Below are 144,179 nucleotides of genomic sequence, written 5' to 3'. Positions count from 1 at the left end.
TTAAACCTTCATTTTCACTTTTGCTGGTTTCGGCCTGTAGTCCAAGTCGTATTGATCAGTCATGTTTGAGTGGGCTTTGGTTGCATGGAGGTGAACAATCCAAGTGTCAGTTTTTCCTGTACACACTAAAAGAATACAGTTTTAAAATGAATCTACTCCAGAGAACATTTGTGCAAAGCTCTGTAGGGTGAAAACAAATCAATCTTGCACTAGGTCAATCATTTTTTTTATATTGTCCATTAGGGCTAGTTGATAATTAGATTCCTGAATACAAATAATAAATCATTTTGGAGTTTTGCTCAAATGGAATAGATTAGATAGAATCTAATTTTGTTTGAAGATTTTAAAACACTATGCATGGAACAGTTTGAATGTTACTTGGAATTTTTTTTCTTAATAGTAGACAGTGTATGTAAATTGTGTGTGTTGCCATCCCTATCACCTTCATAAAGTCACTCATTAGGCCATCTTTGTTTGGACAAAGAAAACAAAAACGCATTAGCAAACAACTGGGATTAGGATTAATGTTTCTTGGCTCTGTCTTACTTTGCTATTGAAAAAAAACAACAACAGACAAATGTTGTTGCATGTCCAGATGTAATTTCGTGACGCATATAAACATGAGCTGTCAATGTCAATGTAAAATAATGGAAAAATCAGTGATGGTTTAGCCAAATCCCCATTACTCTGGCCCACAAGTCATTCTGTGTGTGTGTGTGTGTGTGTGTGTGTGTGTGTGTGTGTGTGTGTGTGTGTGTGTGTGTGTGTGTGTGCGCACTGCAGTCGCATTTATGTACACACCAAAACGAAGACTCACATTTGACCCTTTAATAAATGAGATTTAATGACTGTATTATTCTGTCCTTCTCATGATACTATTCATGTGTATCACCATGTGTTTTGTTAGTATCCAGCGTCCTCATTAATCATGAAGTGTTTCCATCCATCGGTTTGTTTGTAGGAGTGTGAGCCACTTGTACGAAAGGTACCTGGGTGCAAAACTCTCAGGAAAATTACAGTCTGAAGTCTGAATGGATTTTTTTTTCTGGCTTGTTTTTATCCAGGTTGCAGCTGGACATGAGACTGTAACGCAGGTGTTTTGTTTAGAAAATTGCCCTGTGAAGGACAAGAGGTCCAATTAGAGAGACAGCAGTTGTCTGACTGTCTCACAACAACAGTAGGTTTTTATGTGAGAATCCATGTGGTTATTCTCACACAGTATTTTTTTTAAACATTTTGATATTTTTCAAATAAAAGGTTTAGCTTTTTTTTTTTTCCAAGTCATGGTAATCAAACATATCTTAACTTCCATACACATTTACCAACAGCTACGAGCACTAGACCAGCAAGTTGCTTGACATGTTGAAAATGTAGAAAATAAGAAATAAGAAATAATAAATATGCAGGTAATCCAGTCAAGATTTAAAAGAAGAAACTGAATTGGAGAGCTTTGTACAAAAAGTACAATACGCCCATGATTAATTAGAAACTCTAAATGATGATAGTAGGGTGACAGATTGGGTAAAGAGTGGGTAAAGTTCGGAATCGGACAAGACGGGGGTGGGGGGGGGGGGTTGTGTGGTGTGTGTGGTGTGTGTGTGTGTGTGTGTGTGTGTGTGTGGTGTGTGTGTGTGTGTGTGTGTGTGTGGTGTGTGTGTGTGGTGTGTGTGTGTGTGTGTGTGTGTGAGAGAGAGAGAGAGAGAGAGAGCTTTAGGATTCTTTCACTTCCGATTGGTTTGACATCTGAAAGCATTTTCTTTGATCCTGGTGGCTCACCCCTACATCATGACAGGGGATGACACTGACAGGGAGAGCAGTGCGCTGGAGAATGACAGGGAAAGGAGGAAGAAACATAGGGATGTAAAGAGAGAAAGAGGGTAGGACAGATCATAGGGGTGAAAGAGAAAAATGAAGAAGAGAGGGAGTGGGGAGGGGGATTAAGGAAGTGAGGGGTTACTCCGAAGGACTTTGGTTACGCAGGTAGAGAATACAAAGTGTCAAGAAAAAAGAGGATGGATAGGTCATTCCATCCAAAGAGCTGTATTTCACTGTCACAGGGTGACAGGAGAGAGGGCTGGGAGTTACAAAGGGGTGTAACACAGATAAGGAATAACATGTCACTAAAGGGTTGTACTCTCAAAAAACAATGTAGGGTCAATACCTTGACTTAAAGAAGCCCTTCCTCAATAAAAAGATGTGACATTAACTCATGTGAAATTACTATGTTGATCTTGTTAGACTTAATATGCATCATTTACTAATATTTCCCAGGAAAGAAATAATTATAACTAGAACTGCAAGCAGTTATGATTGGGGTCCAAGCCTCATCGGATGAGCGGTTCATGAGATATAAACATTTTGTATTGGTAGCGCCCCCTAGTGGTCATTATGTGTATAAAAGAATTCAGAGCTTACGATGGTCATACCAAGGAATAATCTAAAGTTTGGCTTTGACAGCATTTATTTTGGCTGAGATACTGTATAGCAAAGTTGGTGTTTTCATAGTTAGCTACACAAATTTGTTTCTAGGTAATATGCACAATTTCTATTCTATAAATATTCTTTTAACAACTTTTGTCAGGTCGGTCTGGACCAAGTTTCATGCAGATCAATCGCATGGTCTACGAGGAGTTTGAAAAAGTTGCTTTTTGATAAATCGCAATTTTTCACGCATAAAAGTCTATGCAGAAATGGGCATGGCCTATATCCTGAGATCCAGTTGGATCCAGGGAACACGTGGATGTATGTTTTTTAAATGGCCGCTGCACGGTTTGGTAGTTATAGGGCCAAACGCAATTTTTCTGCTTTAGCGCCACCTAGTGGTGAAAATTGGTCAATTGTTGCGTCTGAGGTCCTTGCAGAGTTTTGGACCAGTCCATAAAATGGCACAGCACCACCATGTACGGTTCAGGCTGTAGCGTGAGTTTTACGCAGAGAAGAATAATGGAGGAGATGGAAAATCCTTAGAAAAACAATAGGAACTAAGTAGCTTTGCTACCGCGGTTCCCAGCCCCTTGGGCTTGGACCCAGCTTAGCATGTCGCTTAGTGAATTTAAAACTTACAATAATAACATTAACCCTTTGACTCCATTAAACTCAAATTGCATCAGAAGTAGTACACTTTTTCTTCTCAGAGGTATAACTGAGTCAACACAGAGACATTATTTTCTTCAATAAGTAATCCAGTTAATTGTCTGTACATCCATTGATTATGATAATCTGGATAATGACTAACATTCGCAACATACTATTATACTTATTTTATTTTATTTAGTATGCACAACATATGAAATAAAAGATAAAAGGAACAGGTGATATATGACACCTTAAAAAGAGATGAGGAGTGTAAAAGACACTGCTGGACTATATGAGGTGTCCGCTGACTAAATTGTTCTTGTCCTAGGGGCCCTCGAGGTGTCGAGAGGGCCATCTGTCAGGTTTGGGTGAAACTTGTTACACAGATACTGCTCCGGGATTCAGTGGTTACCCTGGTGAGCATGCTAGCACCCTGTATGCTCTAGGACAGTGGGCTTTGATACGGGGTCCGTGACCCCTAGAGGTTCCTCATATACTGCAGGGGGTCGCCAATTTATCTTTAAAAAACATTTTTTTGAAAGTTTATTTTCTCAAAAATGAAATATGTCTGAAAATATACATTGATATGAATCTAACATATTATGTAACAGCAAAGATAAATTGGCCTATTTGTGGGAAAAAAATGACATATTGGAGTTAATCTTACTATAGGTAAGGTAGCCACTATGGTAGCCATGCAGTTAGGCTCGAAGATTCACTCTGCCATCTACATGTATGTTTAACATTAAAACATGACGTTATCCATTTATTTTCATCCATTTGGCCCAGTTTAATATGCAACTCATTTGTTTCTCTTTGAGCTAAGGGGTCCCTGGCCTAAAAACATTTAAGACCCATGCTCTAGGACACTACGACAGAGTGCAGTACTGTACACCTCTTCTTATTGGAGATGCATTGCTAATACAGTTCATGTTGAAAACAAACTGCACAGCTATACTAAGTATCATTGAGACATCTCTCAGAAGCTTTGAGGTGATGACTCATTAAGGTGCACATTTGTGGCAGCGCATGTTAGGTAATTACAAAGGATCATCCATTCATTGCCAGATATTTATGAGCAAGAGATTCCTGATCTGGTTTCACTTTGATTGTACAACTGAGTGTCAAAATTCACATTGTAATTATGTATTTAAAATTTTTTTCAAAGCTAATCAGTGGCACTTAGTACAGGACATGAAAGAGGAAACTGGTGTACTGCAGAAAAGAGACAGTGAAGTATGAGCAGCCAGCAAACACGTGCCCACGTATGAAAACTGTTTTCCTAACAGTCCTGAAAAACAACCTTTCCTGCTTATCCAGTTTTAACACTTGGCCTGCAGTTACTGTATCTTTATTGCTTGCACACACACACACCATTTCCCTTGGAAACAATCCAAAATCAGCTCATCTCATTTTACGAGCAGAACTTACCAAACAACAGCAATGAAAGGTTATATGATTTTGTGTGTGTGTGTGTGTGTGTGTTTTGTGTTGTGCTGTGTGGTGTGTGTCTGTGTCTCATAGTCACAATTAAATACATGTGTACAGTATACATGTGAAAACCGCATCAATCTGGCTATTCCGCATAACAGTGTAAAGATTTGTTAAGAGTGGGATCATATTCTTTTAAAGATTTTTTTGGGGGGGATTTTCCCTTTATTATGAAGACAGAGAGTAGATTAACACGGAAAGGGGGATGACATGCAGCAAAGAGCCGCAGATTGGATTCGCACCCTGGCCGCTGCAGGACCCAGCCAACATGGGGCAAACACTCTTACTGGGTGAGCTAGAAGCCGCCCCAGAGTGGGATCATATTCTAAACAACCAATCATGACAGTTATAACAACATGAATAACAAACATATCAATTACTCATACCTATACTGTAAAGCCTATTCATCAGTTTCCTCTGCCTACAGGGAATGCTCCTTATAGACCCTTTCCCAGAATGCACTGAGTGGAAGGCAAGTAATAAATACGCTGGACACGTCTCCAGTCGCACCAACAAACACTGTCACACTCCCCCCACACCTACAGGCATTTTCAAGTCAAAATTTGGGCCAAACTGCATGATCTTTTCTCTTTGAGGCAACATTACTATCCAATGACTCATACTGCTGCTCCTACTGTAAAACACATTATATCTTAATTATCAAACTGTTCATATTTTCCAGCATACAGTACTTGGATTTACTTTCAAGATGAGGGGTTTATCTTTTAATTTCTTCTATAAAGATCTGAAACAGATACTTTTTTTCTCATCTTGGCCTTTACAGTACAAGTTCTGCTGTGTTTGTTATTTGGAGGTAATCTAAACCGGAGGCCATCTTGCAATGGGCTCACACCAGCCACAATGCCAAATCGGGCTAGGGGAATAGAGTGGGTGGGCCCAATGGCCTCCTCCCTCCTCCCTTCTTCCTACCCCCCTTACTTCCTATACCCTAGCTTGGACCTTTGCAGTAGTTCCCGTTACAGTAGGTGTCTTCAGGACCACATTTCTGCCATGATGACGCACACACAGAATCAGAAAGTGAAAACAATGCTAGCGAAAGCAAAAATAAAAACAAAAATTAAACTGGCACCTGAAACATTTAATGGTGATATCCACCGAATGAAGTATAAACTGAATCTTTTATACACACAAAATATGTAAATAAACTATGATACACTTCAAATCAGCCAATTTTAACTTCTTGAGGAGATTCTGAATGTTAAAAAAACCCGTGGAGATAAAAACTCCCCTACAGCCCCAGTATTAATAAAACCAACACTTCATCTCTTTATTTTAAATTGCATTTATGCCAAATCCATGGGGGAATAAATGAACATCCAACAAAAAAGCTTTGCATACAGAATGAGAAAAATAGTAATGAAACAAGAGTTCAAACTTAATGTCCTGTCAGTCGGTGTTTGTTCACTATCAGACTTTAACGAAACTAGCAGCTGTGAAGAACCGGAAAGCAAGGCCAGTGTAACTTCAGCAGTTTGTTGTTGCTGGAGGTCCAGCCTTGTTAGAATCTGATTGGAAATAGTTGAAAGAAACAGACAGAAGCTTTAGTCCTGACACAGGATGTGTTCATGCACAGTATTGAGTGTAGGTCCCCCATGTTTTTGGCAGTTTCTAAATGGTACTTTGGAAAAAAATCACATTTTGCAGGAGAAGTCATGTTCTACTCGATTTCTTTAAAAAAGAATATAATACATTTATATATAATTTTTATAAATATATTGACCTCCACTTTGGAGAATGACTCATCATAGGAGAGACAACATGCTGGAAATATACTGGAAACGGCTGTTGTTGTTTATATACTCTAAAGTATGTGTGTAATTTTCCTATTTTCACTCAGGTCTTTGGAAAAGGGTGTATGTTCAGCAGTGAATGTGACGGAAAGAGGGATGGGCACATCCAAAATAGTATTCTGTAAAACCGCTACCCTCAGAACACCAACGTGACTCACTTTTAATGGACCTTTTGTCTGTTGTACTTTCATCTGTGACACTTAGCATGCACCACCCAAGTGTCCTTGGTGCTGCTGTACATTCCGCACTGTGCTGTCTCATATCATTATTGACGACAGCAAATTATGTTTTAATGAATTTATCTGTTACACCTTATTTGCATAAAATTGGTACTGTCACAATATTTGATGTCCCCACTGGAAATGCAGATGAGGGTGTTCCTATGTGTGCCAGCCACTCTGTGTGTGTGTGTGTGTGTGTGTGTGTGTGTGTGTGTGTGTGTGTGTGTGTGTGTGTGTGTGTGTGTGTGTGTGTGTGGTGTGTGTGTGTGTGCGTGCGCTTGTGCGTGTGTGCTTGTGCGTGCGCTAATGGTGAAATTTGACTGTTGGTTTTTCTCTTCATGTGGTTGCAGCAAGCGATGCTATCAGCGAACCACAGGCGCCATTTCTGGACTCAACCAATAGAATGAAAGAAAACAAATAGAAGAAAAAAAAAACGACAACAACTGCCAATCTGCTTTCTGGCTGTGTGGTCTGTTAATTAAGGAACGGTAACATAGTGTACTGGACTCGGGATTGGTGGCTGCTGTGAGATACAGTACATTGCTTACTTTGGGCTGACAGTATTTCCAGTCATACTAGTATAGTACATTTATAAATGGCATTAACACGTACAGTTAGGACAATACCAGGAATCAGTTTTTTCACACAAATCTCCAAACATTCTTGTCTCTAGTTTCAGCTTCCTGGATTTTTTTTCTTGTTGAAGAAATTATCTTGTGTTCTGGGAAAGGTTTTTAATTTGTCGGTATTTTCTGACATTTACCGTTAATCAATTCATTTAGAAGATAATCAGCAAGTTAATTGGTAATTAAAATAATCATTTGTCCCAAGCCTACTTTTTGCAAAGAAAAAAGGTGCTTTGGTTCTTCCACTAGCATTTCCATCACAACCTACTGAGTGTCGAGTATTTAATTTATTTCCATGTCCAAGTTTTATAAATAATTGGCAGTAATACAACTGACTTAAATAGTAATAATGGAATTGATGGTTGGGATGTTTTTTTATGGACAACACAATATAGGTTATCCTTTTTATGAACCGACAGTGTAAACTTGGGATCTGATTAATTCATCTTTTAGCAGTGAATTGTTGCTAGGTTAACTGGGTAATTATGGTTGAGACAAAGTAACTTTCACAAACAAACACAAACAATTTTCAGAGGTAGTAAACTCTCATTGGTTATTTCAAACCTTAGTGGGTGGAGACTAATAATTGATTATTTGTCCAAAATCACTCCTAATTAGAGCAGTGTGCTCGGTTGCTATTGATTATTTTGGTGGCTTATTGTAGATGGAAGGCTCTGCTGTCTGTCCCTGTCTGTGGAAAAATGACATCATGGCACATAACCACGTGTGGACAATGGCAACAGAAAGCACTAGTTGTGAGAAAGCTCAAAACTATTTTCTGCTCCTGAGAAGAAGGCATTAGAACACAAGAATGATCAACTAAACAAAGTTAAAAGTGGGAGAGAACGAGCAAAAAGAAAGTGTACATACTTTATACTGTATGAAACTAAAACTTTGGTCACTAAATGGCCAAGTAGTAATTAGACTCCTCTTGACTAGCCAACTTGGCTAATCTGTGGTGGACAGACTGGACAGAAGAAAGGGCTAGGTGAGATAGCGCCTACTCTCCAACGGAAATGCAAGAGGCCTAGAGTCTGATAAGAGCTGTGAAGAACTGTTTAGCCCTCTGCTTGCACTACATGGTGATAACCCAGATCAGCAGGATTCTTAGAAAACATGACAGAGCGTTATGTGCCAACGTGCAAAAACCTGTCACCTATAGAAAGTATTGCGTGGAGAAGTAAGAGCTGTATTTTTCTACTGAATGAGATATTCTACTGATCCGATAAAGAGAGTTTAGTGGTGATCAGTGAAACAAAAACAGCAATTTGGCATGGAAATGGTGATCTCTGCTTAGAATAAATATACAACTACATTAAAAAAAAACTAAAAACAAGAAAAAGATTAAAGAAAGTAGCCTGGATCTGTGATATTAAGATATGATGGCTAAAGCTTGTCAGCCATTGTTGTCAGAAACAGAGAATTTTCCATCATATTTAATCAATCACTCAGCCCACCGGCCTCTTTCCGGACTTGTAAAGGAAAAAAATTATGCTGTCGGACTTTACACTGAATTACTCCTTCTATTCACTTAGAACTCTAGCCATAGATACACTATATTTTGAAACAACACACGAAGCAAGAAAACCAACCTTTTCACCTAAAAATTACTTCAACTAATTTGCAGCAACAAATTCATTTTAAAGGAGATCTAATGCCGGACCAGATGGCGTTTTCTATAACAATTTATGAAAATATTGTTAATTTACTTATCAAGTGCTTGGCAAGAACGTTGATACTGAAAGCCACTGACAACACATTTTATTTGTTTCGCCAAATGATGTGGGCCTGCTCAGAAAGTCAAGGATTGAACCACCAACCAAACAGTTTATGCAATGGACTCCACCACCTCAACTGCGGTCGAGAGCGTTTCCCAGTAATACACAATTAACTTGATGCTCTCTAAACATTTATTTTGGGGCTCACTATAACATGGTTCATTGGGAGAGGAATCGGTTAAGTATAATATATCAGAACTTAATTGGTTGACCTGACAAAATGTTTGTCATAGCTCATTTTGTATCAAAAGGCCTCAGACAGTCTGTAAGGTGAACAGTTTGCTATTTGCCAAAATATGAGATGGGAGGGGGGGGGGGGGGGGGGGGCTGACTGGGGGGGCTAACTGAAACCACAGAATGACCTAGAAACTGAAACCCCTTTGTCAGCATTTACATACATTATTCCTTTGACATGTTCAAATCTCCATTTGGAAAATGTGCCGGAAAACAGCAAGCCATGTAAGCACTGTTTCTGTGAGGATTGCTGAGTGTGTGCAGCCATGTTATAACATGGCCATGTTATAATGTGTACATAGTGCTGTACATACTACTTTTTGGTGAAGTTTGCTTTTGGTACTCTGCTTGTTGAAATAGACTATTAAAGGTTGGAGACAGACTTGGTCAAACAGCCGTTATCTGAAGTGGACCCCATTAGCCCTCTAAATGTGACAGGGGAGCGGGGGGGGGGGGGGGTGTAAAGTAAAGTCAGTGAGCACATATGATGACAAATTAGGGGTGAGAAAACTTGTCAACCGATTTGAAAAGCCAAAAGATGAATGAATGTCAGTTAAGCCCTGCGCAAAACATACAAAGACCACCTCAGGGAGGTTGACACAGCAGAGAGGAATTAACCTGTTGTTGTAAAACTCTGTGGGAAATCACTTCATTAAATACAAATAATGACAAATTAAGACTAAAATGCTGGATTTTTTCTGAGAAAGACAAACAGACTGATACATGGACTCAGATATCCAAGACGAGTCTACAAAGTAAATCTCCCTTTCATTGTCAGTGGAGCAGCTACATGGTTTTCTCTTGATGACAGTGCAGATAAAAGTCTTAGTTGTCTACTTCCTGAAGAAATAGCAGGGCATACCTAGACAGAAAATATGTCATGGTTTATAACCAAGCATCTTTTTTTTACTTTTTTTGATTTGTATTGTCTCCAAAAGCATCATTCTTATAAATATAATGTACATTTAAATTTCATCAATTGATTCAATTAGTGTGTAATTCTGTTGTGTTGGCCTCTTTAAAGGCATCACACAGCTTTGAATGAAGTTAGATGTTGGTATGATGGAAGGCTTTTATTTGCCCAATCTTGATCTATGGCCACTCGTAACAACTTTAAACGCTTTTGCCTTGAAAAGTGCAGTATTGAAGCAGTTTTTGAGGCTCATGTTGGCCTCAGGCATTTTACTTTTCTTTTTCTTTTCATGTGTCCCCCATTTACATCATACCTTTTATTTTATATTACAAAAACAAACTTCTTGTGACCACCATTCACCACAAAGAGACATTTATGATTAAAAATGAGATATTGTAGATTACAATACATAATACACACTCTTTACTTAAGATAATCCCTATCAACTTCTTCATTTTCCCTATGGATTTCTCACAGTTATATCACATTTAAAACCAAAGTAATGATCATTTTCAATGGTTTGGAATATGGTGTGTGTTAGTGCAAGAGTGTGTTTTGATAACATGTATGCACATTTAAACTTGTGTGTGTCCCTAAATGCATGTTTCAGCATTCACAGTATAATGTGCAGGTATCCTGTGTGTGTATGTGTGTGTGTGTGTGTGTGTGTGTGTGTGTGTGTGTGTGGTGTGTGTGTGTGTGTGTGTTGTGTGTGTGTGTGTGTGTGTGTGTGCGCGTTTGCAGGATTATGTGTGTCTAGCTGGATTGTTGCTTGGAAGAAGTTAACACTGGCTCTCACTCTCTTTGAAAGACGTTTGTTCAGGCCCTAAATCTTTATAATGGCTTCAATAACAGCCCCATATCTTTGTGCCAGCTTGTTCAAAGCCCTGGCAGGTTTAATGTACTGTAGGCCACAATTCACACTGACACACAACACAGACAATTGAAAAGGTAAGCCTAAGCAAAGAAAATGAAAATAAGCAGAATCGAAATGGGATTGTAAACTGATTGGCAGTTTGGCATGATGTGCCGTAAAAAGTGTTTTCATAAGGACCGGCTTTACAGAAAAGCTCAGTGCTTCTGTTAAAGGGGGACTCGCTTGTTAATAGTTTGTTTACAATACGATATGAAAGCCCAGTGAAGGGTTTGTAAGGGTCTGGATTTCACTAAATTATAACAGGAACAGGGTTAAACTATTCTACTAGTACTAGCTCTATCTGTACTAAGTTAGTGGTATACAGCTCCAAGGGGGAATGGGTTTCCACTTAAATGTGAATGTATTGGATTAACTTTAATGTGTGCAGAGTTGGTTACATGTCATATACCTGCATATATGATAATGCATCACTACACATCTGCTGCTCCATATACATGACAGACAATGTTTGCAAAACAATATTTCAATTAAATCCCTGTGTTAGTGAATAAATCAATGCCCCAAACCGCCAGTGCCTTGGTTTAGTAAGAGGTGTGTGTGTGTGTGTGTGTGTGTGTGTGTGTGTGTGGTGTGTGTGTGTGTGTGTGTGTGTGTGTGGTGTGTGTGTGTGTGTGTGTGTGTGTGTGTGTGTGTGTGTGTGTGTGTGTGTGTGTGTGTCATAATAGTGCTCATGTGAGATCAAATGAGGCAGACATAATCCGTTTCGATGTTAGTTGTCACGATATTCACACGCTTTCATTGCCATAACCACACACACACACACGCCATAGAGAAGGAATGTGGATTATCTGCCAGAATTTGTTATGAAATCACATAATGTGATCTGATGCTAGCTGACTCCTACGGCAATACCAAACCTGTGTACAAAGTGTTCCAGCGCATGTGCTTGTGGCCAAGTCTGAACCTGTATACACACCTGAGGGCATTTAGCCAAAACTAGCCTCTCTGGAGAACACTATGCAAATATGCTGGTGCTTCTGGGAATTTAATACACTTCTAATCAAAAACATTAACTGCAAAATCAAATCTTTATAGCACAAAATACTAGAATGTTGCTTTTGTTTCCAAAATCTGCTAACTTTAGAATTTCCCCCCTCTCTCCCAATATTCTCACCCACTCCTCACCCCTCCTCTAATGAAAATACTCCCAGCCTGGTCCCAGTCACTCATCCCGCTCTGCTCGTCTTTGTCTCTGGGGGGGGGCGGGGGTGTAATTGGCCGAGCTGCTCAGGTGAAAGCAGACCTCTTGTCTGGGGACACAAACCCGTCTCTCTTTGTGTGTCTGCAGCGCTGCAAGGTCAAAAGGACATGCCGTTTTCGGACACACACAGAGCCCTCTTCACTCATCTTCCAGCCCGCAACAATCACTGCAGCTACCTGGGAAAGGTAATTATTTGCTCTCCTGTCTGTCTTTTAGCTTCCAGGGCACTCAGCTGTCACGTCTGAGAAGAAACAAAGAAAGAAAAAAAAAGTTTTTAAACCTCACTCTCAATGCCAATATTGGATACATTTTTTAGTCTTTTCTGAAAGTGTTTTTATGAGTTTTAAATTTCTTTTCCAGGTCTTAAAAACCTTATATTCATAATAAAAGGTCTGTGTTCCAACTATGTCCTAGACAGTTTTTCATCCTGCAACCACACCACATGCTGTGCTCTGTACGCATGTTGTTCAGCAGGATGCACATGGTGACTTTCATGACATTCTTCACTGTCAAAGAGAACATGATGTAAAATGTACAAGGTGCAGTTTTGCCTGCACAAACATGCAGGAAAACGGCAGGCAGAGGCAAAAGAATGACATAGAAGAGACTTTGGCTAGCCTCCAACCAGCATGTTTTATTTTTATTGACTGATGACCCCATATCAGTTACAACTCACATTGAGAGCCATAGATAGGTCTCCAGGGATGGCTCCATTGATCGGTCCACCACTGTGATCCAGACGGAGATATCTCAACAAAAACTCTCATGGTCCCCAGAAAATAAAGCTTGTCGACTTTGGTGATCTTCTGATTTGACCAGGAGGCCAAACGTTTCACATATTTTGTGAAATTGATCGGACGAATTAGCAGATCATTTTGTACAGAAATTCATGTTTTCCAGAGGACTAAAGCCTACTCTGACTTTGGTGATCCCCTGAACAATCACGTAAGAAGACATATATGTTCAACAGCATATCACTTTTTTTCCTGCGAAACTGCAATGTAATCCGAAGCCTGACATCACGTTGTCCATCTGTTGTACTGTAATATTGCTATTGTCTTTATCAAGTGAAACTAAGTAAGGGACACACAATTACAAGTACTTAAAGTAACTTGATAGGAAGTTTACTATCAGCACTGGATTATCCAAATGATTAAGACCACTGCCCTGAAAATAAAGCTTAAATTGACCGCTCATGCAAAATGCAAATAAAGAGCAAATGAGTGACGTGGTGCTATACAAATGTTGCACAACTCCTACATACAGTATGATTAAAAACAAAAGGAAATCAGTTGTAGGCCACTGGCAACCAACAAAAGCCATTCTCATTGACAACATTTGTTGACTATTTATGTTCAGGCTCTTTGGTTTTAGTGAAATAGTTGCTGTAATTTAACTTTAGTTATCACAGTCATAGTCACAGTCCAGTTAAGGCGCCTGGAAAGATAAATATACAAGGCTTTTAACAAACAGTTCCAATGTGATAATGACATAATGATGTATGAAGTAATGTTTTAGACAATTTATGTACCTGTATATTTAAGACTGGTATATATATGTACAGTACATGTTTGACTATGGAATAATGTCAGCATTAAACTAGGGGTTTACCAGTCATATATTTCAATGAAAACCAAATGCAAACATACCATGCTGAAACTTACAAGACTAATGGCCAAAGGATGCTGCCAGAAGTCATGACCATTCAAGACAATGCCTGTTAGTCCACCAGCCATGACACATCGCAACCCAGAAGCGTGCAAGAAGCAGCTCTCCGCTAAAAGTATGCACCAGGTCTATTTACACAAGAGCGGTGGGGTGTTTAGCTGGCTGGGCAGAATGTTTTAGGACGCAAGTATCCAGTTAATTTACCAAAACAGTCATCAAGGTATTTAGGATGTATCCCCAGGGGACGTGATCCATCCAATGGCATTGAGATGTTTCAGTCTGGAGTCTGGACCAAGGTAATGGACCGACCAACTGACAGAGAGACTGAAAAGCACCATCTCTAGGCCTTACAAAAATAGGGCCAGAATTGTGTCTTATCTTAACAAAATTCTACAAGAGCGAGCAGCAACAACCCACTGAGTGCTGCATATTTCAATGGCAAAACTCTTCCCTCGTAGATTTATGGTCTGCATGGGTGGCCCCGATGGGAATTGAACTCCATAGCCTACCACAAGACACAGTATTGACAAAGAATACACAGTGTGTTAGACACAATACATCACCCCTTGGCCTCTCACTCACCCACGTTGTGCACCAGCTTTCTTTAGCCTTTTCATGGCCCGTGACAGAAGGCAAAGAAATGAGGTAATTCAGAGAGCACTACGTCATTTGACATCCCTTAAAGATATTTGAATTTCTTTTACAATGGTTACGACTTTCTTAAACTTGAACATGTTAGATCACTTTCATTTAAATCATTGGCCTAGCACTGAAATGGTTTGTAGATTTGGTTTCTGGTACATCATGTCCACACACAACAAGTACTGAGGTGGTCCTCAGAGGTCCGAGAGTGAAAGTGGTACACAAATGGTGCAACAGGCATGTGCGTATTGACATACACACACATGCATAAATGAACACGGTGTTAAATGATGACAGAAAAAATGTCAAGCATCAAATGTTTTCCTTTTGCCTCTTACAAAAGCTGAACAACGGGTATGATTTTGTCCCTTTGTTGTAAGTCTATCTAGAGTATCATGGCTGGTTAGAAACGTTACACAGCTCAGCCGCTGAAAGATGAGCTAAGTGAAGCATCCAAGATGGACGAAGAGCTATCATTTATTGCCCAAGAGCACAAGGATTGCTGCTAAACAGATCATATAGACACTATGCTGTAAAAGCAACACTATAGTGTATCATCTCGCTGTTTTACCACATAGTTTCTTTAAGGGCGCACCTATTGTCAGGCATTTTCTTTAAACAGCAACCCTCGTGTAATGACACAAGCAGGCTACTTTTGGCACAAAGTTGGAGGACTAACAGCAGTTTCAGGTGCTCTGATGGCACCTTGTACGGCAGCCTCGGCCACAGTGTGTGAATGGTGAATGCGTTTCTGTAGTATGTAAAAGCGCTTAGAGTAGTTGTTAAGACTAGAAAAGCGCTATATAAAATACAGCACATTTACAATAGAATAGACTGAAAGTTCATTCTTGACCTTAGTAATGGTTGACAGGGTAATCTCAACTCACATTAGTAAAATTAATTTTTAGCTTTGATTCTGCATGATTTTTTTCATATCACTCTTTTCAATCTATTTTAAAGGAGCAGTTCACCCAAATATTTACTTACAGACATATAATTGGTATTGATCTTCTCATCTAACTCTCTGGGAAAAAAGCACATTTTAAACAAACAGTATTTTTTCAGACATAATCCATAAGTCAATTTACAGGGACTGTTTCTTTGGTAAAAAGTACTTCCAATGAAAGCTGTTCATGCCAACCCTTTAAATATAAGGGAATTACAGAAAGCGTACATTTCCATATTCACTTTTAATGTCTGAGTTATACTGCCATGTCCTAAAGTCAGAACATGGCTAATTTTAAAGCAATGCAACATCTGAATGGTTCAAAGGAAAAGTGTATTACGGTTTTGGGAAAAGTCAGGTCAGATAGGAAGATAAATAAAAGGTTTCCCTGCCCTTTTTTGTACGGTCTGTAACCTCCTGATGTGTAAATTATTGTCATTTGTTAGCTGTATGTCAGAACTAACAAGCTTCTTGTATCAGTATGGCTGCCAAGTCAGAGTACATCTACATTAAGTCGGTTAAGTGTGTAAATTGTTTTCTCTCTGCTTCGGCCTTCCGACCAGGCTAAAACTGTATTTGTCTCCCCCCAAAAAGAAGCTATTACAAAACAATGGTGTAAGCCACCCCGGTTAGGGTCTGGGGCTGTTTGCCACATTGCCCATAAAGTCAATAAGACAACCTGTACCTCTAACTTTTTTTGTGACCGTTCACTTTAAATGCCAACATCCCACAGATGTTGGATGTCAATGCACTTTTTTTTGTTTGCTGAACCAACAAGAAGGTAAAGAAGAAGCAACTCTGAAGTGGTTTAATGCTCTTGGTCTTTGTCTTAAATGCTAACGCAGCTAGCTTTTATTTTTATGCTGCTTCTAAGTTAATGATTCCTGCTCATAAATATTTCACTTCCCTGAGAATCTTTCATAATAATTTGGTGCCAAATAATTGTGCTTTCACTTTTGTGCTTTCCCTTTTGTGACATAATGGTGACTGTCAGACTGTCTGCGCTTGCTGAAGGCTACTCCTGAGAAGATCTGAAACCACGACAGAAAGAAGTGAGAAGTGACCTCCAATGTGTTTTTTTATTATTATTATATATTTTTTAATTTTCAGACTAGGCACATTGCACAGTTCATTGCTGCCTCCAGCCAGCTAAAAACAACAATGCGTTTGGTCTTTGCAAACAGAAATGATGTACGTGTTTATTTGCATTTGGAGCGGGGAAGTGAGATCCAATCACAAGTGGTCACTCAAGATGCATGTTAATGTAAGGTGTGAACAGGGCCTTTTTGTCTCTCTTTACTCAGTGGCTCATCATTATCATCCCAGCTCCTAATTACATCTGATCCTGATCACACACACAAGATACATAAATCGGCCAACATGCTGCTAAGTATGTGGCATCCTGATCTCATTAGTCTAACAGCTAGCTGCTAATGGCTTTATTAGTGTTCAACGCTTCTAAACCATTTAGGCACCGTGAACTCCGACATACCTACTGGAAGAGGCTAAGCCATTTAGCACTATTGGTAGCTTAACATTTTGGCAGGGCAATAAGATTTTGTTTGATATACAAGTGAGTGTATTAGCACATGTGATCATGTTAAATTAGCCACATGATGTCAGTAGCATGTTTTGGAAATATTTGTCCCGATTTCTCAGATGTTGAACACAATGTAGGACTTTGCTTTGCAACCTAAAATATTATTTTTATGAAATTATTTTATTGTAGGTATGTGTCTGGAAGGATGTGCACTATGCTATTAGTCCTATGTTATTTCATGAAATAAATCAATAGGTTCACCATTTTATACACAGTATGTCTAATTTATAAATACATGGATGCAGTATCTGTCTAACCCAGTCCAGTCTTCCACCCTGCAGTCAGACTGTTTGGCCAAACAGGCGTCAGAGTCTGGCCTCAGGAAGAGCAGAGCCACTGATTACAGGGCCTCAGGCCGATGTTGTTGCTTTTCTTTTTTCCCATCGGTTCACGTTTGTTCTTATGTCCTTTCCTCCCCACCTCCGTTTGATATGTTTCTACAAACTAACTAGCCTGTCTCTGTGCTGTAGTTTTACTTTCTGTTTTTTCTCTTCAATCACTTTGTTGAATTTTCATGCTATGCAAGGCTGCATATTTATCCAAGATAACAGTTGGGTTTCCCCTCACTCTGCGCGTGATGGAGAATAATTGCTGTTGGTGTATGGGTTTGTCTGTCTCCCCATATTCTGCTAAGTTGATTGCTCCTGGCTGTTCTGAGTTCACAGCTACTGTTTATACAGTAACACAAAAACAATGTGTATGGACATGTCTGAATGAGAGGATGACAGTGATTGTACAGTAGGCCTACATGTGCGTGAGCATGCTGGCACACAGTTGCAAGAAACAAACTTAGTATACAATATGCTTGTACAGTAAGCTGATCCCTTTGAAAATCCTGCATCTATTCTGAGCATCAAAGCAAATATGATCTCAGTAAATCAGTGGTTTCCAACCGTTTAATGTACTCCCACAGGCCTGTCAGATGAACCTAAGTACCCCTTTATTAACAACAACTATCATGTTTCAAATACGTTAATTTGAATTATTAAACCAGATGTTATTTAACACTATTAATTCAACAATGCTAGTGTTTTCATACAGCTTGAACTAATGTTTGTGTTGCAGTTTGGTTCATTTTTGTGTGGCAGATGCTGGACATTTTTCCATCATTCCATTACCATTTCATTTCCATAACTCCATTACTTTTAGCTATCTATTTTAACTGTTTAATACTTTTAGCAAACTGTCTTACCTAAGATATGTTTACCAAACTATTTCAACTGTTTAGCTAACTATTTCAAACTATTACAACTGTTTAGCTAACTAATTCAATTGTTTAGCTAACTAACTCATCTGTTTAGCTACTCTTTCCAATGTGTAATACTTTAATACTAGCTAACTCTTTCAGCTGTTAAATACTTTTAGCAAACAATTTCAGCTTTTAAATATTTTTGGCTAACTATTTCAGCTGTTTACTACTTTTAGCTATTTCAACTGTTTAAAAGGTCTACTTTTAGCAAACTATTTCAGCTGCTTAATAGTTGTTTAGCTAGCTACTTTAACCGTTAACCTATTGAGTTTACCTATTTCACCATTTAGCCATTAGGCTACCTTTTGCTAACCGTTTTTACTGTTTATATATTTTTTAGCTTACTATTTTACCTGATACATCCAGTCCAGCCATGTATACTTTTAGCTAGCTGTTAGACTTCTGCTTGCTTGCTAACTACTTTTTCAGATACTCAATATTAACACAGTTGTTTGGGAGTTACAGCTGACTCTTCATGTGGATTTTTTTTTCTTCAATCCAATCTACTTCTATTTTTTTCTCTTTAAATTTGTTTTGATTGTCAATATTTCCTTGTACCGCCTGGTAACTGCTTAAGTAGCCTGCCCCTGGTTGGGAATCACAGCGGTAAGTTACCCATAAAAATTGGGTGCCTAATTGTGTCGTATCAAAGGGAGCAGAGGAAGAAAAAAAGATAGAGAGAATGGGCTGGAGTAGAACACAAATGCTACATGTATATGTGCTAATGCAAATCATCTCATCTTCCACATTGAAAAAGATGGTTTGGATTAAAAGCAATAAAACATTTGCTGAATGAAGCAGAAAACTGAATAAGAAATATTTGTTTTAAAGTGTTTTGAGTTAGCAGAGGCTTGAGTGAACAAATAATAGAACACCATTTGAGACTTTTCCACATACACAAACGATTGAACAAGATAAGCCACTCTTTTATCTTTACTTTGAAAACATTTCAGTGTACCCAGGATGAGATGCCTTGGCTCTCTCTGTCTGTCTGTTTAACTGTAATCTTAAGTAATTGTGTTTAGAAAACACTTGAGCTGAAAGACTTCCTCCCTTTCAGAAAGCAAGTCACAAAAGGAGATACCTGAGCCCAGGGCGATTCTTTATCTGGATCTCTCTCTATTCTTGGCTAGTTAGGTTTTTACATGACCTGGGTTTGATAATGCCTTTGATGGAACAAGATAGTTTTCTCTGCGGGAGAGATCACAGCCTTTATTCAGCAGGTTTTTTTATTTGGGATATTTCCTACATTACATTTCAATTGGCCTATGTGGATTTTTTCAAGAATACATAGATATGACATCTCTAACCGGCTAATTATTGCACAATAGAAGGTTCAGTAGAACAGCAAATTCCCAATAAACCACAAAGTATTTGCCTCAAAATAAAAGCAGTGTGGGCCAATCACAAAATGTCTTTAATTAATATTGTAGAAATGTGATAGTTTTCCTGCTCCATGTCTGTATCCTCAGCTCAGCATCTAAACGTGGCCGCAGAGTTCAAGAAGAGGAGTGTCTAGTTTTTCTTCAGGAAACAGTCCATTTCCACTTGGCTCATAGACAGAAACGGAATGTGTTTTGCGCAAGTCCAGCAGGTTAAAAATAACAGAGTATAAAGGGAGAGAGCTGCTGGACGCTGCCTTTCACCACACCTGCAGCCGCACAAAAGAATTATTTGCATTAGTCTGTTCGGCTTTGTTGTTGTTTTTTGGGGATTTAAAAATCAAACCAAAGTTGTCCAATCTAATATAATATACTGTAGGACAAGAGACAGTGACATTATATAACTTTTTTATTACATAATTTGTTATTAGAAAGCTTATCTTAACACCTGTATGAGGAAAGACCAAAAATATGTTTGTCTTTGTAAAGAAAATGCACCTAAAAAAGCTTGCCTTACCCTATTTGTTTTGTTGACATTCCTTCCTTAATTTTCTGTATGTAAAAACAAGAATGATAATCACTAAACAAACAAACTTTTTTTCTCTTCTTAAGAATTTATTAAACATTTGATAAAAGTGTCAAAATAGAGAATTGTCCACAATGCATTGTTAATACCAAACAAGGAAATATTTCATTTTACATGCTATATGGGTTATGCGTGAACAAATATATGTATTCCTTTTGTTTTCCAAAAAGTCATTGACAGAGAGAGATGTACAGTATGCAATCTTATGTAGAGAGAGAGGTCTGACTGCCGTTAGATATCTGATGTTTATGCTATCAAGTTGATAAAACGTGTCTATTTATGAACATTACATTTGCCTTTGTTTTTTAGTTGATTGCACTAAAAGACACTGGACCTATTCTAATGGTTATGGAGAGGATAGGAGATGGTTATGTTGTTTCTTGCATTTGTTTTCAATCAACTGATTCTGGTATGATATAAGCACTTTTAAGCCAACAAATGAATAAATAAAAATGACATTTCCCCCCTGACATGTAGGCCGGTTCATGTTAGTGAAATCCAAATATTAAGTGTTACACCTAAATGTTCAATGTTAAATCTAAACATTAAATCTAAATCTAAATGTTAAATTTAAATCTAAATCTAAATGTTAAAACTAAATGTTAAATCTACATGTTTAATCCAAATGTTTAATCTAAATCTAAATGTTAAATATAAATATAAATGTCAAATCCAAATCTAAATGTTTCGGGTGAAAATAAATATTTAACTAATATGCAAATTCACAATGCCGGTAACCGGAAGTGGCAAAATAAAAGCTTGAGGAGGTCAGTGTGTGTTTATACTGTCAAATAACGAATAAAAAACCATCTAATCCGGAGAACTGGACTCTTGGACATCGGTTATCGTGATAATATCTATCTAAAATAGTACTTTGAGTTTTTAGTGTCACTTTTATGAAGGGTGCGTGACTTGTGACCTGTACCTACGATAGCCAGCCACGGTGGGGTGGGGGGGCTCGCTATGACTCATCTGTTATATTCACTTGCAAATAAATGTAACTTTTAAAGCAAAACAAAACCAGTCCCCGCGTTGTTCTCTTTCCGTTCTCCACTATCGACACCCATCCACCTGCATTACCATAGCAATGACGGCAGGGGACTTAAAGGGCTGCTGGGGGAAGGTCATTAAGAAACGTGTAGTCCTTTGTTCACACCCAGATTAACAGGTTGTTTCGATGAGCCAGTCGCTTCACACGTTTGTGTTTGTGTTAAGCATGCTCAGGTAGGCTAACTCAGGACAAATTAATGATGTGTGTGTGCGTTGCGCGTATTTGAATAAGATGGGACGAAACTAATGGGGACATTTCAACTGCCAAATAAATGTATTGGAGATTCGTTCACTTTGTTAAATTGACTGGCAGCATAAAATGACAGATATGCCGGATTTTCCTCTTGTAGGTGTTAGTAGGCTATTTATATAAAAAAGAATCAAGTGGACGTAAGCAAAGCATACCAGGCAACTTTAATGATCTTTTACGCACTGGAATTTTGACTTCCCAGCACTCCCCAGAAGGGTCGGAGCTGTTAACCCCTAATGTTGGGGTTTAGTGTAGCGCCCTGTACCTGCCCCAAAGGGAATGTTTGGATTTTCACTTCACACACTTATTCACACAATTTTATGTCTTAATAAAAGGTGATTTTAGAGTGAAAAGAAATGTAGATTTAAAAAAAAAAAAAACTAACCCTTAAATCAATGTTCATATTCCATCATTTACTCATTCAGATGGAATTATGGATGATTGTTTTAGTCATAGCCTACTTTATGCGCTTAGGTATTTACCCACTCGACGCACATGAATGCTATTTATTTGTTTACACTACTGATTGCCCTGGGGGAGGGGTGTGTGTGTGTTGGGGGAGTCGAAGCCGCACCTCCCGGAAAGGAGCTTGTATAAGAGGCTCCGTCAGCTCGGTCGATGTTCGCATTCTGAACGCTCCTCATCTGTCAAAGTTCCCAAAAGGCGTTACATGGACGGAGAGCAAAGTCTCTGTTCGCGTTTACAGTTTTAAATTCTTGCCTTTTGTCATCTAACCGGTCAGCATGGCTATGGCTGAAGCGGTGATGCCTGCCTTGACATCGTTTCTGAATGGTCAAACTATGGAAGGAAAACAGTTCGACAATGTAAGTAGAGGATTTTTAGTTTTATTTATGTCTGTAGGATTGTATATTTGTTGATTGTTGGTTGGCTTGTTTTTTTTGTTCTTCTAATTTTCCCGTCTGCTCTCCTTACAGATGTGCAAGCTGGATCAATGTGCACGCAGCAGCGCAACAGGTGGCACAGACAACCCGCTCATCGAAGTGGAGTTTAGCATAGTGCAGTCTCCTGCTTTACTAGCCAAAGACGACGACGAGCTGGGGAGATTCGTGGACCTCGAGTTCATTTTGTCTAACACTATAGACTCCGATGTTGTAAGCAACAACGGGAACATTTCTCCGCAGCCGTGCTTGTACTCCCTGCCGGAGTCACCCGAGAGCTGCAGCGGTAGTTCTGTGCCAGACTGTAGTGACCGCCCTCCATCTCACCTGGCCGCGCAGAGCTACCACGGCACGGTAAGCTTCACGGGCTCGAGCCCAGTCCGCAGTCTCATGGAGGAGCTTCTCACGCCAGAGTTGAGTTACTCGGGGGAGAGTTCACCGGAGTGCGAAGGAAGGGCGAGATGCTTGCGGGAGTACACCGAACTGCGAGCGTTGAATCCGGTCCCGGTTTCATCTACTCCCACTCATCACCAAGTAGCCACGTCTTCTCCACCGCTTGGATACAAAATCAAAACCGAGTCCGTAGGCCAGTCTTGTATGATGGCTACTGGTGACTTTATGGGACAGATGTATGAGAATCACCAGATGCGCTCCGTGCACCCAGCAGCTTTTACGCACCACCAGGCTACAGTCCCAGGTGGGTTGCCGGGATTCGGTGCGCACCCCATGCAGCACCCTGCCCCTCAGGGACGCACAGACTGCCATTTGACACGCATTAACTCTCATCCTCAACACCCTAGTCAACAGCATCTCCAAAATCAGTACATGAACGCGCCCTACCACCCGCATTACACGCACCAGAGTTTGGCACAGTTTCAAGGACAGTACAGCATCCACAGAGAGCCAGTCCGCGTTCACCAGCAGCACCATCCGGCATCCATACAGGGGGTGATGCTCACTCCTCCTTCGTCGCCATCGTTGCTGGAGTTTTACGCTCAGGATGAGGCGGGGAGCATCAAACAGAAACGAGGCCGCAGATCGTGGGCCAGAAAACGTGCTGCGACGCACAGCTGCGATTTCCCCGGCTGTGGAAAAACCTACACCAAGAGCTCCCACCTCAAAGCCCACGTGAGAACACACACAGGTGAGAACATTTCTAAACCCACAATCTATTTTAATTGTCAGTTGTTCACCTATTTTGATTCCATACGTGTTCATGCACTGGAGAGGCTGCAATTTAAACAAATTCCTTCCTTGGTCATGTCTCTCAGGTGAAAAACCCTACCACTGTAACTGGGAAGGCTGCGGCTGGAAGTTTGCCAGGTCAGATGAGCTGACCCGTCACTTCAGAAAGCACACCGGACACCGACCTTTCCAGTGTCACCTGTGTGAGCGTGCGTTTTCCCGCTCAGATCACCTGGCTCTCCACATGAAGAGGCACATGTAGGCCAACTTATGGATACTTTTGTATCAAAATCCATCACGGGACCATACCTGGAGCATCCCAGAAGAAGCACGAGTTGTCCCCTCACTATTGGACAGTTTATGCATCTGGCCCTAACCAATGAAACAAAACGTTCCTGTTAGGGCTTTAGCATTTGAACAGTGCCTTTTGTAGAGAGTTTACAGCAACCTGATCATACCCCACATTTATTCATATGGGGACGTTTTATGTTTTTCAAAACAAGTGGCTCTCTATCAGAAAATAAGAATGAGTGCTGGTGTTTTTATTGTACATATCTGTGGATATATGAACTTTGGCTAAATTATAGTGGTTTCTATTTAAGACTTCCTCGTCCTGTCTCTGAAATAAGTTATTGATTGTTAGTGAGTGCCTTAACAAGAATGCATATTTGCTTCCCAAAAGGGAAAACTCACGGCGGGCAGGACCCAGAACTTTGTACATATTTGTAAATTGTATTTTTGAATGTTTACATGTAGGCTACTTATATCTTTAATACTACTCAAATCAGGTCAAGGGTTTATATTGACAATTGTTATTCTATTTTCTTAAGGTTGTTAGTCTACAAAATAGATGTTATAGATTTGCTGAGCTGTGTAGACCTATATTTCAAATATTTTTTTTGTTCTGCGAAGGTTTGCTTGACCTATGCTAACAAGTACAGGTACTAAAGTTTATTTTCAGCCTCTTTGATCCCAAACATAACCCTTACTTCACTCAATTTAAATGTTATTTTACAGCTCAATGTTTTCTGGGGGATACAAGTTTTTGTTACGGAAGATTTGTAAGAATGAAGAAATCCACTGCAACCAATGGTTGATCGGCTGTACTTGAAATAGAATTGACACTCGGATGTATACTTTTTTAACAATTTTTTAAAACAATTTTTATGTGTTCAGAAAATTAAAAGTACTTTTACAAATATGTCTGCCATTGCCTCTATTCCCACCCACACAATTCATTTATCCTTAGATCTGCTTTCAGTTTATGCAGGTCTGCTGGCGCTGATCATTTTTCGGTATTGTGATTGCATTTGTAGTACTGCGGGGCTAAAAGAAGAAAATTGAAAGAAATCCTTCTTCAGTTGAACAGAAAGGTTTACAGTTTGGCTTGGACACGTGTGTAACACAAAAGTAATGCTGACATCAGCGGTCAGTCATCCATCTAACAAAGTTTGTGTGTCCCCTTTGCAAATTGAGATCAAACATTTTCTCTAAGTCTCACAATTTCAGCATGTCATAGGGCATAATGATCTAGTCTAGGGAGAAGGGAAACTGAACATCTTGGTTGTAAGTGTAACACATCAACATTTGTACAGGTGGCAGGTGTAGTTCAAAGATCAAGGCAGTACGTGGTCTAAAATAAGCATCACCATAAAAACAATAAGCATCACTAAAACTGATAGTATGACAAGTTGCATGGTCCAGTGCCTCTCAGTTTTCTATTACTTCTTATGAAAGACTGCCCTCTACTGTTCGTTTACATAATAACATCTACCTTATCTAACAGACTGTTTACCAGTTTACATGGATTAGGGGTGCAAGTAACAAATTATATTTACACTCGTTACTGTAACCGAGTCATTGGGGGAAGCATTAGCTTAGTTTGCAGGGGCATGGAACTAGAGGTTAGCGGTTCAAATCCAGCACACTGTGGTATGGTGTGTGGACTTATGGGTTGAAAACTTTATTGAACAACAATCAAGAGGTGTTCAAAAGGATAAAAAAACATAACGAAGCCCCAAGGCTTGTTTCCATTGCGGTCCTTAATGGAAAGAGGTGCTGGTTCACCATCACATCTCTCCACTAATGCATGTCCATAGGCCCAGTGTGTGTGTGTGTGGTGTGTGTGTGTGTGGTTTTTGGGTCTTTGTCTGTGTCATGAATAATACACACATATTCAATCACACTCCACCTGGTCTTTGAGTGCCGTTTTTCTTACATCTATCTCCTCTCTTTTCACAAATTTGTAAACTATGGCATTCTCCATAGCCATAGTGCTGTCACATTGATTCACCTAACTTTGCTCTTTCTCCTCCTCCTCCTTCTTCCCCTTCTTTATCTACAGTACCTTCTAAGCTTTTTTCAAGTTCCCTCATCTGCCTTACTGCTGAAACATAATACATTAGATTTTAAAAAATATAGCCCCATTTGGCATATTAAGGTTAAATTGCACAGTCTAGCCTACATGACAAGTTGGTATAGTATATATCATAGATGTTTTGGTAAATGGATGTACTTGCCACATGATTAGAACCACTCAAGTTATACACATTCGAGGTAATGAGCTTGAAGTGTAGGTCTTTCAACTGGAGGATGCATTGTGCCATTGCCATGCTGTCTTAGTTTCCCCACTAGATGTCCTCTTTGGTTTAGTTTCTGCGTAGTCTTCAGTATCTCTAAATCAGGCTTTTTATGTGCACCTGTTTTAATTAGTTTTGCTCATCTTCTGTGTTCAAGCTATTTAAGTCCCTTTGTTGAGTTTGTATCTTGATTTTTTTCACAGGAAAATAATCAACAGCAGACAATAAGTGAAAAAGGTTTGTTTGTGAAAGATGCAAAGACAATGGTGAGAGATCTAAAAATGTCAACTGGGTGGGCTTCTTTACCATGTACGGGTAAGCAATTCCAAAGATGAAAGTCAACAGAATGCTCTATAAACAACTGATTTTTTTGTTTACTAGGGGAATGAGGGAGCGGAGAGTGTGTGCCGGTGACGTATATGGTGTAATTAGCTCAAATAAATAAGGTGGTGTGAGTCCATGCAAGGTCTTATATGTTAAAAGAAGAACCTTAAAATCAGCTTATGTTACACCTCATCTCCTACTAAGTTAGGGTGAACTGTGGTAGCTGTCGTTTTAACCACACCCATTTGGTTTTACACTTCTACTTCTACTCAATCGGGCCTTCTCACAGCAGATTAATTGATTTGTCATAAAAGCACAGGTGTTACCATTAACACTAATGATGGATCCATTGTATTGTAAGTGCTGCAGTGAGAGTGAGCCAGCATGCACACTACCAGGAACCTGAAATCAAAGCAGCAAAATGGAAGTCAGCCGTCGTTATTTTATTATTTGCACTTGTGCTTTTCAAGTCAAAATGCCTTCCTTGTAAAAGGCCTGTAAAGTCTGCATATCCTTAAACATACAGCATGGTGTTAGGCCTTTTTCACAGCAGACATTTGGTCCCACAGTGGGAAAAGGACAGGTGTTACTGATATCATTAACAGGGCCTGAGTTCTAATCCAGTGTCCCAGTATAAGCCACGCCATTGAGCCAGCAGCTGAAGCATTTTTATGGAATTTCCCCTGATTAATTTACTTCTGTGCTTTCCTACTGTGAAACATCCTATTCTGACTTCATACATCTGCTTTATCCAGCTCACATTTTTGTTGCAAAGTAGCATAACTGAACACGTATTTGTTCAGTTGAATTGAGTTTATTTGTGTGCATTACATTTGTGAAAAGAAAATACGTGTTGATAGTTTATTTCAGAAGCTTGTTTGATATCAAGGAGTGATCAGTGACTTGTATGAAGGAGTAGTGTGTTTACAGTCAGGGTGATGGTATGCTTAGAGTTGGGCATCATTTGGTTTTTAGCAATTCTGAGATCAAGCTGGCACACATCCACCTTCTCATCCATTCTTCTCATCTTTTGCTGGAAAATGTGACAGCCTTTGGAGAAATGACAAATTAATTTTCAAAGTAAGTGTGCTGGAGCATCCAGTCCTTATATATTATTCTGTACACAAAGCTCAGCAACTTGTAGAGAATACTAATTAGCAAAAAACTGTTTTGTGTGTCTAGTTTCGAAATTGGTAATATAGAGGAACAATGACATTGGAAAAGTCCAATCACAAGACTTACTGGGCTTTATACGTATGCATTGAGTAATAGCAGTTGCTGGTTACTTCTTCTTAATAATACAACTTCTAGTTCTTTGAAAAGTCTGAAATCTGTGAAAATCCACTTTCAGACCGCATAATTCAGATTTGCAACTTTATGAAATTAACAACCCGACAATCACACGTTCCATAGCGATTGTTCCAGGCACACAGGTGTGACAATGAGCAGGGCTTCTATTTTCCACATATTGTTCCATTCTGCTTCACATCCCTGCATCTGCATGCAGTAATACACTGATTGCTTCTCTTTTGGCAACAATGATAGCTTTTTCTTTCAGAGATAGACGGCAGTAGTGTGACAAAAGTCTGCATCAAGTTCTACCTTCATTAGTACCATAACGTCTGTCCTTAAGATGGGGTTATGCTTGAAACGAAAGTGTTTGTTTTGACGTGTTGTGCAACCAGGTCCAACGGCAAAGTTGTTTTGTTCTGAATGGACAACTGCTATCAGAGAGGGGGCCGGACACAATAAATCATACAAATGGGGATAATAGCACACATTTTTTTGCATCTTTCCTGTTCCATGTTTCACTTATTTGCATGTATAAAAAGTGACAGAAGTACTTGTGTCAAGAATCAAAGAGAGCTTGAGCGAGAAGTTCATACCATTCCTGCCTTTTCATTTGGCCCATCAAAAATATGTTTTGGATGTGAATGTAGGATTGGGCGTGTTGGAAAGTTACATAAATGACTGGATGCAGTGCCCTCAATTCTGACTAAGACAGGTGTGGGCCAGCAGGTTTCATGGAGCCTTCTGACGCCTATAAAGTCTATGTTTTCATTTCTGAGGCCCTAGCAGATCACTGGCTGTGATAGCATCTCAAATGTTAGTGGCGGTTTACTTGATCACCTGTGATAATGGATCAGAATACATATTTTAGAATTTTGATCATATCAAGCCAGCAACTTGGCTGGCTTGATGTGAAGAAGCTAACTCCTTTAATAAGGGTTCCTGAAACTGTGTCAAACTTGTACAATAATTACTTTGGTAATGATTAATCTTTTTTTCTGGGTCAAATGTGATCCTGAGTGGGTTCCATAACTGACCATCTGTCCTGAGAGAAAAGGGTTTGATGTTTTTGTGGCAGCGTGGATGATAGTGTATCAGATAGAAAGGTTGTCTTGTTGACTTTTTAGGCAATATTTTGCATAGACCACACACACACACAATATCTAAAAATGCAGAAAGGGCATCTATAAACACAGCAAGTGGAAATTGTAGTTTCTACACTCTTTGAGTTTTCAAGATACCACTTCTGGCAATCAGTGTTTTTATACTGTGCGAATTAATCCATTTGTAGCAAGGTCTGTGTCTGACCATTCCCCAATGCATGCTGGGATGGGCTCTGTCTCTTATTTGAAGTTACAGTTACTGCTGACCAAAGAATGACTGTAGTCATTTACCTTGTGGCTTTATTTCTTGGAATTGGACTTACGTATCGGCAAGAAGCACATTCATACCTGTCAGTTGCCTGCTCTCGATCTAATAATAATAAATAAAACCAAATGTGATTAACATTTTAAAACACCAACTCAGATTATTTCTTTAGTTAAAAATTAGTATTGTGTATTGAACCACTTAGTAACACAACCCTTTTACTAGTTTACTTCGGTGGGAATGATAGATCAGTATTATGTGTGACTACCAGTGCATGTGTGTGTGTGTGTGTGTTGTCAAGGAGGCAAATCTATGTGGTCTGTAGTCTTGTTTACCTAACACAAGGGATTCTGGGTTTTGACAGCTGTCTCTAGACTGGAGGTCAAACTGCACACTCAGTGTGTCTGGACAGAAACCAAGGCAATAATCTTAAAAGTGTTATAATAAAATGATTGAACTTAATGTGACAGTGTGACTCTAATTATACCATCTGTAGGTATAACATTAAAAAAAAGAAAAAAAGAATCATGTATAGGAATGATGCAAGAAAGGTAGCCTACATGTTGAGCCGGCTTTCTTTTAGACATGCCACTCCCTAAGCACTCAACAATAATCCATTTTGTTCAAAGAAGGGGCACAGGGTGGCCGGGTTGGCATAGTGGGTTGGAGGCAAGTTCAACTCAGACCTGCGGCTCTTTGCTGCATGTCATTTCCCCTCTGTCTCCCCTTTCACGGCTTCATCTTTACTTTACAGAACTTAGTCAAAATCAGATCAGGAAAAGATTTATTGACAAGTAAGTAACACTTACAGTACAACGAGTTTGCCTTGGTTGTTGGTGCATACATAATCATATTAGTGCAGTCCCCACATCCCCACTGGTCCCCAATGTTTTGACGCAGTCGAAACTGACCGGGTCTTCCTCATTTTGCCTGAGGAAGACCTGGCTGGATCAAACGTTGCAGCACAGTAAAACGTAAGGGAGAATCAGCAGATTGTGGGCATCTCATTCTTTTTAGTTGTACATGATCCTATTAAACATTAATATGAAATAAACTGTCAGGCCCTCTACCCTTGTGTGGTGCGCTGCCTTGTCTGGCTCTCCCCCCCCCTTTCCCCGTGTGTTTTGATTACAGGAGTGGAGTCAGGTGTGCAGGAGTCACGGAGCCAGCTGCTACTCATCAGCCTCATCCTGCACTTCTATATATACCCGGTTCATTCCTACATTCTGCAGCAGATCGTAAACTACTCTATCCAGTCATTTACGCAGCCGGCCTTTGAAAATCTTGTTACACTCTGTACCTTCGTAATCCTGTATTCCTCTTACCCTAGTTGCTCGTCCTGGCTCCTGACTTCACTCCACTCCTGCAAAACACGGCTTTGGATTTGTGGAACTCCATCTCTGGATACCCCCTGGACCCTATTGGATACCTTTCCCCCTAAATCTCAAACTGCTGGATTTCCCAAGACCCCTCTGCCTGTTCTCTCAGACGTGGATCTCTCCCTGAAATCTGCCCTTAGCACATTGAGTGTTCAGTTTAATAAAGCATGGTGGCCCAATGGTTAGCACTGTGGCCTCACAGCAATACGGTTCTGAGTTTAAATCCAGGTTGTTCCGGGCCTTTCTGGGTGGAGTTTGTATGTTCTCCCCATGTGTCCGAAAGCCTCCATCTATCACCAGTGTGGCATACATATAGCCGAGGCTACCACACCTGCCTGCGGGTGCTCCGGTTTCCCCCACCATCAAAAGACATGTACTAGGTTCTCCAGTCAGTGCCCTTGATCAAGGAGCTGGCTCAGAGGTGGAGTTGGTCCCCGGGTGCTGTAAATGGCTGCCCTTGAGGTATGGGTTAAATGCAGACAATGAGTTTTGCTACATGAATGTGTACGGGACAATAAAGTAGCTTCACCTGAATCTTGTTTTGTTCACTTCCCGGTCTCTGTCTCTGAAATCAGCTAACCTTAACATAAACAATAAATACAGAAACAAATATGTACAATATAACTATTTGACATTAGGATACAAGAGGCTGTATGGATTAGTGAAGGATTTGCAAAAATGTTGAGTGATGTGCAAAAATTCTGGATGTAAAGAGTTTAACAGCAACATCTGTAGGATTTCTCAGTCAGTCTATTCTAGATAAAAAAATCAAAAAAATCTGAAAACTGTTTTAACTCTTACACTAGGTTTTCATAATGATGCTGAAAAGAATAAGAAATCGCATAAAATGTACAACTTAAGTCTGTGTTTTTTCTCTACAGAATTATGGGACTATACAGTTGCCGTCCTGAATCATTGATCAAACACGGGTTGTTTGCATGTTAAGTTATCCATGTCCAACATAGGTTTTGGGTGTGTTGTCTTTGTCAGCTTGAAAAACTTGCTCCTCATATGCTGTGGCTACTGTTATATTTCTTTGCAAACATAAACTGCAGTGGAATGTAACAAACCTCCGCCTATGTTGTTGGGTTGTGGACAGGCGTTCAGGCAGAAGTAAAACATCACAAACTGAAATCTGAATAGACAGAACAGGTGAGGGGAAAAAAGGAACACTCCTCATATGGTTGTTTGTTGGGATTGAATGAAAGAAACAGAAGCCAAATTGTGACGATTAGGTTTTACAGTCTGTTTTTGCAAAAAAGCAAAGGTAGAAGACACAGTGTGTGCACCCTGTTTTCACTGCATGAAAGTCTGGATTTATTGCAAACCCAGTTACAGTACGTCACTGGTATGTTCAAAAAATAGCTGTCACTATTTCTATATGGAGAGATAGAAGTATCTTGTGAGTGCTAAAATGTGCCTTAAAATTAATTAATTCTATAAATTAATAAATATGTACATTAGTTCAATAAAAAAAAACATGTAAAAATGATACTTGATGTGATGGGTCTAAATTATCTCGTAGAATTTATCTAAAACATAAACATGACCAGCGTTCTAAAAAGAGCATCGTGTAAAATTTAGTGGGTAGGCTATATCTACATCTTAAAGCTGCACTAGGCTAATTCATATTTTTATCCTAATGGATCAAATATGTGTAATGTGAAAGGGGTCATTCATAGCGATGATGGCACAGATCAGTGCATTCGTACAAACGGGTCCAAATGATATAGTAAGAAAATTTATGCAAACCAAAACTTATGATATACTACAAATTAGGAGACCGCCGGCTGGTCAAGTGACGCCGGCTGGCTACAGGCTTCATGACGCTGAGCGCCAGGTACTAGAAGTTTAGGCCGCTACAGAGCTTCGCTACGCCGGTTACAGATCTCCGACACAGCTCGGTCTTATCAGCGGCAGTTAGTAGATGTCACGTCGAAAATGGGTTCCCGGGTACAGAGCACTGCGAGCTCCCGCTCATTTCGGCAGATATTACGGTTAAATTTAGACTACAAAATATATGCGTTTTGTTGCAACAAAAGTTGTGATTAGGCACCAAAACGACTAGTTTAGATTAGGAAAAAGATTGTGGTTTGGGTTAAAACACTCCAAAGGAAAACGCATTTCCTGGGTGAAAGTCTATATTTTTCCCTGGCTTTAACATCCTGTGTTTTAACATCCACTTGTCCACCCCAACCACCTCCCTACTAGGGCTGCACAATATGAGAGGAAATATAGCATATGCAATAACGTTGTTGAATATCCTGATAACAATTTTACTTAAAAAGGAACAGAAACTGGCATTCAGTTCTGCTGCTTTCGGCAGATTATTCTGCTTTAATCCAACAAATAGCTTGTTAAATTTAAAACAAATTAAAATATGAATTATTTCCAACATTCTTTTATTTAAAAAAAAATGAAGTTTGAGTTAAAAGAATGACTAGTCTATTGTGATACGTCACAGTCTTACGATGTATGGTTATTGCGCCAGTTGATATCGCGATACCGATAAAAAAACGATATTAAATGCACATGATGTATTATGCAACCCTCCCTACATGGCAGGCTGCGTTCGTAGTGGCCGTCAACGTGGTGCAAACAGCAACAAAAAACGTGCAATGCTTACGAATTACAGTGCTTAACTTTTCATAACGAATGGTAGGCTATTACTGCCAACTCTGCAGTTCGAATCAGCTCTACAGAGTGTTTCTGGCATCTTTCAGCTCATTGTTTGCATCGTCAGAAGGATCTACTGCATCAGTCATTTCAGGCCACATTTGATGATTTCCATAACTTTTGATGTACCGTGTGCTCTTGCAAACACGTTCTTATCTGTGAAAATGCCACCTGCTCTGTACTCTGACATTCAATTATGTAACAACTATCGCTCCTGGAATTTGTTTCTCAGGGTAATAGAAACATCTCCATCTAAGTGTGTCTGCGCGCAGATGATAACAACGAAACAAATTAAATGAAAGTGAAACTATAAGGTGGGCTGAGGGACCATGGTTACGAATGGAACGGAAAACCTTTGGAAAGTTTGAAGGAAGCCAGTCTACCCACAAGAGAGAAACTTGGCTTTTTTGCAGGAAACAAGTAAAATGCTGTGCAATAAGGCATGTTTACGATTAGCCTACATGTACCTCTTTTATGCATTCCATACTTTGTTTTAAAATTTACAATGATTTTTTTTTGCATTTGGATTGTGTATTTTTTTGTAGAACTTTGAGATTATCCATTCAAAATAAATTTAAAATTGAAACATTATATTGGTGGAAGTGTTCAGATCCTCTATATGTAAAAGTAGAAATAGGCTACATTATAATGATGAAACACTTCACCTTCCATGAGTAAAATGTAGCCTACTTAAACTATCAAAAGTAAAAGTTCAGATGTAGCAAATGGCTCCCGTGACTATTGTAAGTCTTGATTATATTTGAGATTATTAGATCGTTCTGACACATGAATGCATAAGCAGCATTTAACTGCTGCAGCTGGCCGCAATGTGACATCTAAAATCTGAAAAGGGCTGTAACTTTATTTCTTTTTTATAATATAATATCTTGTATTATGTAAAATATAAATCAGAAATGTTTTTCGTAATTTTGTATCATACTGGATAGCCTATTCATTTCCAATCTTAATATTCTAATAGCCTAAAACTTTATAGTTATCGTTTTATCAAGGCCTACCATATTCCAATAAAGTGCATGACATTGGTTGCACTAATGCATACAATAGTTATTTGTCCTTTGAAAATATTTTAAATTGCTAAACATCTTAAGGAATGACAGATCCAACAATTGACACGTTTTCTTTGAGTCGTCATTAGATTGTGTTAGAGCATTTTAGGCTGTGCAAACGTTTTTGACCGCCACCCCAAATATTTTAAAACCCTTCACCTCCCTCTTCTCCTCTCCTCTCCTCTCACCCCAGCTTCTGACCATCCCCGCGCCTGCATGCGTGTCTCCTCCTCCGCCGCCTTCCCAGCAGCCTTCCAACCTGATCGGTCCCAAAAAAAAAAACAAGGTAAAGCCTGCATCTGCATGTCAAAACCTACCAAGTGCCATCATCCATTTCTCGGCTGCATCTGTCATTCATAACACATTCTCTATTTTATGATATGTGGACGCCCCCGAAAGCCTCCATCTATCACCAGTGTGGCATACACGTAGCCGAGGCTACCACACCTGCCTGGAGCAACGCATTGTCTACCTCTACCTTGACTGGGACTGCTAGAGAATTCACGTTATCATCAAATCCCACTGTAGCCCATAGAATATCGGATGCAATCACATCTGATTGCACTGCTTGCAAACTGTCTGCAAACACACCACAAAGCCCACATCACACGGGGTTGTGTGAGGAATCGTTGCGGCATGCTCTTGTAACAAAAGAATGAGCAACACATGATACACATGCGTTAATTTCTCCACTGAACACGTGTAGCTTCACATGCATTATGTCGTTTAGGTTTGATTACTCCCATGTTACTCTACGTATGACACTCAAGTTTGGTTTATAATGGCTTTTATTTTAAAATGCGTAATGACTCAGGATTGATAGTCTACTTAATTGCTTTTACATATAGCCTAACCGGGCAATAATTGAGCGCATGTTAATAGCATATAACCCAATAGGGTGCGTGTAGACAAATTGGTAGCCAACAGCAACCTTCGAGTGTCTCTGACAGGTTGTGTGCCGCTACACAGGGAGCCATCAACTGCCGCCTATTTTAGAAGTTGAGAAAGGAGGGGCTTAACGAGAAGTTGTTGTGCTGGCTGTGACCGAAGAGGAACGGAAGACCAAGGTGATGCAACATCCAATAACCCAATATTGGCAGGAAACATCACAGCCCGAGGAAAGAGCACTGAAGGCATCTATGCGAGCTCGCCTCCACGGTAAGACATCACCTCCTCATGAGAAGAAGATAGTTGTTTTGTTTTCTAAGTGAATAATAATAATGCGCTGGGGGGGTCACTAGACTGTACGCTATAATGTGATTAAAGGAGCAAGTTTATGTTTTCTGTTAAGGGCTGTTGAGACCGAATGATCATCTAGGTATTAGTAACATTCAACATGTGTCCATGAAGTGGACGTTCAGTTGTAATAAAGGGGGTTTCAGCAGGCAGACTGCGAGTGAAAACAGTTATTTTATCTTAGCGGGGTGAAACACGTGGCACCGGTTGCCCCCCCCCCCCCCCCCTCCCTCTCTTGTTGTGAGGGAGAGCAAGGTGGGGGGTTGTGGTGAAGGGAGGCATTTCCGCATTGAAATGTCTGCTCTGAACACTTCCTGTCATAGTAGACTGTCATTGATGCGGTAGGCTATTATGTAGCCTATCAGTAGCATAGTTTGCCAATGTTTCATTACACATCCTCTTTTATAGTATTTCTAAAATAGCTTAGTGCTAATAGTGACTAACCTACAATACATTATACGTGCTAATATTATAGGATACATTACAAAATTGTATTGAAAATCATTCTAATAATACCAAAAATTATATTTGTATATTTTTGAGTTGATGAGTTTGGCAGAATAATTGATGATATTAATATTTGTTCTATGTGTTTAAGTTGTATTCCTGTGACATAGCCAAGTTGGTTGCTGCCTGGACTGAACGGTAAAAATAGGTTATGTCAACAGAAGTTGGGCATGCATGAATGGTGGTAATCCTAGCTGCCGACACCACCAACCCCTTGCTACCACATCCCTGTGCACAGGAGGGGCTTTCTTTCATCCAGCCTTTGAGTTTTCTGTTTGCTTTCCTTCTACTTGTGTAACCTGTAGGTAACACACCATTCTGCGTGTGTTGAAATGCCTGTGAGTTAAGTATCAGCATCTGTTGCCAGGCCGTAACTTTTAAAATTCTTCCAATTAAAAATTACACTTTGAATAAAACAAGTCGCCACAGATTGCCAAGTTTTAGTATGTGCATGTCACATTTTAGAAATATTGAGTTTCTATCATTGATGGGCAAATGACACCAAAGCTTGTTTCACTCCTGTGAGCACTCTTTCAATTATAGTCTGTAGAATCAGAATACTTTATTGATTGATCCACTCCGGGAAATTGTTCGGTTACACTTGCTCACAAATTTAAGGCATACAGAAGAGTAAAAAAAACAAGTTAGTAAGTGTATAAAGTAACAAAGTAGGTTTCAAATCCTTTTGTGTACAAAGTGCATCATTCAGTCTAACAGATTAAGTGGCCAGGAATCTGTTGCATTTGCACTGTAGCATATTTGGAATATTTTTTACGCTAGAACTTTCCCACGGCATGCATCAGACAGTTTTGACAGTAGGCTCCAAGATATTTCATTGTTATTTCTGTGAAGCCAAGTCTGGAGTTGTGGAATTCAGATACTGTGTGACTAGGGAAAGAGGAGAATATGAGGTTTAGAGATATGTTTACAGAGTTGAGAAAATGAGGAGAGGAAGAAGTGATACTGTGTGCATAACTGCAGTAACGCAACCAAGTCAGTTGTAGTGTCGGAGATCTCTGTGCTTAATGGACAGGCTCTTAGATCACACATCTTCAAGTTTAACACAGTGATGCTATGTTATGCATGACTGCTTTCTGTTTAACCCACTGTGAGGAGAGGAAGAGACAGGAGAATGGTCAGAAATAACAGGATTGAGCTATATGCTGCGACCACTAGGTGGCCCCAAAGCATAGTTAGGCTTAGTCGTTCATCTTCCTCTTGTCATGAGAAAATAATAACACCTGTTGAGAGCGGTAAGCAGCTACATTTATTTTCTCCCCTCTTCTAAAAATAAAATAACAAATGTTATACAAACGGATGCTACACATCTTGAATATCTTACAACTGTTTCATATTATCGTATTTCAGGTAAGTAAAATAAAAATTAGATTAAAAAAAGAAGAGGAAATAGGATTGTGCAATTAATCGAATTGTCATCTCAATTTTGAGTTCAACGATCCCAAAAATCAAATTATTTTGGTTTTAGGTTTTGGAAGTGAAATCTTATTTGGTCTCGTGTTTTAGATGACACGTGCTATTCAGCCCCTCCCGAAAGCTAAACTCACTCAGCCAATAGTCAGCGAGGTTGTGTTTGTGGTATCTGGTGACATTTAAAAAATCCCCCATTATTTAATTTTTAGGGAAATTCAAAAAGTTCAATGGGGAAAGTAATAAGGGACATTTCAGGGTTCATTTGTTTAACTGTTTTTTTAAAATTCAATACATGCAACATCTTTCCAGAAGAAATGAGTAAATAACAATGCAATGAATATAAAACAATTTAAATAATTGTGATTTCAATATTGATCAAAATAATTGTGATTATGTTTTTTCATAATTGAGCTGCCCTACTCTGTGAATTACATACTTACGATATAGAAAAGGATATACAATTTTTAAATTGTTTTGATGATATATATTGTAATATCACCCTGCTCCACTTGCCAGCCAAAGAACCCTTGTAAATAGTGGCCATGCTTAGTTTGCAATGCTACTTAAAACAAGTGGAATGTAACTTGATTGTATGTTTTGTCACTCATGTCAGTCATGCTTACAAGAAAATAACCTGTAGGCATGGATATAGGCATGCAAGGCTGCAGGAACATAACATAACTGTGTAATGCAATGTTCTTACTCATACTGACTGTAGTTTTCCTCACGACAAATCTCTATTTTGTAAGATTCAGTAAGGCTGCACATCTGATATTATCTGATATTATGTGGGAAACACTGCAATAGTTTCATTAGAATGACATAACATGAATAACCAATTGCCTACTAAATGTAACGTGAATAAAACTAACCTTAACTCCCATGATCCCAAGCAACTTCATGACGTCATCACACAGTCCGTGTTTCGATTGGAGAACCTAAAAATGTAAAAATGTCCGACCTCACGTGAAGGCAGCGGGAAAAAAGAAGAAGAAAAGAGATGAAGCGATAGATGGCACGACTTTGCTTTGTTGCAGGACACAGGTCACCTGTTGTTAGGCAAACTCCTCGGCAGTTCAGGGCTTGTGTTTAGTTTTTTTTACCTCGATAGTGCTTAAAACTTTTTTTGTTGCAGCAAAAGAGGCAGTGATGTTTCCCGTTTACTGTAATGTTACCGGGACTATTATGTCTAGATATGGACTGATGAGTCTGATCTCCTGTTACATGAATGTCCACCTCAGGGTGACGTCGGGTCGCTCTTCTTCAAAAGTTGAATCGGTCTTAACTTGCTGAAGGCATTCAAAATGAAAGGAAAGACCTGCGTTTTTGCCGGACTGTCTAACTAGTAACAATGACCAACGCATTGTTCGTGAATGAATGCTCAGCCAGACAGCGCCTTACTAGAGCATTAGTGTTATAAACGGTCGTACTATCTTTACCTTTATCAAATGGCCTGAAAACAACACCAGGCTGCTTCAGTCGAACCACACAGACCTGTACACACATCAGACTGCTCGCTTGTAACTCAACATTTCTCCATTCTTGGCTGAATGGACAACATCTAGTGCCTTAATACCAACAGAACACCACATTTCAGCGTACATGCACGTTCAAAACAACAACGAATGTTCGAATCCCAAAATTGAAAATCTAATACCTATCCATCTAAGGAATATTTAAATATTCAGATCCAGCCCAAGTCTGTTTGTAATAACCACATCTGTTATATGCAAACTTCATACTGACTATAGTTTTACTTGAAAGCACAGAAAAGACGTGGAAATGTCACTTTTACAGTACGGTACCGTTTAACTCACATTTTTGCAAGGGAGGTTAGAAATACTTCACATTGTTTTGATTTATTTTGTTCTGGTAGATTTACGGCTACAGATTATGTGTTTTGCAGCACTCTCCTCCCTTTCCAATGGTCTGCAGTAACAGTCAATGTCATTTGAATGCTATTATTAAAAACAAATCCTGATTTGTGCAATTCATTTTAAAACCCCATATCTTATCATTCCCAATGCCATTGCCTTATTGTAAGAATCCTTATTTTTCAGCAGTCCAAAGTGAGACATAGTTTATTGGCTCTATTTACTGGGTGCTGAAGCATAGTTAGTGCAGCTTTGAGTGCTGTCACAATTTCTGAACTATATTTACCTTTCTGTGCACAGTGTAAAAAAAGAAGCTGTCTATCATGACAAAACAGAGCTTGTGGAGTCCCAATCATACCGCTGCATATTTACATTACTGATAATAGGCACCACTGCTTTGCAAGCCCAACAATATGATGCATTGTTAATAGCAATAACGGATGCTATTTTGTCTTGAACCCGCTGTGTTGTGCACCCTGTGAGACAGGTAGCCGAGGGGCCCCACACTGCTACAGTGCAGATGTAGAGGGAACACAGAGAACAGCTTTTATAATTGTGAAGAGTACATGAGGCTGTAATTTAGATCTGATTGTGTAAATATTTTGTGAAAGCACTAATAGTCAACCCTATAGCGGCGCAACATCCATATTGAGATATTTGGTGAAACATATTGTGATATTTGAGTTTCTCCATAGGCATACAGCTGCAAGTGGGTAATTCTTGTTTATACATTAAAAGGTAGTTGCCAATTTAGGCATGCAAAGGCCATACATTGGTTGACCATTTCTCAAAATGGTTGCCAATGGTAACCTGACAACTGCTACTGTAGCACCCTGGCTTAGAAGCTAATTGCTTGTCCTGGAACATCCCTCATAACTAGGTCTGGGTACCAAATTCAATACTTATTAGGCACCAACCAAATTGACTCTAAAGTATCAAGAATCTAAAAATACCTTGTTATTCAATACTTGATTTCAATACCTATGGAGTAAATCTTATCAGCCTCGGTGAGCCAATAAAGATGCTTCAAACCAAGATCTAATTATGTTTATGATTGGCTGTCTAACGTTTTACATGTCGTAGAGACACATAGGAAAAATCTGTTACGCAGAGACGGGCTCACATAGTAGGAGCTGCAAAATAGATTCAAAGATTTGTGCCTGAATGTGTAATGTTGTAATTTCTTTTTCGTTTCATAAAATCGGAATCGGAAGAAGTATTGTTTAGGAACCCATACAGTGTTTTCTTTATCAGTGAGGGCAGGTCTGTTCATACAACGGCTTTTTAGGAATTCTTTGACTGGGTCATTTATGCCTGAATTCTCCGCCATCAGAGAAACATCAGAGAAGTCGGACTCAGTTGTTCAGCTATGCCCGTCACTGTATCTTTAGTTCAAAATGCTGTTGTCATACAAGTAATTCATCATTTTTGTTTACTGTTGCTCACCAGGAAAGGAATGACTCTAACCTGCGCCAATCTGATTGCGTGCTTTGAACGGTCTGGTACACCTGAGTACTCTGTCTTCAAAAGTGCCACGAGGAGTGCCCCTTCTTGCTCGGTATGGGACATGGGTTGGGTGCTGCTCGTTGAACATGGGAGATAAGTTCTCTAACTGCTTCCACACAGTCACCACACACCAGATCTACTGGTGCTTTGATTAACAAACCATGAGGCTAAGTAGTTACCTGTGTCGGTAGTGATGTCAACACACTGTCAGCGCACACTTTTTCCCTGTCCTGCTCTTGAGAAACAGGTGTAACTACCTGGGACCTAAGTACCTAAGTTTAAAGTAGTAATTACAAACTATACAAATATTCTGTTACCATCAAAATACCATTAACATATTACCTAAGTAAGAAAGAGTATCACAAAAAATATGTACTTAAGGTATTACAAGGCAACAATATAGAAAAGATATTTGAAACTGGAAATGATATTTTTGGAACTGGAAATGATCAAAGCAGTTTACTGTCAATCAACTAAGTGCTTTAAGCAACTAATCATTTCAGTTGGATTTGTAGGTCTATTTTTTGGGCAGCTTGATAACAATAAAACATATTTCATAAACATATGTTTAAAAAAACAAATTATTGTCTTATTCAAAATATGTCAGATTATAATAATATCTAAAAGCATCTGTCAAAACTTATTCTAGGTTTTGGAGATTTTTCGATTCTTATCTAAATGTTTACTCTCCTGAGATAAATTGTAGCCCAAATATTTCTCAGTTGTCTGCCACAGTTAATAATTTATTCTTACTAACCTTATGTCTTTACCCAGACAAGAACATCATAGTGCCAGCATGTCTGTTTTACAGTCCTGTCCTGTCCTGATGGTCCCATGTCATTTGGAAAAGTGGACTTCCTGCTGGAAGTTAAAATTTGGAAAGGTTAGCGGACATTATTACGAAAATATATACGAAAAGATGGTTGGAGACTTACAATACCCTTGAGAAATTCTGATATGGGTGTATCTTTTCATTTTGTAGGTGATCGAACCAAAATTGGTTGTCCTTGTCTACAGGGATAGAGAAGAAAGCATTACTGATATTAATAATGATCAATACATGAGTTTGTCTTTGTTCTCCCCTGTAGGGGACCTGAAGGTTTGGCATGCGTCCTCCAGTTTGATGATTTGCAATACACGTTTCATTTATTGCTATCTTTGCAATCTCCACGCTCTTCACAATTTGTCACAAACCTTCCTAAACCCTTTCTTGTTTAATTTTTCTTCTTTTTTTGTACTTTACTGTTGTACTTTAACAATTTTCATCAGCTTTTGGCATTTGGAACAAAAGGCATGTTTTTACTTAATTGGTAAAAATGTATCACTTAAATGTTACTCGGAAAAAGTAAAGAAGTACCGTAGGTTAAATATAATTGACTTCTGAGTAAAAGTAACTGTTAAATGTAACTCCTATACAATCCACCAGTATTTACACTTTGTGTAGACTACAATATACACTAGTGAAACAACATAAGGTCTCAGAGATATGATCTCTGTACTAACAACAGTAATATCAATAGATACTACATTATTCTAAATCAAAAGTAGATTTATCTCTCTCTCATCTGTGAAGCCGCCATGTGCCTGTGCTACAGCAGCTCCGACTTGTCCGACTCCTCCTGGCTGGGAGTGGCTGCTTGTGAAATCTGAGCCAGTTGCTTGCTGTCTCTCGTCCTTGGCTGTCTTTCGTCCTTTGCTGTCTCTCGTCCTTGGCTGTCTCTCTCTAATGCTCTTGCTTCGTCTAAGCTTTCTTTTTTCCTGTCATTTTTACAACACTTGTTACCCTTTTAATATACAACGTAACTATATCTTACGGTTTAAAAGGATTATGTTATGTTATCTCCTACCGTTTATAAGAATTAACTTTAACTTATTATATCCTACTTTTCATGTATGGTTTCTTTACCTCATATAAGACTAATCTTTAATTTCCCTCCTGAATTATGTATGTATGGTGGATAACTCCATGTATGGAGAGACACTTTTATCTAAATCAAGTGATTACAATATTTGTGACTGCTTTTTTTATTTTTTCCTATTTTTATTTTATTTTTTTCTTACTGTGTACTACTGTCTCTCGGAGTACCAAGTTTTTTTATTACCTGTATCCACCTCACATAGGCTATGGACTAGTGTCTCTCATTAGACCCTGAATATTCTTATTTTAGGAGTCTCCCCACGAGACAAGGGACGCATTGTCCCTCTCCTGTTGACCTACTGTACTTATTATTGCTTTGTTTCTCTGATTGTCTTTTTCAGTAGGTAAACACAAACTACATATTCACCTGTAAGTTGTACAGTTCCTACAGTGTCACTGAAGATTGAGAATACCCTAGGCATTAAAAGACATCATCACCGTTTTGTCTTAACCTAGCAGTCGGTCCGGCTAGAAATAAAATGTGTCTCACCTGGGGCTCTCCAGTGGTTCTGTCCGCTGTTTAAAAAGAAGATGCCGTTGTTTAAGAAGACACTGAATGACTCCCCCGTGTTTTAGGATCCGAGGCCTGGAAGGAGGGAAGTATTGTTGGGTTGTCAGAATAATTTCATTATCAAGAATAGACCGAGACCACTGAAGTTATATCAAAGTTCATTTTTACTTGTGAACACAGTTTCCACACTAGAGAATAGTACAGAAAATGCCCAACTGGAAGCCCTCAACAGCCACTTATTTATACAAAGTGGTTGTTGATACAAAGTCATAACAAAGTCGATGTGGTCAGTTTATCTCATTGGGTCTGGGAATCTCCTCCGCCTGCTCTGCTCCCAGAAACCTCCTGTGCCTTCACAAGGACAGACGATGGCTCCATGGTTATCTCGTTCAGAGTGATCAGTAGGATATGGAATTATTTTGCGAACAGTTACAAGAATAAACAGAAAAATGATTATGCATATTTTCAGTTGTGATTGAACTGTATTTTGTGAGGAACTATAGGGCACTTAACATGTCAGACCTTAACAGGTCTACAAAATGAATTTTTCAAGAAATTCTTCATAGGGAAAACAAAACCCAAGTGACTATGTCTATAGACTATTTCCAATTTAAATTATAATACACTAACTCACTTACCGTTTTAATGTTTCCAGATGTTTGATTTCAGGACGATGAGCTGACAGAACTGACAAGTTGTCCACTATAACGGACCCACCGTGGTGACGTTTTTTGTGGAGCAGTTTGTTTAATAGTCAACTTGGAAGAAAGTGAACTACATCAACACAACAGTATGTGTTAAACTGGATGGGCCAAATAACATCTGAATAGTTCTACTTATTGTTAAATTGGGATGTGAGCGGCAGCCAATGGGGCGGGATAATTTAAAAGGCAACTGCGACTATATTGTGCGTCTGCCCTATTTCTGCTATCGTAGCGGCAGAAATATTGCCTTGGCGGGCCACGCCAAAATCAACATATAGAGGAAACACTGCGGTAGTGAAGTCACGGTATTTGTATCGGTACCGGTATCGAAAATGTTGTGAACGAATGAACGATACCCAGCCCTACTCATAAGAGCTAACGGACATGTAAGGTCTCAGAATGAGTTTCATGTAACCTCTTATGCCCCGCCTCCTGGGATGGCCCAACAGACTTGGCTCAACTCGTGCCTTGTGTACATACACTAGTCAACCAGTGGGCTAGAGTCTGACTGCTGTGTTCACACCAGTTAGTTTCTTATTGCTGAGCTGGTTCCCCTTTCTGATTTCTTCAAACACCCGCGGATGGTAAGGTTCAGATTTTAACCTAGTTTTGTTTCTTACCATCTTTTCATTAGTGTGCAGTGTGCTGTGTATGATGGATGCCCCGGGGCATGTTTTGAGTCCCTTTTGGCTCTGTTCATAAGTGTTTGTATGTTTGTAACACTGAATAGTAGCTATATTTGGCCACTTTCTCTTCTTTTGCTGGGATGCTTTTAGTACACCGTCTAGGCATTTCATTATCTGAGACAGTGATAAAGTCAGATGAAGGGAGACATGCTGCAGAGTTACACAATTAGACACACACTCCAGTCTCCACATGACAACTCAAGTTATGTAATCGGATGATTTAAAATGTTTTAACACACCTGAAAGAAGTTATTAATCACTCATTTGATCGACAGAACATGAATTGGCAACTATTTTGATGATCTTTTTTTTTCTTCAAATAAAAGAAATTCAAAAATTACCAATTTTTTTTGATGTGAGGATTTGTGTCTTTTCTCTGTTTTTTATCACCTTGAATTTAAGGTTGGGTTTTGGACTTTTTGGATGGACAAAACAATCAATGCAAAGATGTCACCTTCGGCTCTGGGGAATAGTTTTTTTTTGACAAATTGATTCATTGAATAAATAATCTGCTGATAATTGGTAATGACAAGTCCTTAGCCCTAGTTTTCACCCAGCACTTTTCAAAAGTTCTCAAAATAATGCATGCATTCTTACAATAATATCACATCATTATTTTAGACGATCAAAGTTATCACCAGTAGAATATTTCCTGGGAAAATTTGAAGTAACTCGCCATCATGAACATTTCAGAAACATTTTAATCAACCCAATGTATTTTCTGCAACTTTTTCTCAATCTAGGCTGTTTTTGAGTGTTCTTTCCCAATTTGGCGGTCATACAGCAGTAGTCAGTGAGCAGTCTAAACGTTACCCTAACAGTTAATCTCTTTACACAAAAGGGCACTTTGTTATGGCAGCTGCTTTACAAAATGCAAATCTGCTACTACATAGTTCCTAAGTTCTTTCTCTGCATCTTTTATTGCAGATTTCTCAGAAGTGTATTTTCCAGCTCATAATAACCTCTTTGGATGTAGAACTCTGAGTGCAAACTGTTGATTTGTGTTTACATTTTTACCTTGAATCCAATCATGTACAAAGAGGGAGGAATTGTTTTGCACATGGCCAAGGGGACAAGTAACTAAAAAGTGTTGCCTTGCCTCCCCCTTCCCCACTCCCCCCTGTCCCCTCCACCCCTCTCTGCCTGTCACATGTTCTTTTCACAGCATAGAAAAGTTTCTGGATTAGGGCAGAATTAACACAAAGCAGCGACGCCACTCCAGCTACACTCGCAAACAGCGCAGAAGAGGCACGAGGGGGACTGAGACACTCAAGCGAACGCCACCTCAGAAAACTTCAAACTCTGACAGCGAGAGGAAGACGAGTCCATCCCACAGAGAGAGAGAGAGAGAGAGAGAGAGAGAGGCGGCAGAGGCAGAGAGACGGCAGCAGAGAGGCAGGGGATCTTTGCCGACAAGGTCCTGAAGGATGGAAGAGAAGCAGTTTTCCGGGATCCTGGTAAGTTTCACTTTTGTTCAGTGAACACACACATACCCACACACACCTTTTTAAAAGCAGTAACACAGATCTGAAAATACAAAGTGATGTCCTACATGGATGCAGTTCACTGGTGGGATGCAGCTGCTGGAGCACCAGTTGAGTCAACCCTCTTTTCCCCAATTTAAACACAAGAAACCAGGGGGCTTAGTTTCACTGTACTTTATAGTTACTCACAGGACTCCCAACAGGCTTTCATTTTCTTATTATGTATGTTTTTGGAGGGTTGTGCTCTAACTTGATTCACTCTTGTCTTTAAGATGCCCTTCTTAACCTTGGAACACTTTTCATGCGCACCAAATCACCCAACACTTTAATCTTTGAAAGTACGAAGATCCATGTATTTGGACTCAGTGATAAGTCTGCGTTTTCCTTCGGAGTGATTGTTGTGTCGGTGTTTGTGTGCAGCTGGCAGAGCTGTCATCGCCTGCTGTTCACCATGGCGCTGAGCACTCTCCATCAACCAAACACTGTCCTTAAAGTCTCCTAAATCTGTCCTAACTTGCAGTCCTACATCTCATCCTTCAACTCTGCCTTTACAGTACCCAATTTATCGAATCTTTGCAACTCTCATGTTTTTTGGTGTTCTCCGGCTGCTGGTAAGAGATGAGGCCAAGAGGTAAATGTGTCAGTGTCAGTCCTGAAGCTTTAAATAGAGGTTTGGCATCATTGGCAGTCAGGTCACTTCTCTCTCTCTCTCTCTTTCTTTTCTTTTCCCTTCCCTTCAGTCCAAGTTCTTCAGTCCGTCTTGAGACGGCGATAAAGTCAAACTCAGAGCTCCAACTTTCTTGTGACATTCTCGCTCATTTGAAGCGTCGCTTCCCTCCCCGCTGACATTTGTCCTTTTGAGATGCATATCCACGTTAAACTGCACAGTCACTGTCTGAACTCAAGCGGAGGACGTTATTGGTCGCTCCTTCTCTTTCTTCTCTCACAACATTTGAATGTGGTTGGACGAAGAAGATTACATTTTTTGTTCCCAGGACTTTTTGTGTGGGTTTGTCTGCGTTTGGCGCTCAGTGACAGACTGCCAATCAATCGTTTGCATTGTTATGCACTGCTGGAGAGTTGTGAACAAGTTTAGTAATGCCTATCTACCTGATTCTAATGTAATAAAATGATAGTCACAAGGAGGGTTTGAATTCTTTACTCCATGGAGATTTGTTGTGGTTATGTGCCTGTTGTTTATTTATTTTTTTTTGTCTCTGTGCTGATTATCAAGTTTTTTTAATGCATTTCATACACTCAAAGGTGTCTCTGAGGAAAGTACAACAGAACTATCATGGGACTGTGTGTCATCTATAAAGACTGCCATCACTCCTCACAACCATTAGGGGCATATAAGCCAACAATGAGTGAATGAGTCAAGTTCAACAATATCTTTGAGCGTTACTATGTGATTAGATGAGATATTTTGCATATGACAGCACAGCACCTTTCCAAATACAAAGTGTACATGTTGTAGAAAAAAAGTCCCAGTGGATTTTTGCAAAGTTGAATCCTTTAGTTAAAAGTTTGTGCCCCTTTTTTAGTGGATGTTATTGACTCAAATGTTTGAAAGCTACTCATTAAAGATAGAAAGTCATGCATTCCACTTCATAAAGAGCTGTGCCTTTTATTGTTGGGACGTAAATTACCACGTCAGTCCCACTTTTTTTTGGCCAGAGTGTTGTTTTATCCCCATCAAAAATGATTGCGTGTTTAATTAAGCCACAGCAGCTGTAAAGCCTTTGTTTGCTCTCAAAATCGGAGAGTTTTGGCCGAAGATGCCAAAGAGCTGCGGGAAGGTTGTACAACTCCAGCAGTGACAACAGAAAAGTGCTCACGCACACTTAGACGCAGCTCGCGTCTGGTGATTGATCACTTAAAATGGCTGGGACTGTTGTCCTCAGCAGCGGTAGACAGTTATGTCAGTGATGGCTTAAAGACATCAAAAAGGTGTGTGTGTGTGGTGTGTGTGTGTGTTGTGTGTGTGTGTGTGTGTGGTGTGTGTTGTGTGTGTGTGTGTTGTGTGTGTGTGTGTGTGTGTGTGTGTGTGTGTGTGTGTGTGTGTGTGTGTGTGTGTGTGTGTGTGTGTGTGTGTGTGTAGAATCTTAAGACAGTGTTCTCTCATCGTTTACTGTCACTTAACTTTCTTTGAGCTTGTTTCTGTCTTCCTCCTCATCTTTCTGTTCACATTCATAGAAAGATTTGATGAATGTATTAACATCTTTTATTCCTCATTTTATTGGGCTGACCTTTTAAGGTGGAACAGCAATTCTCATTTTTTGTGACAAGCTGCTCCTCCATGCTTTGCTTTAGTGATCTCTCCCTCGCTGTAAACAACAACCACTAAGCTTTAATTGCGCGAAGACGCTGCTAATATGTAAATGAGCGTATGGCGTCATTTTTACTTAAGCGCGCTTGAAACCCAGTGAAATCCCTGCCCTTTTACTGTTGTGTTTTCTCTACATAGTACAACTTGTTTTTCTAAGTCTCTGCCCTTTCTTTGCTGTCTGGAGCGATGTATTTATGCTGGCCCAGATGGTTGGTGGATGGACCCGTCACCGTAAATCTCGTGACACACAAGGCGCTCGCTTCCTGCTACCGCTTGGCTCGGCTGGTAGCCTTCTGCCGGGACTCTTTCTGTCCAGACTTAATTCTTCTGCTTGTTCACAGCGTTCAAAGGGAGCCCCCTCTCCTCAATCTTCCTGCGTTGTCTTTGACTGCCCTGGAAGCCACGGATGAGCAGATGGGGCCCTGGCTGTTACCAGCTTTTCATTTACGGATAGCTGTTTTCTTTTTTTTCTTTTCTTTTTATACTCCTTAGTAAACATTTTAAAGACGAGTCGAAAAGACGTAACTGTTTGGGTGTGTATATATAGGGATGTGAGAGTAGGAGGAGGAGTTGGACTGAGGTGTTGCTTATTTGTCTGCTGAGTGCTGTGTTCATATGCCTGGCTGTGCAGACCACTGCTGCCCCTCCATCACCATGAAGGCCAAATGGAGGAAGAGGTCACGTAAGACTGGCCTCTGATCAAAGATTAACATTGGCAAGGCTTTTAAAGTCCGCCCGAGACTTTTCATCTTCACTTTGTAAGATGTTTGGAGTAGCGGATGATAATTATGAATTCTCTTGTCGGACACCAGATCTGTCAGCAGTGAAATTACAACCTTGATATTCTAAACGCAACGTTAAAACCTTTTTTAAACAATATGACAGGATACATATGCATTTTCAAAATTTAATTCTACTTCTACTTATTAGTTCTAAAACGTATTTAAAAAAACAAAAAGCACCTTCATTTTCACCAGATTTGGGCCATAAGGGCCAAATTCCAATTTGAGTCTTTTAATATTGTAGATCTCATCTAAAAAAAGTTGTAAAAGCTGCAATAATGCAGAAACAGTCACTTTGTTAATACGCAGGATTGTGGTTTTGTGATTATCCACATAGGGGGTGTGTGTGTGTGTGTGTGTGTGTGTGTGTGTGTGTGTGTGTGTGTGTGTGTGTGTGTGTGTGTGTGTGTGTGTGTGTGTGTGTGTGTGTGTGTGTGTGTGTGTGTGTGTGTGTGTGTGTGTGTGTGTGTGTGTGTGTGTGTGTGTGTGTGTGTGTGTGTGTGTGTGTGTGTGTGTGTGTCATTTCCCAGGGGTTGTGTGGCTAATGTGTGCTGTAGGCTGTGAAGTGGAAACTAAACGGAAAGAAATAGTGGAACCCACAGCCACAACCTCCCCAAGGTCAACACACACATTACAGTACATGAGCACATTCACATCACATATTTTAGGTACTCACTGATAAGTAAATGCACATACACACACCACATTTTATAAAATAATAAATACACAACATGTTTGGTAACTCTGTGACTTTTGCTCCGAAGCTGTGACAAAACTGCGAAGCCCATACTGTGGCCCTGGGGCCAGTTGTGTTGAGCCCCATTGTTTTTTATGTTTTTTTAATTGCATGTCCCTGTTTTGTGGTTTGTTTGTAGTCGTGGTCCATGTGCAGGTATGTGAATGTTGCAAAATAAATGTTGATGCTTATGACTTCTGGAGCTGTGTGTTGTCATCGAAGTGCTAACCATGTGCTCCAGATAACACAAGTACACTTATTACAGGTGAAACTAGACAGTTTATATACCTCTCCCTCTCTCTCCGTTCTTACGTAAGAAACATATTGAGTTGCCAGTCAGACAGTATGGTTAACAGCAGTGTTCAGCAACCGTGTTGACTGCCTCTGGTGTGAGGGGCCAACACACAGATGTGGGGAGAGGGAGAGAGAGAGGGAGAGAGAGAGATGAGGGCAGGTGTGCGGAGCGGAGTCAGAAATTATTTTTGTTTTTGATTTCACCCTGTGACTCACCAGCTGAATGAGAAGAAATTTTTGTTTCACAAATGTCCGTACGGGGGACAGGCATCGCCCAACGGCAGCGACTGTGGCAAACGTACAATTGAGGTACAAGGGCCACAAATGCCAAACACGTCCACTGCTGGGCACTCTTTAAAAGGTAACCCACGACCAACCAACCCCCGCCCCCATGTATACACACACACACACACACACACACACACGGAAAAGAGACAAAAAGGGCTCCATTGTGTTTTGGACCTTTTTGGATTTCATTTGGAAAAACCACTCAGGCTGAAAATTTTGTTTTTCTGATTTTCTTCCTCTCCCCTTCTGTTTCTGGATTAATGGGTCTCCCTCCCTCTGACTCCACAAAACAACAAGCAAGTTAGAGAAAGGGGACTTCACACACTCTTCCTCTCTCGTCCTCTGAAGTCAGTGAAATTAAGGACAGGGCTCTGTCATTGTGTCTACACAACGGGGCTCTTAAATCTCCCCTGGTTTCTTTTAGTATTATTATCATTTTATCAACGGTTTCCAATTGAACTATTTTCAAAGGCCTTTTCAGAAGTATATTTAGGTAATTTGTTGCGCTTGAACCCAACCTGCTCCCTGGCTCTGTGTCTGTGTGTGTGTGTGTGTGTGTGTGTGTGTATGTGAGTGTTGAATGGCAGCTATAAGCCTTGGACGAGGGTGGGGGGGGGGTCTGCTTTTCTCAGGGCCAGACTGTTATTTATCACTTTTCCTTTTCCTCTCTGTTTCTTCCCCTCTTTAGCTCCTCTCAGACAAGGAATCTGTAGCATTGCTGGGTTCATGTTTAATGTTTCAAGTTGATTTCTGGTCAAACATGACTGGGCCGTTACAGATCCAGGTGCAGCGTTGTGGGAGAACAGCTGTTATTTGGAAAATAATGTCATCGTGGAAGAAGAGCAATCACACCGGCTGCATCAGCGATGAAATAACGGACTTTTTGATGTTGACTGCTTTTCTTCACAGCATGATTTCTGAACATGTACAGCACTGAGGGAATGCTCTCCCTCACTACAGTAACCTCTCTAGTAGTTTTACAATGTCCCAGATACATTTTTATCTTGTTTTTTATTTTATTTTCCCTAGATGCTCTGCTGCCCTACTCTTTACACAGTCCAACAGCGCCAAGCCATTACAATTAGGCTAAGCTTCCTTATTCACACATGCTGTTGATATTTGGGTAAAGCAATTTGCTGGATTTTCATCCTATAATAACTTGGCATTAATTTAATTTGAAAAAGTGGTTTGTAATTGGAATATTTGCTTTGTGCCCTCACACTTTAAGGGACAAAAAGAAGCTGCATTAATTGATTTTTGGGGGCAGGGGAACTAACTAGAAACACAACATTAGGCTCTTTCCGACCAGAGGGATTTTTGCAGTTCCTAGAACACAACCTTCCTAGAACCCTTTTTTTCTCGTGTTCCGACTGGACCAATTTGGGGATTATTAAGTTCCTCTGACCGCAGGTCCCGTAACTCTTTCAGCTCTTTCTTTCCTACTTCAGGGCAGGTCTTTTCCCTTTTCTATATAGGAACAAACGGTACTTATTATGTTAAAATTTGCCTACGTATGCTAACTCAAAAGACAAACTTCACGCATTAAACCAGTTAATTGTTAATGTTAGTTCAACTTACCAGTTGTTTTGTTTGCCTGTGCTCTGCTATCTTATTTCGGAGTCAAATATAAGTTACATTTCCACTTATCGGCATAATAGCTGCTAAATGCCACGCAATGTTACCCAGCTAGTCATGAAAACAAAAACATTAAAGTTATGGGCCGTAAAATTAAGACAATAGGAAGCTAAATTATGCTGAAATGGTCCATAAAGCTGAATGGGGTGATCATTTTATCCATTGTTAATCTAAAACTATTAATTAGTACTGCTTTAAAATTACACTGGCCAGGAGAAGGTACGAGATGAATGCTTTATTAACCTTTAATTGGCTCAGTCATGGTATTTAAATTTGTTTCATTTAAATTTATTATTAGTAAGGTGTTTTATCAATTTGAAATGAGCATTTTCCTTATGTTTAATAAAATCAATCAAGCCTACATCGGAAATGTGTGACACCACTGGTGGCACATATACATACATATATAGGTATTCTAGCAACAAATTATAATTTTTGATGAAATGGATGAATCATTTGTCAGAAAATGGTGAAAGATGTGCATCACAATTTCCCAATGGCCATTGTTACCTATTTAAATGTCTTGTTTTGTCTCACCAACAGTCCAAGACCCAAATATATATATATATATATATATATATATATTATATATAGTTTAAATATTATAATTGAAGACTAAGAAAAGCAGCAACCACAGATTTGAGAAGGTGAAATCAGTGACCCTTTAAAAATTGTGCTTTTAAACATCCCACTTCCTATCTAACCAGAAGGGAGAAAGTCAGCCGTCATAAGATAAGATAACTTATCCACCATGGTGTCCATGGTGTCTGTCTTGATAATCAATTTTTTGAAAGAATAACAAAATAAATCTCACCTCATTGTCCATTTAGTTGCCGCTCTGGATTATATCACACAGTGTTTATCAGCAGAGTTTGCCCAATTGTCATGGAAATATAGACATTCAATTATTTTTTTAAAGAGAGAGTTTCAAAGAAGTTGCTGTTCCAACGTCAAAGATGGAATTTTAGAAAGTAGTATAAAGTAGCAATAGAGACAAAACCTCCCATAGTTTTATGCAGAGTGCACGCAAAAACTCAGATTTTAATTTCTTGTGTGTAAGTCATTGCATGTAAGTGCATTAATAAGACTGATAACCACATTTTGAAATGCTGCTATGAAGGATGTTTTTAGGCATTTGCTTTCTTCATTCACCTCAGAGAGGATCTACGGAGCAATGCTATATTGGAGGCAATTTCGTTGCGTTAATGAATGAGGAATTTCACATCTCTTTCTGTCTCTGCCTCTCGCTCGTCTTCTCTCTTGTCACACATCAAGCGCGACAGTGACTTCTGCCACGTGAGACCAACTTTAGTCACATGTTCCCCGCAATGGTCCCATATGTTTGTCAAAAAGTGTATGTTGTGTGCTTTTTCCGGCCCGATTTGTTCCCATGCCTTCTCTCCAATGAGCCCCGCTCTCCCCGGGGGTTGGAGCCGAAGCCTCACGCTATTTATACAGACCGAACAGCTGGGGCCCTCCCAGCCAAAGCAGTGAGGGATGGGTAGAGAAATTATCATGGAAACTTCAGGTTAAACCAAGCGTTGGAAATGTCTATCTGTTCCCTTTTCTTTACTCTATCGTCATCCTCTCTGTCGTTTGGCTTTCTTCCCGGGGTGTCCAGGTCAGGTTGTGTTCAGCTCAGGTCAGCTGGACTGCCAGACAGACAAACATCACTCATTAATTTCAATCTCTGTTATCGCTCTGGTCTTTTCTGTTTTTCTTCAATTTGCAACTGATATTTTTAACCCAATTTTCCCTCTCACACACACTTTCTTTCCCCTTGCTTCCAATTAAAGGGCTGGCTCTTTTGGACCGAACAAGAAAGGTTGATTTTTTTTTTTTTTTTTTCTCCCTCCAACAGCGCCTCAACACAGTTTGTTCTTTTGTTACATCAGACAAAGCCGACCTGCTGTTGCAAAACTGAGCTTTTTGTGTTTCTTCTGCTGTATGGCTCCTGGGGTTCTCGTCCTATTGTGAACCTCATCCCTGTGAAGCTCTGTCATCACTGCCTGTCCCTTTACTTATTTCATCCTGTCGTCACTTCACTTCTCTTGTCTTCTCTTCTCTCGACTGTTCTGCCCTCCAATCTCAGCTTTTCCTCACGTGTACTGCTCAGGAGTGAAGAAGATGGCAAGCCTATCAATGCTTGCTTTAGTTTAAGGCCCCTTTCACAGTCAGGCGTCCCATCACAGGCATGCTGAGCTAATAAGAAGGGAAGAGATATTAACCTAATTGCTGTAAGGGACAGATATATAGATCAATTAAGATGTAATCAGCCCAGACATGGCTGCCTCTGAGATTAGCCTTTCAGTGTAAAAGCAGGTTGGTCCATGGTTAGCAAAGCATAAGAAGTCATGCAGTGAGGCAGGCGGATTCACATAACGTTTGAAGATATTATATTTTGATTAACTTTGTTAGTTAAAGCCCAAATCACCGAGAGCACACAATTACAACAAGCTCCATATACCCCCTTGATGTGTTTGTATTTGTGATACGGATGGCCTGAGTAAACGTACTGTCAGAGTGGATCACAAGCTTCCACAAGACTGCATTATTATTCACTGAAGCTTATTTTTTGTAAGCAAATGTTAAGGACATGTCCTTGATGGTCACAATTTAAAAATGGAAAGGTTGCACAAGTGCTCTCCAATATATTCCCTTAATCAGGGTGAAGGCACTGGACTGCACCTCCAGATTCATGCATTCTCAAAGTTAGAAACTGAATAAACGTACAAACAGTAAAAGTACTGAATAAGATTTCAAGGGTTAGATTGTGTTTGCTTGGCCTTGGTTTGTAGTTTGCTCGTGTGTGTGTGTGGTGTGTGTGTGTGTGTGGTGTGTGTGTGTGTGTGTGTGTGTGGTGTGTGTGTGTGTGTGTGTGTGTGTGTGTGTGTGTGTGTGTGTGTGTGTGTGCTACCTCGGCTGGACATCTCCGATTTCGAAGGGAAGTAAGCAGAAATGTCTGTAGTAATATTCTACATAGTTGTGAATTTGGGTATGTTTTTCAAACGTAAAATAATGTTATTATATAACAAAACCACAGACATATCTCCAACAGTATGATAACGTTCAAATCACATGATTCAGTCAGTGGTTTTTGTGACATAAGAAATATTTTTAATGAGTACGTAGTACCACTAACAGTTGAGTAAGTCCTTCAATACTACTCAAGACATGTGTGTGTACACACTGCTATGAGAATGTGGTCATATGTGGCCCAGACCACCGCAAAAACTAGTCTGAGTGATTGGATCTCAATGTGCCCTTAATGCCTTCTGGGTGTGTTTACACCTGTACTTAGAGCTGTCCACTTGTAATCTGATCACTCAGATCAGATTTTTATACAGGCAAGAATGTGGCCAGAGTGTGCTCTGTAATAAATATAAAAGCCGTCTTCTGTTTACTTCTAAAAGCAAAAATGAATTTTACATCAGGGGACTTTTGTACTAGATGGAAGACAAAAAAACCACTCCTGACAGGTCTAACCCAGCGGACCCTGTCCCACTCATACCAATGAGCATCACCTCTTGGACTGTACTGAGCAACATAAAGTCAGCAGCTTCACACTGAAACAACATTGTGTACAATTATACAATTTTGTATCTCTTCTGAGAATATTAATTGTGTTTCATTGGCCTTTTAGATCACAAAACTGTCTACACTTCTAAAGAAAGGCCTGGGAGAGACATCTTTCATAAGTATTCAGTGATATTTGAATATATTTGTCAACAGAGATAAGAGTGCTTTGAAAAGGAGAGAGAAAAACATGAGAGAGATAAGTCAAAATATATATTTTTTTTTTCAGACTTGTCTTGATGTCTGAATTTACTTGCTGCACATTCTACTATGTGCATCCGATCCCAAAACAACTTTTGAAATAACACCTTAGAGAGGTGACTAGGAAGACACTTGACATTTTTTTTCACACCCCAATAGCTCCTCAACCCTGGAGTAGGACTAGAGGAGCCATTAATGTGTTTCCTAACCGGTCTTTTGTATTTGCAGTATAGGACACCTGAGGCCAAGTGCCAACAGAAAATAATTAATAGATCTGCTTGGTTTTACCTTTTATTTCTTCCAATTCCATGTGCGATATAAGAAGAATTAGTTTTTACTGATCACTTTCCCATGGCTGTAAAAGAGCTGTGTCAAATAACTGCTACTACAAGCTGAACATTTCCTACTGCTTCACATTAAAACTTCTCTGCCTACAAATTAGTGGAATGCTTTTTTTTTGGGAAGCAGCGGGAGGACATGCAATGTTTGCCATTGAGTTAACAGAATGTTATGCTGTGTAACTGTTTAAAACAACTTATACACTTGTACACAACAAGATATGGACAAACAGGAGTTGTCTACTATTTGGTCTGTGGATAGGTTTTAAATATCGTACACAATTCAAGCAGCAACAGCCACAGTAAGCAGCTATAGATGTAGAGTTGCAATCGACTGGTTCCTCCTGCATTTTGTGCAAACCGGCGGATATCCAACATGTTGTCATTCTAAACAACACTGTTTCCCTTACCAAACTGTCTTGTGGACAGCTGTGGACTTGCCATGCTCGACAAGGCAAAACCATTTGTGGCAATTCCACCATGCGCCATGCCAGCGCGATTTGGGTGGTCTATTGAAAAACTGTTTACATGGTTTGCTCCTGTAGTAAACCCCCACACTGTTCTCTGATTGTAATGTGTTTGCCTCTAACTAGAACAATATATTAAAAAAAACAAAAAAAAACTCTGTCAGCAAGGCTCAGTTTGCATGTTGTGGTTATTGATGGTAATGGAAATACACACTGGTACCCTGTTGAAGCCAAAATTAGTACTTTTGCCAACCTTTAACAATTCAAATAAAGTGACATAAAAAAGGACATGATAACAGCGTCCCCAAAAGCAGTTCCAACCCTGGTTGTTATTGAACGAACAGGGCAGTATGCATACATTTCTGTTCCTTCATCGCTAAATATGCCACCTCATCTGTCCTCATCCATCTGTTTGTTCAGCTAAAACTCCTACCGGCCTCCTGATTACAGCTTGATGTGCTCGAAATCATGCTGCAAGCACATTTCATTACCTGCTTGATTTAAACGTCTAGTTAAAGAGCCTAGTAGGGAAATGTGAGACCTGGACTGCATTCATTTTCAAATTACTGCATACACGTTCCGGTCTTCAGGGAGGATATTGGTTTGTCAGAGCTGGAGCTTAAAAGGGAAGTGGAAAAGGAAGCCTTATGTTGTTTTTTTTACTCTCCCTTTAAACGTTGTTTGTGTTATATGTAGTCAAGGAGTTTAAGATCAATGTCTGTGTTTGGCCTCGTTAACCTGTAATAGATGTTGTCATGTGCTTGGTAGTCGACAAGGAAAGCCTCGAGGAAGAGGGAGATTCATTCTGACCTTATCAATGTTCTGCCTCCTGATTGTTTTTCTACTCTTGTCCGTTGATGTTGGCTCGTCCTTGTTTACACATGAAAGCTACCAGCACCCACAGCGTTCTGGTCACATCGTTTTTGAAGTCTGAGGCTACATCTACACTACTCTGTTTTGGTTCCAAGAATGAATATCATCTACGTTTACTTCTGGTGTCCTCACTACTCCGGCGTTTCCGAGCCCCTAAAACGGAGACACCACTGACCCCGTTTTGGTATGAAAACTCCAGAATTGTGTTGTAGTCTAGACATGCGCAAACGGAGATTGGCACGAGCATGCCTAGTGTATGGGAATGTTCATGGGATATGCACATATGAAAATTGATCGGGCAACTATTAAGATGATCAATTCGTCGTTCAAGTGATTTTTTTTTTTTTTTTAAAGCAAAAAACACAATAATAAATAACATTATATTTGACTGTGTCATCTTGGAATCTGAGAAACTGTTTTGGACATTTTCCAGACCAAACGATTAAATGCTCAATTGAGAAAAAAGTTGTCCGATTAACAATCCTTAGTATGGAGTGGGGTCTGCAATAGATAACTGCGAAAAACACTGAACACTCCTGCCAATTGTCAGTTGTTATTACTTTCAGTGCAAAAAACAATAAAGAGATTTGGAAAATAAATAAATCATATAAACAATATTTACTAGTTGCAGCCCCAGCTTCATTGAACATTTTCTGTAACTTTTCAGAAACCAGCAATCCGATGCAGCAATATGATTGTCTTCCAAGAGAGAATGTATACAAATTGTGCAGCCCATATTTAATGCAGTTCTGTCTCAGTAACAACAGGCTTCTTTGAAAATGCATTGAACATCCACATTTTTATTTTCTCACGTTGGCTGTTCTGTTATTAAAGGACACATATCAAGAAACAAGTGAGGATTTTAACAAGTTGGTGTTATTATCAACAACAGCATCTGTCCTTCTTTAATTAGAGTTAAATAACCTAACGTAATAGGGCAATTAGTTAACAAAACAAGCCCTTCCCCCTCCACAAACAGCCAGCTGCAGCCACAACAAGCATTTATTTAAGGATCTGTCTGTCCACACCAAATTAATGCTGAGTTTTCACTGAATGCCCCCCACACTCTGTGTGTGTGTGTGTGGTGTGTGTGTGTGTGTGTGTGTGTGTGTGTGTGTGTGTGTGTGTGTGTGTGTGTGTGTGTGTGTGTGTGTGGTGTGTGTGTGTGGTGTGTGGTGTGTGTGTGTGTGTGTGTGTGTGTGTGTGTTGTCAGTCATTGCCAACAAAATGTGAGGATTCTCTCAACTAGCGGTGTGCCTGACATGCCTTGTTTTTTATTAGCAGGAACTATAGTTGTGAGTCACCGTACATGATTGGTGTTCTAAATCAGATTTCACGTGTCAACAGCACAACCAGTACACTACAGCACAGGGACCGCATTACCATTATTTATTTTACTTTGTCTGAAAAAGGAACGGGAAGCTTCACCTTGTGTTCACAACGACTGAACACTAAGTACTCATGTTTATTAGGGAGGGGAATCACCAGAGGCCTTACAATACAATATTATCGCAGTACTGATGTCACAATACGATATTATTGCCATTTTAAACATATTGCAATGTTCTGCGATATATTGCAATTTATAACCTTTTTTCCAACTTTTTTCCCAATTTTAAGTCTTTGTCAAAATTTGTTTCATCTAAAAAGATAAATGTCTGTTTGTTTGTCTCACTTCAATTTTGTTGCTGCAAAATGGGATGGTCAACCACATAACCTGACCAACACATATAATAATAGATTGATACTTGGCGTTTGTGTATCTTTTGTGATTTTGTGATTTTTTTTTTTCACAGCTAATTTGATTTTGACAGTTGTATTCCATAAGATTTTCATGTAGTTAATTGTCTGTAAGTTTCTATCCATCACAGAGTAAGTTAAAACAATGCTGATTGAGCATAGAACACACAGATGAAAGCTCTTGTTTTCGCTACTTTGCCAAGTAATACAATTTGGTGTCTGCGACGAATTTCCCGCCCTAAATTCAAATGCAGCACATAGTTAGTGGTGCATTTTACGTCACTCAGCAACGGCAAGGCTATCCCGTTAGCTGCGTTAGCACTGGTTACTGTGTGTAAGCCCGGTTAGGTAGCCACTGCTTCCCTGGCTCTATCATCTCCACGATTGTGTGTGTCCCCACACGGCTCTCATCTCCATGGATGTATTAGCTCTTAGCTCATCTTAGACTAAACTGCTGTCAGTGTGGACAATTTGAAAGCATCATGCTGACGTCATACAGGCGACAGTCGTTCATTTTTGCAAGGTATCTCTGGGGGATGAGGTCCCAGAGCCCCGCCTGCAATTACATCTTATTGTCAAAGCTGCCGCTATAAACAACCTAACTCAATCTTACGGACTACAACTTTAAAGGATTGTGACCAGGATATATAAACCAAGCAGGACATTTCACATTTTGCCCTCTATTGAATAAACTATGTAAAGATTACACTGTTTCTAAGTTACCTCAAACCTAGTTTATCATTTCTGTATTGAAATGTCTTGTTTCTTATCAGCAGACATATGCATTGATATCAATAAAAATAAGCTGATATGTTAGCCTGGCGTTAATGCACAAGTATAAACTTTACATAGCAAAAGCTATCTCGTCAAACCCCTGAGAGTATCTAAATACCTAAACTAAGTTAAACCCAAATACGTTTGTAACATGGTCATGTTGAATGTTCTAAGAGTTATTGGTTGCTGTAAAGAAGAAATGCAAAAGTAACTGAGAAAGTGCACTAGTACAGTACCTCTTAAACAATGACTTGCCTGTAATAAATGTGATGTGACGGTTTGTTGGGGACACTTGTTTTCTTTGCCCTCAGTACTCCTCTCAGCACACTGAAAATGGTGAGTGTATGGTAATGATTGTTTTATTGGATCCCCTGTGAGATTCTAATTCTCTGAATTGACATACAAATGAATAGCATCCTGTCTGTTGCTGCTCATCTTGTGTTAAACATAACTAGAAGGCCTCAACTCAAGCGGCAGCGCCCATTGTCCCCGTCTATCAAACACCCATTAGGCCGGGCGCCAGTTGCTTGTCAACTTTTGACATTACTCTTACCAAATCCAGTCAGTGATGTTTTTGTTGATCTCTCAATCATGGCCCTTTTGTAGATAGACTTTTACCTTTTTCTCTCAAACACTCACTTCCTCGCTTTCTCCTCGCTCTTTTTGTTGTGGGTAGCCATTAGCCATATGGTGGCAAACAGGCACAACAATGTGTGCAACAAAACGGAGACTCAGAAGGGAAGCGTTTGAATTTGGGAGGGTGTAACTCTGTGAACATGTCGCAAACGAGGAGAAAGAGGAGGGATTTGGCTCGGCTGGCCTCTCGGTGTGACGGCAGAGGTCGGTTGGGGGGGGGCATTGGCAATGTCAGGGTGTAGAGACGGACAAGGATTTGGAGTCCATTGCCGCTGAAATGTCTTGTTACTTATCAGCAGACATATGCATTGATATCGATTAAAAAATAAGCTAATTAGGCTGATATGTTAGCCTGGCGTTAATGGACAAGTATAAACTTTACATAGCAAAAGCTATCTCGTCAAACCCCTGAGAGTATCTAAATACCTAAACTAAGTTAAACCCAAATACGTTTGTAACATGGTCATGTTGAATGTTCTAAGAGTTATTGGTTGCTGTAAAGAAGAAATGCAAAAGTAACTGAGAAAGTGCACTAGTACAGTACCTCTTAAACAATGACTTGCCTGTAATAAATGTGATGTGACGGTTTGTTGGGGGCACTTGTTTTCTTTGCCCTCAGTACTCCTCTTAGCACACTGAAAATGGTGAGTGTATGGTAATGATTGTTTTATTGGATCCCCTGTGAGATTCTAATTCTCTGAATTGATATACAAATGAATAGCATCCTGTCTGTCGCTTCTCATCTTGTGTTAAACATAACTAGAAGGCCTCAACTCAAGCGGCAGCGGCCATTGTCCCCGTCTATCAAACACCCATTAGGCCGGGCGCCAGTTGCTTGTCAACTTTTGACATTACTCTTACCATATCCAGTCAGTGATGTTTTTGTTGATCTCTCAATCATGGCTCTTTTGTGGATGCACTTTTACCTTTGTCTCTCATACACTCACTTCCTCGCTTTCTCCTCGCTCTTTTTGTTGTGGGTAGCCATTAGCCATATGGTGGCAAACAGGCACAACAATGTGTGCAACAACACGGAGACTCAGAAGGGAAGCGCTTGAATTTGAAAGGGTGTAACTCTGTGAACATTTCGCAAACGAGGAGAAAGAGGAGGGATTTGGCTCGGCTGGCCTCTCGGTGTGACACGGCAGAGGTCGGTTGGGGGGGGGCATTGGCAATGTCAGGGTGTAGAGACGGACAAGGATTTGGAAGAGTCAAGTGCCGCTGAAAGGGAAGTTGTTGGTGGTCTGCAGAGTTGCAGCAGCTGCCTCTGAAAACAAACGGAAGAAATAAGAGAAACAGAGAGAGAGTGGGTGGGGGGGCAGGGGAGTCCAGTGGAAGGCATGCAGGCTCCTCACTTGTGGGTTCCTCACTTTTTTGTCTGCTCGCGTTAATCTGTTGGGAGAAAGTGTGAGGAAGAGAGAGAGCTTGGCTGAAGTGCAAGGTTGCTCCAGACCTCCCCCTACTTTACTCAGGCCATCTTAACTAGAAGTTCAACACCCCCCTGTCCCCTTTACCACAACCCCCACCATTGGTTAGCCTCTCTCCCGCTTACTTGCTCTGTATTCAGCCTAGGTGCTGGAGTGACAACGAGCCATTCATTGTGGAGGTAGAGGAAAAAGACTGTGGATCTCTCCTGTGTTTCTTCTTTTTTTTGGGGAGGTGGTGGGAGTTGGGAAAAGAGGGGAGGTGGACTATGGCAAAGGAGGGTAGGGGAGCACATATTCCTGAAATGGTGAAATACGACAGAAAAAAGGAGGTAGAAAGAGAAAGTAAAAGAGTGAGAGGAAAAAGGGTGGGAGGGGTGAGTAAAAAGTAAGAGCGCAAAGGAGGCAGGGAGGGATGGAGGGGAGGCAGAGCTGGAATCACAGAAGGAAGGGAGGGGGAGAGAGAGAGGGGAGAGAGAGTGGGCTACCATGCCGAATGAGCAAGAGAGGCGGAGAGGAAGCAGAGTTCCATCAGATGAAATGAGGTGAAAGTAATTCAGGCATTAATCAAGCCAGTGCAAAAGGGTGGGTGTACTGTGTTTTCTCCCCCCTCTTTCGCTGCGGAACTGAAAGGCAAGGTGTGAATGAAGGAGCCTACAGTGGCCAGCAGAGAAGCACCACTGGGTCACAGCGTCAAATCATGTCCGAGACTAACACCATTGCCGCTTCCACCACAGACCAGGTCAGTTTAAGCTGTGATATTGTTTTTTTTTCTGTTCTTGTATTTTTTTTTACTGGCATCATCAATGAAGCATGCTGATATTTCTTCTTCATTAGTTGTGCCTCACACTGGCTTAAGCAGCAGGAAACATCTTGTTAGAAGACTTTGAAACAAGACTTCTAGGAAAAAAACAAAACTGAATGTATCCCAAGTTCCGGTCAGATGTATATTATCTTTAGATCCTAATTCGGAAGTAGTTAGAGGAAGTTTCTAAGAGCAACCGAGTGAGTGTGTGTTTCTTGCACTATCAAAGCAATGATTGTTTTGCCCGGAGCTGCCTGGACAACGGTACAGGGTCCTGAAAGAATTGAATTCATCAAGACGAGCTATTGTCTATGCCGCCTTATTTTTCGGTGATCATTCAGGGGTTCCGTGACGACTCAATACCCCCCGCACCACGTGAGGAGGGGGACGCAGCTCTTTAAAAACCCGACCACGTGTGGCAGCCCTGAAAAGTTTTTATAAGTAATTGCAGTGGGAAGTCCGGGCAGTGCTGTGAGAGATGGGGTTGGTAAGGAAGTGGGCTGGTCCGCCGTGTGTTTGAAAGAGAGTGACAGAGTAGAAAAGCAAAAGTGTCCAGAAAAAGGCGAAAATTTATTTCCCCCCTCCTCCAGCCCTCCTCGCCCACAAGCCGCTTTAATTGCACACTTTGGCACAGCCACTCTTTGCCCAGCTCTCTTTTTGTAACTGTCGACTTACTTTGAAACACCTCGAAACAATTAAATGTGATCTGTTTAAGATAAGATTTACAGTTATTTTCATTGAGGCAGGTAAAGACAAAAATTGTGTGTGTGTGTGTGTGTGTGTGTGTCTTTGTCTGTGTGTTTGTGTGTATGTGCATCCGACCTTGCTGCCGGCTTATGTTGTTAGCCAAGTCCTTGTCTCCTGTTTCCGATTGCTACTGTCGAGGCTGAGTCAGCTTGCTATAGTTCTTTAGGCAAATACACACACGGATACACACACATAACACACACGCACACACATAACCATAGGCACAAAGGTTTTACATGCAAACACAACAGCTGCTCGAATTGCTAACACACAAAATTCGGGAATAGATTGTGGGTGGAAGGTTGAAGATATTTGGAGCTGGCGTGTGTGCGTGCGTGCGTGCGTGCGTGTGTGTGTGTGTGTGTGTGTGTGTGTGTGTGCAACCCATGCTTATCCGCTGATTCTGGTCCATTTAGATTTGTCAACACACACCACATTTCTCACAAAAGCTGTGATTGACAGGCCTGGGTGGACACTACATAATTACAAGCAGTGGATGCATGTGCATATTTGTCCATAATTCATGACTAGAGATTTATGGCTGTTCTTGCCAAAACCTACTACGGTTTTCTGGTGAACTTCACAAGATTGTCTGTTATTGTAAATCTTTTGAAAAAAGAAAATACATACCTTTTTATTAAATAAATAATTGAATAGCTTTCTTTGGTTAGAAAAACATCATGGAAGCCCTGCCATTGCAAAGGCATAACATATTAAAAAACGGCTCAAAATCTGTTTTTAAATCAGGTAATTAACTGATACAGAACCCAAAGTGTATTAATAATTATACAATCCTTAAAAGAAATTTTAGTGTATTTTGTTTAGAGAAGAACACATTTATGTTCTACCACAAAACATGGACTTGAATTTTGAAGCAGTCTGTTCTTTGAGTCTTTTTCAGTTTGCCGGGAATGAATGATTCTGTCAACTTCTAATGTCTTCATTATCACCTGAGGTTTTATTATTGGTAATTAACTACTTGAAATATAAATTGCTTTGCACTAGGCACGGGCATTTCAAGCAAAAGCACTATTTGATTTTCACTGAGAACTATGCAGCCATTCTTTAAAGAACCTCCCTTGCAACACACGCACTGAGTTGTTCGTTCCCTCCACCTCACCGCTCACTCCAAAAACAATTTAGTCAACATTTATTGAGTGATTATTTGAAGATGATGTTGTGCTAGTGAAGTACTTTTCTACTTTCTACTAAATTTGTTCTAAAGATGCATCTCAGCAGGATTTGAAAACCTATTTAAAAACATTTATTGATCTCAGTCACTATAGGAAAAACAAAAAACTGCTAAAACTGTCATTTTCACAGACATGAAGGGACATACCATAACTAGGACTAATCTTAAAAGCTAAACCTGTAAAATGAAGTCAACTGTTTTTTTCCAACACATGGTCTTTAATTACTGCTGCATTGTAAGTTGAAATTGATGATCAATTTTGGCACTTTTTTTTATTAATTAAGAACAAGAATTTTTTTTTAGTTGAGTTTTTTCTTTGGTCATGGAACTTCCCAATAATAATAGTTATACTACTAAAAATCAATATCACTATGTAATCGTAACACATTTAAAAAATCATGTTTGTTACTTAACTCACTTTGCAAATGTGGGTGCCCAGCATACTAGCTGCCATTTGTGCCGCACCTTCCATTTCACCCAAAGATTTCTCTATCTCTGTCACTATCCACCAATACTTTTCTTACTCTAAAATCTTAATATCCTGTCTCAAAAGTTGTTTTTGTGAATGTTATAGAAATTAAATTAAAAAATGGCCAGCCTTAATCTACGCCTTGTTTCTTCATTTCCTCTGTCATTACATGGGTCAGATCCTTTTAGTAGTCTGAGGTCATGTGTGCATTCAAGGCATGCATGACTAATAATTGGAGTAATAAGGAGTTCAGATGGATTTGCTAATTGCTTAGTGAGTGCTGGTGATTGTCTTTGACATCAATATACTGAAAGTAAAGATCAGATCAGATACCATTTCCATATCCAGACAACAGCAAGTCATTGCTTTGACTTCTTGTTCACCGGCAAGGACCACAACAATATGTAATTTAAAGATTTAATGAATGCTTGATTATATTAAATGTTGACGGCATAGGAATGGATTTGGATGGTGGGTGAGATTGAAAAGAGATGTCGTCCGGTTGGTTGGTCCGGGAGGATGTACTGGAGACCGGGTGGAGTGAGACTCTGTGGGGGTTCTGTCTCAATTGCTTTCACCCGAGCAAATTTCAAACCCCTCTGGATGTTACCTAGAATGAGAAATGAGAGAAGAATGCACTGGACTGAGTAGGAAGGGAAGAGGATAGGAGGGATGAGGATGAATGGATGAAGGGATGAGGGTTGGAGGAAAGAGGAGGATGAAGGGATGAGGTAGGCAAGAAGTTGAAATACCAAATGGGAAGGGAGGGTGGGAAGAGAATGTGAAGACAAACCGCACTGAGTGGGTTGGCTTAAAATATAAAGGCTGGTCAGTGAGTAGAGGTGTGGTTGAGGCGTGGACCTGCTCCCAAACCGAAGTTAATTCATTACCTTCAATAGTTTTGGTAAATTCCGGTTTTTCATTATTTATTTATTTTATAGTATTTCAAGTGGTTTTCATGGTAACTGCACATTTAAATGCATTCTTCATACACTGTGAGACAATTAAGTTTGACAATAATTAAACTTATACTTGTCTTATTTTTTTTTTTTGTGATACTACTAGTCTGAAATGGTCATAAATCCCAGAAAACAAAAGTTTTTAACGAACTGACCCATATGCTATTTGCTTTGTATTTAAGCAGATTTTCTGAATCATAGGGTGCCTTGCCAAAAAGATAATGAGGCCTGTTGTGTAGAAAAGCACAATTTTCTGCTGTAGAGGCATTCATCCACAGCGCTGTTGCACTCCAACACCTACCTTTTCTGTTTATGCCTTTTACCTAGACATATTTAGCAGTCTGCCCTGCAGGCTGTCACGGTTTCGGTGTATGTTTAGAAGGGTGATGATGATGATTGAAATAACCCCTGGTAGTTTAAATATATTTTTTATCAGGAAATGGAATTGAAATAGAAATGTAGAAATGATTGTGAAACATCTAAGAATCCATACAAATGTTATGGTTGCTGCTAATGCACATTACATCTAGCGTAGGAAGCCAGCAGGGGCTCAACACACACACACACACACACACACACACACACACACACACACTCTGCCCATCTAGTGGCAGGTGTTGCAGTTTATGGAGCGGAAGTGCAAAGTATGTGTTTACTCACTGCACCAAGGCTTAGCCAGCGAGGGAACAGACACGTGGAAAAGAGAGGCAGGAATTAATATAGAGAGTGTATTTTTGTGCGTTTGTGTATGTGTGTGCCCCTTGCCCATCTCCCTGTGGGGGCTCTAACCTTCGGTCTCCCTCTGACTTCACTAAGTTAGGCTTCCGGGCTCACAGCTGTCTTGCAGAGGCACCCAGTCATACAACACAACACACAGCAAACTAATTATACATGCTTGATTGGGGGGACAGATAGTTACAAGCTTGATGGATAATAGCTGGCTGGAGAGGTGAATGAATAGCTGATTAGCTGACTGGCTTGCGGAGAGGAGAGTTGGATATCCGATGGGAGGACCGGAGAAGGACTGGAGGTCAGATGTTACTTACCACCCATGTGCAGATATGGATGCGAATATGCAAGTCAAAAAGTTTGATGGGCTAAAAGCTGAAGGAGCTATTTGACATTAGAGTTGTGAAGTTGGAGGAGCTACTCATTCATGTTAGAACATAGAAATCCTCCTGGATGATTAAATGATGCTATAGGTTTATATTATGGTGATTAGTTTGAATCATTTAACCTTTGTTTTTAAGAAATTGTGTTTTGTTAGTCCGTTTGATATGGTAGAATGCTACAAAATACTACAAAACCTGTGGGCCTTAAACACAGGTGCCATAGAGAGGAACCCTTTCAGAAGTACAAATCGGGGCCATAGTAAATTCAGAAGTCTTTGTTGCTGCAATTGGGAACAAAACACTCTTAGTTTCCAAATCAATCAAAAATTGAGTTAGAAAATTAATCAATTGAAGCTCCTAAATGAAAAGCTAAAAAATTGGGGAGACACACGTATTGACTTTCTTATTGAAAGTTAGATAAACATTTCAATGCCACTCTCATATCTGTCTGTTCAATATAAGTCTTTAGCTTAGCTTATCATAAAGACTGCAAACAGGGGGAAACGGCTTGTCAAATCAGGCAACCAGCAACTCAAAAGCTCACTAACTGATGATGATAACTGAATGTTATTGTTTTGTTTTTTTAAACCCGTTTATATGCCGGGCTAACACGCTGCTGGTAAGAAAACAAAAAAGCGTATTGCACTCAACTTAACTCGTCAATCTATTCCTTTCGGCAATTAAGTTCATCTACTTCTTTGACTTTTTATCAAAGAACATTTGAGGTTGGGATGTTCAGTCTGGACTTCATCTGTTGTGGAGCAACTAGCAATTTTAAAGGAGGAACAGAGAACTGCGATCAAAGCATTTTTTGATCGGAAAGATGTTTTTTCCGTCCTTCCTAAGGGATTCGGCAAAAGTTCAACATAAGTCACATACTCCGTTTCTCTGATTGGTTGAAGGTCTATCCAATTGAGTGCAGAGGCATTTTCTTTCCTGGTTCGGTTAAAACACCCCCCATAATCCCAGCCCAATAGAACCTGATTATGACATCAGGCTAACTCCAACTGCCAGTTCACTAAGATTGTCTACGCAGAAAATGATCAGGATGTTTTACTTTTACTAACACTGGACGCTCAAAATAACTCGACCCACTCTACTAGTTTTTGTGAATGGAAGTTTTTTAGGACTTTGATTTTGAAAATGAAATCCCCTTCTTTGGAGATGGTCTGAAAATGTAGTGTTGGGAAAACTTTAAATTGTATTTTGGTGATAACAATTTTTGAATTAAATAAATAAAAAAGAAGCTAAATACCTGAAGAGAAATAAGAAACGGTGGAGTCATCTCTCTCAGAATGTGTTTCTCACCAGGGGAGTGCTAAAAGTAACAGGATTTCAGACAACTGCTATGCTGAAGGCAAGAAGGCAAGGCGAGGCAGTCGGGGGTTAAAGGAGTCAGACTTTGAGGTGAGGTTCAACCCTGAGGATTTTGTGTTAGGTCTTATTGCAACAAAATGCTGTCTATCAGGGCACAGGGGGAATTCTTTACATTTTGTCTTGTCCTTGTTTTTTTCTGGCATGAAGGTTTACATATAGGGTACATATCGCAGTCAAAACAAATTATACAACATGACAAAATATAGGTTAGTCATACATTATCCCATGCCCCTTTTCACTACAGGGAAGCAGCTCCAACTGCTCATGCATTGTCACTCTAAAATTTCAAGAATATTCTTTGATTTATTCTTATCAACAGTTACTGGGTTAACATGCGTCATTTTAGAAAGAGGTCATCATTTTTTATATATATATATATAGTGTGTGTGTGTGTATATGGAAAGAGGGGGGGAAAAATAAAGGTCTCACACCTACATAAACTAAGGGTTGTGAGTAACATATATATGGGTAGGTGACACAGTGGTTAGTAGCCCAGCTAGAATTTCACTCCTCTGGCAAAAAAACATATAGAAGAATGTTAGGGTCACGGCAAAGGTGAACTGGCTGAATCCTCCACGGACACAGGGCAGCATTTTCCAAGGCTTTGGCTATAGTTTTTGAAGTGAATATACAGTAGGTAAGATTCCAATATGTATGAGCAGGCTTGTGCCGTCCTGGCTTTAGGCCAAAAACAAAACAAAACTGTACAACTGCATACTAATAAGACATACACAGAAAGAAAGAAACCAACAGCTATGATAGATGTTTACTTCTGAAAAACCCATATGGGTTCCCAAAGAGCAGTTGAGGTGAGATTTGCCTTCATGCCAGACATTTGCACCAAGATAATCAAAGTGCTGAATAGTAATATGCTGCTTTTCCGGCTTGACTCTATTTGACTTGCTCTTTTCTGGTTTTTGCTTAGCAAAAGTTGTGGATAGTTCCTGTTGCATGTAGCTTTTTAAGCGTTAAAACACTGCAGATTGTCACTAGTGTGACACAGGATATACTGCACACACCCGTCATTTTTAAATAGCCAAGCTACGGGTGGATAGCAACCGTAGTTTTTTGTTTGCAATTCAAACAAAAACCTGATTTTTAATAAATGTCAGCAAAATTACCGTACACTACGCAATACACTATGCCGTACAATTGACAAAGTGCAGACTTGTCTCTGTTGAAGATGAAATCTTGGCAGTTTCACGCATCGTCGCTATGGCAATCAGTCAACACTGAAGGGATCTCTGCAGTTAAAAACGTACAGCAAAAAGTACTGATACCAAAAACGTCGAGCAGAGCCTTACCATGCAGTAGAAACAGGTGGTTGGGCCCTTGACTTTTGGCTGTACCAGAGTAAAGTGGTTACCCATTTATTCCAGTTCCTGGAACTCTTCATTACAAACCGGAACTAACTGGACCATTGTGGTGAGTTCAGATCCGCCCACCGTGTGAAGTGGCTGGAAGCCAATCCAGGCCAGTGATGTGCTAAAGTGCAGGGCGGGCACTGTGGGATATTAGAATAGAAGGTCATTGTCACCCTACCTACCTTATTGATATGGACTGACTGTGCAGGTTGTTCTTGTCTATTTCAACTACGTGTCATTTAAGTGATAGTTCCGGTTCCCTTGGATAGGGGTGTGCATAAAAGTGTATTCAAGCTCTACAGATTCAAAATTGAGTCATAGAATTCCAAAAATCGATTCATAATTTAGTTTTTTGTTTTCTAATGCCGCGGATACTATCACATGGGAAGAGTAACTACATTTAAATCATTTACATCATCTTGAGCCTGAAAATCAACATTGAATCGTGACATTTTCTGAATTGTGCACCCCTACCACCGGATGTCCCTCAACTTCTGCTTTCTTTGTTTTGGCATTCTAAACTCCGGTTGATTCGGGAAACATCCTCCAAGCTAGACAGGACAATCAAATTATATTTCGGGGTCCAAGCCCAAGGCTATAGGAACACAGCAGCAGGCTGTGGAACCCTATTGTTTTTCTAGAGATTACCATTCTAAAAAATTCTAAAATCCTGCTACAGCCTAAACTGTACATTTGGGGGGAAGGCGCCATTTTTAAGACTGGTCCAGAACCCTGTAAGGACCTCAGGCGCAACAATTGACCCACTTCCACCACTAGGTCGCATTATAGAAGAAACAAGCGTGTTTGGCCCTATAACCTTCAAACCTTACATTGCAAAAAACACCTCCACATATCCACGTGGACCTGGATTCAGCTGACTCTCCTAATATAGGCCACATGCATTTTCGCCATGACTTTTATGTGTGAAAAATCGTGATTTATCAAGAACCTACTTTGTTGAACTCCTTCTAGACAGTGTGACCAATCTGCATGAAACTTGGTACATTTATCTCCAGACCGACCTGGCAAAAGGTTATCAAAAGATTTTTTATAGGATAAAAATGTTGCATATTATGCATGAAGAAATTTGTGTAGCTAACTATGAAAACACCAACATTGCCATATCTCGACCAAAATTAATGCTATCAACATGAAACTTTAGATCCTTGTTTGCCATGACCTTCTTAATGAACGTTTTACAAAGATTGACCACTAGGTGGCGCTAGAAGTACAAAAAGTTTATATCTCATGAACGGCGCGTCTGATTTTTACAAAATTTGAAGGGTACCATGTAGGGCCACTCCTGAGGCCACCCCTACAGTGGGGTACTAACTGTTCAAATTGGGTGTGGTATATGGGACCCACGTTTGGATTCACCACTTACACTAAAATAAATAACTTTAAATTTACACGGTAGATTTACAATGGACCCCTAGGGGTGCTTTAATGTCGTCAAACTTGTTTTTGCCTATAACTCCCATACTATTCATTGCACATTAGAATTCCTTAAGGCGGTGACACACTAAACCGATAATCGGCCATTGGACGGTCTGGCGAGGTCAGTGACTCGAGTCTGTTCGGTGTGCTCCATGACGTCTTCCATCGGAGGGGCCGTCCTCCTTCATTTTGGCCGACCCGACATGCTCAGTTGGAAGGCCGGCACTGCCGGCAGTTGGACGCAAGTGACCAACCTGATTGGTAGAGTGCTAAACCAGAAATGAGGAGCGGGATGAGCATGACAAGAGTCTCTCAAATATCTGATGACAATCTTTTAAACTTACCTTTGTCGATCGGAAATGAAGACCGATTCAGAAACTGCATGGCCTATTTCTCGCTTAGAATTTCGGTTTTGGTGAACTGTTTTAGTAAAATATGAGATTGTATTCTGAACAAGCCGCCATGACAGTCTGGCTTTGATTTTCCAGAGAAGCCAGACCCATGTGACGTTTGGGCGACAATACAGACTAGCGCCACCTGCTGTTATGGAGACATGACAGTCCAATCGCGTTTTCTGTTGAGGGTCGGCTGTCTGGGTGGTGTGTCAGGAGCTTTACTTCGACGTGTAACTTGAATCAAGCTGATTTGGTAAGGATCGGCCATTAGGTAGCGCTATAGTCAACGTATAATAGTTTGGGCGTTTTTACCCCTTCTGAGGTTGAGCGCGTTGTGTACGACGCCAATCGGCACTTTCCATTCTTAACTTCTTAACTTTATAATTATAACTAGTGGAAACATTCTGTCTTTTCGAGCTAAAAGCTAGCAGTCGCCCCATTCTGCTGATTTGTTGTCTTTTTAGCCCTTACAGAAAGTTTTGTATCCAGTCTTTGTGCATTTAAGCCGTACTGTTACATGCCAGATTGATACACTGTATGTAAGAAATGCAAATAGTTTGTCCTTTTATATGAATTATAATGTTCAATATGTTTATTTTTGCACTGGATGACTCCAAATATATAGAACTGTTTTAGACAACACAAATGCTTGTGTGACATTGCTGTGTTTGTGATATCAACATATACAGTATCTGTGAGATTCATGTTCCGTTTTATTTACTTATTTGTCTTTTTGGTCCTATAACCATTTTAACATTCATGTGATCTCACTGCAGCACAGCTATTGTAATAGCCCAGATTTTCCTTTAAAAATAAATCATGTTCATAGATTGACTATGAACAACAGGCTTGATGTTTCACAAGCTTTTATAGAAAATAAAACTAGACTGACCCGAGGTTGTCGAAAATCCTTATATATTATTTCCTATATAATATTTCCTGACATTTTCCTTCCCACCGTTACGCTTTGGGTTCCACTTTCACGAGCTCCCTGGTTTGCCTGGGGTGACTCACATCGGTACGACTGGCGCGATGAGGCTCAGACCCCATCATAACTGCTTGCAGTTCTAGTTTCTCTTGCATTTTATCTTTTTTTTTACACTCAACAGCCATTGTAATTCCAGAGCTTGCCTCCCCACGTGCACATGTTCCACGAAAACAAATTCCTTCCGGAGGCTATTTTGCAGAGGTACTGTTGCTGTATGCGGAGCTTAGCGCCGCCCAAGACAATTGTGATTGGTTTAAAGAAATGCAAATAAACACAGAGCACGTTTTTCTTCCATCCAGGAATGTTGTGTGGAAGGGCCAGACCTTCCTCTGCAGCGCTGTGGAGGAAGATCTGGCAATAGGAGAGTTGTGCGGTGTCTACCTCATTATTTTTGACTTAGTTAATTTAGTTTTAAAAATTTAGAAAGTTAGACCTAGGTTTCAAATCTGCATATGACAAAAAAGCATGGAAAAAGTCCTTTCTTAAAACCTCATTCTCTCCTTTTGAAATTCTAAAAATAGCTTATGAAATATAAAAAACTACATTTCCAAGATTATAAATATTTATGAAAATGGTTCATTTTGTGCACTTAACACATTTGATTGTTTGAGGAAATTAATTTAAAGCATTCGGAAAAGAGAAACAGTAAATGTTTTCTACTAACTGGTTGACTAACTGACCCACTCTTCGTTGTTAAAATGCCCATTTTCATTTGTCTGATTTTAAATATTGCTATTGTGTTAAGCCTGTTTGTTGGATGTCAGATAGTGTGGGAGACTACTTCTTTACCAAGTTAGGCATATTCACTGACGTTGCCCACATTCTAATGGGTAGTCTTTACGTTTTATTTCAGGCTTCTGATTGGACTTCTGGTGTTATATAGCCGCCGGTTGGCTAGCTTGACATGCACTGAGACAGGATTTTGTTGTTGTTGAACAAATAAAGAAAGAAAGAAAAAAAAAAAGAATAATTGTGGAATAGGCTTAGTTGTTCCATGATATAAAATATTTTTTAATCTTCTACATTGGCTTTGCTCTTACCCTGCAGCCGATTAACATTTGATTTAACATTCTGCATTACAGGTGCTTATGAGTGAAATGATGTCAATACATGATTGGATTTTGTTGAATATATGTCTTTATTCATTTATTCGGCTTTTTTAATTTTTTATTTGGTTGTATGGAATTAGATGTGCAGTCCAATATGTGGGTTCATATTGCTAGTCACATTTATGACACAATTTTGGTGTTACTTTTTTAGTTTAGTTTTGGCTGAAAGTTGGTTTCCTCTCAGTGCTGGAAACTAGTTCTAGTTAGTTTTTACCTATGTTGTCTGAAGACACAATACCACTACAAAAACCACTACACGCATATCCTGGCTTTGATCATATTTGGGAGGTGATGTTTACATCACAATGGAACCTGGTTATTAGGGCTGGTGCAACATGGCAAAAAACAAATATCCCGATACTTTTGACCAAATACCTTGATCTTGATATTGTGATGAAATTGTAGGATTGACAATTGGTGCTTTAACAAAATATTATTTACACAATTAGATTTTTGATAAACAATCTTTAGAAATTTTGATTTAATGACTTAAGTGTGTAAAGGCAAACAATGCAAATGCTAGAATAGTCTCAGAAAATTGCATCACTTTAATCTAATGCAGCCTTTATATATATATATATTTTCTTGGGTAACTATATAGACACAACCAAGAAACCCGGATGAGGTGAATGAACTGCAATTTCCTTTTCATTGTCGTACTTCACTGATTTCAACAATACTGCACTAAGTGCAACTTGCGCAATAGGTTAATCTACATATTTATCATACTATTTGTATAAATTCAAATATTTGTTCTTGTATTTTATCCTATTATTATTTCATGCATATTGCGTGTATTATATTGTATCCTAGTATTTCTTTTATATTCTGTGCTGTGTGAATGATTTTGCTGCTGTAACACTATATTTTACCATTTTATTGGGATCAGTATCTATCTATCTATCTATTCCATTATGTCTATCTTAAATATAAGATATATGAAAACATTGGGTTTATGTACTGTACTGGGACATATTTAGCTGAATATTAACATGAATAAGTTTGGCATTTCAAACATTGCATACTTATACATTGCATAGTATATATTACATAATTATGTAACTAGGGTTAATTATAAAAAACAGAATACAGTCACATTATCCTATACCTGCATGAGACAGGTACAGTTTTTTGAAAGAGATGTTCCGATACCAGTATCGCCTGGTACCTGGTGGTAGTAAAAGAATGGTATCGGAGCATCTCTACTCTTAGTGTTGGACTGAAGACTAAATGTACCATGTGTTATGTGCAGAGCAGAAACTAAATCATTTGTAAATGATTGCGTTATCCCAACAGCCCACACTCGGTAGTTAAATGTGGTACACTGCTGTAACCTGCACACAATTGCAGTGCAGTTGTGCAACTTTTGGAAAAAGGGGAGGTTTAAGCAAAGCTCTGAAACGAGGTGAGGAAACAGGCTGATGAGGCTTAATCACTAGCTCTGTCATGGATTTGTAGGAAGAAAGAATCAGGGGAGAAAAGAGCTGATGATGAGGCTCATTGAGGCAGCATGCTGCTCTGTGTTGAGCAGGGACAAGGGGGGGGGGGGTGATAATGCTTGTCGAGGCTTCATGTGTGTGGTGCACACTCTCTAGTGTGAGGATTGAGGGACATTCCACAGAGATGTTTGTCAATGCTGCTTCAAGTGAAGAGGGCTAAAACAACGAGGCAATGAGGTAAAAAGAAGCTAAAGGGAGAAAGATAAATGATAGTCTGATGTCTGTTTGAGAGAGAGAGAGAGAGAGAGACAGAGAGAGGGAGTACAAATACAATAAATGTAAAAAAACATCTGCACATAATTTGGTAATTAATGCTGTCATTAGTCTCGTCTTGCATGTACCCATCACATTCTTATTATTGGTCACTCGGATTGAAAAGAGACATTTTTATATAGTTGGGGTTTATGTTATCTTTAAGAATCCTTCAACATACTTTGTAGGATGACAGAATGTTTTGCCATTAAAAAAAGTTGAAAATGATGATGATGATCATACTGCAGATGTCATCCAGTTCACAAAAACTGAGCTTTAGGGTTTGTTGCCTGACTGAATCTGCTGGGCCAAAGGCTTTTGCTGCCACTGCAAGAGAGGAGCAAATTATATAACATAAATTGTGAAATTAGGAACACAAACAAGTTTTGTTTTTCTCCATGACACCTCCCGGGCTGCATACAGAAAATACAGGACAATGCTATCACAAATTTGAGGTTTTATAAGTTAAACAACTGCAGCAAATCCTCACATTTCAGCTGGAACCAGAAACTTAACTAGTTACCTAAAGTGGTTGCTGGTTCATTTTATTTTTACCAACTAACAAACTCAACAAAACAAAAACATTTTTATTTCAGCTCCGCATCTGATTTTGTGGAAATGTTGCAGCTTGAACACAGTATTCACGCTCCATTTGCTCACACTTCTGGCCTTATTGGATGCCAATGCTGTGTGTCTGCTCTTGCACATGCTGAATGGGGTAGGTGGGTGGGTGGTTGGGTGGGGGTGGGGTTGTGTGTGTGTGTGTCTATGTGTGTGTATGTATGTGTGTGTGTCTCTACTTGTTCGTGTGTGCATGAGTGGGAGGGTGTGTGGGGGTGAGAGGGATGCAGGTGAACAGCTTGCGAGTGCCAACAGTTCCGCAGGCCAGTCTCGCGCATCACTTGACAGCCATACCCGATAAAGGCCTACGCACAAATGAACTTGTTAAGCAAATGAGTGAACAAGCAAGGGAGGGGTTGGAGGGGTGGAGGGGAGGGGGTGGGACGGAGCACACCGCTGCAACGGCTTCAGTTGGACCTGCCTGCCTGTCTACACTCATCAGCCATCACTGCCCCTTGTCCCTCTGTCTCTAACTTTTTTTCTATTCCCCTTCCTGTCACTCTGTCTTTCTCTTATAGAGCTCTCAGTATCCGTCTCTATTTCAGTCTGTCTCTTCCCATCTCTCTTGTTCGCTCACGCTCATGTAATCCTATTGTTTTATTAGAGAACAGCTTATTTCTAAAAGGGATTGAGAGATTGTCTTCACAATGCATTGACAGGGTGCTGTCATCCTACGCTTACAGACAATCCACAGTAAAAGAGACTGTCCAAACAGATTGGTCCTCTGTGTAGAATTAAAGTGGTTAGCAAACACATAAGAAGAGATCCATGGTGTTTACATGTATCTTGCATGTAGTTGACATACACAGACATCCAGTGACAATGGTGAAATCTGTGATTATCTTTCCCGAAATAAGATTATGGCACCTGAACATTACATTACATTTCATTCAGCTTTAATTCAAAGCAATTTCCACAAGTACGCATCAGTATTTCCCCTATATGCATTTAAGAGCACCGCAGCTATATAAAAAATCTCCCCAAACGCATTAAACTTGCTATCTCTACATGAAGCAGCCAGAATATGTAGAGACCACGTGGAACATGACGCGTTTTGGTAATGGTCCTGGGGTTGAAACGTCAGTTGCAAACATTGGATCAAATTTGGAATTTAGCAGTGAATGTAATGATTAACGAAACTAAACATTAGTCATAGTTGGACTTGGCTTCTCCATCACATCAATAATCTCCACTAAATTCTCGTAATAGTAATTCGATATAATGTCGAAATTGTCAACACATTCATTAAACATCTAACACAAATTGAAGTATATATTTTTTAACTTTTGACTTTTAACTTTTGGTTAGCTGGTTGGTAAGGAAAAGACAGGAGGACGAGGGCCACTATGAAGGTTAGTATTATAAAATAAAGAAGGAGGGGAGACGGGTACTTTTGTCTCCTGTATGTAAAATGTGAAAGTGGAGGACATGTCTTGAAGCCTTTTATTATTATTATACTTTATGTCAGTGAATGTAATGAATATCTTCTGGTGGTTCAAAACAAAATTCACTTCTCAAAATCTCATGGGGAACACTGCACATATATGTACACATACAGACAAGTAGCATAATCTATCACTCATAAATGAATACATGTTTCCACACCCATATGCACATGTAGAAAGTCACTTGCGCACATCTTTGTTAGTACAGACAAGTTTCAATCCCTGTTGATGTCTGATGTCTGACATCAAATGCCCACCCTCTCCACTTGGACCTAGCCACACCCAGCCTTCCTTGCCCTTTTTGGCCCTACCCCCATTCTTTCTTCAGTCAACTATCCCACTTCCTCCTCCCCCCAGGGAGGGTATTTGAGGATTCCAGCCTGGTAAGGTTTGTGCTATAAGTGTCGTGGAGATAGAGAAGTTGGTCAATCATCAGGCCATTGGGACTATTTTCTGTGCTTACATCAACTTCCTCATCATGGAAAATGATGTCAAGGTAAGGAGCTGGATGACACAGTTGAGGTGTCTACAGGTGAAGTTTAGTGTAGAGACTGTAGTGACTAATGTAGTAACTAATCATGGACCAAAAAAACAACAAAGCTGAAAACGCTTCTTTAAAATCTGTTGCATCATCTTTTAGTTATAGAGACTATAGATAGACCTTTAATACTTATAATCTTTTTTCATGTAACATATAACAAAGATAATATAGATATTATTTGTAGATTATATTTCTTACCAATGGATTACGTTTACCTGCTAAATCTTTTACATGTGCTTCGTAATTACAAACTGGCCTCCATAGTGAAACATGTGGCTGTCTGCTTGTGGTCATCAAGACTGCCTTTTAATGACAGGTGTGTACAGGACCTTAGCTGCAGAAGAGGGCTAACGTGGCTATCTAGTATTAGGCCTTGGGTACAAACTTCTAAACATTCCCACATAAGCTAAAGGTGCTGACGCACCAAGCAGACAAACACCTAGTGGCAATGAAGCCCTAATTCTTGCGTCTCCTCACAACACTTGTCGTTTGGCCAAAAATTTGCCCTTGAACACACCGCAAAGACTACAGCCAGCCAACTAGTCCATATGTTCTGCACCTGTGTGTGAGGAAATGTCTCTCCATGCCAGCAGGCGGCAATAATCTTTTTGTCATTTAAATAGGTAAACCGGATATATAAACTGTTGCTATGATACATACAACAAAACAATGTTTGTTGTATGTACTTTGTCCAAATTTGTCAGCGGCAGAACAGAGTCTACAGTCCCTCTGCTTCACTCCTCGCCAGGACGACAGCAGACATTGGGAGATGGCTAACCAGATTGTCCATCTTCCGGGCTGTCCATTTTCTTTGCAAAGAAGTCTCCCTGTGGTAGTGAAGCGGACAGACTGAGTAGCCCACTGGGAACGGCTGGCTAATTCCAGTCATAATGCTTTCATGCTAGATTGGTTACAGAAAATGAGCTAAACAAAGTTCGCACTGGCGAAAGCAATGGGCTTTCCTACGCTGAGACTTAAATAGTATGAATGAAACATCTACAACAAATGTTCTCCCTTAGTCCTTTTTATTTATTTTTTTAAGATTAGTTTTTGGACATTTTCAGCCTTTAATTTTAACAGGACAGCGGAAGACATGAAAGGGGAGAGAGAGGGGGAATGACATGCAGCAAAGGTCTGTAGGCCGGAGTCGAACCGGGTCCCGCGCTATACATGGACGCCCGTTCTACCAACTGAGCTATCTGGGCACCCTCCCTTAGTCCTTAAATGGTCATAAATCGATATGAGAGTAGGCTACTTTGTTGTTTTATCAATGAAACGGTGGCGAGTTGAAGCAGCCGAGCTGTGCAAAACCCCATCATGTACAGTATGTTCCTGTACTTTCAGAAGATATTAGCCTCTGATCAGGAACTTTTTAAGGGGGTGAAATAATGCCCCCAGAACTTAATTTAGACACTGGCATCTGCAGTGGAAACGCAACAAGTTCCTAAAAGAGGGGAAATTCCTGTGGTTGAAACATGGTGTTGTTGAATACGGTGATTGCGTAATTTTAGAGGATGGCCACAACCAACGTTTTGATGGAAAGCAGGCCAGTCTGCAGGAGCGCATTGTTAAGTGCTTTATTGTGAACTGGAGACCACTGACTTGCTGAGTGACTTTTTCAATGTATGGATTGATGTAACCTGTATGTGACCCCTAGCTTCTGGGCGGCCATCTATGCCACCCTTCATCTGACAGGGCTCGACTTTCTCTCCTTCTCCTTCTCCTTCTCCTCTCTCCTCCTCCTGACACCCCATCCTTTGGTTTCAATTAATCAGCCGTGGAGGGGGATTTATTCAGTCTATGCCCAATGGGATCCTTTGGTATGTGGCCCCAATGGTAGCAGGTTGAGAAGCCACGGTCTACACTGCCTTTAGGCCTATTACTCTCACCTCACAGCCCACTCATAAAGGGAGCTTTAAGCCGCCTGTTTTGGGGGGGATCCGGTTGGCTTTTTGTTCCATAATAGCCAAGTGGATTCAGTCGCAGCAGACAGACATGTTTACTAAATTCTGCGTAGGTGGGGCAAGGGAGATTACGTGTGCCGCTTTGAATAACTGAGGCTTGATTATTGGTCTGGGGAAACAGTATCTGGAGCGGCTCATCTAAAGAATGATTTAAAGAGTGTTCTGATTGCACTTATTTGCATGATTGTGATTTGAATATAAAAGGAGATCGAGCAAAACTGACTGGAGGACATGGCACTGACAAGAATCACTGGGTGCTTAGGCATTGATGAGGTAGCTAAACGATCAGTATTCATGTGAACGAGACAGTTGAATAAATGTGTGGCCAGCCCAATATGCACTGGTAAATTTGTTTGTCACATCATTGGTATTCCATGATGTCTTGTAGTCAAGGGTTGTCTTGTAAAGAGTATAATGTCATGGAAAGCTCAAAATACTGGGTAAATTTAACTTTTTTTAGAATGCAGCACCTTTTTTTTCTCCTTTTTTTGCATTGGCAACCTGGTGCTGACATGTTTTGAGACAGTACTTCCTTAGTCTGCACACACTTTTTTACTGTTTGTTTATTATCAAGAGGCTCTCATAATTTTGTCGGATGCAAGAGAAGTACATATATAAAACTGTGGTCCTTTTCACCTTTGGCGAAGCTCTACTAAAAGGCAGGAGTGAGTTAAGATCAGCTGCTTGTGTGAATAATGAGTCCCTGAATGCATTAAAGGTCAACTTTGTAGTGTGATAGTATAGCAAACAAACGTCTACATTTCAGCTGTCGTACCTAATATCTCCAGTCATCACATCTTTCACCAGCAGTCGTATCACCATCAACAAATGTTGATTTTTTTTTTTATTTTAAGCAGAAGATGCTGCGGTTTTTCCTTAATATGAATTTAACAGTGGCGCATTGCCGCTGTTAAATGCTTAGCACTGCTGTTCTATAAAAATCCCCCTCAAAATGCATTAAACTATCTTTACTTTAAGCAGCCAGAGTTGAGAATGATTAAGGATTATTGATAGAATACTCCTAGACATTGCCACCGTTTAGGAGTCTGTTGGTTTGGTTATTGGTCGTGCAAAAGCTGGGTTGGAGGCAACAAAGGCTCCACTGTAATTCTCGACCTTCCTATTACAACAAAGCGTGAGAACTTGCAGAGCTTTCGCGTTGGAAATGACAGACACAGTGACTTTATTTCATGGCTCGCACACCTCGCACTGGGAACACCACAGCGACCATAAACCTACTTTAAGAGCATGTCATTGCAACTATGACCCCTTTTTAAAACATAAAATGTCCCTTTACTAAAATCTTTCTGAACCCAATCTGCACACAGTTATTAGCTGGCTTCTCATTTTTAGGTTTTATTGTATATTTTGTGAGTTAGCTAAACTACAAAATAAACTGGTGTCTGTCATGGATGAATAGTCAACAACACGCACACCACTGGCTTGGTATTCTTTGTGGTGCTGGGAATTAAATCCCCCGGAGATCCATTTAAAAAAAGAAATAAAATAAAATTCCCACACACACTTTTCACTTCTGTATTTGGTTTATGTGTCAGCGTTTTGGTCCCAGGGACCTTTCTAAAAACACATAACAGTAAAGCAACATAGTACACTTACAGAACTTAAATACAAATCATGATTCCATGATGATCCACAGCTGTGTTGGATGTGTGTCCATGATCACACTCACGGGGAGAAATACCAAATCCCCTCTGATAAAAACAAAACATTTTCTTAAAGTGAAATGTCAATCAGTACCCTTTCAGAAAAAGTCTCTTTGCTGCTCACGAAGACCAACAGAGTGATGAGTCTGTTGGTCAATAAACCATACCGTTAGCTGCTAGCTCATGTCTTTTTCCAGCCTGGTAGTTGTTTTCAGATAGCGGTTGAGTTCTGACCGACAGCAAACACTAGCAAATAGAAAAAAATAATAGTACTACTTTAAGTTCATCACATTTTCATCACCTTAATCAAGATGTCCAGATATTCCGAGCTGAGCGACAGCTTGTCCTGTCAGTTTATGCAATTATACCTTTAGTGAACATTAGCACAGTGCTGTAATCAGGATAAATGTAGACTATGTCTGAATCTTTAGCTGTTATTGCCAGACGTGTAGACAGACACAAGTAATTAAATTTCTGATATAATATGTCTATGTCTATCAAATCTTGTGTCATTGTATTTTTTTTCCATTTCTATTCTCAGGGTGTACAGTTTTTACAATATTGTTTATGGATGGAGCAGTGACACCCTAAAAAGGTACTACTGAACCCCTTTGACCCCCTCCTAGACAATCATTGCTCAAACACTGATGTCCTTCAAAACATTGCTTTTTAATGTGTGTATTTTTACATAAATATACAGTACATGTGCAAGTGTAGCGATCTCTGTGTGTGTTGTGCGTTCAGAAGTATTTACAGAGATCAAGTGTGAGACGTTATAGATATGTTAAATGATACCAAGGTAATACACTGGAAATCAACTGTGGAGGTATATACGTGGAAATGCCTATGGTATATATTTATCACACTCCTGTAGACAGTATAAAATCTTTTTTTTCTTGCTAAAACAAAACAACAAAACCCCCTGTTCTCATATCACACATGTCTATATCCACAACGTTCCACTTCCAGGATTGCTCCATTGCCGACGGAAGTTCCACCGGATTTCACTCATTCAGGCCGGATATCCATTATCTAGGGTTTTCTTTGTGTTGAAATTTTAAACATTGTTTGATTCATGAGGGCTATGTTTAACCTTTCCTCAGATCTCTGCAGGTTAAATCCAGGCAGCTAGCTAGACTATCTGTCCAATCTGAGTTTTTTTTGCACAAATAAAACAACCTTTGAACGTACATCGTTCCACCAAAACAAGTTCCTTCCCAAGGCTATTTTGTATAGGCGCCATTGCTCTATGCAGCGATTAGCGCCACCCAAGACAATTGTGATTGGTTTAAAGAAATGCCATTAAACCAGAGCATGTTTTTCTCCCATCCCGGAATGCTGTGTGGACTCACCAGACCCTCTTCCGCAGCGCTGGGGAGGAAGGTCTGTCGATGTGACACTGCCATTCTCATAAGCGTTACTCTTCTAGACACATTTTACCTGACAATTAGGCATCTTCCCAAAAATGCATGTGTAATGATATTTATTTTTGCTTAAAAAAGCCACTCAAACATACATTGAGGGAAATTTGTTAAATGTGCACAGAGAAACAGCTCCCCTGAGAGGGGGAGAGAGCAGTAAGCTGTAGGAGGTGTCACTAAATAGAATTCCGTCATTAATTATATGATGTTAACAAATCATATTTTGAAGGTGGGATGCACTGTACTGTGTGCCTTCTGTTGCAGCTGTATGAAGAGCTGTGACACACCTCTTGTTTTTATACTGTCCAAACCACATCTGTATTTTTGAACTAGAGTTTAAAGATCATCATTAAAGGAGAGGAAGGGGAAGGGGAAGTAACCTAAAGTGTGTTGCCATAAGATAAAAAGTAAAGTTTGTAGTTTTTGCTACACTCAAGTGGACAGTGCAGTGTACAGACATGTCTGCAGTTGTCAAAAGAAGTCTGTTTGAAAGGTTAGTGCTGGCCTCTGATATATTGGTCCTGTGCATTCTGTAAACGCATGTCTGAAATTGTGTATTTGGTCATCATTGGTGTGTGTAAGTGCAAGCTCTACGCTGTCTGTCATATTCCCTTCATAGTCCACCTGCAGACATTTGTGGAATTACATGATTTTGGGTGAATCACATCGATCTCATTTTATGTCACTCGCAGTCTGAGCCTGCACAACCCAGATCCGCGTTTCTCTGTGCATTCACATGCGAGGCACTGAGCTGGCAGTCTCTACCAGGTCAGCTTAGCAGAGAGATGAGTTAGGGACTTTGTATTTTGTTTACAGCTGTTTGACACATTGCTGGTCTCAAACCTGTGAGATTATGATTACAGAATAGCGAATCACTTGTTCAGCTCATTGCAAGAATGGTTCGTGCTAAATACACAATAGCACCAAACTCTAATGAGAAAAAGCTGTGTCTTTGGAACCTCATGTCTGTCTTTGCTGGACACCTGAGTTTTGCTCCAGTTTTTAAAGTGTCGCTGTATTCAGCTCTGAGAACAGTTGTGGCTTCTACCTGAATATCTGCAATTTGGAGTTTAGTTTCACTTCTGTATTCGTGTTCAGTGATCACTGTTATGTTAATGATTTTTTTTGAAAGTGTTAAGCTGCTAAAAATGCATACTGAACCTAGGAAATGCAATATGCTTATCACCAAGTTAGAGGAGCTTTATTAGTAGGGCTATTCTTCAATGAAACATGTATAATCATTTGAATAAAGACGTTCAATTCAACTATTATTCATAGTGTTAAATCATAACAGAATCTAACTTTTCTCATAGAGCAAGTCTAGACCACACTCTATAATTGACATATTCTGCAATTTGAAATATTTCAGGGAGGAACAATGCAAACAGAATCAGTGACTGGCAATTGACAGGCTATTTTGTGTCTTGGAGCACACATTATGCACACAACCTGTGTGTTGTTGTGTTTTTTCCAAGTGCAGAAATTCAAAACATGACATTTCCTCACGATCATCTTGGCATTTTTGCATGACATGCAAGAACATGTATGAGCCCTGTCGAACTTGTGAGCAACAATTATCTATGAAACATGTCTTTACACCATTTTAAAATCTGCATGTAAGTACTAAGTCCTCTTATCTCACAAATCTTTCACCAAAATCAATGCGTTGCTCTAAATATGTGTAATAGTCTGCTTCTTTTGTTAATTTCATCATTGCCCTGATGCAACAACAGCAAAGTCAACGCTCTGACTCGAAAGAGACCCTGGAAAGATGAAAAAAGTTGCAAATTAAATCAAAGGAGAGACAGGGATGAGTGCATGTATGGTCTTACATAAAGTCCAGATGGTCCCAGAGAAGCATGTGACATAGAAAGGGAGGGATACGTAGAGATCAGTGTCTGTCTATCTGATTGACTGGCCAGGGGGCTCCTCAGAGTCAGCACCGCAGGCTATGACACCTGGGTGAAGACATCGGGGTCAATCTAGGGAGATAGGGATTTCATCTCTTGTCCAGAGAATTCAGTCATTATATGGTGTTTGATGCCCCTCTGATTTTCACTAGATTGTGTGATCTTCAGTAGATTTGAGATCAAACCCTAAATCCTCCAATGCACCTTTTAAATTTCTTCAATCTGTGACTAAAATTTGTTTCCCATAAAACCAGTACACAACCGACAGAGATTGTGTAAACTGGTGGGTCATACTCTACTTGTAGCTGGATGGGTCATCAGTAATAACACAACAGCTTTTCAAGATGCAAGATAGCTATGCTGCTTTCTCTCTCTTCCACTTCGGGTTGTTGTTAGTGGATATATAGTTAAGTACTGTATGGACAGCTTTTCTTTCTAGGGTGTTTTGGTTTTAGATGTTTAGATTTGTCACTTAAAGGAGCAGTGCCCAGGATTCAGTAGCATCTAGCGGTAAGGTTGGAGATTGCAATCAACTAAATACCCCTCTAGTCACCCCTCCCTTTGAAGCCTGTTGTAAAACCTACGGTGGCCTTCAAGTATTGGTAAAACGCAAAAGGCCCTCTCTAGATGCACTGTTTGGTTTGTCCGTTCTGGGCTACTGTGGAAACATGGTGGTGTGACATGGCAGGCTCTGTGGAAAAGGACTATAGAAAAGTGAAGGACTAATTCCAAGTTAATGGAAACAAAACACTTCTTAGTTTCAGGTGATTATTTATTAATGAAAACATATTCATAAATGTTCTAATCCATTTATGCTAATAGATCCTCCTGAATGCTAAACACTGCTACTTGTGCAGTAAAATCTAAGTTATTTGGTGTGTTTCTTCAGAAATGTATTTCGTTCCATATTTAATGGCGGAAAATTGGAATGACCCGACTTCTTCTCTCAAAATACCTATTTGGATACTTAGTTTACATTCTGTATTCCTGCTGCTCTGTCTCATTTGCTTTCGCCTTAGTGTAACTGACTAGCACGGCAGTCTGTTTGTTGTGCTAACCACAGTGCATGTTGCTAAGGGCGTACAACTAATGTAAGTGTCCGGGCGGAACTCTCGCTTGTGAACTTTGGTTCCACATTATGCGCATCAATCTACATACAAAATAAAAAATGCTAAATCATCGACAACAAAGGCATGATGCCGATCTCTATTTCAAGTATTTTTTATTGAATATAAATCAATGGGGGCAACCCTACTTTATGTTTTAAATATAGCAACTAAATTGTTTACACGGCAACAACACAGTGCCTGTTTTCATGGTAAAAGAACATCCCCTGAACACGTCCTGTATTTCTTCTGTACTCACTCTGTGTGCCAGTCCCTGTCTTGAATATGTCCAATTGCTATTCCCAGTGTTTTATCTCCTTTCTGTTTGTTCGGGCTATAGACCTGAGCCAAGCTGTTAACCTGTGTGCTTATGCACAAGTGCCAGGTGCACAGAGAACACACACAGCTGCACATACTGTTTCTCCATCCATCCATCCATCTTCGTCCGCCTATCCGGTATCAGGTTGTGGGGGCAGCAGTTCCAGCAGGGGACCCCGAACTTCCCTTTCCCAAGCCACATTAACCGACTCCGACTGGGGGACTGTGTTTCTGACGCTCCTTTTCCTTCCAAAGTCAACTCCAGACAGAGACTTCGTAATGTGTGACCCGCTGTGACGGCGGGGCTCACTGCTGTGGGTTTCTACTTGCACACTGCTGTGACCGTGGCTTCACTCTGAGCATCTCCACGCCAACAACACTTGTGTTTGCTGATCTTCCTATCCGTCCCACCTGCAACCTCCACTCCTGCACAACAAAAGGTCAAGGATGCGGGAGAAAATGCTCTTTGTTTTGCCCTCCTGACATGCAAGCACAGTCAGACTCAAAGACAAACAACAGAGCTTTGGGGGAAATATGGTGGCTTTTTGTTTTAATTGGTTGTTGCTGTCCAATATCTTTTTTTTTTCTCCCTCTCTTTCATCAGTCCCACTTGCAGCTGTCTCAAAGTTGAAATACAGCACAATGGGGGCAAAAGGGCAAAATGTGGAGGTTCTTGTGGTTGTTTCTGTTTTGCTGATGAACAAGAGCTCGCTCTGTGTCGGAGGCAGTGTGTTTATTTTGGGAGAGGTGTGCGTGTGATTGTGTCTGAGCAACATGCTATCTCCAGGACTTGGTGCCCTGCAGCCATTTTATAGAATTGGAACCAAACACATATGTCACTTTATTGCTTTTACATAAACTTTAATGCAACATCTTGTTCACAAACAAAGCTGTTAAATAACCCCATTAAGGACTGTTGTACTGTAATACTTATTAATTAACGTGTATATATTCATTTATCATAGCTGGAAAAAGTATGACATTGCATTTAGTGTATTGCCTAATGACAGGGTTAGGGTTTGAATTTTGGTATTTGAAAGAATTGTTGAGAGCAAAATAAACATTTTTCCGCAAATAAGAAGGGTGTTTTTATGACTAGTTTTTACATTTTTGTTCATTCATTGAGCCTCTGGAAATAAGGCTCTGCTATACACAGATAACACAAGCAGCATGAATGAGTGAATTGAGTTTTTATTACTGTATTGTGCCATGCATACAACTGTGCCGCGCCCACATAGACAACAAATAATTCATATATAAGCCATATAAGCCAGAACCCGAGGGCTGTGTCTATATTTTCAAACATTAAAAGTAAAAAAAACAAAAATACTTTCACAATCAAATCTTTAAAAAATGTATTGTGTAGTACTGGAAAAACAATCCAAGCATGTACCAGTTAAATAGGCCATGTTGCCTTCTTTTTCAGGCTTTTGAGGCAAAACTTTCAAATTTAAAGACATAATATAACAACAACCGTTTAAATATTGAAATCATCTGTACTCAACAATGTTTAGGGGTTTTACATGGAAAAAATAGCTCTTAAATCATCATAGTTTGTTGCCCATTGAAGACTGCTTTACTTTACATTCTTCCTTGCAATGATGACACAGTTTACACAATTTTGCAAAGAAATGAAGCAAATATGTAAAGTTACCAAGATCATTACATCATTTCAGAATGTTAATGACTAGTCTGTTAAGTCAATGACCTTTACTGATCGGTACATGTACCTTTTACCAAAAGAGTGTTTCAAAATGAACAGTATTTAGAGCATAAGTGTCTTCATGGGCGCCCGCAAAACACAGACAGACAGACACAGCTTAGGTTAAGAAGGAGGTCAGGAAAGAGGGACCATATGATGCCAGCAGATGGAGTAAAAGAGGGAGGGAGAAGAGGAGAGGAGAAGCTCGAAATCAGGACGACAAGACCAAATGCTTATCGGTTGTAATTAAGGCACTGATTTCACTTTACATTCTGTCTGCTCCAGCGCACCCACCTTCTGCCAGACTTTGTGGTAGAGGAGATAGTATGTTACAGGAACTGTTGCATAATACCAGTGTTTAAGTCAAGACCACCTAAACCAAGACCAAGTCAAGACAAAGACTTTGAGGGGTTAAGACCAAGTCAAGACAGCGAGAGCTTCTCCTGTCTTCTGCATTCACTTTCTTGGGAGTGTGTGTGTGTGTTAAGGGGGTGGCGAGAGGGGGTTAACAGTTACAAATTAGAAATAAGTCAAGTTATTGTTTGCTTTTGAAGCAGGATGTTTTACATCCAATCCCAGTAATGATGTTTACACATAAAAAAGGCAATTTATTAATATCCCTGCATTTGTGGTCTTGACCAATCTTGAAATAAAATCCCAAGTCTTCATTATCTGATTCATGTCTGTAAGAGAGATGTGTTTTTCATCCTTTGAGCGCCGTCGTTTGACCCGATGCAGCAGCACTATCTCCGAAACACATTCACTTTCCTGCCACCTGAAGTCACCTCTGTCTTTCTCCCTGTCTTTGCTGTAGAACGGAGCAGTTCCAGGCGAGCCAGTGAAGAAGGATGAAAACTCCCGGAGAGGGAACTGGGGCAACCAGATAGAGTTTGTCCTCACCAGCGTGGGCTATGCTGTGGGCCTGGGCAATGTCTGGAGGTTTCCCTACCTTTGCTACAGAAATGGAGGAGGTATGTATTATAATGTAGAGCCTCATTTCTATTGGCCAATGACACACCACATAAATAGAGTAAAGTACAATTGAAGTCCATTTAATCATACAGTACATTATACATACCTAATTAGTTACTACACAGTTGCCTTGAACAACAAGTTCTCCAAGTTGATGATTCAGATGAATCCTGAGGAATCTGTAAGGAAGGAATTTAAAGCTCCACGAAGCATGATTGTGTAAATCCATCTCTAAGGTTGTGTGAAATATGCTAGATTCTTTACAGCTACTAGCTGATTTCAAATGAGTGATTTTTTTTAATCATGTTACTTCATTAATACTTATGCTATGGTGCGTAGTTTCTGTTGTCCCCATGAGGAATTCTAAGTAATGACAACAAAACTGTCGGCACATCCAAATGTTACAACCCTTCCATGATCGCACACACGACCCCACCCCTCCTCCATGCAGTTGCTAGTAGCCAAGGAGGACACGGAGGATTAAAAAACAAAACATGATGGATACTTCAGAAGAGGTCATTATCTTCACTCGAGTTTTTGTGCGGTAAAGTCACCGGATGACACAATCTTCTGAAAAATAGCCATACTGAGAAATACAAAGAGATTTGTGTAGAGATAGTCTTAATTAGCTTTGTATCAACTTATTTGGCAATTGCTTGAATGTAACGGACATTCATTAATATCAAAAACTCACACACTAAAGCTTTAAGGAATGTCTCTGTAAGTAAAGACTCCACTACTGTGTAAACTGGAAGTCACAGTAGCATTAGCAGCTGTATTGTAACTTCCACATGTAAAAGTTTAAGGGGCAAACGATACATTAAAACTTCAATGTCAATGTTTTGTAAATGGTTATTTGGTTAAGATTAAAGAAAATACTTGTATTGATCTTACAAGGGGGAAATTACATTTTTTACTACTGTCATACCCATAATTTGATATTTGAGGTGTATGGTTTATTTTTGGAAATACCATAAAAATCTTCCCAGTTTACATAACTAAACAGGTCAGATGTATCGGCCATATTCCATATTAGAGCACCTCTTGTACCATCACAGTTGATCATCTCACATCTGTCTGATTGTACCTTCTAAAGCATTTTAATCAATTCAGTTGTCTTCACCAGTTACGTTACAGCTCACACTCAACGAACTCAATGTACTTCAATGAACTATGATTCAAAGCATCTTTTTAAGCATCAATTGTAGTTGTGCGTAACTACATCATTGTTTACTGGGGTGTGAATGCTGTCATAATCTTTCCGCAGAATGGACCCAGCTGCTTCTTGCTGCTTCCGATGACGTACCGCTTTTACCATTTAGTCACTGGAGTTGGCACATAAGAATATGATGAGTACAAAGTACATCAAGGCCATGAAGTCTTTCTTCCCTCTAGTTAAATAAATTGTTAAAACTCTGGATTAAATAGACTAAAATATTTTCTAAATAGTATTAGAAAATGCACTAAAACATAGTAAAAAGTGGTGAGTTTGGCCAACGTCCCATAACTCTGTGACTCAGACCTTTTCTTGGCATCTATCCCACACTCCAGTTTATGTTTGCGCTGCAAATATTTGGATGTACTGTATATATGTATGCATATGGAAGAACTGCATTCCTGTACATTCCTGTACAAGGACTCTGTACATGTAGGTCATTCATTAGCTCAAACACAGCTGCAAAAAGTGCACAGAGGACAGGAGACCTGAGCTTAACTAGGAGTTCACAATAAGGTTTCGGTATTGCACAGTATAAGCTGGTTGCACCGACCAAATTCGCATACGGACACTCAAATGTAAACACACACACAAACACACACACACACAGACACAGACACAGACGTTCCCTATAGAGGACTGTCTGGTTTCTGGTCCAGTCTGAACCGTCAGAGTTGCTGCACCGTGCATTGAACAGACTCAGCTGCACAAGCAGCAACCTCTCTGCTCACTCAGGGGAGGTTGTAATAACAGATGAGGTTTATGTTTCTTTTCTTTTGTACTTTTTCTTTATGTGTATATGATATGTACATATATATTGTATAATCTATAGCCTATCATTCAATTCTGTATTATACCTATAGATTGTAAAAACAGTGGACGTTGCAGCAGTGACATCACCCATTGGTTTCTGTACTGCCATTTTGAAGCCTTGAGTCTGGCGATACCGGCGTTGCCTTCTAAATTTTTTTTTTAACTGGATGTGACTATTTTTGACAAGAGGGTGTAGCTGGGAAGGAGCCAATTTTGGGTAATGGTTGCAATGGCGCTGCACTAAGCTAAATGCTAAAGGGGGAGCGTTGTCCATCTTCAATCCTTATGAAGCCATTCATCCAGCAGATTTACCGGGTAAACGAGGACCTCCGGTTACTGAATGTCAGGCTTTTTCCTTGAACTGTACCATATGGACAAGATGTACATTGTACTTTTGTTGATCTAGACTATGTGCAAGATAGTACATACAAAATTTGGCAAATGTCCCTGGGGCGGCTGTTGCTCATTGGTAGAGCGGTCAATCGGAAGGTTGGTGGTTCGATCCCTGGCCCTGCAGTTCCGGGTTGAAGTGTCCTTGGGCAAGATACTGAACCCCGAGTTTCCCCCGATGCTGTCAAAGTTTAGGATGAAAACTGGGACAACACCCAAGTACAAATGTACACAATGCCATGGATACGTATTGCTAAGACTATATCATTATTGGCAGTTTGGCTTGTAGCCACGTCCTAATAAAGCAAGGGATGCTTTCAATTTTAAAATAAAGGGGACCATAATTTACTAAATAAGCATTGCACTGTTTTGAAGAAGTCTTGAAACTAGAGATTGAGATCATAAACTAATAATGAAAATGTTTACTGAGGTAAAATAAAATGAGAAGTAGGGTCATTTTCTCATAGACTTAGATAAAAACGCTCCTGCTGGAAATTAGATAAAATGCATATTTAAGACACTTTTCAGAGCTGGAAAACTCATCCATTCTTTTTACAGTCTACGATTTTTTATATATATATATATATATATATATATATATATATACATTTTTTATGATACAGTGCTATTATACTATACATTATATGTCGTATTCATTCAACCTGCATGGGATTTCACCAATGTACCTTGGAGTTAGACATATCTGTATATAGTATTTCATAATGATAGATTAAAGTCAGCCCGTACATGTTAGATCATATGTCTGTTTTTCTTTGTGCCTATGGACCAGCTTAGTCCACATTCCATATCATTCACATCTAAGGTAACTGACGTTGTATAGGCTTCTATGCTTTTGTCTGGACAAACACAAAAGCGTCCACACATCAACAGGAATAAAGCATTAAACTTACACAAATTGGACTTAGTTGTCATTTTCTTTCCTTTTCTTTGGCTCACTGTCTTCACACTGCTCATATGCAACTTCCAGTCTTCCTAACATAGCCCATACAGTGACCAAGTGCCTGTCATCTTGCCTCTGCCCTCCAGGTGCCTTCATGTTACCATACTTCATCATGCTGGTGTTCTGTGGCATTCCTCTCTTCTTCCTTGAGCTGTCCTTCGGTCAGTTCGCCAGCCAGGGGTGTCTGGGAGTATGGAAGATCAGCCCCATGTTCAAAGGTTAGTGTCAAGGTGCTTGTGTGCTTGCATCAATCCCATACAAACATACATTTTTGGGGACAAAATAATTATTTTGCTTGAAAATCTCATTTTATTTAAGTTCTTTGGGTGTGTGTCTGTGTGTCTGTGTGTTAGTGAGAGAGTGTGAGTGTGATGCGGCAGGGCTGCCAACTTTTGAATTTAACTTGTTGTGAGATTTGTATGGATGAAGTCTATTAATTTTATGAGTAGGTCTTTTGTGACATTACCCACTGCAGGGGTTAGTGTCATCACTCCTCAACCCCCAGGAATGTGGTTTAAAAAGTTTCAGCAGCAAAATTCTCAATTTTAAAGCATTTATAGACAAATAATCATGGTCAATGATAAATCAATACTGTGCTTATGTGCGCATCAAACCATTTGCCCTTTTAAATTCTTATTTTACACAGTGTCTTCTGCACATCAACAGGCGTGTTGGAGACTGACACATTGAAAACACACAGATCCATGTAAACAATGAGAAAGACTTAAAACATGTGGCTTCGTGTATAACTCCGTCAGGACAGTTTTTTCATTCCCAAGTGCGTCACAGCTTCCCCAAGGAAGCCTGGCCACAAAATTACCAAAAAGTGTGTCTGGCATGTTCCCAACGTAGTTGGCAGGACGAGATTGTCTGTAATCTGGCCGTGCTGCTGGTTTCACAAAAATAGAGCCTGCGGTGTTCTCTTGTGCCAACAGAGTAGCAAATAACCATCAACTTGTACAGGTAAATAGATCAAAACAAACAGTGCAGAGAAAGTTATAGCACTGCATTATTTTAATGTTCATACTGTATAAATTAGCCTAGTGGCTGGCAGATCTACTCATCATCTGACAGAACAGCACGATAAATTTCAGCCTGCATGCACATTTGTAACGTTAAAAAAAGAACAGGTAATTTTGGTAGTGAGAGCAAGTTAGCGGACTGACCGGTTGTCACTGCACTGTCTCTGCTGGCTACGGGTGTGTGTGAGGAGATGACAGAAATGCAAAAAGACCCTCACGCTGAGCTGAACTAGTGTTGTTTGGGATTCATTTTAAGGATTCTGTTATTCTGCAGTATTAATGAAAAGAAGATAAAAGAAAAGAAAAATATATCCAAATACCAAAATTTAAAACTGATTACCTACCCAACTCTGTACTATGTGAAATATGTCCTAGTCATACATTTAAGAGTACAGTAATAGTGTTTACCCCTTCAGAAGCAATAATATAGACATTTTAGGAAAAGCAAATATACCGTAATATATATTGTGTTAGTCTGTGCTTCAAATTTTTTTAATTTTTTTATATATATATGTATATATAGGATAAAGATTTTAGGCCATACTGCCCAGCCCTAATTCAAATGTGTAAGATTATTTGCCGTCACCGAGCTGTAAGAGTTGTTGTTATGTAAGAATTCAGTACATGATAAAAACTTGTGCAAGGTGAAATTTGAGTTCATCATAAAAGATCCAAATTTAACAATTGTTGCCATGAATTGAATGAAAACTAAAACTAGACGCACCCGTGTGACCAAAGTAGATGTGGTGGAAACAGGACAGTGCGATTTACCCAACTACACAATGCTTGTGTGTTGATATACTTACAACTTATTGACAGATATAACAGCTAATTTGAAGGTTTAAAACGGAAAGCAAGTTCAGGTACTTCTATTCTAAGGAGGCAGCCATTAGCAATGTTGGTGACCCATCATGTACAAAGCTGCCATGTTCTTCACATTCAAGTTCTAATGTTCTCCCATCCTGTCTTCTCCCTTCAGGTGTGGGCTATGGCATGATGGTGGTGTCTACCTACATTGGGATCTATTACAACGTGGTCATTTGCATTGCCTTCTACTATTTCTTCATGTCCATGACAAACTTGCTTCCATGGACCTACTGCAACAACCCGTGGAACACACCGGACTGCAGCGGGGTGCTGGGCAGCAGCCCCCACCTCAACGCCAGCCTGGTTAACACTACCACAAGCCTGGTAGCAGCGGTATCCGAAGTAGTCAACCGTACCAAGAGGACCAGCCCCAGTGAGGAGTACTGGAAGTAAGTCTCTAAAGTACATCAATGATATTTAATTTATTAGAAAAATAATCACTGTTTTTTTTTTAGTACGAGCATTACAATTTTTTTCCAGTATTGATCACTGCAAGGTCTGTATGACAGTTAGAGTTGGGTACCGTTTGGATGTTTACGTTTACAATGTCAAACCAGGACTTTTAAAACAATTCAGATTCCTAAACCAATTCTTGAAAAACGAAAAAAAAAAGAAGGCTATTTTATAGAATTTTTTTTTAAATTGAAAATTATTTAAATTTAAGTACTTAAGTACTTAAATATATAATAAGTAACTTATGTAACCTAACACACAACTACAATAAGTTAACATTAAATAACAGTTACACTATTAACAAGTAATAACAAAGCAAATGTTGAGTTGGTATGCTAACCAGAGTACAGAAGGAAAAATGGCATTTTAAAAGTAACCTATATTTACAGTAGACTACAGACAAAGTTTTCAAATTTGCATTCTAATCCGGTCCTACCTGTTGCGTTGGAACCGGGTTTTGGTACCCAGCCCGAATGACAGTACACTTGGTTTTGTTAAGTTTTGCACTCTTAGTTTTGTAGGCCTATCGTACACAAGGGGCATGCAGGAGGTATCCCATACTGCCAGTGTTCAGTCTTTGGGACAGCTTTAAGCTTTAATGGTGCAACAGCAAAGCTCTTAACAAATCTGTGTTAAGTGCCAGGTCATGTGTGTTAGGTCAACGAGGGTGCATTCAAGCGCACCTGCTAATTATGTTCCTATACAGTATTTGCAGCTGCTGATGACAAGGGTTTGATGAAGTGAACAGTGATCAGTCATCCTCTCAGTCACATAACACATCTGGATGAGAGAGAGAGAGAGAGAGAGAGAAACTGTTTAACCAACCAATTTAATGTACCAGAAGTACACACTCGCATTTTTATTTATCTAAATGTGTATACTGGTTTGGAGAGTGTTTAATTAATACAACTTTCAATATTATTTTATGGTTGCTTTCTGCACATTTCTATTTGCAATGTCAAAGACCTAGTCTTCATTCAAATACAATGACTTTATGACATGCTGTCATCTTGCATTGCACCTGTCCTTTCACATTTGTACCTTGTGTGATGCACTGGGTAATGAAAACAGCAAAGGGATGGACGAAGCACATTTTAAGGTCAGGACTAAATGAACGTCATCGCACTGCTGTCATCAAGGCCATTTGTATTGATGATAAAATCACAAAATCATATGTGAGCTGTTGTTGTTTCAATCAAGCACAAACAAAAAGTTATTTAGTACAATACAACATATTAGCTTTTTTAATTACCTTGTATTTAGTTTTCTTTTTTGTGTGTATGTGGCACATAACACAGACTATAGTTCACTTAACATTGGCAGGCTTGACATAAAGGATATAACGGTTTTCCGTACATTTATAACATATATCATCACAGTTAAACAATGCACATGTTATAAACCCCTATAAAACCACTAGATCTATGATAATTAGCCACATTGTTGAAGATTGCATTCGTCTGTCTTTCGTGGTTTATTCTGACAATAGTGTAATCCTTTGTTGGGCAGATGAGAAGATGTGTAGGTTGTATGTTTGTGAAGGTAAAATAATTATCTTTAGTATTGCATTCATAGAGATACTGTCATTTATTATACTATTATTATTATTATACTATTGTTAATTCATGTTAGTAATGGGGCAATATTGTCCACCAAAAAGCCAGTGTGTAATAATATAGATGTAATATCAAAGAAGAACATTACCTCGTGGATGTATTCAGTCATGCCTGTAAGGAACACTTGCATTACCTTGAGCAAAGACAAATAACCGTCATACAGTCTTACATAAAACATAGTGTCTTCTGTCTACTGAAATAAGTGATTTTTGCTGATTTCTAAGGCTAAAGATTTTTTTTGTTTTTGTTTGCTCTGACATTTTAAAACGTATTTCTCCTGAAAAAACAACTAGTGTCTTAAAACAAAGACCCATAAATGTCAAATAGTTACACATTTGAGCTCAACCAACCAACTCAATTTTTCAATTTGCTTCATTGGCATGACAAAATCAATACATCTGTGTTGCCAAAGCACAAGAACAAACACATACACACAAAATACAACAAGGAGTAAATGCATCTGATATAGTTATACAAGTAAACAGGTAAGCACAATTTGTGATTAAAAACAACACACAGAAAAATTAATAATAATAAGAATAATAATAATATATACAATTCTGTACTTATTTTCCTCTCTTTCAGACACTATGTGTTGAACATCTCGGATGATATTGGAAATTTTGGAGAGGTCCGTCTTCCTATCCTGGGCTGCCTGGCTGTGTCCTGGTTTGTCGTATTTCTCTGTCTCATCAAGGGTGTTAAATCCTCTGGAAAGGTCAGCCTCTCTCTCGGTGTCTCTCTCTCTCTCTCTCTCTCTCTCTCACACACACACACACCCATACAAACACACACACGAAGGCTTGACCACATGCAAAAACAGACATCATATTCCAACTGTATCCGCAGTATGTCTATTTTTATATATATCATACACAAAGGAATTCTTGACTCTCGTGTTACTTTGGCAAGAAAATTACTACGTCAACTGATTTCACCACATCGTTGGATTATCTGTGTGTGCTTGTGTGCAGGTGGTGTACTTTACAGCCACATTCCCCTATCTTGTTTTGACCATCCTGTTTATCCGTGGCATCACCCTGGACGGAGCCATCAATGGCATCAAGTTCTACCTGACTCCACAGTGGCAGAAGGTCCTTGATGCAAAGGTATTCACTCAAAGACATAAACAGGCAAATGGAAAAAAAAAACTGGAGAAAGAAATATATTTTTTTCCAACTTTGGACTACATCTGACTGTATGTGGGTTTGTTTTTGCAGGTGTGGGGAGATGCTGCATCACAGATCTTCTACTCCCTGGGCTGTGCATGGGGTGGTCTCATTACCATGGCTTCCTATAACAAGTTCCACAACAACTGTTTCAGGTTGGTACTCCAAACTACGGCATAACAAAAACAAGCTATGCTTCAAAGGATTTTTTTTACTTTTTGGGAGATATGCTTATTTGCTTTCTGGCAGAGAGTTAAATGAGAAGATTGATGCCACTCTCATATCTGTACGGCAAAAATGTAGCTGTAGCCAGAATGCAGTTAGCCTAGCTTAGCACAAAGAGATCTAGCCTTGCTCTTTCCTAAAGAGACCAAATCTGCCTACCAGCACCTCTAAAGCTCACTGATTGGGGGATTGAATTGTGGATTTGTTTGTTTAATAATACACATACAGAAGTCTAAGAACAACAAGTTGTGGATTTATGTGGTTATGTTCTGGACTATTACTTGCCCAGGGTCAGTGAGCTCCTGGACTCTCGTCCATAGTTGTCACCGTGAGTTTGCCAGCCAACCGGAGAAGACTTCAGGAAGTTACTTGTCCCAACCAATAAGTTGTCCAGATCATAACCCCCATAAAACCCAAATTGTGTCATTTTTACACTTTGGTTTTTGTACAGATCAAACAAATGAGAAGTAACATGTTAATTAGTGAGCCTTAAGGGCTGGTAGGCAGATTTTCCTTCAGCTTTTGGACAAACCTATGGTTGCTGTTTTCCCTCTGCTTCCAGTATTTGAGCTAAACGCCCTTTTTCCCACTGGACAAAAACCCACTCACACCCATCTGGCTTTTGTCTTTAGTGGGATAGATTACAATCGGCCTTTATCTTTAGGACAAATACCTCTGCAGTCGTCACAGGTATTTAACAGCTCCATCTCCAATCGGCAGTGATGGAAACATGACACCCAGGTGGACACGCTAATGTTCGGCCCTTTTCAAGTGCGATTCTACTGTATGATGTGTAAGCGGTAACTCTTTGTCATCTCAGCCACAAATTCTATCATGCTCTGCGCAAACATTGTTCCAAATTAGTCAACATCAAGTTTGAAAGAGAGCCAGAATAAGTAGCAGATATTAAAAAAAAAAAGTAACCAACGCAATATTTTTACTGACCTCCATGCTGCTTTCTCCCGTGTGTTTGTGATTTTTAACGTACCTTAACACACCAGAAAAAAGGTAAATGCAATGACAACTAAGTCCATGGCCTACCTTTAGCAGGTTTTCCCATGTTTAAAAAACCTGTATACACAAATTTATTCTAGTGAAAGAAGGTTGAAGTCAAACCAATGGGCTGCTGTCTTTAGCTTCATATGTAAAAAATATAACTAAGATCTATCTACTCTAACTCTCAAAAGTGCATATGTATTTTTCAGAAAATGTGAAACTACGGTAGTTCTTTAGGAGATTAAATTAAACCCTTGCAATAAGGAAAAAACACGTTTTGCATTTATTTCATTTATATGTTTGTTTGGCAGGGACAGTGCTCATTAATCAAAAGCAAAGTAATTGTGAATGAGCCAGAGTTAACCGGCTAACTTTCATCCAGTTGGCCAGTTTTAAAATGGCCACCTCAAAAAATAAAATAAAATTTTTCACTTAATACAGTCAGCACATAAAAGGAACATAAACAGACCAACATTCAGGAAGGTACATTGCACAACACAAACACATTAAACAAGAAAAAAAAGCCTGATACAGCATGTTTCTAATTGTGGCTAATGTGGTAAAGGTCCTTCAAATTGTGCGCACACTAATTCTACTCTCAAGTTAAAATGTATACTTAACATGTTGGCTTTCCAGAAACGTAGACAGCTTGATGACTATGCATGTTTGAAGTTATGCTGTTGGATTTTTCAAAGCATTAACGGATGTGAGGCTTCTACATTTGCACTGTAATTAAAGCAGCAGTTAAAGCTTGTGCGCCTGCCTAAGTGAACATGACCATGCTCATTTTAGATCAGGCTATGCTGCTGCAATGTTTCAACAACACAACCAGCATCTTATTATTTGCACTGATCACAGACACTTGGCAGAGCAAGTGAGAAGATGAGGAGGCGTAGGAGGATAGAGGAAGTAAAAGGAGGGGAAGGGGAGTTGAGAGAATGTAAAATAAACCTAAAATCGTCTTTAGGTTGTTTAAACTGTATGATACCCCTCCGGTAGTCTCTCCTATCCAGACCTTCCTCTATAGCGCTGCGGAGGACGGTCTGGCTAGTCCACACAGAATTCTTGGATGGGAGAAAAACGTGCTCTGGTTTATTGGCATGTCTTTTAACTAGTGCTGTCAGTTAAGCGCGTTATCATTGGTGTTAACGCAAACCCATTTTAACAGCGTCATTTTTTTATTGCCAGATTAACGTTCTTTTTGGCCTAGCAAACTTTGTAGTTTTTTTGGGGGGGAATGACGAGGAGAAAAGGCTGAAGATATAATTTGTCCCTCTGTCAGGAGCTTGAGGTTATGCTATCTGCACACACAGCTGTACACCGGCCTAATCAGCTTGTGTTCTGCAGCTCCATCCCTGCGGAGTCGCTCTCTGCACTCCTGCAACACCACCGATTGGTGCACAAGTGCAGAGAGAACTGAGCAGGCCTTGCTGGTGGTTTGTGAGCAGAAAGGGACTGGTCCTCTGTGATAACTCTTTAGAGGAAATGTGAGGAAAACAAAGCACTGTGCAATCACGTAATTCCCTTGTTGAATCTGAACAAAGCCCAAGTTTGAGTCAGGGAGAGTAAAGATAAAAAAAAGGTGTTCTCCTCGCATCCACCTGCAATCAAGGACAGCAAACTTAACAGGAAGAAAGGAACCAGAGCACACTGTTTTACATCCTTTTATAGCTCAAAGAGACTCATGTTTCAATACTACTGCGTTCTCGGTCTGAGTCAAAATCAACTTGCCTCAGAGTGAGTAAACTCAGCTCAGCGGTTAGAGATGACTTAATGAGTTTTCTCTGATATTAATGTAATCTAAATGTAATTTTAATCATAAACTCCTGGACTAACAAACCCATGTTCTATGTTTGTAAATTTGTCTTTCTTTCTCTTTTTATGAAATTTTAGCAATTAGAAATGTCCCGAACACATAAGTGATGATTGAGATAGAACACTTTTGTATAAGTCTATACATTGTTTTTATCAAAATCCTATCAATAGTGAATAGTCTCTGTGAGATCACATTCTGGGGACATCAACACTCTTCTAGCTGTAGTATGTGCACTCTCTTCTCACTCCTCTGCTGCTGTTTTGTTCAGCAATCACAGCTTTAGTTCATATATTTCCCCTTATCTTTCTATCAATATGTGGTTTATGGATTTCACATATAAATATGATTTTTTTTTCTCTTTTACCCTGCATACAATTGAGTATTTAAGGATAGTAAAAAGCTGGCTTTATGTTTGGTAATGATTTGATAATGATGAACATTTACTCAGAAGTAGCCTTTGAATGATGCATTTGCAGCAGTTGAATTATTTCCCTAACATGTTTTTTCTTCTCTCTTCTACCTACAGAGACAGTATCATCATCAGTGTAACCAACTGTGCGACCAGCGTGTATGCCGGCTTTGTCATTTTCTCCATCTTGGGCTTCATGGCACACAACCTGAACGTCCCTGTGTCAGAGGTGGCTGACCACGGCCCGGGCCTGGCCTTTGTGGCCTACCCAGAAGCCCTCACTCTGCTCCCCATCTCACCACTCTGGTCACTGCTCTTCTTCTTCATGCTTATCCTCCTGGGACTGGGGACTCAGGTGAGGCTGGAACACCGTACTCTACATACAGGTTTTGCTTCCATCTAAATCTAAAATACCGTACTAATGCATCAACACTTAAAATGTGAATTACTTGTGTGATATTGGGATTCATGTTTGGGGTAAATATGATCATGAGTGTGAGTTTGTTTAATTTTTGGATGTATTTGTGGTGTTCATGCTCATCTGTGTCATTCACCATCTGTGTATACGTATAGACTGTAGACCCAATTTATAACTTTTGATTGTAACTGGGACTGTAAAATTCACTTGGATTTTTCAGTTTATATGCCATACTGTAAAGCTTGTCTATCTTAAAAAGGATGCACAGATGTTTTCTTCTGTTTGTAAGTTTACTGCATGTTGATCCTATAAGTGGGCCAAGTGAACACACTGGAACGGACAGGAGTTGCATGCTTCAGAAACTCAGTATTAGACCTGATCTACTGTAGATCCGCAGATGTGTAGTTTGAAAATGTATGGTCAATGGTAACGGATTCCATGCAGCTCAAGTCAATCTGTAGGCCAGGTCCTATTTATCACTGGTTCTTGGGGACTTTTTTGTATATGTCTTGGTTTCACACAGACCAAATGTTTCAAGTGGTATGTAATATGTTCCCATTGTTTGTGGTGAGTCAAGTAAAAAGAGCCCAGAAGAAGCCCCTTTAAGGATGGCACTTTTTTGTTCTAGACTAAATGATCTCAATAACTATTAGATGGAAATGGGTACAGACATTCATAATCCCTGGATGATGATTTATATAACAATGGGGAACCCTTGACTGTTCATCTAGATCTACCAATAGGTCAATGTTTTCACTTATCCAGTAAAATCTCATCTACTAAGATGGATTGCTACACATGTTATACAAATATTCATAGTCACAAAGGATAACCCTTATTGACTTAGTGATATTCATTTTTACTTTAGCGACACCGGTTTGCCAACTACTGGATGAATTTTGAAATTGGTATAATATTCTTCCTCATCTTGAATTGTGAACACTTTGTTGATCCTCTTTTTTTCAAGACTTTTGTTTAACGTCAAATACCTGCAAAACAAATGACACTCAGGCTTACTTGTACTTTGTGTTTAGTGCTAGCAAATGTAAGCATGCTAACATTCTAAATGAGATGGTGAACGTAGTATCCCTTCTAAACATAAACATGTATGCATTGTCTGGTGAACTTGGCAGCATGCTACCATTAGCATTTAGCCCTAAGCACCACTGTGCCTTGCAGGGCTTTTTAGCATGGCTGTAAACTGTTGTCATACTGTTGTATTAGTAAGTATATATTTAAAGGCCTTTTATTCTTGACCAATGACCAACCGCTTGTATGCCTGGAATTGGAATTATTTTTGCCACACCCCACCCACAGATTAATTCAAATTTGTCCTCTTTAAAATATTTGGGGCAATGTATACGCCTACAAAAGTGCTACAAAAGTGATAAAACTTACTGGGTAGACGATAAATATGTAGATGCTCACAGGAAATAAGTAGTAAAGCATTTCAGTTAAAGTTCATATACAGAGGATAAATCTACTGGACATTTTATGTGGAACCGGAACATTTTCCTTTTAAGACTTCATACTTTCTACTACAAAAGATGTTATTAATCCCTAGTGTGTAAAAACATGAAAAAAAAACTCCCAATAAATCTGTCCAACTCTTGGTACCCTTGTTTTCAACATATGAAGACATTTTTTCAACTTTCCAATCTTATCTCTTATTTCATTAAATTACCGAACCCATCGCCTCTGTTTCTGTAGTTCTGTCTGCTGGAGACCCTGGTGACGGCCGTCGTCGATGAGATCGGAACGGACTGGATCATCAGGAACAAGACGGTTGTCACATTGTCCGTGGCCATAGTTGGATTTTTACTTGGAGTGCCACTAACGACACAGGTAAGTCCCAGACACATGCAGATTGTGTCTTTGAAAGCAGCTTGTTTTTTTCTCATGGTGGTTCTCTACATTCTCTGTTTAATGTGTGCAGGCAGGAATCTATTGGTTGTTACTGATGGACAACTATGCTGCTAGTTTCTCTCTGGTCATCATCTCCTGCATCATGTGCATCTGCGTTATGTATGTTTATGGTAAGGAGAGAAATAGACTGAATATGTTGCTTTTGTTTGCTCTCATGTGAATTCATGACATGAACCATTTTTTAAAAGGTAAAAAAGTGCTGTGGCACATTATCATTACGGTGAAAACATATTGCCTTTGTGCTTTGCAATTTAGGTTTTATTTCTACTTTTCTTATCTCTGTAGATGTTTGGCCATACCTTGTCATAATGATTCCACAAAGAGATAGCTTTAGTACAGCTATAATCAAGTCTGAAAGCAGAAACATTTTCTGTCACCAGAACGTCAGCAGTAAATGGCAGTTTGTCTAGAAATAATGAAAAATGGAGACCAGTGCATGAAGAGAAAAGTTAATTAAGTCTTCCAGACTTGTTAGTACTTGAATTTTAAAATAGCTTTTGAGTTTTTTTTGTATCAAAAGAATGTGTGTTTTAATTTATTTATTTATCAAGAATGTTGCAAGACTAAACAAAAAAATTAAAACCACAAAATAAAACTATATAAATAAAGTATGTTGGGCTCCTCAGCTGCATCCTAGGTCAAAAACGTGGAAATAAATATGATAACAGTTCGTCACAAAAATGTCTACCCGGGGATACATTCAAATCACAGACTGACTTGGATTGTATGTTATTTTTAAAATGTGGAATAAACAATCAGACTTTGAACTTTGATGCAACACTTTCCTGAATAACCATTTGTGTTGATTGCAGGCTACAGGAACTACTTTAAAGACGTTGAGATGATGTTGGGCTTCCCTCCTCCTGTCTTCTTCAAAGTCTGCTGGAGATTCATCTCCCCCCTCATTATCTCTGTAAGTGACACACACACACACACACACACACACACACACACACGTAAACACACCAGCTGATTTGGGTCATAAGTGATTGAACCTGTAATCAAAATGTAACAATGGCACATAAATCTTCTCACCTCCTGAAACATTAACGCAACCAAAGAAGATGTGGATGTAGAGATCTAAAGGCGTTCAATGTAAGGTTTTAAAACTTTCCTGTGGTTGTGACACATTGTGAAGGGGCCTGACCTACATTTGAGCTGCCATCAACACTAATCTGTTTGGCTACTGTTGGCTTTGTTTCCAATACAAATCCCTAAAAGCAAATCTTTCTAACTGGGAAATGGACACATACAGCTGCTATCAATGGTATTTCCCAAGCAGGCGTATTAGTCCACTAAGCTGCTGGGCCAACCAAGAAATACATTGTTGTGGATTACTGGTCAGATTTCAGGCACTTTCGTTCTCTCTCAGGTCACTACACAGATGAATGCCTTGCTCTATAGGACATCGGCTAGAACTGCAGACTAAACTCACTGCTGTTGGCAACAGTCATGATTTATAATCATAATTATCTGCAACTTTTAAATAAAAACAAACACGTGTTGTGCTGATGTCTATAATGATTTCACCTGTTCTGTGTTAATGCACGTTTCTTGTGGAAAACTGATTTGATTCTTGTACATGAAGTCAAGTTTTTACTTTGACCATAGTAACAGCAGCCATTTGTTTGGACTAATTGTAACCAGGATGTAACCTGATGAGCCAGATGGTTTGTTACACAGAACCATCTGATAAGACATCATTGGAAACAGAAAAATAAAACAAATACCTGGCAGGTGATTGAATGAACCGTCCACCATTGCTGTTTTAAGCGAAAAGTCGCGGCCGTCACACCTAAACCACACCCGTAGCTGCCAGCAGCTCCTTACCGGACACTGATTGGGTCTGTAAGCTGGTAGTTCAGACACAAATGCATTAATCAAAGCCTGGCAAGATGGATTTTTGTGTGATAAGTGATCCCGCAATTCTTGACTGATCTTGTGATATAGCAAGTATCAAGCTACTATGCAATGTAAACCAGGATGGGGGAACTTTAATGATTTACACTAATTATTTTGCTATATCTTAATGTTTTTTTTACGAATATTGTTAAATTGATACAAAAATAGAGTGCATGTTAATTTTTTTTCTTCATGACTACTGTATATATTTCCCTAATATATTGGATGTGAATAACACATATTGAAGAACAACATTTCAACATATATTTCTAGTTCCCTCTTTGTGTTTTGAATCAAAGTTTTGTTTTCATTAGCTTTTTATAGCACCTGCTCTAAATGATAAAGGCCTTACTCACATTCACCGTCTCTCTTCTGTCCTTGTAGTTCATCCTGATCTTCACAGTGATCCAGTACAAGCCCATCAAGTACAATAACTACGTGTATCCCGGCTGGTCTCTGGCTATAGGCTTCTCCATGGCTCTGTCCTCAGTCGTCTGCATACCCATCTATGCCCTCTACAAGATCTCAAGGTCCCCAGGAGCCACCTTCAGAGAGGTACAACACCCCCCCCCCCCCCCCCCCCCCCCCAACAACACACACACACACACACACACACACAACACACACACACTCCATAGTATTTCTTGCAATGTGTGGAATGTACAAAAAAAAGCAAGAATCAACTTCAAAAATGCTGATCTGCTTCAAGTGATACATTTAGAGACAAAGAAGAGAAAGAGAAACTATTTATTTTAGTTTATAGTGTGTGAGTAGTTTAGTCTGTCTGGGTTTCTGCTTGCCTGATGTCAGTGGGGAGCTCCTTGTGGAGCCAGGGCAACAAACAGTCATGGCTTTGAGTGGTAGCTGGGCCCCCTTCGTAATGAGGTTGTAGCAAGGCTATTTGCAGTAGCAGAGTGTAGTGCACGGGCCGGGTTGTGGTTGTGAAGACCAGCTGAGCAGCTGCATTTAGAATGAGCTGCAGATGTTGGATGGCACATGTAGGCACACCCGCCAAGAGCCAGACGACAAGAGTTTGGACCAGAACATGCACCTCCTCCTGGGTGAGGATCGGATGTATCCTCCTGATGTTGTGGAAAATAAATCTACAGGCGCAGCTAATATCTCTGCAACAAAGAGATGTACGAAAAACAGCTGGTCATCCAGTACCACACCCAGGTTCCTTGCAGTCCAAGTCAGGGACACCGCAGAGTTCTCATTAGTGACGGAGACGGTACGGATGAGAGCGCCCTTACCTGGAAGGAAGAGCAGCTCAGTTTTGTCAGTGTTGAGCCATGGCTACGTGTCAGCAAACTATGAAATCAAAACACCAGTTGGTAATTAACTTATTGATCTCATTTCTACATTGTTGTGATTATATGAATATTTTCTGTATTGAAGAATTCTTGTTTCTTGCATTACTTGGTAACATGTAGTAGTCTAGTTAAACACCAGCAGTTGATAGCAGGAAAGGATTCCACATGTATGGCTGAATTTAGCTAGAAAACAAGAGTTTGAAATCAAGTTCCCTCGCACACATAAAGACAGAGTTCCCCAATAATTTGTCCTTGAATTGGGAATACACATGAAAAGAATGCATTCCATTGTTAATATTCCACTAACGTTCCAGAATGTTAATATTAACTGGAAAAAGTGTACTCACTTAAGCTGAAAATTGCGTGCATACTGAAAAGGTTGGAAGTGTTTAAAGCAGATGAGCCAAAAGCAAGTTTGTTAAAATATATATATTTATATATATATAAAATGCTGAACGTAGTTGAACAGTTGACAAGCAGTTGTTGAACGAGCTGAAAGCAGTCAAAATGTCTGTTGATGAGTAAGAGATGAAAAAGTGTTAGTTGATGCTGAGAGGCGGAAATCCGTTGAATTGTCAGTCAATGAATGCAGCTTTAAGTATTGGCATTTTTCATAAAGTGTTTTTGGAGCTGGTATTTGTAGGTACATTTACATCATGAATGCATGAACTGGTATTTTTAACATTGTACTTCCAGCGAAGTCCTGAGATGATTTGATGCAGACCCGCTCATAAATTTCTTTGGAATCGCCTCTAAAGTTTCCAGTCATATTGAAGCTGCTCTAAATGGCGTGTCCCTCTTGCTTTTTCAATCTCAGCGGTTGAAGTTCGCTTGCATGGCAGATCCAAATTGGGGCCCCGCCCTGCAGGAGCACCGGACAGGCCGCTACGCCCCCATGGCCTCCGAAGACACTGTGGAGGCTCGTCCCCTCAAGGAGAAGGAGGAGCTGAAGGAAGAGCTGAAAGATGACGAGAAGGAGAGGAAGGATGAGATCAGCCTCACCATCCAGGGAAGCAACGGCTCCACTAACACACACAGCAACCCCAACCCCAACGCATAGACGGCACCCCGCTCTCTCAATGCTACCGGGCGCGACCCTCGGTGCCCCACCATCTTTTTCTTCTCTTCCTCCCTTCTCCTCCATCCTCACCCCACTTTCCCACATTCCTCTGTGGGGGAGATCCCATTCGCTGGAGACCTTTACATATTGTAAGGGCTTATTATATCTATCCTAACCTCTTCTATCTATCTGTGTGTTGTCTCTCGATAAAACGAAGAAGAAGAAAAAACGAAAGGCAGGAAAAATTGGGTCATCATCCAAAAGATTTGTTTGTGCGTGTGTGTGTGTGGGGGGGGGGGGGGTTGTTAATTTGTTACAGATAATTTAATAATGCAGTTTGTTTATCCTTTCAATTTTTTGTAAAACGTGTATATGTCATCTTCATATGCAGTTAGAGGCACAGTAGATTTTAAAGCTACATGTGTTTTTTTCTGCATGCAGCAACATCGAGACACATACTGTTTTTCTTTATTCTGTTAGCTGGGTCGGTTTGGGATTGGTGACTTTCTAGCAGCAGTGATTTGACAGCAGGAGACTTGTGATGCGATACACAGTGGTGCTGTAATAAAGAGGAGCAGGGTGAACTGTGCCTGAGCTGGCCATTTACAGTTTGATGATGCCGGAAGATAGAAATTGGCTCAAGTCAATGGCCAGTAAATAAAAAGAGGCAGATACACTCATTCACACCCATACACTCACATTATTGTACATTTTACAGCACACAGTGACCTCAACTATAGTTGATCTCAGCTTAAGACTAAGCCTGTTGTTATTTTATGCTGCTTCTTTAAAATACAGTCCTACAGAACAAACATATTTAACACCTGAGATGGGTGACTGACACTTAGGGCTGATTTCTGGTGGACATTTTCTCCATTTGTAACTTTTTTTTTTCCACTAAAGCTGCTTAAACTTTGAAAACTCAGCAGAGAATTATCAGAGATCTTAAACCATTCTATGCTCTCTGCCTCACACATACTCTTGTGTATACACACACACACGCACATACACACACACACAAATGGACACACACATGCAAAAGCATTTGCTTCCGGTTCTTTGACAGAAGAGATCCATTTCTCAGGGTCCAAGTGAAATTAAAGTCCTGTGGTTTCCTTGCCTGTGGAAACCGTGTCTTGACTGAAGGTGGCCTGTTAAGATTATAGGGACCGAAACCACCTAACTTTCCCCGCTGTCGACACCTACACACACCTGTACACACAAAACGGGTGGATGCAACTCTGTATATTGAAGTGCCATCTCTCCTTATGTCTTCCAGGCATTCTTTTTTAAATGTGAAATGCATCTTGGGATGTAGTCTATGAAGGAGGATCCGGGTTAGAGGAAGTAGCTAGTGAGAGGATCTTATTGTGTCATAGTCTGTGTCTTCCGTGGGTCGTAGCAATCTGCCCCATTAATTAAGGCATGTTACCAAAAACATTACCTGAGTTACCTGAGTCCTGCACATGTTTTTGGTAACATATAAACTGTATATCTCAGAAAGACTGGTATGGTGTCAGTCTCTTACAGTCAGTGGGACCTTTAATGTATTTACAGGCATTTATTTTAAAAGCTCTGAGCCAAGCTGTGCTGTGACAGAGAGAAAGAGAGAGAGAGAGAGAGATAGACAGAAAGCAAAAGAGGTGCAGCTTATTTCCAGAAGAATACAGAATACAAATCTTAAATTAACTATGTAGATTTAAATGTAGCTGTATAGTATAGTTCTCTCTGTAGAATTCTCCTTTTTACAGCACATGTTTATTTTGTACAAAAAATAAAAACTACTGAATCATAATTAACCACGTTTGCCATTCCTCATATGTGAATTGATTTGTTGTTGTTGTTGTTGTTGTTGGAGTGTGTGGGACAGGACAGAGAGGGGTCTATTTAGCATGCAGGGTTGGGTTTCCTAAAAGTGTCTGATTGGAAAGCATCCATGACAATTTGTAATAGTGTGGTCGCAGCGGTTTTTGGAGGTCTTAATACAGAACAAATATAAGAAAAGAGTTTTTTGTCATCTAGACAGCTGTGTGAAGATCACATGTTCCTTTGTATTTTCATTCTAAGATGCTTTGTTGGGCACATGTTAGGAGGAAGCGAGATTGTTTTAGCTTCACAGGCAGGAAGGATTTTTTGGGATTGCTTCTGGTCTGGCTGTAATCTTTCTTCACGTGGTAGTTTTTCTACATTTGTGAGCTGTCAAATCATCAATTATGTCTAAGACGTTTGAAGAACTAGTAGGCTATGATACCTGTATGAGCATGGAACATATTCAGATAATATACAAAATTGTATACGGCAGATTCAAAGAACCTTAAAGGAATAGTTTAATATTTTGTGAAATACTCTTATGCACTAGAAGATTAGCTGAGAAGATCGATACCACTCGCATGTATGTACGACGCTCAAAAATTACCGTGTTGTATCTTGTTTCTTTGAAACCGACTATTTTCTGAAGTGTTGAAGCACAACTGCACATTTTTTCACCAATGATCCCCCAAAACGCATGTCCTTAGAAGAGGACAGTGCAGTTGCTACACTAAGACGGGGTGATGCTGACACACAGGTTAGTAAAGGCACAACAGAGGTGTAAGCCCAACAGACACTACAATCTGTTAAATGCTAAAACAAGCAACAACGGTAGAGGTCAATGCTAAGCACAGAAGCTAAAATATAGTGAACATAATCATGATAAGCACAGTGAGTGTTCTAAAACAAGCACACATTTCTACCCAGGCTTCTAACATGCTATTTTTTTACAGTAAGGTTCTATAGAAACATATACTGGTTATTGATATAGATGGAGAATTGTAGCTTTGGTTGGTAGTTAGCGGTCTGTTTTTACCTTCTGGTTTAGGTTTATTCCTAAATCATTTTTGTAGTATCATTCCTAATACCAATGTATTTTGTAAAAGTGTTTATTTTTAATTAAATTACTGCAAAACCAGGTGCTCGAGAAGCAATACACTATCTCCATCTACTAATCTAAATAAATTGTGTTGCTTCTTTTGAGTAGAAACTCTGATCCAAGGAACGTTACACTTTCTCAAAAAATGAAGTTTTGTTCGCTGAAAAGGTTGAATATGAAGTTGTTGTTCTCTAAATTGGGACAGCTTGTAGCTCAGACCATTTCCTGTTTGTAGTTGCTTGTCTTGTGCATTTATGCTGTAGTAAGTGAAGCTTAGCCACCATGTTACCATGCTATCTCTCTATATAGCCCAACCCTCGCCATCTCCCCACAACTCTTCCTCCCGTTGTACAGTATTGTAAAAAAAATATATAATCGGACTGTGTGTATGTGTGCGTTGAACTTTGCTTTTATTTCGAGGGTGGGTAAGTGTGTTCTTGCGTGTCAGGGGTGGGCGGGTATCGTTTTATTTTGTTTTTGATTTGTCATTTTTCTTGTAGTGTAATGTAGACGACGTCAGGTGTATTGTGTACTGTGTGTAGTGGATTAGCTCTTACTGCTGAGCCTGCATGTAGAGCAGGCGTAGTGTCAGTATTGATGTCAATGTACCTCTAACCTATCAGAACTAGCCAAGTCTTACTCTGCTAATAATATAGTCTTTTAAGGGAGAAAAAACATTTTGTACTAAAAGAAGTGAAGGAAAACTACTTATAGTATTATCAAATTTTACTCATTGTTTATCCAATGTTAAATGACACTACTTTTCTGGATTGTTTTTAAAGTATTCATTGAAAAATGCCAGTTAGGTTTAAAAAGCATTTCCAAACAAAAATCTTTGGATTGAAACTTGAACTACAAAAGAATGGTTGTTGTTTTGTTTTTTTCAGTGAGCGCTGGTGTAGATGGTGGCTGCAGTTACATGACAGAATGATAGATGTGTGACAGTAACACATGAACCTAAAGCTATATTTTACACAGTACAATGCCAACAGTTGTACATCACTCTTTACTCTTAATATTCTGTGGCCCTTGACAAAAGAAATTTGGCTTTTTCTGTATAGGTGTTACAAAATGTAAAAGAAAAAGATCAAAACACCAAATGTACACTGCCGCCAAGAATAGCATTTTCATTCTTGTGCTGCTCTGATGCATTATACTGGAACATAAGGTTGTTTCATGTGGACAATTAAGACAATTATATCACATATATGTATCTGGCAAGGGTCCAGTTACCATTATGTTTTGATTTATTTCTCTTGTTGGTAAAGTAAACCTTCAATTATGTGGCTACCAAAAGACTAAGACCAATTTAGTCTTCCAAAAAAACAAAAAAAAAAGGAGATTGAGAATAGTTAGTAATTGGCCCATTTCTTCATTTACTAATATGCCTACTACCACCGAAGTGGCTGTGGAGAAAGTCACTGATGTTGAAGAACGTGAACTATGTGAAGCATTGGACCACTTTTGTACACAAAATTCACAGCACAACTGCTCTACTGTACTAAAAAACAAAACTGGGATTTTACCTTGTTTCTGTGGTTCTCTGTCAATTGCAGAACATTACCTCTTGAATTTCTTACTACTGCTCATGTAAACATAATCGTATGTTTCAGCACTTTAAAGACATCATTTGTTTTTGTTTTGTAAAACAACAGGTAAAAAAACTTATAAGAATAATGAGTCATACTTTCATTTTGAAAAAAGAAAACACGTTTGGTAAATAATGTCTTATTTTCAGTGGTCTGGCTGAAAGAAACTGTCCAAGTGTCAGTGGACATACAGTATGCTATGTTGTTGCTATGCCAATGTAAATTGTTCCATGGGAGGAGTGGAGAGGAAAAGCACAAATGAGAAAAGAGAACACAGTTCTTCTGGTATCCTCTATCATATCTATCTGTCTATCTATCTAACCATGTCTGTTCTTCGTGTTTAGGGCCAAATCCATTGCAATGTCTTAGTCCTGTCAGCTGTATATCGTAAACTGTTGAATTACAAAATGGTAAATAAAATCTATTTTAAAGATCAGTGCGCTGGAGTGTTCACTTGTTTTGTGATGTTCTTAATGCATTCATACCACTAACTATGCATAATTCTGAACATGTTATATAATACATTTAATAAATATTGGTTGTTTTACATTCACACAGTTGTGATGTCATAACCATACTAATATATACTGTATATGTACCGCATACATACACACACACACAGTGCCGTTACTTTAAAGTGAGAATTTAAGTTTACTTTATAAGGAATAAAATGCACCATTGCTCAATTCATCCACTTCCACAGCCATACTTGGTCTGATATGACCAGTTGCTTATGGTGGCTAAGCTAAGTTAAAGTCAGCAAACTTAACGTACAAAATATTGCTGTGCAACTGATGCTGTTGTAATCCATTTGACTATGTAACTCTTTACTACTCATGCTATTGTCACGCCAAGTTTTAACATGTCGTAAGAATTTGGTTGTATCAGATAAGTAAGAAGTAGCTAAACATGCCGCACTTCCCAGTAGACATGTTTGTTGTTCCCTGCTTGTGGTCCTGGTCATCCCAGTCTCAGTCAGGTCCACTACTGATGATGTCTGTTAAGCAACTGACTTAAGAGAATCATGGGAAATGAAGGTAAATTGTGGTATTAACCAGTAATTTCCACAACTCAGCAACAGTTGCATGGTCTGTCTTTGAAGTAAGTCAGTGTCGGAAAAAAATATATATTACTAATTACTAAACCCCATGTTCAAAGGTTAGTGTCAGGGTGTTTGTGTGCTTGCATAAATCCCATACAAACATACATTTTTGGGGACAAAATAATTATTTTGCTTGAAATTCTCATTTTATTTAAGTTCTTTGGTGTGTGTGTGTGTGTGTGTGTGGTGTGTGTGTGTGTGTGTGTGTGTGTGTGTGTGTGTGTGTGTGTGTGTGTGTGGTGTGTGTGTGTGTGGTGTGTGTGTGTGTGAGACCCACTGGAGGCATCCCAACAGGTTTAGAACCACTACTCTAAACAATATGACAGACAACTAAAACGGTGTACATTTTTAATGTACATTACAATTTAACTCAACATAGTGCAGCATATCATTGGCACTTGTCTTTCCTATACTGTATGTAAGTTAGTGCTGAACTTGACAACACAAAGCAGCTACCATGTCATGTTATGACCTTCCCACTAGATGGGGCTAGAGAGGCAATTACCTGAAATGAAAAATCCATGAGCCAGTTTCTTGTGTAAGTTTATGGTTGTCCTGTCTTTCAGGGTTAGACTGATACAAATAGACTTTTCCTTGTTTATAAGCTGCTTTCACTGAAAATCAGTAATTTGTGCTAATAATCAATATCTGTGTGTGTTTTCATGCCACACAAATACAAATATTCAGTATTTATTTTCAGCGTGGAAATGTTCCTGAAAAACTTAGTCCACACAGAAACTCTGACTACATAAGATTAACAGTTTGATAAGAAGCACCTGATGCTGATTACTGTACCCAGAACATTAAAACCTCTGGCTGTTATATGCTGAATTACAACAAACAGCTAAACAGTTAAGTGAAACAAAATATCTGGAAAAAAATAAATCATCCATTGCATTAGCACTGGATAATGGATTTAAACCAATAGTCCAGGTTAAAATCCAATACTATACCTACAATGTTACTACTACTACAGTCTATAAAATAGCTAATATAATATGGAGTGTTTTGTACAACAACCTTACTTGACCATTCAGAAAGCAGCTAAACAAATACCATGTTTTTCCCCCAACTTAAGCAATAAAGCTGATATAAATACATATATCTGCCACAAAATAGTGAAGAGATTTTGTTCGTGGAGAAGGCAAATGTTTACTGCAACCTACAATGCACTTGTGTGATGGAAGCATGATGATTTAGCTATCGCTATGAGGTCCAAGCCCTTTTTCCAATCACCTGGTTTCCTTGTGTAATAATGCTTGTAAACCTCAACCCTGTGATGCACATAATTAAGCTATCGACATAATTGATTTCAAGCCAACCTGGGCTATCAGGATATGAATGCTGCAGGGATGACACTAAAATGTGTAAATTGTTATATGACATCAAATACAAAAGAACATCTAAACAGAAATTGAATCTTACAGAAATGTGTAACGCATTTATCCAAAAAGTTAGTTGTGCCCTCTCCAATGCATTTCCTGTCTGCTTTGAGACATCAGAAGGCCAAATCACACTCATTTACACATTCAGGGCTGTCTGAATGGCCAGAAGCTCTGAGAATGTAACATTTTTGCTGTATATCATTATTTTGGATTGTTTGTTCCATGTTTAGTGTCTGTAGCAGCGAAGTAACACAGTAACAGTGCCAGCATCTCCAACGTTGTGGATAAAACACCAAAGAAGAAGACTATAGTCAGGAAAAAAGCCTCTGATTGGTCGACACACTCACCTGACAAAATTCTGGGATTCAAGATGGCCGGGGCAAACAGTAACAGTGGATATATCGTTCCTAAATAATGGCGCAATGTTTTTGAAATGACACTGCAGTTCCAGGCTGAATAACAAAGCTTCTGGCAATGCGGAGATGTCAAACATTGTGTAACTTGTTTTATGGATTCATACTCATGGATTTATTGTACAAAGACATGGGAACTCCATGCTGGTTTAAAAAGCTTAGGGAAAGGCCAACAATCGCATGGAAGACGTCCTTGAAACACCGCCTTTCTCTGCTCCTAAACACAAAAAGTAAGTCTCTGCACTGGAGATATTGAATATGACATAAGAAGTTATTAGGAGTCATCAGAGACTTCATTCTACTCTGAATAAAAAATTACACTTTACAGGTGCAGCAGCTGTGACCAAGCTGTCAAAGTCAAACAACATCTGAATGCAACATACACACATGCATTTACTTCTGGGCTGACAATCACACACATGAATGTGCACAGTAAGTTTTGGGTGGTGCTGGATGAAAGGTCCAGGTATCACAAAACCATTAGTATATATCCAACCATTAATCTTCCCAATAGATTTCATGAAAATCTGGCTTGATTTAGTTTTCACAAACCAAAGTGGTCGAGGTCAAGAAGAAACGTTCACCTGACCGGGTGGGAGGAGGTCAGGGGCGTCGACAAATTACGGAAGCTTTGATTGTGGCTTATGAGTATTGATGCTAAATTCAATGGCTTTTATGTATTATCAAATGGAATCAAAAGAGGGCAGCATGACTGTGGATATAAAGACCACCAGACTCTTTTACAGCCACAGCTACTCTAGCCAGGCATTTTATTACTGGGACATAACATCTATCATGGGGGCCACCGAGTTACAGAATTAAGCTACTTAATGAACACAGATAAATGTCAATGGCTTGTTAAGTGTTTACAAAACAAACACAACGCTTCTTAGTATCGTGGTTGGCTTGCTGTTTTTCCAGTTACGTAAAGTCTGCAATCAGTTGCACAATCACATCAGCTAGAACAGGTTTTGGGGAATAGGAAAAAACAATACATGAATAATCCCCCCTCATGGTATAGCAGTTGAATCATATAAGTATTGTGCAAACAGTAACAGACAGAGGGCAGTTGTGGAGGTTGTAACTGTTGATTATAATCCTTGTTTGCAGTTGCTGTGTCCTCAGAGCAACAATGCGGTAAAATGGTATGGCCTGTTTGTCAGGGGTGGCTGAAGGACATTTCCTAAACTGGACTCACCTTCTTTTACAGAAAGCAATTTTACTGCTTTGGGGGGGTCGTTGTTGCATTTAGTTTGAAAGGTGACTCCAGTTGTAGGAACCCAACATTTTTAGTTTCTGGAAATAAACAATCAGCACTCAGGGTCACAGCGAGCAAGCTGTTGCTTATGTCGACTACAATATACGGCATATCGGCAGTGTGACACCACAGCGTTTTACTTCCATTAATACGGTTGGAGAGAGTGAGAGTGGCTGTTGTTTTTATTCAGATCATCTGACACTAGCCAGAACTAGTTAATTGAATAATCCTTAATCGTGATGTCAATCTGTCTGTTCCATGTGGTCTTGCAAAATGCAAAGTAGCGTTTATGACTTTGAAACTGTGTTTTACAGCAGGGCTTTGGAGGTTCACCAGTGTCAGCTCAGGGGGGGTTGTAAGGGAGTACTCCAACAATTTTTGTAATGTACTTTAACAAAGTTTGAGAACTTCCAAGAGTCAGATTTATGTAAAAAAGCCTGACCTACTGCTGAAACGTTGGTTGATTAACAGATCATTATTGGTTTAAGTTATTTATCTTACAAAAGTGCTTTACACTCTCTGGTTCCAGCTTTAATGCAAGGATGTTCTACTTTTCTTTGTTTTATTACATTCATAACCTTTATATGATCATACATTTATTTTTGATTGATTCAATGGTGCAGTGTGGATCTTTTAGCAGTCATCACCACTCCTCACCAACACTGACACACCATTCTTTCCACAGGCAAAATGTGATGTTTGTTTGAACATAATGCAGAATTTGCTTTGTTGGCTTAGCTAAACTGACAGGCTCGGCCGCCAACCTGTCAGTCACCCAGCAATTGCTTTGCCACTGTGCATTTCTCTCCAGATTACCAAAGGATAGTAGAAGATGTCAGCTGTTAAATTGAAAGCAAATAGTTTCTCGAGTGCGCTAACAACATTGACTTTATTTAATTAACACAGCGCTGCCTTTGCCAAGGTTTTCACAACATGTCTATCTCTGGAAAAAAAAAATAGCAAGCTAATTTCTTTTTCCTAAAGGATGACTTTGCATTTCTTCTACAAGAACTGTGTGTGTGTGGTGTTGGTGTGTGTGTGTGGTGTGTGTGTGTGTGTGTGTGTGTGTGTGTGCTGTGTGTTGTGTGTGTGTAGTGTGTGTGTGGTGTGCGGTGTGTGTGTGTTTTTTACGCTGATAAACAGTTATCCTAATGCTTACTGAAAATACAGTGGGGAAATATGTTCTCTTGGCATGTTACTTACTTTTCATTTCCACAGGTGCAAAGACGGTTACCGTGCCGCCTTGTTGATGTCAGAACGGGGTGAAAATCAAACCTTTACATTTTCTGCCTTCGAAACCAAAATTTTGTATTTCTTTCATGTAAAGAAAGAAGAAAAAAATGCACTTTTATCCAACACTAATCAATTTGAGTTCGGAAAAAAAACTGAATATTAGACTAGAATGCTTTATTTACCAGACTTCTCAATTCAAATTTAGTTTTAGAAATTATCTTGAAGACAATATCTTACTCTCAGATGAAAATGCATCCCTCACTCTACATTTGAGAAATGAATGTCTCTGTAGAAATTGACTTCTGTTAAGGTAAATTCAATTACACAAGCGTTGAAGGAGGAGTGAACCAGTGGGGATGGAAGCGTTGATCAGACTTCCCCAGTCAGCAACTTTCTTTACTCTTCACATTGCCTGGGTGTAGTGCTGTCATGCCAACATTGACTGATTTGGATCAGTAGGTCCTGAGAATTTGTCTTGACTGCAGAAGGTTGGGGAAACAGACCGTTCATCACCTTAATGGAAGAGTATTGATTGTGGTGCACAAGCACTATACCCTTCTGCAATAGTAATGGAGTTTCTGAGAAATCACAGATGATAATGCATCAGGGGATATCCAGGAAGAGGGAGACACCATTGCCTTGATTGTTGTTAGCACCTTGTTGTCTGCAGGCATGTGCCTGCATCTTTTTTTTATATTAATGTGTCCAAATAGAGAAAATCAAAGCACATAGTATTAAAGGATCCGTTTACCACATCACAAAAAAAAATGATTTTCCAATTTTAAAGATATCCATCTCTGGGGCTTCTATCACCCCAATAGAATCTAAATGGATAGAATTTTGTTTAATAACACAACACTGGACATATAATCACCTTATAAAGTTTATATTGCTAAGAACAGCGTTATGATTCATTTGGAGTCAGGTGTGTGGTCGACTGTAAATCCAACAGCTCCTTTTTTATGTTTTGGTCACCAACTCATGAGGAAGTATCCCACTCTTTGGCTGCAAAATGTTTTCTCATCAATGTTTTCACCAACTAGTTGCTTTCTTTTTGATTTGATGAGAACCAAGTTGCAGGTTAGAAAACCCGAACAACGTTAAAATGCTCATTAAAGCAGTGTAGAACTGCCAAGATGAGTTGATAGCTCATCAGGACAGGATTGTTGCAATTATGTCCATATTGAAAGAAAATCATAAAATATGTCCAATGCCTACATTTACAGCCAATGCAGGAAGTATTGTCCCCTGTAAAAAGCCAGATAGGAAGGGTGTGAGGCGTGGGTTGGGGATGTGCAGGTAGCAAGGCCAGCTTTCATGCATTAGAATGAAGTTTGTGTAGGTTTGTAATGATACACATATTGTAATGTTCTCATTCCTACAACCATGATTGCAACCTAAACCAAGTCTTTGTGGCCCAACCTAAAACATACACTCTCCTTAACTAAGCTTTTTAGTAGCCAAGCCCAAACAATAACATAACCTCGAGGAAGAAACCCTAACCATACCTTACCCATAGTTCATTTATTTATTGACGGTATCTGTGATCTTTCATCAATCTTAGAGCAGCTACAAACCACATCTTTATAGCAATAATGTTTCAAATTGCAGTGTGAAAGGGGTTGCTTGTAGTGATCAACCTACATAGAAGCGGTACGGCCTACAACTTAACTGTGTGGTTCACTCTCACAGTACTCTAGTGTTCTTCAGGAGTTGGTGGAGACCAAAAACAGAGCTGAAAGAGAGTGCTTCTAATACAGATAAATAAATGACATTAATTTTGTTGAAGGTGTAAACATGGCTTATTTGCAAAGATCTGATATTGCAGAGTGCAAGAATTTCATAAACATTGGCACTGGCCATAACATAAAATCAAACAAATTGTGGGCATTCAACGTATTTAGAGTTTTGGCAAAATCGTCCAATAATTTTTTTTGTCTGTTGATTGGTTTGTAGTTCATCACATGCACTGTATGTAAAGTCTATGGTTTGGCACTATGAGCAACCCCTTTCACATTACACATAGTCACGTCATCCATTGTTTAACAATATTGATTTGTGCTGCTTTAAAGAAAGGCAACATCTCTTACCAGTGTTGCCTAGATATTCCATTAAACATGCTGTCAATGGTTTCATGCTATTTCTTTGGTAAAAAGAAGTTCCATTAAAAACGGTTGACAGTGAAGTTGAATTTTTTTAAAGTAATTTTTCAATCCTGGGAGCACCACAGATAAAATTCCATTAATGTATTCTCATCAATGTTTTAGGTTGGGAGCAGAAATTTCATAGACAAGACTATCTGCGAAGTTAAATACCATTATGAGAAATCAAAAAAACATGTATTCTTGTTTCTTGAATTGAGTTTTCGCATAACCCCCCGTTGTTTACTTGATGTGAAAGCCCTCGGAGATATTGGCTGGGAACATGCCTTTTCTCCACAGATCAGTGTAATCCCTTTATTCTGTGATCTTGCATGTCAAAATCACTGACAGCTGTCAAGGTGTGAGGGCCAAGGCAAGGGATGATGGACAACAGACTGTGTGTGTGTGTGAGTACATGTGCGTGCGTTTGTGTGTGTGTGTGTGTGTGTGCGTGTGCGAGCGAGCGTATGGCCTGATAACATAAATCTATCTAAGCCTTGATCCGGCTGTATTAGACAATCTCCCTCAGTAATTAGTGGAACAAATGTCTGCCTGTCGCATTACAGCTGTTGTTTTGGCGACCATTTGTAAAGCTTTCATGTCCTGCTTGCTTTTCATTGGGAGATCATCTTATTACATGTGGTGTGTGTGTGTGTGTGTGTGTGTGTGTGTGTGTGTGTGTGTGTGTGTGTGTGTGTGGTGTGTTTTAACTTTAAGTCATTTGGTATCTCCCCAGCATCTGTCTGTGCATGTTGTTGATTCTTACCCATGTAGACCACGTCACAAACAAAAAAGGCAATTTCCTCACCTGTTTTTTTTTTCTCACATTTATATGGAAATTGTGTTCATTCGAATTGCTCAATAAAGTATGTAAATAGGAATTATACTGCCCTGTTGGTGCTTAGATTTAGTCTATATCGTTCAATCTCCACCTGTCTGTGAATGAAGTCGTTTATCTTTGCCTCGTCATTTTGAAAATGGCTCAAACCAGTCAATTTTAGATACAAAGAGATTGATGATTCAGTCACAATTATCTCTCTCACAATGACAAGGAGGTCTATGTCTCTCAATTCAGGTTTCTTTCACATTCTGTGATTCAAGGAAAAAAATCTTTTCAGTGTTAGAGGTGGTACAATCCTCTATACTCTAGCACAGCTGCATCCAATGTGTTCACTTTTTGATACAGAGCTGTTTTCATTTACAAGGCAAGTTGAGAGAGAGAACATTCCTAATTACATTATCCCTGTGAGAGTAGCTGCAACGGCTTTTATCCAAACACACACACACACACCCACACACACACACACACACACACACACACACACACACACACACACACACACACACACACACACACACACACACACACACACACACACACACACACACAGATACAGCCCAGAGAACCTCAGTCTTCTAAGGTTGGCCCCAGAGCAGTACTAATGGAACGGTGACTTGTTCAAGTGCAGTTTGGTGAGTTGGTAGGGTAGGGGACTGATATTGCTGCAGATCTGGGGATTCAAACTGGCAACCATGACAATATAAGCCCAACTGTCTCTGGCTGTTAAATAGGGTGCTTTTGTTTTTTTATGGCTGAAAAACACAACTTCTTAGCAAAGTTTATGGACCAATTTATGTGCAAATAAACTCTAGATAGGACTTTGCATGCATACAAAAGCCTGTGTGATGTATTCAACATTGCTAGATTTTCCTGTCAGCTAAAAAGGGAGAGTTCGGAACAGCAGAATGAGAGGAAAGATGGTGAAAGGACCCTATATCTGCCCTAACAGACATTTGAGTGTGATGTTAATTTTCCTGATGTGGGTCAAAAAAGGCTCATGCTGGCCTAGAGGGGGTAGGAGGAGATCATCAAAATCCGAGCTCAAACACACATACGCTCACCATCACAAAGACATGTAATTAGACACAAACTAATGTACCTGCTCAGACATCAGAACCTTTGCAGCTATGCTCATGCACACGCACGCAAGCTTTAATTAAGTGATGCTAAATGTGGGTCAGCACGGTTTTAACCACTGGGGTGTGTGATTAGTGTGTGATCACGTCATCATCAGAGGGGGCATGCACAGAGGCGCGTGCACATAACTTCTTTGATTCTCAACCACTTGTACCCGAGGGAGTACTTCAGCAGTCGCCAGGGGGTAGACTCAACTTATTAAAATAGAAATTACTTTCAGATTAGAAGGAAATATCCACATGTTGAGTCATGTGTTATACCTGAACACAGGGCGAGGAACCGTTTGGTAACTACACTGAACATTTAAACTAGCGCCCTTGTGCCTCTGCGTGAGGTTGACGTTGATTTCTCACAGCCAGTCAGCAAAGTTAACGTTACTTCAAAGATATTCATATTATATTCAGCCCATGGCATCTGACCAATCAGGAGTTGTCGAGCGCCTTTCTAACTTTTGAAAAAGTAAGGAAACATGCTACGCCCACTTCTACTATCACAACTTTGAAACTTACCATTCACAAGAAACTCACGCACTATCTGGTTAAATAGTTGTGTTACATGTTGAGATGGATGATGTTTGCGTAGGATTTCTATAAATTAGTGAAACCTGGGGCTTGAAAAATGGTGAAACCATATTTGATCATACGCCCTATACATAAGACAAGCGTAAGTGACAGTAAGCCTCTATAAAGACATTTGTCCGATGCGTCGAGTAAGCCTAAGGTTCTTTATTTATTTATTTATTTATTTTTTACATATAATGCATTATAATGTAAGATAATAGTAATTTATAGTGCATTGGGTGTTGCCACTGGTTTACATTTTATAGTGCTCCATTTATAGGGATTTTCAAGCCATTAACAGCAAAAATATCTGATTCTGGTCAGTTTTATGACCGTATAAATAAATAAAATAGGCTTACTGTCACTTGTGCTAGTCTTATACTTAAATGGCATATGTTGGAGTTTATTTTTACTGTCAGCCTTAGTAATGCTAAAATAAGTGCACTTACTGTTTTCCTTCACAAATAACTCAAACTGGGCTTGATATTGAATCAAAAACATGCTTTTCTTTTGCAGCGGCTGTCAATTCTGCTCTTTTTTTTAGGTAAATCGTGGTTTGCAGGGTCTGCAAACTCTTCATGGTACTCTTCACAGAGTACCATGAAGTACTTGTCTAAGGGACATAGTATTGATATGTGTAAGAAAATGAAAAAAATGTTAAATCATAATTTCAAATGGCCATCCTGCTTGTATCCGGTTAGGGTTGTCTATTGGCTGAGCAAGTTTCCTCTCTCCTAACATGAACTTCATGTGATTGGTCAGCAGCCACGATGGCGGTGGCTAACAGTAAACAATCGCTTTTCATACATATAGTAAGTATTTCATTCATACATGCAGTATAGTTTCACCATATTGCATAGTTACAATCCAATGTCCAAGGTAAAATAAACGCATAAGCAAAAGAATGTGACATTTTTAACGTCATCTGACTTTGATCTTAATACAAATGCATTTCCTTGAATTCTGGAGATCTCCAAAGTATCACTAAATGAATGGGCACCCCCAAAGTAGTTGAAAGTGACACCTTAAATGTTCTTCTACAGCAGGGGTCTTCAACGTTTTCCAGACCAAGGACCCCCAAACTGATGGCGAGATGGAGCAGGGACCCCCTAATTATATATATTGTATAAAATTGTGTTATATCAAACTGGTCCTATAGTGCCATGTGTACATTGATGACTGAAAGACATCTTCTGCCTCCATTAATCTGTTTGCTACAGTGTGTTGAATTCATGTTAATGTGTATTTAAAGACATTTCAATTAGTGGAAAAAATTGCAGGGGGGTGGGGGGAATATAAAAAAAAGTCTAATCAACCAAAACTTTCGCGACCCCCATGCAGTACCTCCGCGGACCCCCTAGGGGTCGCGGACCCCCTGTTGAAGACCCCTGTTCTACAGTGTTTGGTTCCAAAATGAAACACTTTTGAACATTAGACTTGGGGAACTGGCAGCCATCTTGGACTTTAATGGCTCTCAGAGGTCAAATCTGACTTCCCTCCACATGTGAAAATAATTCATATGGGATGCACTAACTATGTTAGAAATGTCATGCTTTTGTCATAAAATGTACAATTGTTGTTCTTAACTGCTCTGCTATATGTTAGGGTGACTAAATAAGCTTTCAGTCAACAATCTGTTGTTCTGGAATTATTAAAAAGTCAATGAAGTTCAAGACCGGATTACTAAGCTTCTGGAAGGGACATGATTTCACAAATCCCTTTTTGGATAGGCCCTGGTGTTAAACCAAAACGTAGCTAGCTTGAAGCAATGTGGCAATATTGGAGATTATGTGACTTGATTTTTGGATTTATAATTATTTATTTATTTATCATACAAAGACACTGTAATTCCATGATGGATTAAAAAGCTTCTGGATGGCCTACAATCACATGGAGGACATCATTGAAACAGAGCACTTCTCTGTTTCTAAACAAAACAGTAAGTATCTGCACTGTATTGACCTGGAGATATTAAATATATGACATAAGGTGAGCTCAGAAAGCTGAAAGAGAGACATGTTAGGCATACACCATTAAAAATGGTGTCTGCTAATGTACCTGTCTAACTAATTCTTTTAACTGTTTCCTTTTTTTAATGCTAGTTATTTTGTCAGAATTTCCATAGCCTATGAATAGCCTAGTTGCAGTACCTATTGGATAAAAAGTTGAACTTGTTAGCTAAAAATATTTAGTTAAAATAGTTGGCTAAAAGTCATGTGTGGATAAATAGTTGACATGTCCAGCTTCTACAGTACCACTCTTGTATGAGAGCAACCTTGGACAAACGGCCGTAAGAAATATTACAATTGTATTCAACGAAGCATGTCCATGTTACAGATGCTGAGCAATCAGCAAGAGGGCCCCTAAAAGGGCTGTAAAATAGATTGTAACCTCTGCTTATGTTCATCCTCTCTGCCACAGCCAGTGATAAGATGTAGCCTCCTGCTGTGACTGAGCAGTATGGTTTTCCTGGACATTGAAGGGCCACGGTTCAGCTTGAATTCCCTTGCCCTTGGTTAGACAGAAATGGTGCTTTTTCAACTCACTCCATTCGCACTTTTCCACACTTTCTGCCTGCGTTCCGCCCTTGACGGGCGTCATTTCATCAGTGGCGGAGCGTGGAGGATCAAATCTTTACGCCCGTAACCTTTTAGAATTAAAGACAAGGCCGCTGTCCGTGGTGCTGAAATCCCTATGCTTCCCTTAAAATGTGTTGTTTCACATTAAAGTGTCGCTGTTTATCATGGTTTATTTAGCGGCGGAAAATGCACTTAAAGTTAATTCAATTCAATTCAATTTTATTTATAGTATCAATTCATAACAAGAGTTATCTCAAGCACTTTACAGATAGACCACACTCCAGAATTACAAGGACCCAACAGTTCTAATAGTTTCCTCCAGAGCAGCAACAGTGCGACAGTGGCGAGGAAAAACTTCCTTTTAGCAGAAACCTCGGTCAGACCAGGCTCTTGGTAGGCGGTGTCTGACGGGCCGGTTGGGGTTAGAATGAAGAGTGGCAATAAAATAGAAAAATTAGTAGTTTGTAGAAGTTTTGTAGTAGTTCATGGCATAGCAGACGCGTGCGCTACAAGGCACTAGCAGGACGTAGCTAGAGCAGGGCACCGCAGTTGCAGTTGAACATGGCATCACAGAACGTGTAGCGGGACCATGGCGACAGCTGCTACCCTGATTTCGGAGCGTCTCTGATCCAAGGGAACATGCTGGGGAAAAAAGAACATAAGGACTGCGGGGAATGACTCCCAGAGCTAGGTTAGTAACCACACATTTCTGGGACATGGATGCACATAAATGAAAAGATAGAAGATAGAGGAGAGAGGAGCTCAGTGTATCAAAATAAGTCCCAGCTGTCTAAACTATTACAGCAAAACCAAGAGAGACGAGTAAAGAGAGCTCCAGCCGCCGGGCTAGAACTCTCCCCAACCGGATCGGGCTGTATGCCAAGTCTCCTTAGTTTTATTATATTCTTGATTATATGTTAGATAAATCTGACAACTGTGTGACTAATACTACTCCTAACAATATTCGATTCTATGCCCTAACTAGTGTATCAAAATAAGTCCCAGCTGTCAAAACTATTACAACAAAACCAGAGAGACGAGGTGAAGAGAGCTTCCAGCCCGGCCGGGCCAGAACTCTCCCCAACCGGTATCGCTGTATGCCAAGTCTCCCTTTGGTTCTATTATATCTTGATTATAGATAGATAAATCTGAAAACTATGTGATAACTACTACTCCCTAACATTATCGATTCTATGCCCTAACTAGGTATCAAAATAAGTCCCAAGCTGTCTAAAACTATATACAACAAAACCAAGAGAGACAAGGTAAGAGAGCTCCAGCCCGGTCGGGCCAGAACTCCCCCCAACCGGATCGGGCTGTATGCCAAGTCTCCCTTTAGTTTATTATATGATAGATAAATCTGAAAACTATGTGACTAACTACTACTCCCTAACAATATTCGATTCTATGCCCTAACTATAAGCTTTATCAAAAAGGAAAGTCTTAAGCCTACTCTTAAATGTGGAGACGGTGTCTGCCTCCCGGACCCAAACTGGAACCTGGTTCCACAGGAGAGGAGCCTGATAGCTGAACGCTCTGGCTCCCGTTCTACTTTTAGAGACTCTAGGAACCACCAGTAACCCTGCATTCTGGGAGCGTAGTTCTCTCCTAGGGTTGTAAGGTACTATAAGCTCCTTAAGATAAGATGGAGCCTGACCATGAAGAGCTTTGTAGGTGAGAAGAAGGATTTTAAATTCTATTCTAAATTTTACAGGAAGCCAATGCAGAGAAGCTAAAACAGGAGAAACGTGATCTCTTTTCCTGGTTCCCGTCAGAACACGTGCCGCAGCATTCTGGATCAGCTGTAGAGTCTTTATGGATTTTTTCGAGCAGCCTGATAGTAAAGAATTGCAGTAATCCAACCTAGAAGTAACAAATGCATGGACTAAGTTTCTGCCTCATTTTTAGACAGGATATTCCTGATTTTGCAATATTACATAGGTGAAAAAGGCGATCCTTGAAATTTGCTTTAAGTGGGAATAAAGGACATGTCCTGACGAAAGATGACTCCAAGATTCTTCACTGTGGTGCTGGAGGCCAGGGTGATGCATCCAGAAACTATATCTTTGGATAGTGCGTCACGGAGGTGTTGGTCCGAGAGCAATAACTTCAGTTTTATCTGAGTTTAACATTAGAAAATTACAGGTCATCCAGGTTTTAATATCCTGAAGGCACTGTTAGCTGATTAGTTTCATCCAGCTGATTGATAGATATAATTGAGTATCATCTGCATAACAATGAAAGTTTGGTGTTGTTCTAATAATACTGCCTAAAGGAAGCATATATAAAGTGAACAGGATTGGACCGAGCACAGATCCTTGTGGGACTCCATGACTAACCTTGGCGTGCACAGAGGATTCATCGTTAACATTAACAAACTGAGATCGATCTGATAAATAAGACTTAAACCAGCTTAGAGCAGTCCTTTAATCCCAATTAAATGTTCTAATCTCTGTAATAAAAATATAATGGTCAATGGTATCAAAGCAGTGCTAAGATTAATAACACAAGTACGAGAAAAGTCCTTTGTCTGAAGCAATTAGGGGGTCATTAGTAATTTTCACAAGTGCTGTCTCTGTGCTATGATGAACTCTAAATCCTGACTGAAAATCCTCAAATAAGCTGTGCTATGCAGAAAGTCGCCAGCTGTTTGGCGACTGTTTTCCCTAAAGAATCTTAGAGAAAAATGGAAGGTTGGATATAGGTCTATAGTTGGCTTAAAACATCTGGATCAAGGTTTGGCTTTTTCAGAAGAGGGTTTAATTACAGCTACTTTAAAGTACTGTGGTACATGCCTGTAATAAAGACAATTGGTTATATTCAGTAGTGAAGTGTTGACTAATGGTAAAACTCCTTTAAATGCCTAGTGGGGTGGGATTCTAAGAGGCAGGTTGATGGCTTAATGAAGAAATAATTGAAAATTTAAATTGATAAAGATCAAGTGAAGCAAAGCAGTCAAAACATGTATTGGTTTTACAGCTGTTTCTAACGTTCCTGAGTTTAGAGATAACCAGTTTAAAGGCAGGTCTTGGTGAATTTTGCTTCTAATAGTTATAATTTTATCATGAAGAACCTTTATAAAGTGTTACTATAAGAGCTATGGGAATACTTGGCCAGTAGAGGTGTGACCTTTGTTAGCCTGGTACAGTTTCTGAAAAGAAACCTGGGGTTGTTTCCCATTTTCCTCTATCAATGACGAGTAGTACGCTGCTCTGGCATTACGGAGGGCCTCCTATACGTTTAAGACTTCTTGCCAGGTTAAACGGAATTTTCCAGTTGGGTGGAGCGCCGATCTTTTCAATTTTCCGCGATATTTGCTTTAATTTGCGAGTTTCGTGTTATACCCTGGAGTAACCTTCTTGTTTTATTACTTCTTTTTTAGAGGGGCAACCGAGTTAGAGTCATTCGCAGCGAGCCTGCTGCCTACAACAAATGATCGATTTGGGGGGGGACTAATAGCAAGGAGTCCTCCGTTATTTGGGACTTGGTAATGAATTAAATGCTAACGGGAAACGCCCTTAATTTAGCTACAGCACTATCAGATAGACATCTTGTATAGGATGTTTTGCCCAACGGCGTGTAGTTCAGCAGGTATAAACTCAAAAGTATCAAACAGTGGTCAATTTGGAAGGGATTCTGTGGGAACACTATTAAATGTTCAATTCAACACCATATACCAGAAAGATCGAGGGGGGTTGTTAAAACGGTGAGTCGGTTTATGTACACTTGAGAGAAGCCAATAGAATCTAATAGAGAGATAAACGCAGTGCTAAGGCTATCATTCTCATCGTCCACATGAATATTAAAATCCCCTACAATAATAACTTTGTCCTTTTTTAGCACTAAGTTCGATAGAAACTCTGCAAATTCGGATTAAAAATTCAGAGTATGGACCAGGTGCTCGGTACACATAACAAATAGACCTGGTGCTTGATTTCCAACTTGGGTGTGAAAGACTAAGAACAGACTTTCAAATGAGTTATAATTTAGTTTAGGTTTAGAGCTAATAGTAGACTAGAATCAAAGATAGCTGCAACTCCACCTCCTCGGCCTGTGCCTCAAGGAATGTGAGTATTAATATGACTGGGGGGGGTGGACTCATTTAGACTAACATATTCTCCATACCCACCCAAAGGTTTCAGTAAGACAAAATAAATCAATATTAGAATCTGATATCAATTCATTTACTAGTACACCTTTAGAAGAGGGAGATCTGATGTTTAAGAGTCCACATTTAATTCTCCTATTCTTTTGAACTATTGCACTTGTGGTTTAATTTTATGAGGTTTTCATGCACAGCTCCTCTTCTGTTTACCTTTGATTTAATAATTTTAATGTCGGGGGGCAGACACCGTCACTATGGGATTTTTACTAGGTACACCTGGAATAAAGGAACACCTGGAATAAAGGAAATTAAGTGCACCCATCGGTGCCAGGCAGTGATGTGACCAGCTTTGAAAGTAAATGAACGAGAATAAAAACACCTCCACTACCTCCTCTCTCTCTTTCTCTCTAATGCACACACACAGAGAAAGAGAGAGAGAGAGAGAGAGAGAGGTCAAGCTGGGATAATTAAAGGAGTCGGTCACTATTGGAATATAACATCCGCTTTGAGGCAAAAGGCAAGGAAAAGCGGAAACAAATCAAAGACACAGAAAAATATCAGAGGAGGGAGATAAGAGTCTAAATCGACCTCCATCAGTGCTGACGTCCAGCGTTGGCAGATGCGAGCAGTGTGCTCCATCTCTCGGTATCCAGTTCCAATGGACCAGCTCAGCCTGTGCGGACTCTAAATCGCTGCCCAGTCAGGAACGAGTGAAAAAAAAGCGAGCGGAGGGAGGAAAACAATGCTATGGCTCATTTATTTGCCGTGATTTGAAGTGGGGTTCATCTTTTTTCTTTTTTTTAATTTCCTTTTCTTATTCCAAGTCGCTCGAGGAAGTGTGGAGACTGCTGCCGAGATCAAGTCCACGCAGGGAGAACGGTAGGTTGCAGTTGTGTGCTGGGGGATATGGGGTGCGTTTGTAGTTACACCGAGGTTCTCAAATGTCAGGGACCCTAGTTATGTTTAATTTTGGTTTAGGGACTCACATTTGATACAATTTAATTCCCCAAAAACCACGTGAAGGAATGTTGTTTTTGTTGTGTATTTTGAAGTAGATCGGTCTGCCATGTACTTTGGGAGATTACAGTATGAGAGTGGAACAAAAGATCTGTATTCTGATGTGTTTTGTATGAAGGATTATGCCATGTTGAAAAAACGTTAAAGTGAAATGAAATATTATTTGACACGAGGGATTTGACCCAAATTGATTAATCATTGCCCCAGTAACACATTCCCTTATGTTAATATTAATAGTTAATACACTGCAAGTATTGGTCCAAAATTGAGTCTACCCTATTAACTTGAATGGAGGGAACAAAATATTAGAAACGCTCCTCAAGTATAATGCAAAACAATAGAATAACAGAACTATTAGGCTACGGACCCATAATTATGGGTCGCTGCTGCAGACTTGAACATCCCCTTAATGGTGTTATGCCATGCTTATACTTAAAAGTCTATTACAATATAATGCAATCTAATACAACAGCCCTGCTATAACATCTAGCTTTGCGTAGCTCACAATGTTCCATTGACGTTAGCGGAAATGTGTAAATTCAATAATATGTTTATTGCTGAGGTCATAGTTAAAGATGGTGTTGTACTGTTTTTTGTTGTATATTTATATGTATTTTGTATTGTCATTGACAAACATGATAGTATAATAACAACGTCAATGCAAAAACATAATTGGGCTAATATCGTAATGAAAGTGAGCTTTGAAGCAGAGCAGTTGCACTGGAAAGCATTTGACTCTACAGGTGTACCTAATAACGTGGACACTGAGTGCATTAGCATACAAGTCAACAACCTTACAAACTGTAGCATCAAGTTGAATCTCTAAAACAACAAAAACTCATCATTATAACCATCTGGACTGTAAGATTCATTGCTGTTGTTTAAGACTGCACTTGTTTTGGCCGGGGGTATTTAAAGGTACTCTAAGCGATGGTGGGTGACGTTACTATTTTCAAACACTAACTAAATCCTTCTTGTTGGTTATTGGCTGGAATGCTAGAACAGTGTTTGTGTATGCTTTGTGGTGCAGGTGGGTTTGTTTTTGTAGCTGTTTGTAGACCCTGGGCGGTCTACAGGGGCTGCACATTTTTACAGTATGTTCTGACATCTACTTTATATCCTATAACACAAGCCAACCACCCATGCTTTTCTGTTGTTGTTCATTGGTCTTGCTGATTCTCTCCTAAACACACAATTAAATATTGGATTATTACAAAAAAGATTTAATAACAAATGTGTCACAGCAAGGATCCATTACCTAACATTGTCTATAGTTTGTCCCATCATGCTGCAGTACCACAGCACTAAAACAGCTGCCTTAATCCCAGAATACAATTTAGAGACTAACAATACCAATTTCACTGCAGAGCCACTGTGTATTCAAATCACATGGGAATATTAAAGTGATATTGTTGTGATGGGAAAAAAGGAAGCATAATAAGATCACTGCTGATCACAGCACACACCCTGTAGGAATCTGGCAGGAATATTGCAGTGACACTAAGGGAGATGCCAGGAAGAGTATACAGTTTATTGTTACACACGATCTGTCCCAGGAAGAAGGTTGTGTATTCTAATTCTGACTTCTGAGTGTTTCTTCTCTGATGTCAGAGTTTTAATGCACGTCCCCCTGGTTAATTGCTATTCCATACATGAAGCAGTGTGGAGCCAAACATGGAGACCCTAAATAGGACCTCGTTTGTTTAACTCAGAGGGTGGGGCATATCTCTTGTGTGAACAGATTCGTACAGACAAGTTGACTTATTATGCCTCCAGAGATCTTTTATTTTTCATTGGCTACTGTCTGCCAGACAATGATGACTGAAATCTCTCTTGGCTGTAATTGCATAGCACCCCCATTCATGGCCTGAGTAAAAACGATACGAGCGGATGGCAAAGATCAGCTGAAATAACAAATGCAAGAGAATAAAATCAGATTACTTTTACATTTTCATTATTTCCCGTCTATATGTTCTTCACAGATAACACAATATAGGCATGCCAGAGCGTTATTTGACAAACATCTGACATCCATCACATGCAGTCACTTCCGTGGCAACAAAGAATTGTAATTTATGAGGATTCAATGACTCCATCTGCAGACGCTACTGCACATCCAATTTTATTAACGCAATATAGCGGGATGGTAAGCAATCGTTATTGTAGCATTGCAAAGCATTCATTTCCTTTTTGGATGCACACACGTTTATTGCTGTTGAGTAGTACCTTCACTTTCAACTGAACTGCCACAAAAGAAGTAATAGTTATAATTTAGATTCACCCATCTGGAACATTGGGGAAGCACAATGATTCAACATCTTAATAGAAAACAAACTCAAATACAATTCATTCACGTGAAACTTATCAGAATTGGAGATACTATTAAGATGGATGAGATTGTTCTGCTTTTCAATAGAGGAGGATGTGACTCCCCTCCATCCAACTTCCAACCTGTCTGATATCATCCATCCATCATAATGTGAAACAAAACTAGTGAGCAACAATCAAATGTGATTGGTGGGTGTCTGTGCATGTCCACTTTTGCTTTCCTTATTACAACACACTCCCACTCCCCCAGTAAGAGACATAAAAGTGGGTGAACGGTAGTGGGGGATGCAAACAGATTGATAACAATTGAGGCAAAGAAATGTACAAATCAAACCATTCATTCTGCACTGGCATAATCTACTCATAAATCCTGCAGCCTGTCAGATGAAGCTGCTGTGAGTTAAATTGCCCTGATCGATAGCATCAACCAACGTTGACAATTAGAATGGACAGCGTGCATGTGTGAGAGACAGATCGATATTACAGAAAACTAGCATTTGAAAACACAAGAAATCATGAGAAAACACAGGAGGAAGTGTCAGACATGTGAGTTTGATAAGGCGAGTCATTGAAATGGGAAGAGCAGGAAAAAGTGATAGTTATATTTCAAAAGGCAACATCTTTTATGAACTTGCTGCCAGTGTGTTTACTAAATGCCTGAATACAATGAGTGACACAGACCCTCATACATAAACAGACCATGGTTGATTGATTTTCTCAAACATTTTCCAAATGTATTACTTTAAAGGAATAGTTTGACATTTTGAGCAAATAACCTTTCATTAATAATGCCTTATAACTGTAAGTAGAACCCTATTTTGTGTTATATTAGTTTCATCTGTATAAATATATTCCTGTGCAAACCAATATGATTTTTGAGCATAATACTTAATAGTTGTTTTGAAGTCATTCATTTTGTACGCAGCTTTTGCAAAATTGCCTCCATTTAGTCATGCAGATAAAGGAAAGAATGCCCAAAATAACAAAAAAGAAGGTCATGTGGCTAAAAGAGGGTTACAATCTATCTTTACGCTTTTAGCAATAATGATGTGACGTTACGATCACCCTTCCACTGAAAGCATAAAAGTAAATCTTGTGTGGAAAATGGATATTGATTATGCAGTCATGCAGTTGCCATTGCGCTTTTACTTCTGGATTATCAGTCACAAATCAGACTGCAAGTATTCCAACACAAAAACATGTTGAACCTTAACAGACAATGTACGTTCATTATTATTCATTCTACTCATGGTTGGAGTAACCCTGCTGCCTTTCACTGTGTATGAAATAGAAAGTGTGACTGGTAGCTATAGCCTGTAAAGCATCATATTGCCCCAGACGAAATCTGAGTTTCTGGGTTGCTTTGAACTTTTGTGAGGTTTACCGTATATCAATAGCATTTGAGCTTTTCAGCTGGCCAGCTTACATTACCAACAAGACTCTGCATCGCAGACTGACCTGTCACGGCAGTTTATCATGTAAACTCTTAAAATGCATCGCTTTTTCAAGCTTGTCTAAGTACAGAGAGATGGAGTGAGGTTTTTAGACCAAATGCTCCGCTGTGAGAACGGTGATCCTTCTTGAGGTAGCCTGACAGTGAGCCACACACACAAACAACCTCTAACAAACGCACGCACGCACACACACACACACACACACACCACACACACACACACAAACACACACACACACACACACACACACACACACACACACAACTGCATCTAAGCAATAAGCAACATGCAATCATTTTACTTTATTTCTCTTCAATACAGACATTCACAAATGCAATCCCAAATCCTACCCTACAACATCTGCTTATATAGTGAAAATCAATGGCTGCAGAGCCCAGCTGGACAGAGCAGTAGTGGCAAAATAAAGAAATCAATGCATTCTTATTAACAGAGCAGAGCTTCCTTTACCGCTGACACAAAAATGTGTGTGTGTGGGTGCGTGCGTGCGTGCGCTCGTGCGTGCGCTCGTGCGGGCCCGCGTGCGTTTGTATCTGACTATGTCTGAATTGATGATGGTGGCTGCTGGTTGTAGGCAGGATGTGCAAGTGCATAATCATGTTTGTGTCTGCCAGTCAGTGTCTCTGATTGTTGGTGGCTAGTGTACAAGTGCTACTTTGTAGGCGTGCTCTGCCTGTTTATGATTGTATGTGTATGTTTGTGTTTTTGTATGTGTGTGTGTGTGTGTGTGTGTGTGTGTGTGTGTGTGTGTGTGTGTGTGGTGTGTGGTGTGTGTGTGTGTGTGTGTGCAGGGTTGAGACTATTGCTCAAAGTCAGTGTGTTACTCTTGGGTTAGTGCCACAGTGTTCTCCCCGTACCTTGGCCTCAGTCTATTTGTAGACAAAAGGATGCTCTGAGACAAATGATTTAGCACCTGTCAGTCAGCGCAGAAGGACGAGAGATGAGAAAAGAAAGAGGTCAGAGATGGGGGAAAGGAAAAATGATGGAGGCTTTCAGAGAAACCAAGAACGAAGGAGAAATTAAATGAGGGGAAAGGGGAAAGGGGAAAGGGGAGGAAAAAGTTCAAGCAGGAGAAGGAGAGTTTGATGAGAGGAGAATATCCGATTTAACTCGGGGTCATCACATAGCTCAAGGTCCTGTGAGCAATTTTCTCTTTCCGGGAAATGACAGCTTCTATTTCTGTGGAGTTGTTTGCCTAACACCAGCTCACAGGAACTGTGTCTGGCCTTCGGGCCCGCTACCAAACCTCATCATAAGAGTAACCATAACAACGGCTGAGGCCGACCTGCACCACTGGCAGCACAGGGATGTGAACTTTACTTCTGCCTCTAGCCCTCTGACTGTCTGCTGCACCTCTGAAAATAAGAGAAGATCATAAGAGTGCTATGCAGTGAATCTTCTGGGCTGTTAATGTTTGGCCAACCCGACTATGATTGTTCAACAGAGTATTATTTGTTCGGGATGTGAAAACAAAGCGGATTGTCAAGAAGAACACAATTGTAATTTCAGAAATGCCCAAACAAACAAACTCGTAGTTCCACTGGAGTCCAGTGCAAAATAATGTTTGCAGAGCACAGTGTGTGGATGCATGTCCGGAGGTTGAGGCTGATACTGAATGCTGAACAAGCTTGTGTTGACTGCTGTCTGGTCTGGCAGAAATTTCCAGTTGCTCTCATTTAACACTCAGATCTATGTACACAACATTACATTCAAATCATCCTATGTATGTGTTGAACAGTCAACAGAGAATTATTGTTGACCTCGTTTTTTTAGGCCAAACGAAGCAACCCCCTTTATGAAAACATCAACAGTGCTGAGAGCAGTTTAGCTAACAAGCATCTGATTGTGCAGATTATGTATGTTCCGCACAGGATTACTGAGACTGAAATGAACAAATTGACTTCTTACCACTGAAATCCCACATCAGCATGACAAAAGATGAGCGCGAGGGCAAACTTATTGGGGGAGGACCTACAGTATACTGTGAGACAAGTTGCAGTCAGCAGGATTATTTAAAGAAACCTCTCCACAAATGTGTAATTTTTTTTGTTGCCTTCTTTCTGTTTACAGACTCTGCAGGTGATCCTTGTCTCTACATTTCATCAACCTTGTCCTAACACCTAATACGTGGCATGATTGCCGCTCAGTAACACTGCAGTGAGCAGAGAAATGCATAAGCTATTTTTTGTACCTGGCAGGGTGCATTTTACATTGATGTTGGGCTCATATTGTAACAACAAATATCCGGCAGTGCATCCTGCTCTGTGTGTATTCTTAGCCGAGTGTCTTCCTCTTCTGACACTTTTCAAGCAAGTCAAAGCTTTTTTTTAAGTCATCGCACTGTGAGAAGTAACACAACCTCAATGTCAGACCAAGGCCTTATTCAAAATTCAATTTTTGTGCTCTCTCTCCCCAACAATAGAAGTATATAATTTCTCTCCACGCTTGTTTGGAGAGCTCTGGAGAGGAAATGGCATGCTTTTGTTAATAAGTGTCTCTCTGTTTTTGCTGAAAGAAGACGATTGAACAGCTTACAGTATGTGGGTCACATTGTATTAGGCTTGCTGGCTAGCCACGTAAATGTGCTCTAAATCAAACATGCAATATTAAAATCCAGTTCATTTCTCATTTGCTTAATAATGCAGCGTGGCTGCACTGAGAATGGCTTCTCGTTTACTAAAACAGTGATCCTAGTTCTTTAGCACTTAGGCAGTAAATTACTGGTCTTGAATGGATTATAACAGTACAAATGAGACATGCTTGATATCTATCTGACAGAACATTTCAAACACCCTGCAAACTGAATATTTAACAGTCACAGTGGATTTCAGGCACAGGACCCTTTCATCACTTATCGGTAATGAGAGCTGTGTGCACTCTAATTCTAACAATTAATAAACTAGATGATCTGCAAATCATTCAGAGCGAGATGTAAATGCTATCAATTATCTGGCTGGGTGATTCTGCAGTCTTAAGTAAACTAGAAATTTCAAAGTCAGACAGGATTAATGGGATACGGGAAGGCGGGCCGGGGTGCACATGAATGTTTTATAACAATGTGAGACTTTATTTTGGATCAATGAGATGTCTGCTTCTCTACTGGATGAAGATTCTCCAGTATGAGGCAGGAACCTCAGCTAGCACAATAAATCTACCTACTGCTGTCACTGGAACAGAATGACAGGCTCAGTGTGACATTTCAACATGTATTTTATCTCCAACCCTGCAGTATCTTTATGCGATCTGCTGCAGATGAGCTATTATATGAACACTGCTGGGCTACATGACATTGGATGTCCAATGAGAAACTGTGGAGCGGAACAATAAATCCCTTCTGGGCTGTGTAGAAGTAAAAAAAAGTCTACATATCAGTTGCTCAGTAATGGGTTTATATCAAAGAAAGATATTGCTGCAAGGTGAAGCAAGCAGCCAGGGTTGGTTTCTTGATCAGATCATTAGAGCTCATTGCCACTTTAAGTTTACTCTGAGAAAGTAAATGTGGTTTCTGAGATTATAGCGGTCAACATGGAGACTCTGTCTTTTTAATGCACATCTGTGTGTGTGTGTGTGTGTGTGTGTGTGTGTGTGTGTGGTTGTGTCTTTTAAAAACAAAGAGAGAGAGAGATGCAGAAATAGAGGGAGTGTGAGTGTGTTTGTGCGTGCATTAAAAAGACAAGAGAGAGGTCCTTGAGGCAACCTGCACATCTTTTATCACATCTTTAATTAATTGAAGCCCATAATAGAAGCTGCTGCAATTTCACTGAACAGACACAGTTGAAAGGAAAACAGGAGGGGATAAGGAGGTACTTTAATGTTCCCATGCTTTTTTCTTTAATCAATCCTCCCTTGCCATTTCACAGCCATCTGCATATACAACATTATCTGCAGCTACTGTCAATCTTTGCTTTGCGGATGAAATACATTACCATGAAGAAAAAAACATTTGTTGTTGTAACTGATTTTAGTGATTTATTCTCCTCTCTTCCTCCGCCTTCTCTCTCCAGGTTTTGTCTCTGAAGGTCTATTGTAAAACCGCCATGGCCCTCTTGCGGTTCTCCAGACTCGTCCTAATCATTGTGGCCCTCATCCCTCGACCGTCTGTGGGATGTCCCTCTGGCTGTCGCTGCTACAGCCTCACAGTGGAGTGTGGCTCTCTTGGGACCAAAGAAATCCCACAGGATGTCCCCTCTGTCACCGAGGTCAGTTGGCAAATCAACAATAAGTTAGGGCATTAGCTGCCTGTGCATTGCAGCTGTCCCTCCCGCATCAGTGGTTTTGCATCAGTTAACTCCCTCTCTGATCCATTCTTATTACCCCGAAATGATTGTGCTTAATCAATTCGCTGTGACCCTCTTTGATGTAAGCCTGAGGGAGGGGCAGCACTGTTGGCTGTGTAATTATTCATTCTTGCTCAGAAAGCGACTCTTGCACACCCTCTGATCCTCTGTTGAGAAGATGTTCAACATTACACCTACATTTCCTCGTGGGTTCAGGCCCCCCAACATTATTGCAGCTCATGCATATTAATGAAAAGCATGTCCCACATAAATTGATTCATTAACCTCAATCAGCAGGTCTATCTCGTCGATCATACTTCACCTCATGGCCCATGTGTGCTTCTCTGAAAACATCACCAGTGAATGCACATTGGAAATCAAGACAGCCATGCGTTATGGGTTAAGCACATACTCTTGTGTAGCTCCAATCACTCAAACATTTTTTGTTTGCTGACAAGGTCTGTGTTCTGCAGCATTTGGCAAAATAACTCAACCACGAAAAAATGCCGCACAACCCACATCATCATAGTCATTATTATCACAATCCGGAACTAGCTCATTCCACATTGTTTGTGCTGCCTACATTAACATATAGCCAAAGCTCTGCACAGTCCCATGCAAATAGATCTAATGGAGGCCATGCTAATGTAATCTCTCCTCATGGTTAATACATGTTTCTACTCAGTGAGAACAGCAACAACCCATGCTCACTCTCTTGTACTGAACAGAACACCAATTCAACCATCACATCCCCTCCTTTGTGTCTCTAATGTAATCAATTTGTGATCACTCTACTAATTTGATTTGTCTCAGACCATATTCCTTCAGGACAACGCTATAGTGCAGATTCGTCTTCAGGACCTGACTCGCCTTGGCAGCCTCCATTACCTCTACCTTCAGAATAATAGCATCTCAGCTCTGGAGCCTGGGGCGTTTCTCAGCCAGGGGAAGCTGCTGGAGCTGGCCCTCAATGGCAACCTCATCCACCTGGTCACCCCAGATATGTTTCGGGGTCTGGAGCACCTCCGGATCCTGTACCTCGCCGGGAACCAGATCACTAGAGTGCAGGACTACACTTTCAGGGGACTGCAGGTTAGAGAGCTGAGATTAAGGGAGGGATGGATGGACAGCAATGTTAAATGCTAATTTTTTTTTAAGCGTTCCAAAAACGTTAACTTAATCCTTTTTGGTACAACAAAAAATGCTTCAGTTTTGCCAGAAAAGCTAAAGCTATTTCAGTACGGGATGCCTTTTAAATACAATGATGTCTTCAACTATAAATCCAATTCATGACAACATGTCTGACTAATCCCTGCCTCACAGTATTACCCTACAAATTGAGTCAGGTCGAAATTCTTTTCATTTCTTTTCTCCTTTAACATTTTCCTTCCTCTGATGTCTTTTTACTGTCTGCAGCGTCTGCAGGAACTCCACCTGCAGGAAAACAGCATAGAGCTGCTAGCGGAGCAAGCTCTGTCTGGCTTATCATCTCTGGCCCTGCTAGACCTTAGCAGAAATCATCTCCGCACCCTGGGAGCCTCGTCCCTCAAACCGCTCGTGAGCCTGCAGGTGCTCCGTGTCACAGGTAGGCAGAGCAGATACAAAATACCACACTGCGTCTCACTGTTACATGATATAATCCTCCAGGATAAAATTGTACTCTGAATGTCTTGAAAAATACTTTCATACCACAATATTGAAGAAGTGACACTGCTCGAGAATGGACTGCTATAGCCACGACCTGCAGGCTCATGTCAATGAACATAAAGTGCATTTTGTCAAGTTTTGCATATCAAAGGATTTCATCCAACTGTAAAACCAAACCCCAAAGACACAATGTTAAATAATAAATCAAAGGAACACTGTCTACAAAAGGGACCTCCAATCCAGGGCAATTAGTCCTGCAATAGGCACCAGAGGAGCTCAAACAAAGCAACAAAACAAAAGTATTTACCAAACAATATTACCTCAAGGTCAATTTAGCAGCTCTTCTGGAGCTTTCAACCCTATCACATGATCTTCAGCAGTTTGCTCAGCTGTCATGGAATTTTAGATCTTTAAATTTCCATTTCTTCTGAGCACTTTAGGAATATTCTCATCCATGTTGACCTTAGGAAATTGCATTCAGCCGAGGGAGTTTGCTAAGTTTTCATGGAATTGTAGATTTGTACTGAACACTTTAAGAGATTCTCTGCCATATTGGCTCTAAAGTTGGGCTTTTAAAGTTCGTTCTTGTCTTGGAAACAGTAGTTGACAAAACCACACACTTTGGTTTACCTTGTGTTCTTCCATTCTTCACCTCCAGAAAACCCATGGCGCTGTGATTGTGCTCTGGGCTGGCTGAGAACCTGGATCAGGGAAGATGGACAGCGTCTGTTGAGCTCTGCCGAACAGCGTCGGCTGATGTGCTCTGAACCGCCTCGCCTCTCCCACCTCAGCCTGGTGGAGGTGGCACCCAACAGCCTAGTCTGCATCCCCCCTGTGGTGCAGCTCGAGCCCAGCCACCTGACTGTGCGACTAGGGGAGAGCCTCAGAGTCTCCTGCCAGGCTTCGGGATACCCTCAGCCTCAGGTGACCTGGAAGAAAGCCTTGCATGGCAAGGCCCAGTTATCACCTCGAGGCTTAGTTCAAGAGCTGGGACCCAATGGTGAGCTCTTCAGGCCTGGAGCTGGAGGAATGGTGACATCCCTGCCCAGCAGTGGAGAGATCAAGGTTGGGGGTGTTGGAGGAATCCAGGGACTTGTACGTGGGACGGAGGAGGGTGGCGAGAGGGACAGCTTTGATCCAGACATGGGCAGTGGCATGTTGTTCCTTAGCAATGTCACTGTAGCGCATGCTGGCCGCTACGAGTGTGAAGCCTGGAACCCTGGTGGTGTTGCCAGAGTTACCTTTCATCTGGCTGTCAACATGTCTTCTTCTTCATATTCATCCCAGTTCTGGCCTCGTTTGAACATGCACTCCTTTGTTTCCTCTTCATCTAACTCCTTTTATCAGCCAGAGGTTCTGGATGTTAGCCAGGAGCTGCTCTATGAACAGGACAGCATGGACTTCTATGCTCTTGGCCCTACTACACAGACCGCCATTGCAGTTGGCATCTCCTTGCTGGCACTCACTGCCATTCTCCTCTTGATTATGATCTACACTCGTCACCAGCAGTACCGCAAAGAAGAAGGTGGCTCCTACTGTACCAGCAAGGAAGAGAGCATCCTCTATGTAAACGACTACTCAGACGGACCCACCACCTTTGCGCAACTGGAGGAGTACCGCGACGACCACGGCCACGAGATGTACGTACTCAACAGAACCCAGCCTGTCCTGGGCTCCACTTCCTCCAGGTGTCCCATGATGAGCGGGTTTGTCCAGCAGAAGGGTATGAAGGAGGCTCTCCTTGACCACGAAATGGTGCAGACACTGACCAGATCAGGGGGAATGGGGCTTCTCAGAAACCCAGCAGATGGAGGAGAGGGACCCTTAACAACAGACCCAGAGGACCTCTTCCTCAGTCAGAGTCTCCTCTTTGGATCGCAGGTTGCTTACGAGATCCACTGCTAAGGGGTTTGAATTGTGTGCTAATACAAACATGATATGTTGATGGACTTAATTAAAGACATTAAAGGAAGCCAAGTCGGTGCAATTATTTGAAGTATAAGAATATTTTGTGGGACTCCAAAATAGGGAAGAGTTAGTTGTGGCTAGGGGAACCTGGATCACAATCAGCCTCTCAGAGATCCTTATCTAATTGATTGTATGCCATCAAGCTGGATCAGAGGGACAAACATTTAACACGGAAAGTAACAACTGAACCATACCTATCTTCTCTGACTCAACCCTTTAAAGATAATTAGTGGTTAACTTTATCTAAAACATAGTGGCACATGGTGGCAACTTACAAATGTGGATTTAACCAGTGAGTCAAATTTTGTACTCTTCTTTAGTTTTTTTGTGTGTGTTTTGTCAGTGTTTTGTGTAAATATAATGAAGCTAATTTTCACTGTGAAGTGCATATGTTTTGTGGACCTTGTTGCAGATCCCATTACAAGTAGACCTAAACCGTTCCTCTTGCTGAAACTACATTGTCATTACCCATAAGTATGTGGGCGTGGGTGGGTGGTTTTGTTTAAAGAGGTTCATTTTGAATGCAGCAAAGTCTGTCTGTTTTTTTACATTTCTACCATGGCATTGTATTTCTGATGTGAACATGTTGTGTTGTTTGTTTTGCGACACTAGAACAAGGAAATAACATTTCTATTATCTGAAATGGAATTTTTAATGGAATTAATTCCATTAACATCAGTCTGTAAAACCACTCCAATGTGAATATTTTACATTTTGTCTTCTACATAATAAAATGTATTTTAAAAGATTCAATGCGTCTTTTCTTACAAAGAAAACCCTTTAACCCATGACGTGGTAGGTGAAAGTTGTTTTTATAGAGACCGTTGATTACAGTGACTGTTTAAAGGTCAGTCTGTGATACATAACCATGGTCCATGGTACATAACCTTTAATTATTTTCCTCTGATGCTCAGTACTGTAGTTTCAGGTGTGCTTTTGGAGTTACCCATGCACTAATATAGGAGAAGGATTTTGGAAATGGATTTTTAACGCCAGGTCTTTGCTTCATACCAAGACCTAGAGCCTTATTGATTCTCATTCAGGAACATGTCAATATTCTTTATTTCAGTTGGCATGGCTGTATTCTAACTGTATCAAATGCCACGTTTATTTCACAAGCAACCCAACAACTGAAGTCAATCAATGGGAAGCGATCCTTCTTCTCTCCACTTTACAAAACGTCTCTCTCTCTCTCTCTCTCTCTCTCGCAGTGAATGTTTGTTGTCTCCTTGAGCCTAATAGACGTCAAAACAAACAAAAAAACAAATACTCACGGACCCCAACCATAACAAAAAAGCGTGTTACACAAATGGTTGAACTATTGCTCTAAACATCGATAGGTATTTGCAACAGTTACAAATTAGAATAGAAAACAACACTTGTCAACAAAGGTAGAAAATGGTCTTGGCTCATCCGACATTTCATTCACAAATGCACACACAAACACACACACACACACGTAGACAACCCATGACAGCAACACTGACAGTACAAATACTCCATGGAATTGGGAAATAAATGACGTCTTAAATATGTTGTTTTAGCCAGAGGCATCCTGTAGCGCCTACCAGAGTTTACCTTGATGGGACGATCACAGAGTATGTTTTGTGATGACATTTCTATAAAACTCGGCAGTGAACTTCAAACGACACTGGATGTACAGATTCAACCACAGTAGCCTCACAGCAGACAGCTGAGCTAATGTCAGGATCACAAGTAGAACATTTTCCAGAGACTGAAAAACATACACACACAAAAACCAGACCTGACTAAAGCATATAATACATAATATGTATTATGCAGCCTCTCTCAAATGACAAAATGTGAAATTCTGTAATTTTAGTTGTCGTAGGAAGCAAACTGTGTCATTTCATGTCCAACGAAGCATTACTTACGATGAT

General features: G+C 39.9%; 3 protein-coding genes and 1 long non-coding RNA gene across 6 annotated transcripts; 3 read left to right on the top strand and 1 right to left on the bottom strand.

Annotated features, from left to right (window-relative positions):
• Positions 1 to 22,230: 22,230 nt before the first annotated feature.
• klf17 (Kruppel like factor 17) lies at positions 22,231 to 24,345 on the top strand. Its single transcript, XM_032530631.1, has 3 exons — positions 22,231 to 22,484; positions 22,596 to 23,703; positions 23,831 to 24,345. Exons 1-3 carry the CDS (start codon positions 22,404 to 22,406, stop codon positions 24,004 to 24,006), a joined length of 1,365 nt encoding a protein of 454 aa, XP_032386522.1. The 5' UTR covers positions 22,231 to 22,403; the 3' UTR covers positions 24,007 to 24,345.
• Positions 24,346 to 35,385: 11,040 nt separating this feature from the next.
• slc6a9 (solute carrier family 6 member 9) lies at positions 35,386 to 108,557 on the top strand. 3 transcript variants are annotated; one of them, XM_032532215.1, is made up of 14 exons: positions 35,386 to 35,585; positions 45,966 to 46,257; positions 89,589 to 89,745; positions 93,213 to 93,344; positions 95,128 to 95,404; positions 97,670 to 97,802; positions 98,059 to 98,193; positions 98,305 to 98,408; positions 101,817 to 102,054; positions 103,828 to 103,962; positions 104,054 to 104,153; positions 104,856 to 104,956; positions 106,330 to 106,500; positions 108,076 to 108,557. In XM_032532215.1, the coding sequence occupies exons 2-14, from the start codon at positions 46,228 to 46,230 to the stop codon at positions 108,316 to 108,318; spliced, it is 1,956 nt and encodes a 651-aa protein (XP_032388106.1). In that variant the 5' UTR covers positions 35,386 to 35,585; positions 45,966 to 46,227; the 3' UTR covers positions 108,319 to 108,557. The 3 variants fall into 3 exon arrangements, with proteins under 3 accessions (XP_032388106.1, XP_032388107.1, XP_032388104.1); XM_032532216.1 differs by lacking the exon at positions 35,386 to 35,585 and adding an exon at positions 44,678 to 44,698; XM_032532213.1 differs by lacking the exons at positions 35,386 to 35,585; positions 45,966 to 46,257 and adding an exon at positions 62,854 to 63,119.
• LOC116699559 (uncharacterized) lies at positions 57,282 to 72,908 on the bottom strand. The gene is made up of 4 exons (XR_004334454.1): positions 72,769 to 72,908; positions 60,936 to 60,941; positions 57,364 to 57,367; positions 57,282 to 57,292 (listed from the first exon to the last, which is right to left on the bottom strand). It is a non-coding gene; the product is annotated as an uncharacterized LOC116699559 (long non-coding RNA).
• A 21,461-nt stretch (positions 108,558 to 130,018) lies between the features above and the next one.
• Positions 130,019 to 143,007, top strand: lrrc24 (leucine rich repeat containing 24). The gene is made up of 5 exons (XM_032532217.1): positions 130,019 to 130,448; positions 138,391 to 138,585; positions 139,477 to 139,755; positions 140,080 to 140,248; positions 140,969 to 143,007. The coding sequence occupies exons 2-5, from the start codon at positions 138,424 to 138,426 to the stop codon at positions 142,213 to 142,215; spliced, it is 1,857 nt and encodes a 618-aa protein (XP_032388108.1). The 5' UTR covers positions 130,019 to 130,448; positions 138,391 to 138,423; the 3' UTR covers positions 142,216 to 143,007.
• The last annotated feature ends 1,172 nt before the right edge of the window (positions 143,008 to 144,179 follow it).

The sequence above is a fragment of the Etheostoma spectabile genome, chromosome 12 (genome assembly GCF_008692095.1).
Source record: "Etheostoma spectabile isolate EspeVRDwgs_2016 chromosome 12, UIUC_Espe_1.0, whole genome shotgun sequence".
Taxonomy (NCBI): Eukaryota; Metazoa; Chordata; class Actinopteri; order Perciformes; family Percidae; genus Etheostoma; species Etheostoma spectabile.
This window is presented reverse-complemented; position numbering and strand designations above follow the sequence as displayed.

Excerpts from the sequence above, each read along its gene's own strand:
- klf17 (XM_032530631.1), top strand. The coding sequence starts at position 22,404 with ATGGCTATGGCTGAAGCGGTGATGCCTGCCTTGACATCGTTTCTGAAT. Across the intron at positions 22,485-22,595 it reads AAGGAAAACAGTTCGACAAT|ATGTGCAAGCTGGATCAATG; the intron begins GTAAGTAGAGGA and ends CTCTCCTTACAG. Across the intron at positions 23,704-23,830 it reads CCACGTGAGAACACACACAG|GTGAAAAACCCTACCACTGT; the intron begins GTGAGAACATTT and ends CATGTCTCTCAG.
- slc6a9 (XM_032532213.1), top strand. The coding sequence starts at position 63,078 with ATGTCCGAGACTAACACCATTGCCGCTTCCACCACAGACCAG. Across the intron at positions 98,194-98,304 it reads AGAAGGTCCTTGATGCAAAG|GTGTGGGGAGATGCTGCATC; the intron begins GTATTCACTCAA and ends TTGTTTTTGCAG. Across the intron at positions 104,154-104,855 it reads CTGCGTTATGTATGTTTATG|GCTACAGGAACTACTTTAAA; the intron begins GTAAGGAGAGAA and ends TGTTGATTGCAG.
- lrrc24 (XM_032532217.1), top strand. The coding sequence starts at position 138,424 with ATGGCCCTCTTGCGGTTCTCCAGACTCGTCCTAATCATTGTGGCCCTC. Across the intron at positions 138,586-139,476 it reads ATGTCCCCTCTGTCACCGAG|ACCATATTCCTTCAGGACAA; the intron begins GTCAGTTGGCAA and ends GATTTGTCTCAG. Across the intron at positions 140,249-140,968 it reads GCAGGTGCTCCGTGTCACAG|AAAACCCATGGCGCTGTGAT; the intron begins GTAGGCAGAGCA and ends CTTCACCTCCAG.